At 40.4% G+C, this 121,192-nt stretch overlaps 5 protein-coding genes and 3 pseudogenes across 13 annotated transcripts; 4 read left to right on the plus strand and 4 right to left on the minus strand.

Annotated features, from left to right (window-relative positions):
* Positions 1–6,080: 6,080 nt before the first annotated feature.
* On the plus strand, positions 6,081–16,644 carry OLR1 (oxidized low density lipoprotein receptor 1; the record flags this gene model as incomplete). The annotated part of the gene is made up of 6 exons (XM_081084357.1): positions 6,081–6,222; positions 8,541–8,642; positions 10,299–10,544; positions 14,086–14,225; positions 14,810–14,925; positions 15,163–16,644. 6 exons carry the CDS (start codon positions 6,081–6,083, stop codon positions 15,302–15,304), a joined length of 888 nt encoding a protein of 295 aa, XP_080940483.1. The 3' UTR covers positions 15,305–16,644.
* A 1,954-nt stretch (positions 16,645–18,598) lies between these two features.
* On the minus strand, positions 18,599–19,454 carry LOC308514110 (four and a half LIM domains protein 1-like; annotated as a pseudogene). Its single transcript has one exon. The product of its transcript is annotated as a four and a half LIM domains protein 1-like (transcript).
* A 14,072-nt stretch (positions 19,455–33,526) lies between these two features.
* Positions 33,527–34,009, plus strand: LOC308513250 (translationally-controlled tumor protein-like; annotated as a pseudogene). Its single transcript has one exon. The product of its transcript is annotated as a translationally-controlled tumor protein-like (transcript).
* Positions 34,010–38,403: 4,394 nt separating this feature from the next.
* CLEC7A (C-type lectin domain containing 7A) lies at positions 38,404–49,736 on the plus strand (the record flags this gene model as incomplete). 3 transcript variants are annotated; one of them, XM_081082317.1, is made up of 6 exons in its annotated part: positions 38,404–38,506; positions 40,666–40,764; positions 42,554–42,673; positions 43,721–43,872; positions 45,654–45,772; positions 49,604–49,736. In XM_081082317.1, 6 exons carry the CDS (start codon positions 38,404–38,406, stop codon positions 49,734–49,736), a joined length of 726 nt encoding a protein of 241 aa, XP_080938443.1. The 3 variants fall into 3 exon arrangements, with proteins under 3 accessions (XP_080938443.1, XP_080938444.1, XP_080938445.1); XM_081082318.1 differs by lacking the exon at positions 42,554–42,673; XM_081082319.1 differs by lacking the exons at positions 40,666–40,764; positions 42,554–42,673.
* Positions 49,737–53,787: 4,051 nt separating this feature from the next.
* LOC308514714 (chromobox protein homolog 3-like) lies at positions 53,788–54,322 on the minus strand (annotated as a pseudogene). Its single transcript has one exon. The product of its transcript is annotated as a chromobox protein homolog 3-like (transcript).
* Positions 54,323–60,879: 6,557 nt separating this feature from the next.
* LOC308512711 (C-type lectin domain family 1 member A-like) lies at positions 60,880–87,103 on the plus strand. Of its 4 annotated transcripts, none has more exons than XR_013995480.1 (9): positions 60,975–61,298; positions 73,167–73,265; positions 74,754–74,930; positions 76,730–76,881; positions 78,905–79,023; positions 79,546–79,719; positions 84,324–84,467; positions 85,897–86,204; positions 86,849–87,103. XR_013995480.1 is itself a non-coding variant. In XM_081082320.1 (6 exons), the coding sequence occupies exons 1-6, from the start codon at positions 61,184–61,186 to the stop codon at positions 79,694–79,696; spliced, it is 813 nt and encodes a 270-aa protein (XP_080938446.1). In that variant the 5' UTR covers positions 60,880–61,183; the 3' UTR covers positions 79,697–81,621. The 4 variants fall into 4 exon arrangements, 2 of the variants coding, with proteins under 2 accessions (XP_080938446.1, XP_080938447.1); XR_013995481.1 differs by having other exon boundaries at positions 78,957–79,023; XM_081082320.1 differs by lacking the exons at positions 84,324–84,467; positions 85,897–86,204; positions 86,849–87,103 and having other exon boundaries at positions 60,880–61,298; positions 79,546–81,621.
* CLEC9A (C-type lectin domain containing 9A) lies at positions 85,741–101,899 on the minus strand (the record flags this gene model as incomplete). Its single annotated transcript, XM_081084021.1, has 6 exons — positions 85,741–86,235; positions 87,147–87,268; positions 89,942–90,081; positions 92,473–92,619; positions 99,391–99,471; positions 101,809–101,899. The coding sequence occupies 6 exons, from the start codon at positions 101,897–101,899 to the stop codon at positions 86,103–86,105; spliced, it is 714 nt and encodes a 237-aa protein (XP_080940147.1). The 3' UTR covers positions 85,741–86,102.
* Positions 101,900–106,293: 4,394 nt separating this feature from the next.
* On the minus strand, positions 106,294–113,712 carry CLEC1B (C-type lectin domain family 1 member B). The gene is made up of 6 exons (XM_081082322.1): positions 113,634–113,712; positions 112,922–113,020; positions 111,595–111,717; positions 111,310–111,461; positions 108,357–108,463; positions 106,294–106,837 (listed from the first exon to the last, which is right to left on the minus strand). The coding sequence occupies exons 1-6, from the start codon at positions 113,695–113,697 to the stop codon at positions 106,693–106,695; spliced, it is 690 nt and encodes a 229-aa protein (XP_080938448.1). The 5' UTR covers positions 113,698–113,712; the 3' UTR covers positions 106,294–106,692.
* Positions 113,713–121,192: the final 7,480 nt, after the last annotated feature.

Consider the following 121,192-nt stretch of genomic DNA (forward strand, 5'->3'; position numbering starts at 1 on the left):
AAGCAAGCAAATATAGACATTGGAATCACACAACCGGTCTAAATGAACACTTTCCCACAAATTTAATGTGTCTTACTAATTTAAGTTTCAGTTTTCTTGTCTGAAGAGTGGGTACAAATTCCTCTCCTCTAACGCTCTTGGAAAATACAGTTTTTCCTTTCATAAATTACTTAGTGAAATATCCTGAAATACCCTCAGAATCACCACTTTCCCCTCCTGCAATAGAAATAAACCAAGAATTTGCGTCAGTAAATATGAAGCAAAGCCTCTCCTTCCTCCTACCGATGATTGAGTCATTCTATTAGATAGCAGTAGCTATTTAAACACTCCAGCAAAAGCTCAGACATTTCCACTTTGTAGAAGTCCTTGACTGCTTCACTTTCTCATTCTTGGAATGAATTTGGGTATGATTTTTGATGACTTCAAGAGCAAGACTATGAAGGATCAACCTGATCAGAGGACAAATGGAGGGAAGGCTAAAGGTAAGGAGGGGGTGAATGAATCCCAGGATCAGCCTTAAAATGTGTTAAGTGAATATAAGATTAAAGAGCTAAAACACTTAACTATAGAACTAAAAACATTTACTTAAAAGAAAAGCAGCCTTAACCAGTTTGGCTCAGTGGATAGAACATTGGCTTGCGGACTGAAGGGTTCCGGGGTCAATTATGGTCAAGGGCATGTACCTTGGTTCTGGGCACATCCCCAGTAGGGGGTGTGCAGGAGGCAGCTGATTGATGTTTCTCTCTCATCGAAGTTTCTAACTCTCTATTCCTCTCCGTAAAAAATAAAAAAAAAATCAATAAAATAATTTTTTTAAAAAAAGAAAGTAAAGCAACTTGGATACAATTGAGATGATGATGATAAAGATGAAGAATGGAGTAACTTGTTTTGCATGATGATGTAGTAGGTAATGATGATAACTAACTTTTATTGAACATTTACTACATCCTATGCTATTCACTTTAGATGCATTATTTCTCTCAATCTTCACTCCTTGAGATTGACTATTATTATTATTATTATTATTATCTTCTTTTTACAGAGGACTAGCTAGGGATTGGGTTCCACTGAATTACCCATCTTTATGCAGCTGGTAAATGGTAAAGCTAGGATTGTATCACAATATTCCATTTATTCAGAACCCAATGCATCAGATGGTTCAAAAAATGCAAATTCACTCAGAGTATTCAGTGATAATTTTTATAATAGCCTTCAAGGCATTGCAAAAACTGGATACATTTCATAAATTATCCAAAGCAGATAAAATAATATTCAGTATGAATTAGTATAAATTATGTGTTATTGTACACCACTGCCTTGAAAAATTATAATTTGTTTGATATACACAGTAGGTTAAATTGCTTAATTAAAAATTAATTCATAATCCTAAATCCACAGACAATCTACATAAACTGCCTTTTATTTTATATCCATTCTGAGAGAAAGGAACAAAATACAAAAGAGGGAATTCATACAAATGAAGTCATACAAATTTAGATAAGAAATTCCAGGTCATGTTTTCATAAACAAAACATAAATTTCTCTCAGTAGCAAAAGTAAGTGTGAACATGGAATAATTTAACATTTGCGCTGATAAACTTAACTATGAAAATAGTACTGGCATTAATAGGTAAACCTGCAAGTTAACAGTAGTCATTTGCTCATTCATTCATTCATTCATTCATTATTCATGTAGTAAATACTGATGCCTGACTGTTACTACAATTATGAAGTAAATTCTTTTCTTAGACCCTGTTTAGATCAGTCACTTACTGCACAAGATCCGATTGCTTTCTGTTTAGAAAAATACTATTGTGAGTAGGGGTTGGATGAATGGCCTCTACTTACCAAGCAGACAGGACAAAGGGTGGTCTATAGAAAATGGGGACATGTGCCTTCCCTGCCCTGGAGTGTGACCTGTGGCTTCTAAACATTCAGGAGTTTCATCACCCAAGTCTTCTTCTAAGACTTGTATGGTTTTGCAACTTACATTTAAGTCTTTTATCCGTCTTGAGTATATTCTTGTGTATGGTGTAAGTTGGTGGTCTAGTTTCATTTTTTTTGCATGTATCTGTCCAATTTTCCCAACACCATTTATTGAAGAAACTCTCTTGACTCCATTGTATGCTCTTGCCTCCTTTGTCAAATAGTAATTGAGCATAATGGCTTGGGTCCATTTCTGGGGTTTTATTAGTTCTGTTCCACTGATATATGCCTGTTTTTGTGCCAGTACCAGGCTATTTTGATTATAGTGGCTTCGTAGTATAACTGGTATTGTGATCCCTCTGACTTTGTTCTTCTTTCTCAAGATTGCTGCTGTTATTCGGAGTGTTTTTGGTTCCATATAAATTTTTGGAGTGTTTGTTCTAGATTTGTGAAATGTGATGTTAATATTTTAATAGGTATTGCTTTGAATCTATGGATTGCTTTGGATAGTATGGACATTTATTTTAAAATTTATCTTTACTGTTAAAAGTATTACAGATGTAGCCTTTGTGTTTTTTTCTCATTGACCCCATCCACCCCACATCTGCCCCTCCGAGGCCTTCACCACACTATTGTTTGTGTCCATGAGCTATGCATATCCTATATACTAAGAGGAATATGCTAATTAGCTGTTATGCCTTGAGGTGTAACGACCAAGGGCATCACGACCAGATCACGGATCAGCAGGAGGGTGGGCCAGCGAGGTACAAGCAGGCTGGGGAGAGCTACCGGAGGGGGCAGGGCAGCAAGCTATGGGGGCGGGGGGAAAAGAGGAAGGGGGGCTACAGGAGGGCAGGGTAGTGGGCAGAGAGCTACAGGAGGGCGGCAGTGACCTACTGGCTACAAGCCTGTGGCAGAGAGCTACAGTACAGGGCAGGGCAGCAAGCAGGTGGGAGGTGGAGACCTACAGGAGAGAGCAGGGCAACAAGCTATGGGGGGTGGGCAGGGGAGCTACAGGAGGGCGGCAGTGACTTACTGGTGCACAGATTCATGCACAGGGCCACTAGTATGCATATAAATTCCCTGGTTAATCTCTCCCCACCCACTACCCCACCTCTGCCTTCCCTCTGGAGTTCATCAGTCTGTTCCATGCTTCTATGTCTTGGTCCACCAATTCATGAACACAGTATATTCTTCCACTTGTTTATATCTTACTCTACGTATTTTTTTCAATGTTCTGTATTTTTCTGAATACAGGTCTTTTACTTCCTTGGTTAAGTTTATTTCTAAGTATCTTATTTATTTATTTTTTTGTTACAATGGTAAATGGGATTGTTTTTTTAGTTTCTCTTTCTGAGAGTTCATTATTGGTGTATAAAAATGCCATCAATTTCTGGGTGCTAATTGTGTATACTGCTACATTGCTGAATTTATTTATTAAATCTCATAGTTTTTTGGTGGAGGCTTTAGGGTTTTCTGTGCACAATATCATGTCATCTGCAAATAATGACAGTTTTACTTCCCCCTTTCCAATTTGGATGCCATTTATTTTTTCTTCTTATCTGATCATGGTGGCTAGGACTTCCAGTTTTATATTGAACTGAAAAGGAGTGGTAAAAGCAGATGTGCCTGTCTTGTTCCTGTTCTTAGGGGAAATGGTTTTAGTTTTTGCCCATTGAGTATGATGCTGGCTGTAGGTTTGTCATATAAGGTCTTTATTATGTTGAGGTATGATCCCTCTATTCCCACTTTGTTGAGAGTTTGTATCAAAAAAGGATGTTGGGCCCTAACAGGTTTGGCTCAGTGGCTAGAGCATCAGCCTGTGGACTGAAAGGTCCCGGGTTCGATTCCGGTCAAGGGCATGTACCTTGGTTGCAGGCACATCCCCAAGAGGTGTGCAGGAGGCAGCTGATTGATGTTTCTCTCATCGATGTTTCTAACTCTCTATCCTTCTGCCTTTCTCTCTGTAAAAAATAAATAAAAAATATATTTTAATAAAAGGATGTTGGATTTTATTAAATGCTTTTTCTGTATCAATTGATATAATCATGTGATTTTTGTCTTCCAATTTGTTTATGTGATGTACCACATGTATTGATTTGCAAATATTGTATCAGCCTTGCATCTTTGAAATAAATCCCACTTGGTCACGGAGTATGATCTTTTTAATGTATTTCTGGATTCGATTAGCTAATATTTTGTTAAGGATTTTAACATCTATGTTCATCAGGGATATTGGCTTAGAATTCTCTTTCTTTGTAGTATCTTTATCTGGGTTTGAAATTAGGCTAATGCTGGTCTCATAAAAAAAGGTTGGAAGTGTTACTTCCTCTTGGATTTTTTGGACTAGTTTAAGGAGTATAGTTAGTTCTTCTATGAATGTTTGGTAAAACTCCCTTGTGAAGCCATCCATCTGATCCGGGGCTTTTGTTTGCTGTAAGTTTTTAAATTACACTTCAAATTCATCAGTAGTTATCAGCCTTTTTATGTTTTCCCATTTTTTCTGTTTGAGTTTTAGAAGATTGTATTTTCTAGGAATATGTCCATTTTGTCCAGGTTTGCTTAACTTGTTGGAATATAATTGTTCATAGCATTTAAAAAAATATTTTTATTGATTTCAGAGAGAAAGGGAGATAGAAACATCAATGATGAGAGGGAATCATTGATTGCCTGCATCCTGCACATCCCACATTGGGAATCAAGCCAACAACCTGAAATCGAACCATGACCTCCTGGTTCATAGGTTGATGCTCAACCATTGAACCATGCCAGTTGGGCATGTTCATAGTATTTTTTTTATGATCATTTGTATTTCTGGAATGTCAACTGTTACTTCACCTCTTCTTTCTGATTTTTTTTATTTTAATTTGGGTCCTTTTTCTTTATTTCTTGTTGAGTCTGACTATAATTAATCTTGTTAACTGATCTTTTTGTATTGTTTTTATTTTAGTCTCCATGTCATTTATTTCCACTCTGATCTTTATTTCCTTCCTTCTACTTACTCTGGGCTTTTCTTGTTACTCTCTTTCTAATTATTTAAGTTGTAGGGTTAAATCATTTATCAGAAGTTTTTCTTGTTTTTTGAGGTAGGCCTGTAATGCTATGAACTTCCCTGTCGTGACTGCTTTCACTGTGTCCCATAGATTTTGGGTTGTTGTGTTCATTTTCATTTGTTTCCCAGAAGTTTTTTATTTCTTCCTTGATCTCTTTGGTAACACATTCATTGTTTAATAACATGCTATTTAGCCACCATGTGTTTTAATGGCGGGGCGGGGTGGGGGGGGGGGGGAGAAAGAAAAAAAGTGAAATGGTATTCACCTCAACAGAGTTTAGTGCCTCCTGGTATCTCTCTTTGGATCCTGCTCTTCTGATGACTGACTGACTGTTCTGTCTGCCAATTCTGGGCTTCCTGGGAGATACTTAGGTACTAACCACTGTCAGAAACTGTCCTCCTTTGGCTTCCACCAACCTGCTTGAAGTTCCAAGTGACCCACAGTTTACGTCTGTATCCATAGGACTTGGCTGCATGCAGAAGGGGTCAAGCTGCCCTATAAAGTAGGTTTGCTAGCAGCATGGGGTGCAGGTCTGGGCCAGTAAGCTTCCGCAGGCTCTCCAGGCTCTGCCTCTGCCTGCCTTTGCTTGACAGGTCATTCTTAATCACTGAAAAATCTGTTCCTGAAAGGGCTTTAGGCAGAATCAGGAATCTAGACCTCCCGGCCTCCCAGAAGGGGGAAGTGCTATTCATATTTCAGGGCAAGTGGCAAATATGTTTCACTGTCCCAGAGCTACTCCTCTGGGAGTGGCTTGGAATGTTACTCTGCCCTTGGCTGGGCAGAGACCCTTGCATGCAATCCAGTGAGATCAGCTGGAAACTTGGAGTTTCTATCAGCTCTCCCGCATGGGGGCGGCACCAGTCAGGTTCTGGGGATAATGGGGCAGATGGTCCCACCCCAACCCAGTCACAGGCACTCCCTGAGACTGTTCAAACCCTTAGGCTTGGCCTCTGCTGCATTCTCCTTTGCACACGTCAGGCTGCAGGGTGTGGCAGTCCGGGCTCCTGAGGGTGGGGCCGGCTACATCACCTAGGGAAGAGTTTTTCCTTTTCCTGAGCTTCAGCTATTGGGAGCAGCTAGCTAGCTGCTCTCAGGAAAAAAATGGCCCTTTCGGGTTGGGAGCCCGTGACGGAATGCAGCACTCCCGACGGCTGCTTTCCCATGTCCCCGTCCAGCGCTTCCCAATCCACCCTCTCCTTAGTCACCTCGCGTCCACGCCGCGATCCCTGCACCAAAGCCTTGGGTAAGTAGCCACAGATGAAAATTCCTGCGCTCTGGGCGAGGCGTGGGGACAGACACTGAGGTTTTCTCTCCGCCTGGCTCCGGTCCATGGGCTCTGGACTCCGCTGCAGCCAGCGGCCCTGTCGCCTTTCAGGGCTGGATGTTACATGGGCCGCTGGTCGTGGGTGTGGTGCTCCGAGCCGTGGAGCCCAGACTGGGTTCTGGGGCCTCTGTCTTGTAAGGGAAAAGCCCCTCCAGGAGTGATCCTTCCTCATTCTTGGCCTGCCGCAGGGCTGCTGGGTCAGCCCCTCTCAAGACGTCGCCCTTCCGACTGGTCTCCAGGTGTTTCCTGTCCTTCTTCATACAAGTCTCCCCCCCAGCTGGACCTCAGCTGGTAATTCCAGGTGTATGTGCCTCACTTTAGCTTTATTTCCAGTCTGGCCCTTGAAAGAGGTACCAGAAAGGCCTGCCTGTCCACGATTCTCTCTCACTGATGTTTCTGCCTCTCTCCCTCACCCTTCCTCTCTCTGAAATGAATTTTAAAAATGTATTAAAAAAAAAAAAGGTCTGCCTATTTGGCTGCCATTTTTTCTCCTCTCTCACATCATCCAGAAATGCTTTTGACACATGAGAGAACTCCGTGAATATATTTGATCGTTGATTGATTGATTTATGTCTTTACATGTTTACACTGGATAAAGACCTAACTAGGGATCTTTTTTTTTTAAAATATATTTTATTGATTTTTTACAGAGAAGAAAGGACAGAGATAGAGAGTTAGAAACATGGATGAGAGAGAAACATCGATCAGCTGCCTCCTGCACACCCCCCACTGGGGATGTGGCCGCAACCCAGGTACATGCCCTTGACCGGAATCGAACCTGGGACCTTTCAGTCCGCAGGCCGACGCTCTATCCACTGAGCCAAACCGGTCCCGGCCTAAGTAGGGATCTTAATGTATGTGTGATTTTAGCAAGTCACTAAACTTTTCAGTTTGCTTATTTGCATATACAAGGTAACATCAGTGCCTTACTTATTTGTCTCACAAGATGAGAAGTCCAAATACATTATATGAGATGTTTTCCTGCTAAACCAAAATATCTGTGCTTTTTTAGTGGTAGAATGCATAATTAGTCGTACACAAATATGTGAGTTACATAATTTTGTTTCTATATTAATAGTGAATATTTTTCTTATAACAACAGGGCCACAGCTGGTGTAAATATAGAACATGGAATTAATATAAGTCAAATGAATATTGAGGTTTCATTTCCAGTTTTCTTTGCCCAGTAATCTCAGTTCCAAGATGTAATTTTAATGAAGAGTTGAATAGCACAAAATTATGTTTAATTCTTTGAAATGATACCAGTTTATTGATTAAAGCTTATTTGCTTAACATCAGATATTCATATATATTATCCTAATAAAGAGGGAATATGCTAATTGACCTTCATGCCATCGCAAAGATGGTGCACCCACAGCCAATAAGGAGGGAATATGCTAATTGACTGCCACACCCTCAAAGATGGTGGTGCCCACAGCCACAAGATGGCCGGCAGGGGAGGGCAGTTGTGGGTGATCAAGCCAGCAGGAGGGGCAGTTAGGGGTGACCAGGCCAGCATGGGAGGGCAGTTGGGGGTGACCAGGCCGGCAGGGGAGGGCAGGTGGGGGTGATCGGGCTGGCAGGGGAGTGGTTAGGGGGTGATCAGTCTGGCAGGCAGAAGCAGGTAGGGGCAATCAGGCAGGCAGGCAGGAGAGCAGTTGGAGCCAGCAGACCCAGATTGTGAGAGGGATGTCCCACAGGGATCAGGCCTAAACCAGCTGTCAGACATCCCCCGAGGGGTCCCAGATTGGAGAGGATGCAGGCTGGGCTGAGGGATTACACCCCCCCCCCCCGTGCACAAATTTCGTGCATGGGCCTCTACTGTTTTGTGCGCATGTGTGCGTGCGTGCTTGCGCACGAGCGTGTGTGCACACGCACACACAGATTTGGCCTACATTGAAAACAAGTTGATCCAACCAAGCTGGACTGAGAATTTCATTGTCAGGGGGAGTAAACAAAGTATAAGCTTTAGAATCAGATATTTAGAATCAAATATCTGGTATTAAATCCTGGATCTTCAATTGTGTCAGTTGTGTGGCAGTAAACTATTTAAGTTCTTTAATTGTCCAGATTTTTCATCTGTAAATATGGATAGTGCATTATTTGCAGAGTCTTTGGGAGGACTAAAAGTAAGTAATGCAAAGTGCCAGGTATACCAGTAGACAAGATCCAAAGGATGATTTGATTACTTGCCTCCATCTTTTCTGTTTTTCTGATTCTATTCTCTGTCATTCTAGGTCTTCGTTGCCTTTCTTCTCAGAAGTGGTGCCCTGTGGCTGTGACGCTGGGGATCCTTTGTCTGGGTTTACTGGTGACCATCATAATGCTGACAGTGCAATGTAAGTGCCGACACAAGGAAGTGATGGAGGGAAAAGATGAGAGTTTATAAGCATGGTTTGTAAATTGGTTTCAGAATACCTATAAACAGCCTTGACTTAGATACATTTTAAGCAAACTGTTTTTAGAATGAGTGGGAAGATGAATGGGTATATTGTGCTAGTCTCTCAAATTGGGGCATGGAATGAAGATTATGAATTGTAGGTTTTTGTTTTGAGTAGTTTTCATAGCTTCATGGATAGAGCCTACATAAATCCTAAAACAATGAGGGTGAAAATAATTTGAAGTTAATTATCCACAAGATCATCTGAGAGACCCAAAAGTAAAAGAAACCTCATTTAGCTCCTGTTGAGTTTTATTTTATTTTATTTTTTATTTTTTTTATTTATTGCTTAAAGTATTACAAAGGGTATTACATATGTGTCCATTTTATCCCCCCGCCCTAGACAGTCCCCTAGCCTCCCCTATCCCCCAGTGTCTTATGTCCATTGGTTATGCTTATATGCATGCATACAAGTCCTTCAGTTGATCTCTCCTGTTGAGTTTTAATAGAGATGATTAAATACCTAATTCAAGTTAAGAACTGGAAACAGAATTTTAATAAGTACAACATTTTAATAAAATACTTCAAACTTATTGTATGGATATATTGGAAAGAGGTTATTTCTGGGGAAAAGAAATGAAAGAAGGATGAAAGTGGCCAAGAAGGAAAGAAATGATGTCGAGTACCCACTTCATCCGCCTGTGTATTGAGATTGTAGATCTGAGTTATTTTGACTGTCTAGAGACCCAGGTATTAGGGCTTTTCAAGTACTATTTGTTTTTCAATTGTTGTTTGGGGTCACAACCATTTACTTTTCAATCTCTGTAACACTGAGGCCTTTCCCGATGAGGGGAGAAGTGTCTTTGACCGGTGGTGGTGATTGGAAGAGTCTTACTCTGAGCCTCTGATTACTTTACAACAAGCTCAAACCTGGCCTGCAAGGCAAGGAGACTGCTTTGTTACTGAATCATCAAGCTTCTAGAACTGAGATATTTGACCCTTAACATTTTTTTTGCCTGCTTGATTTCACAACTTTTATTGCATCTCCACCCTTCCTAAAATATGCTGTGGCAAAAAAAAAAAAAAAAGTTTGAGACTCTTGTGACATAGCCACTTAAAATAGTCCTGCAGGAAGGTGTCTCAAAAAAGGGTATCTTAGTTCTTGAATAAAATCAGGAAGTCTAGAAAATGTAGAAAGAGATGACAGAAGAATGAAGACACAAGTATAGTAAATGATTAATGATTTTCCTACTAATAGTCATTAATTCTGGTTGGTGACTATTTCTAGATTGTCTATACTTTATTAATGCCATTGATACTTATCTTGGTATTGCTTTTAACTTGTGTGTAACCCTCAGTAACAAGTAAAACTTTGATAATTTTTTTTAATCACAAGTGTCTGTGACAGTTCCTGATATATATAAAAAAAATACTATAGGAATATTAAAGAACTTTCAAATCCATAATGTTTGAGTGACTTTTGGTCATTCTACAGCAATTTATCTGTTATCAAAATAGATTATTTGATTTAGTTCTTTGATTTCTTAAATATCTAGTGGAGGGACTTTTATTGGGGATTAGAAATGAAATCTTTCTTAATCCAGCTGTAATTTAGTATCCCAGGTGTCTGATCTTCTAAAGCAACAGCAAGCAAACCTTACTTACCAGGAAAATATACTGGAGGGACAGAGTTTTGCCCAGAAACAGGAGGAAAAGACCTTCCATGAATTACAGAGGGAACTCAAGGAAATGAATGAAAACCTTACCCAGGAGCTGGATAAGAAATCCAAACAACAAATGGAACTTCATCACCAGAACCTCAATCTCCAAGAAGCTCTGAAAAAGGCAGCAAATTTTTCAGGTATAAAGTTGGAAGCTCCTCTAATTAATCTTAGCTGTCTTTTGGAAAAGCCTCTAGGCACAAAATTGGCATATTGATATATGTATCATCTATATATACAAAAGCTTAAGCAACCAGCCAACTGGCCAACCATTCCACTGTCTGCCCAGTAGCTAGGATGTGCACTGATCACCGGGGGGGGGGGGGGGAGGGGGGGGGCAGGTGATCAACGCAGGAGCGGAAATCATAGGCATGGAAACATGAAACAGACTGATGAATCTCAGCGAGAAGTGGGGAGGGTGGGAAGAGATTAATCAAAGATCTTATATGCATACTAGAGGCCCGGTGCCTGGCCTGCACCCTCTTGCAATCCAGGATCCGTCAGGAGAACTGGTTTTGTCCAGGACCCCACAGGCCAGGCCGAGGGACCCCACCAGTGCACGAATCCATCCACCAGGCCTCTAGTTATTTACATAATGTTATAACTTCATTTCATAATGTTCTACACCAGAATTTCTCTATTTCTGTCATCCCCACCCTATCCTCCCTCAAGTGCTTGAGATGCCTGATTTAATTAAGCACACTTTTGTTGAATTTAAGTTTGCTTTCCTCATAAGAGTCTTCTTCCATTTTAAAATTTTAGTTTTGAGATTTTTCTGGAAGAATCCTTCTTCCCTTACCCCTTGCCACAGATTCTTATCTGCTTTCATTCCAATGTATCTCAGTCATTTTTTTTTTTTTTTTACTAAACAATCTCCTTTGTCCCTGGAACTCCTACCTCTGCATTAGCTTTGTTCTATGGCAACATTTCTTAAAGTGTACTACATCAATTTAAATTGAATCAATGAAGATACACTGGCTTGGAAGTGTTAGGTAGGTACTTCAAATTAGACAAAAATATAACAGGCCCAGGGAGTTAGTTTATATGAGAAGAATTGAATTGATCTCAGCTATATAATGGACTCAGACTCTAGGAGGCGGGTAGAAATAGTAGCATCTACAAGAAGGAGATGACAATGTGAACTCAGGTTGTTACAGAAATTATCTGATTTATTTCGCCTTCCTATAATATGTAATTAAGTCAGGCATATGCTTTTAGTCATAAGGAGAATTAGAAGGTGTGAAATGAAGTATGTGGCTTCCTCGAAGGCATTGAATGAGTCCTACTCTAAGCATTAATAACTACCACTAGTAAAAAAAGAGATCTCCAGTTCTTGCTTGTATAGCTCAGTTAATCTTAACCATGTGATTTCTTTAGATATTAAGTAATAACAGTCCACAGATAGCCACAGATTTCTTTATTTTATAGATGAAAACTTGAAACCCAGATAAGCTAAATTATAATAATAACTTGTTTTCTATAAAGTTTTGCAGTTTATTAATCCCTTTAACATTTACAAGGTTATTTAATTTTTAAAATATATTTTTGTTGATTTCAGAGAGGAAGGGAGAGGGGGAGAGAGAGATAGAAACATCGATGATGAGAAAGAATCATTGATCGGTTGCCTCCTGCAACCCCCCCCTTTCCCCTACTGGGGATCAGGTCCACAACCCAGGCATGTGCCCTGACTGGGAAAGAAACCGTGACTTCCTGGTTCATAGGTTGATGCTCAACCACTGAACAAAACTGGCTGGGCTATAAGGTCATTTAAACTTCCAAAACCAGCAACAATTTTTAGACAAAATAACCTTTAGCTTTTGTCAAACATATCTAATCTCTTTAAGAAGGGAGTTATCGAGGAAATAAAAGAATACCCCATGTCAAAGAAGGCTTAAAGGAAGAAGCCTAGTATATCAAGGATACGAATGTTTATATAAGCAGACATAGGTACATTCCAGCCAAAGATTTATTTCACAGGTGGATCCATAAAAACATGTTTGTTTTTATCAATTGCATGGGATTAAATTTACGTCAGCACTACGCAGAGCCATCTCCCAGAGACACCAGTCATGGATAACTAATTTTCTATCCCTCTCTCCCTCTCATTTCCTCTCTCTGAAATCAATTTAAAAAAAACAACAACTTATTTAAAAAATATATCCTGCCCAGGGCTGGTGGTCATGCCTGTGGGAACCACAGGGGTGAAGGGCCAGGGCAGCTAGGGAGGAAAGTGCCTGGTGAATGCCAAGTGTTGTTAACTAAACACATAGGCATTGACAAATATTGCCTATTGCCTAAGTCTTCAGTTGAGGTTTTTGGACTCTGAGGATTTTGCAACTGAAAACTCCGTTTTCTGAAATCTTACTGAAATTAAGATGTTCACTTTATGTCAATATATTTTTCTCCCTAGAACATCTTTATTTTTTATTTTTATTTAAAGTATAACTTTATTTTATTTTTTAAGTATATTTTTATTGATTTCAGAGAGGAAGGGGGAGGGGGAGAGAAATAGAAACATCAATGAATGATGAGAGAGAACCATTAATTGGCTGCCTTCTGCATGCCACACATTGGGGGTAGAGCCTGCAACCGGGGCATGTTCCTTTGACCAGAATCGAACCCAGGACCCTTCAGGCTGCAAGCTGACACTCTACCCACTGAGACAATCCAGCTAGGGCTAAAACATCTTTATTTAATAGAAATATAGTATTATCACATATGCAACATTAAATATTCTAGTAACCACACTTAAAAATTAAGATGAAACATAAAATTAACTTTAGTAACATTTTATTTCACCCAATATATTTGAAATAACTCTTATTTTTTTAATTTAATTATTTAAAAATTTTATTTTTACTTTTAAAAATATATTTTTATTGATTTCAAAGAGGAAGGTAGAGGGAAAGAGAGATAGAAATATCAATGATGAGAGAAAATTATTGATCGGCTGCCTCCTGCACACCCTTTACTGGGTATTGAGCCTGCAAACCGTCATGTGCCCTTGCCCTGAATGGAACCCGGGACCCTTCAGTCCACAGGCTGACGCTCCATCCATTGAACCAAACCAGCTAGTGCTGAACTAGGTTTTGAACACTAGTGAGTATAAAAATTATTAATGGGATATTTCATATGATTTTTCATACTAAATTTTCAAAATTATGCCTGTGTTTTACACTAATAGCACATCTTAATGCAGACTAGCCATGATTCAAGTACTCAAGAGCCACCTATGGGCTACTGCATATACAGCATGTGTCTTAAATAAGGAGGCATAGTATTTAAGCCTAAACCCACTATTCAAAGACATGAAGTTTTAAAATACATAAGCATAACTTTTAATAGCAGACTGACTATTAAGTATTCATTTCCCTACTGTTCACTTCCATTATTCCAAACTTAACTTTAAAAAAAATAGAGCAGATTCTAAAATTACATCACAGCCCAAGCTTTGCTTTTTAGCAGCCTTACTTCTAATTTAGTTTACTAAAATCAGAATGCTTTTTCTTTTGCTTCAGAAAAGGGAGGTATTTGCAGAGTCTGGGTATAATCTAAGAAGAGATAGTATGAATTCGGAGTGGACACTTGATTTAAGAATTATAGGAAAAAATGTTTTTAAAGACTTATGGAAATATTTTCCTCAGGCATAACTCCACTGATGAGATATTCTATACTTCCTAGGTCCTTGTCCCCAAGACTGGCTCTGGCATGAAAAAAACTGTTACCAATTTTCCTCTAGTTCATTTAATTGGGAAAAAAGCCGGGAGAACTGCTTGTCTTTGGATGCCCAGATGCTGATAATTAATAGCACATATGATCTGGTGAGTTTTTATGGATGTGTGTTAGGGTGGTATATTGGTTTCTCTCAGCGGTTCTCAACCTGTGGGTTGCGACCCCTTTGGACCATCAGAAAACACATATATAATTACATATTGTTTTTGTGATTAATCACTATGCTTTAATTATGTTCAATTTGTAACAATGAAAATACATCCTGCATATCAGATATTTACATTACGATTCATAACAGTAGCAACATTACAGTTATGAAGTAGCAACGAAAATAATTTTATTGTCGGGGGTCACCACAACATGAGGAACTGTATTAAAGGGTCAGGCATTAGGAAGGTTGAGAACCACTGGTTTAGAGGGAAATAAAATCAGGTTTAGGACCTGGGTGGAGGAGCCCTTGTTTGAGAATCAGAATACCTATGTACTAGCCTAGCCATGAATTCCATACATGACCTTTGATGGACAGGTTATGGAGTATCTATAGTTTTCAGTAAACCTTTCTGTAAAACCACCGAGAAGATGTCAAAGATCTCCTTTGGTTCTTTAGTTTTGTGACTCTGTAAAACAGCCACACTGAACTCCAACACCAACTCAGAAATGTTGCTCCCCACAGGAATTCATCAAACAACTAACTGCTCATTCCAGTGCCCCATTCTGGACGGGGTTAAGTAAGAGGAAACCAAGCGCCTCATGGAGCTGGGAGGATGGCTCTCCTTTGAAGCCCAACGTGTAAGTTTTCCCTTCTTTGCTGAACCCACTAGTGAAGTTACCGCAGCATTCCCCACAATGTGCTCCTCTTGCCAGAGGGAAGCTTGGGGATTTCTGAGAGTCTCCTCTGGAGACTACCCTTCTTTGGAGTTTTCCTTCCCTCTTCTATTACAGATTTGAAACGTTGAGACAGGGTCCGACCACATTCCTGCCACAAGGTGGCAGTAATCTACTTTTCTTTTGTGTCCCCACCTACAGGTTTAGATTCAGAGCTCTTCCCCAAAGGAATCCTTCAGACACCTGTGTATATCTACAAAGTGGAAACGCGTTTGCGGAGAGCTGCATATTAACTGCAAACAGTATATGTCAGAGGAAGGCGACTTTGTTGAGAGCACAGTGAATTTGAAGGCTCCGGAAGAAAGGGAGGAGCCCATCTTTGAATTCTCTTCTGGAATTTAAGCTATTCTTCCTCACTTGGTTGCAAACTGTGAGAGCCCTGAGAACAGGTATTAGCTGACTGTAGAGCTCTTTAGAGAAAGTGGGGCCCCAGTTGCCTGATACCTTTATAGCAAAAGTTTTGACTCTATCTCTGTCTACATTTTTTCTTTAAAAAAAAGATATTTTATTGATTTTTTTTTTACAGAGAGGAAGGGAGAGGAATAGAGAGTTAGAAACATCGATGAGAGAGAGATGAGAGAGAAACATCAATCAGCTGCCTCCTGCACACCCCCTACTGGGGATGTGCCCGCAACCCAGGTACATGCCCTTGACTGGAATCGAACCTGGGACCCTTCAGTCTGCAGGCTGACGCTCTATCCACTGAGCCACACCGGTTAGGGCTGTCTACGTTTTTTCACTTAGCTTGTCCCAAGCCTCCCAACCAGCCTTTGGTCCCTCTTCTTTTTTTATTTTAAAGTTTTGCTCCTTTCCAAACCTTGGGAAACCTCTCTACATCAGTGCCATCATCCCCTCGCCCTCCTAAAACTACAGAGAAGTTAGAACGGAGAAGAGCTGCCCAGCTGCAGATAGAGGGCAATGAAGGGGAAGCGCGCATGGGAAACAGCCATGGAGAAACTGAAAAAGGGAAGGGTCCTACTGGGATCCAGAAACGCACGTTCTCAATGTTAAAGGTGATCACTTGGTGGTCTTTGAAATCGTGGTCTCTCTCCAGGCTCGCTCGCTTGCACACACACACACACACACACACACACACACCCCATATCTTCACATTCGAAAGTAATTAGAAATTGGGTGGTCTTTTCTGTGACCTAGTCTACAATTAAGTATCAGTTCCTGAATTAGTTATTTCTTCATCTTTTCTCTACCAAAGGATAGCTTAATACCTTTATTTTGTATTTGTTAGATTCATGAGTAGGATGGCCCAGAGGGAAAAATAGTTGATTTTTTTTCACTAAAATACAAACCTTATATTGATGAACTCTTCTTAATTCTGTTACACTATGCTATAATGCAGAAACATACAGGATCAGAAATGAACGACAATCAATTCTAAAACAAACTGAGCCGGGTATGGAAATATCACTGAACAGAAACAAATGGAATTAGAAATATTCTATTTTCAATGTTTTTACTACTTTCTCCCACATACTTTGCATCCTATGACACATAATCTAGCACCAATTTATTTTTTAAAAATCTCTATCATTCCTAGAAAAACAAGAGACATTTTCTTTTATTAACAGATTTATAATAAACTAAACATATGTAAAGTGCACAATCAATAAGTTTTTTTTATTTATATGCTGCTTTTATTTCTGTAAGGATACACTGAAACGTTAGATGATATTAGCTAATGACAAAATGTAGAAACGAGGCATTGGCTTCTCTAACCATAGCTACAAGAATGTTAATATGTATTGTCATTACATGTTCACTTTGATATCATCCCATTCTATTATGTAATACTAGAGGCCCAGTGTATGAAATTCATGCATGGGTGAGGGGGGTCTTCTCCAATCCGGACCCCTCAGAGGATGTCTGACTGCCTCTCACAATCAGGGATCGCTGGTTCCTAACCGCTCACCTGCCTGCCAGCCTGATCACCCCTAACCACCTCTGCCTGCCTGATCACCCCTAACCATCTCTGCCTGCCTGCCTGATTGCCCCTAACTGCTCCCCTGCTGGCCTGAGCACCCCTAACCTCCTCTGCCTCGCCCCATACCTGGGACCCAGGATTCCCTCCTCTGGCCAGTTGCAGGTACCCAGGACCCAGGCTGGCCACAGCCACAGGGGACCATGGGCAAGCGACTTTGCCTGGGCCATAGCCGCTGGTGCTGGAACCTGGGACTGCGGGGCGGATGCCTTGTCCCTCTCCAGGGCCACAGGCACAGGTACAGCTGCTGGCGCCCAGGACCGCAGGGTGTGCGGCTCATCCCTCTCCTAGGCCACAGCCTGGCTGGTCCCCATTCCTCTCTCCTCAGTGTTGAGTGTCTGAGCCATTACTGTGTGAGGGCATGATGACCATTTGCATATTAGCTCTTTATTATATAGGATAACAACTAGATAGAATACAGAAAGTTGGTGATCCGGCATCTCAGGCAAGCACTACGTGGAAATCTGCCTATGAGGACAGTGACCTCCCCACTTCCTGAGAAATCGAGCTAAGCTCTTGAGGAACAGTCCTAAGAATTGCAAGAGACATTGGTGAGCCTCTTTAACAAATCAACAAAAGAGCAACCACCACTATGTTACAAGGGATTCAACTTGCCACTGTTTGGAAGTGTCACATCCATGTCAATGACCGTCCTGATGCTTGCTCAGCTACCCCTCTAGAGATTTATGGTTACTTCTACAGGATGACTTCAAACTGCAGGAACGTTCGAGGGGGCTAAAATGTTTTCATAAAAGTCTCCAAACCCATAGTCTATGTTGCAATTAGTTAAAACAAAATAGTGTTAATCAAAAAACACACACCCAACATCTGGGTTAGTTTTATCAAGCTTCCAGAAATATTCACTGCGACGGTGTTCCTCTGAAACAGGCTCGTTCTCTCAGATCTGCCTACACTTTCCACATCACCTGCATGTTCCGTGCTTGAAAGTAGGAAGGTTCAGAAAACACGGCACACGGGGAACTCAAATGTTAGTACAGGGGAAAGGTCAGTTTAGCATCGCAGCTAAGTTCAAATGTTAATTTTCTAGAAATTGGTATTAGTCGATCAAAGCACCAAAGAACAGAAGGAAGGTTTTGATGAGGAAGTTAAGCCCTGCATTTCGGTGAATTCTCTTTCTGCTCACAGAACTCAGGGTGAGCAGCGAGTTGAAGCAGCCGCTATAACCCTTGTGTGTCGTGTGAAGAAGACACGGTGGGTCCCAGCTGAGTCACGGAGGGCATCTCAGTGGGGGCTTATTGCTTAGGCTTGTTGCTTATATCACTAAGCAGCTGAATGGTTAGCACTTTTCTGCTCTATGATAACCATGCAGAAGCGTCGAGCTAAATGTTCATTTTTTAATGCAGCCATTGCAAAATTAACTTGGCTGCAGAGTTGGTTTTGCTAAATTCTAGAATGATCACTGTGCCCTTACTTGAGTAATACTGTAAAATGGGAGAAAAGACAGGAAGAACTTTGAAGAGGTGAAAGGCCGCTCTTTCCCTATGGGTGGTAGAGGGCAGAGGGCGAGGACACAAATAACAAGACTCAATTCCATTTTGCAGGACAGGAGCCCCTGTCACTTTACAGCTTTTTGGCACAGTCGGGACAGTACACATGCTCCTGATGGAAAGCAAAGCGCTTGTTGGCCAGGTTCACCAAGCATTTTTTGCAGTGGAAGCAGTGGTCATGCCAGGATTGTCCTTCATTGGTGACCACGCTGGAGCCTTTACCAGACCCAGTGATGGGGTTTTTGCATCCAGCACACTTCTTGGCCACAAAGTCTTGTAGCAATCCACGCAGTAATTCTGGCCCTCCACAGCGGTGAAACTGCCCAGCCAGCTTCTTAGAGCAGGTAGCACACACAAAGCACTGGCCATGCCAGGGCTGATCCTGGTAAGTGATGCCTCCAGATGTGATGGCCTTATGGCACTTCACGCAATGCTTGGCAAGTTTGGACTCATGGCAACTCATGCAGAAGTCCTCCCCTTTCGGTAAGAAGCTTCCAGAGCCGATGACTTGCTTGCAGTTGCTGCAGTGAAGCAGTCTTTGTGCCAGACGGTCCCCTTGTGCTCCACATTCCGATCTCCTGCCACGACTGGCTTGAAGCAGCCCTTGCACTTGGGGAGTCCTCCCGAGCGGTGCACTTGCTGCACAGGATCTTGTTGTCCTTGGACATAAAAGTCTCGTTGGCCAAGGGGTGCTGGCACGTGGCACAGCGGAAGCAGGTGTCGTGCCAGCAGCGGTTCTTGTAGTGCACCTCCTTGGGTTCCGCACCGATGGGCTAGGGGCATTCCACACAGGTGTTGGCGCAGAACTTGTCAAAGCACTTCCGGCAGCAGTGGTGGCCATCCCTCTCCACGTACTTCTTCCCCTGCAGGGGGTCCCTGCAGTGGTGGCAGTCGAGCTTCTCAGCCATGGTGCCCACCTTGTACCTGGAGGGACCTCACACTGGATGTGTGGACAATGGGATGCATTTGGCAAGGACTGCATATAGCTGTCAAGTCCCAATGTGCCTGCTATGGAGGAACTACAACTTCAAACTGGAACTCCAGCATTAACACATTGTATGATCCTGGAACAGGTGCGTGACCTCTTTGAGCCTCCTCTTCCTCATTGCCTGGGGATGCTCGCAGCGTAGTTGTCCTGGCAGTGGCGGCTACCTGCCCTGAAACTGAAGCCCAGAGGAGGCGGCAGGGGTGGTGGGGGCGGTGGATTGAGCCCCCTCACCCAGGCCCAATCAATACATTTTTACATATGTAAACATGTTCCCTTGAAACCATCACCACAATCAGGATAGTGAGCATATCCATCTTCCCTAAAGTTTCACCCTGCTCCTCCCCAATATTTCCTTCCCAGACAACTACCAATCCATTTCAGTTTGCATTTGGTAGTATTTTACATGAATGAAATGATACAGTATGCTTCTTTTTCCTTTTATCTTTTTTGCCTAGCTTCTTTCACTTAGCTTAATTATTTTGAGATTCAACTATCTTGTGGTTTATATCAATTTTTCATTCCTTTTTATATACTGAGTATTATTCTCTTATGTGGCTAGACCACAAACTGATTATCCTTTTACATGTTAACACCACTGAGTTCTTGAAAAGAACTATTTACACTAATAAAAGGGTAATATGCTAATTAGACCGGATATCTTCCAGAGGTCCTTCTGGAAAAAGCCACAGTGGTGGGCCAGGGCAGAAGCAGTTAGAGGCGATTAGGCCATCAGGGGAGGGCAGTTAGGGGCGATTAGGCCAGCAGGGGTGTAGTTGGGGGTGATCAGGCCGGCAGAGGAGCAGTTAACTAACTGTTAGAGGGTGATCAGGCCAACAGGAGAGCGGTTACAGGGTGATCAGGTTGGCAGGGGAACAGTTAGGGGACAATCAGGTTGGCAGGGGAGCAGTTAGGGGCATCAGGCTGGCAAGCAGAGTGGTTAGGGGCAATCAGGCAGCCAGGCATGCAAGCAGTTAGGAGCCAGTGGTCCCAGATTGTGAGAAGGATGTCTGACTGCCAGTTTAGACCCTATCCCACAGGCCTACACCGGCAGTCGGACACCCCCTGAGGGGTCCTGGATTGGAAAGAGTGCAGGCCAGGCTGAGGGACCTCCCCTCACTCATGTACGAATTGCATGCACCAGGCCTCTAGTTACAAATAAAGCTGCTATGAACATGTGTGTACAAGTCTTTGTATGAACATAAGATTTCTCTTCTCTTGAGTAATGTGTGGATCATTCATTAGGTCTACGTTTAGCTGCTTAGGAGACTGCCACACTGTTTTCCAAAGTTGTACCATTTTACATTCCTACCAGCTGTGTATGGATGACACAGTTCCGCCTCCTCATTGGGGACGCTTAGAATGTTAGTCTTGTAATTTTAACCATTGTTATAGGTATGCACTAGTATATTATTGTAGTTTTAATTTGCATTTTCTAAATGAAAAATGATTTTGAGCATCTTCTTATATGCTTATTTATTATATTTTCTTGGATAAAGTCAGCTATACTTTTTTTGAGAATTTTTATTTGTTATTTGTTTTCTTATAATTGAGTTTTGAAAGCTCTTTGTACTCTGAATAAAAGTCCTTTATCAGAAATTGTCTTGATAATTTTTTTCAGTTTATGACTTGTTATTTTTTTGTTCTCTGAGTAGTATACTCAGATAATCAGAAGTTTTTTATTTTGATAAAGCCCATGTTCATGGCTCAGTGGTTGAGCTTTGACTTATGAACCAGGAGGTCACAGTTCAATTGCCGGTCAGAGCTCAATCCCCAGTGTGGGGTGTGCAGGATTCTCTCTCAGGTGTTCAGTGATTCTCTCTCTTTCTTGATGTTTCCATCTGTCTCCCTTCCCCTGTAATATCAATAAAAATATATTTTAAAAAAGAAATATTCTCCTATGCTTTCTTCTAGAAAGTTTATAGTTTCAGATTATACAGAGAAATCTATGACTTATTTTGGGTTAATTTGTGAGTTATGTATCAAAGTTTGTATTTTGCTTAAATATATTTAATTATTTTAGCAACATTTGCTGAAAAGATTAACTGTTCTTCACTATGTAACCTTTGCACTTCGTCAACAGTTATCCATATATATGTTTTGGTCTATTTCTGGACTCTGTTCTATTCCATTGATCGACTTGTATATTTTTACACTACCATGCTATCTTGAAGACAGTAGTTTTTTTTCTTCTTTTTTTATTGTTTCAAGTATTACAAATAGTAGTACATATGTCTCCTTTTTTTCCCCCAATTGACCTTCCCCCAGCTTCCCCTACCCCCTGGCACATGCCCTCACCTCCCTCCCAGTGTCTTGCGTCCATTGGTTATGCTTATATGCATGCATACAAGCTGACAAAATAGACCTCGAAGTGAAGACCATAGCAAGAGACAAGAAAGGCCACTTCATAATTCTAAAGGGATCAATACAAAAAGAGGATATAACTCTGGTAAACATTTATGCACCCAATGCAGAGCACCCAAATACATAAAAACAAAACAAAACAAAAAAAAACTTCTGGAAGATATCAGAGGTGAGATTGACAGCAACATTAACATCACTGGCTAAGACTGTAGTTTTATAGCACATCTTGAAATAACATAGTGATAGTCCTTCAATTTTTTTTTTCAAATTTGCTTTAAATCATCTATGTCTTTGCAGTTCCATGTTAAATTTTTAAAGTATTGTTTAAAGTATTACATATGTCTCCTTTTCCCCCCATTGACCTCTCCTCAGCCACTCCCATCCCCCAGCACATGCCCTCACCTCCTTAGTGCCTGTGTCCATTGGTTATGCTTATATGCATGCATCCAAATCCTTTGGTTGATCTCTTACCCTCTCCACTCATCCTTCCCTGCCTTCCCTCTGAGGTTTGATGGTCTGTTAGATGCTTTTCTGTCTTTAGGTCTCTTTCTGTTCACTAGTTTATGTTGTTCATTATATTCCACAAATGAGTGAGATCATTTGATATTTATTTTTCTCCAACTGGCTTATTTCACTTAGAATAATGCTCCCCAGGTACATCCCATACTGTTGCAAATGGTAAGAGTTCTTTCTTTTTTATAGCAGCTTAGTATTCCATTGTATAGATGTACCACAACTTTTTAATCCACTCATCTGCTGATGGCACTTTGGCTATTTCCAAATCTTAGATATTGTAAATTGTGCTGCTATGAACATAGGGGTGCATATATCCTTTCTGATTGGTGTTTCTGACTTCTTAGGATTTATTCCTAGAAGTGGGATCACTGGGTCAAATGGAAGTTCCATTTTTAGTTTTTTGAGAAAACTCCATACTTTTTTCCACAGTGGCTGCACCAGTCTGCATTCCCACCAGCAATGCATGAGAGCTCCTTTTTCTTCAGATTCTCTCCAGCACTTGCTGTTTGTTGATTTGTTGATGATAGCTATTCTGATAGGTGTGAGATGGTACCTCATTGTTATTTTGATTTGCATCTCTCGGATGATTCGTGACTTTGAGCATGTTTTCATATGTCTCTTGGCCTTCTGTCCTCTTTCAAAAAGTGTCTATTTAGGTCCTTTGCCCATTTTTTTATTGGATTGTTTATCTTCCTTTTGTTAAGATGTATGAGTTCCCTATAAATGTTGGAGATTAGACCCTTATTGGATGTAACATTGGCAAATGTGTTCTCCCATGCAGTGGGCTTTCTTGTTGTTTTGTTGATGGTTTCTTTTGCTGTGTAGAAGCTTTTCATTTTGACAGTCGCATTGGTTTATTTTCTCCTTAGTTTCCATTGTCCTAGGAGTTGTGTCATTAAAGATATTGCTATGACATATGCCTGATATTTTGCCGACTATGGATTCTCCTAAGATTTTTATGGTTTCCTATCTTATGTTTAAGTCTTTTATCCATTTTGAGTTTATTTTTGTGTATGGTGTAAGTTGGTGGTCTAGCTCCATTTTTTTGCATGTATCTGTCCAATTTTCCCAACACCATTTATTGAAGAGACTGTCTCAACTCCATTGTTTGCTCTTGCCTCCTTTGTCAAATATTAATTGATTATAATGGCTTGGGTTGATTTCTGGGTTCTCTGTTCTGTTCCATTGGTCTATATGTCTGTTCTTGTGCCAGTACCAGGCAGTTTTGAGGACAGTGGCTTTGTAATACAGCTTGATATCTGGTATTGTGATCCCTCCAACTTTGTTCTTCTTTCTCAAGATTGCTGCAGCTATTTGGGGTCTGTTTTTATTCCAAATGAATTTTTGGAGAGTTTGTTCTTGGTCTGTGAAATATGCCATTGGTAGTGTAATGGGGATTGCATTGAATCTATAGATTGCTTTGGGTAGTATGCACATTTTAATGCTGTTGATTCTACCAATCCATGAACATGGTATATTCTTCCATTTGTTTATGTCTTCCTCTATCTCCTTTTTCAATATTCTGTTGTTTTCTGCGTACAGATCTTTTACCTCCTTAGTTAAGTTTATCCCTAGGTATCTTAATTTTTTTGTTGCAAAGGTAAATGGGAATGTTTTTTTAGTTTCTCATTCTGTGAGTTCATTATTGGTGTATAAAAAAGTCATAGATTGCTGGGTGCTACTAGTGTATCTTGCTATGTTGAGCTGAAAGGATCCCTGGAAAAAATTCCAGTCCAACACTGGAAGATCATTTTTTGCCTCTGTGTCTGGTATAGTTTCTATTTCTAAGTTGATGACAAAGCTTTATATATATACTAGAGGCCCGGTGCACAAAAACTTGTGCACTCGGGGGGAAGGGAGGGTCCCCCAGCCCGGCCTGTGCCCTCTCTCAGTCTGGGACCCCTCGGGAGATAACGACATGCTGGCTTAGGCCTGCTCCCAGGTGGCAGAGGGCAGACCCAATCCCTAGGTGCAGCCCCTGGTCAGGCTCAGAGCAGGGCTGATTGGGGGGTTGGGGCACTGCCCCCTGTCACACTCAAGGCAGGGTCAATGGGGAGGTTGCGGCACCACCCCCTGTCACGCACAGAGCAGGGCCAATCAGGGGGTTGAGGTGCTGCCCCCTGTTATGCACAGAGCAGGGTTGATCAGGGGGTTGGGGAGCTCCCCCCATCATGCACAGAGCAGGGCCCATCGGGGTTGGGGAGCTCCCCCGTGTCACACAAAGAGTAGGGCCGATAGGGGAGTTCAGGCACCGCCCCCTGTCACACACAGAGCAGGGCGGATCAGGGGCTTGGGGCGCCGCACCCTGTCACACTCAAGGCAGGGCCAGGGCCAAGGGGGAGGTTATGGCTCTATCCCATCACACATAGAGCAGGGCCCGTGGGGGGTGGTTGGGGCATTGCCTTCTATCAACCACAGAGCAGGGCCGATCAGGGGGTTGGGGCGCCGCCACTGTCACTCTCAGAGTAGGGCTGATCAGGTGTTGGGGCACCGCAGCCTGTCACACACAGAGCCGCAGGGCGATCAGGGGGTTGGGGAGCTCCCCCCATCAGGCACAGAGCAGGGCTGATCAGGGGGTTGGTGCGCCTTCCCCTGTCACGAACAGAGCAGGGCTGATAGGGAGGTTGTGGCCCCGCCCCCTGTCACACACAGAGCTGCAGGGCGATCAAGGGGTTTGGGCGCTGCCCCCTGTCACACTGATCCGGTGCCGGGAGGCCTCGTGGCTCCGCTGATCCTGGTGCTGGGAGGCATATTACCCTTTTACTATATAGGGTAGAGTCCTTGTGCATGGGTGGGGGCCGGCTGGTTTGCCCTGAAGGGTGTCCTGGATCAGTGTGGGGGTCCCCACTGGGGTGCCTGGCCAGCCTGGGTGAGGGGATGATGGCTGTTTGCAGCTGGTCACACACCCTTCAGGGTGATGGTTCCCACTGGGGTGCCTGGCCAGTCTGGGTGAGGGGCTGAGGGCTGTTTTCAGGCTGTCGGGTGACTGAAGCTCCCAACTGCTCCTTTTTTTCTTTTTTTTCATTCTGGGACAACTTTAGCTCTGAGGCTCCAGCTCTTAGGCCTCCGCTGCTGAAAGCAGGTTTCTGGCTTTTGTTTACCTTCTGTATTTGAAACAACGTTGTGATCCTGCTGGCTGAAGCCCAGCGACTAAAGCAGGTTTCTGGGGTTTTGTTTAGCTTCTATATTTGTAACATAGTTGCTTAGAGTTGCAGCTCAGAGGCTGGCAGTGGCAGGCGGGGAACGTTGGAGGCCTCCGTCACTGAAGCAAGCAAGCCTCATGTTCACTTCCAGCTGCCTGGCTGCCGGCCGCCCATCTTGGCTGGCAGTTAATTTGCATATCACCCTGATTAGCCAATGGGAAGGATAGCGGTCGTACGCCAATTACCATGTTTCTCTTTTATTAGATTAGATATATATAATTTCAGAGAGGAAAGGAGAGGGAGAGAGAGAGAGATAGAAACACAATGATGAGGATTAAGCCCACAACCCTGGTGAAATCCAGGCACATGCCCTGACTGGGAATTTAACTGTGACCTCCTATTTCATAGGCCAATGCTCAACCACTGAGCCATACCAGCTGGAAAATTCCATTAACATATCTGATCTTTACATCATAATATTCCCAAATATATCTTCTTTGCACCTACATTTACTTCCAAAATCCTCTCAACCTTCACCCCTCCATGATCATTCATCTTCATTCTATAGTGTACAGGTCTAACATGTGAAGAATGCTGTGAACCAAAAATTGATGGACTGCTACTTTCCTGGGAGCAATTCTTTTAGTTGAGAGAGGAGTACGTTTTTATAAGCATTTGTACAGCTGGGAAACTCAGAATTCTAAGTAGGAGTACTATCCATCTGACTTGTACCTGGACCATAAGAAAATCTAAGTGGCTTTGAAATTATTAAATTGGACCTTTTTGGGTCACATTTAACCTAACTGGTTCATGTTATATTCCAGTGAATGGTCACAAGTTTCACCTCTTTTCTAATTCTTTTATTATGTTAATAGGACACCTGACAGATAATTTACAATTCTACTCTTAGAGAGTGAAAAAAAACAATCTAAACTAATAATAGTCCAGGGCTGTCAAGACCAGGATGGACTACCGAACAGTGAGCCCCTGGCCACTGAGGCACGCAGGTGGGAAGGGTCTGTGGGCTCTGGGCCTCTGATGTGCAGCAGTAGTGAGAAGGGTCTTTAACCCCAGGCTGCTGAGGCAAGGAGGTGAGAAGGGTCTGTGGGCCCCAGGCCGCCAGGGTGCTGTGGAACTCTGGGTCTCATACTTTTAGGGTGTGGCCAGCCTTCAAACTAGACTGTGACAAGTGAGAGGAGGGAGCCCCATTCCTCACAGAATCCACTGTTGGGAGAAGGGAGCCTGCCTGCCTGATCGCCCCTAACCACTCTGCCTGCCTGCCTGACGAGGGTTCTCGGATTGCGAGAGGGTTCAGGCCAGGCTGAAGGAATCCCATCCCCCTGCACGAATTTCATGCACCGGGCCTCGAGTAATAATATAATTTAAGTTCAATAAAGCATCTTATAAAACTGACAGCAGGCATCTACCTCAATGGATTCAGAAACATCGAGTCATCTGCCTTTGCTAAGGTCTTTTCTGAGATATGTTTAGATAGCACTACATTTTTTAAAAATAGATTTTTATTGACTTCAGAGAGGAAGGGAGAGGGGAAAAGAGATAGAAACATCAATGATGAGAAAGAATCATTGATTGGCTGCTTCCTGAACACTCCACAATGGGGATCAAGCCCACAACTGGGTTTGTACCCTGCCAAGGAATTGAACCCTGACCTCCTGGTTCATAGGTTGACACTCAACCACTGAGCAACACAGGCCAGATGATAGCATTACATTTAAAAATATATATATTTTATTGATTTTTTACAGAGAGGAAGAGAGAGGGATAGAGAGTTAGAAACATCGATTAGAGAGAAACATCGATCAGCTGCCTCCTGCACACCCCCTACTGGGGATGTGCCTGCAACCAAGGTACATGCCCTTGACCGGAATCGAACCTGGGACCTTTCTGGCGGCAGGTCGACGCTCTATCCACTGAGCCAAACTGGTTAGGGAAGCATTACATTTTTTATTTATTTACACCAAATCCCAAATATTTTAAAAACACTAAATAAGAAACTTTTTCTAAATATTGTGCCCATCTTATTACACATGTGTGTGTTGTATTTTGAAAATGATGTAGGATTCCTAATATATAATTTTTAAATACCTGATTATAGTCATGAGTGGCATAACAATGTTTCAGTCAACCATGAACCATGGTGGTTCATAAGATTATAATAAACTAAAAAATTCCTGTCACCTAGTGACAACATGGCCATCATAATGTTGTAGTGCAATGCATTACTCACATGTTTGTGGTGTTGCTGGTATAAATAAAGTAGGCTGCCAGTTGTATAAAATCACATACAATTGTGTATAATACATAATATTTGATAATGACAACTAGGTTACTGTTTGTGAATTTACTATACAATACTTTTTATCATTATTTTAGAGTAATTTTTTCTACTTATTGTAAAACAGTAGGCCATGTTATACTACTAGCAACAGCATACATGTTGTGTTTACTGTGTCTCCTGATTGCATCATTTCCTCTTGTGCTTGATCTAATCTCATGTTGTTTTGTTTATTGTGGCTCCTACGTTTACAAAATCCACTGCTGATCTTGCCAGTAAGAAGCCACATCAAGTGATTGATCTGAAAATAAAACTAGGACTACAAAAGTGGAAAATCTGTGATGGTTTTTGCTCACCAGTTAGACATTTCACCATGGCTATGATCTTGAAGAACTAGAGCAAAGTGACAGACACTGTTAGAACATCAGCTTCATTGAAGGTAATCAGGCTAATATGAAAATTTGAGAAAGGCTCATATAAGCTATGGAGAAACTTCTAATGATCTGGATTGAAGATCAGGCACAGAAATGTATCCCTCTCAGTACTATGACAATCACAGCCAAAGCAAAGAGTTTGTGATGTTCAAAGCAAAGGCTGGACCCACCTACAATATTAAAGTTCCTGCTAGCTCTGGGTGATTTAAACAATTCAAGGATCATTATTTATTACACTAGAGACCTGGTGCACAAATTCATTCACTAGTGGGTCCCTTGGCTTTGCCTGTGGGATTGGGCCAAAACTGGTTCTCCGACATCCCCCAAGGGGTCTTGGTTTGCAAGAGGGTGCAAGCCAGGCCAAGGGGCCCCACTGGTGCACGATCAGGGCCGGGGAAGGATGTGGGAGGCTGGCCAGCCAGGGAGGGACTGTGGGAGGGCTCCTGGCTGTGTCTGTTCCATCTCACTCAGTCCTAATCAGCCAGACCCCAGCAGCAAGCTAACATACTGGTTGGAGCATCTGCCCCCTGGTGGTCTGCTGGGGTCCAACCCCAGCGGGTCCAGGGGTCCCCAAAGGTGTGGACGGAGTCAGCAAAGAAGGAATGACACGGAGACAGCGTTCAGTTGATCAGCAGCCTAGCCAGGATCTCTAGCCAGGATCTCCAGCCAAGTTCTGGTCTGGATCTCCAGCGAAGTTCTGCTTAGGATCTCCAGCCAGGTTCTGTGTCCATGTTCTCTTGCTAGGTTCTCCAGCCAGGTTCTGTAGCCATGTTCCCTCGCTAGGTTCTCCAGCCAGGTTCTGTCCAGGTTCTCCAGCCAGGTTCAGTCACCAGGTTCTAGTCAGGTTCTCTTGCCATGTTCTATCCAGGTTCTGTAGCCAGGTTCTGTCTCTAGGTTCTTCAGCCAGGTTCTCTCGCTAGGTTCTGTCTCTAGGTTCTGTTGCCAGTTTCTGTCCAGGATCTTTTGCCATGTTCTCTCCAGCGAAGTTCTTCTGTCTCTAGGTTCTGTGTAGGTTCTGTCTTCTAAGTTCTGTCTCCTAAGTTCTGTCTTCTAAGTTCTGTGTTGTTACATCTGTATTTATACCAGTTGATTCCAATCCTATCAATCTCTTTTCCAAAGGTTAGGGCGTTTCTTATCTCCATTCCAGGGAGTAAAGATTATGTAGCTTAAGCATGATTGTTCGTAGTTAAAGTGATTAATTACCCGCCTGGCACTTAGTTAAGAGGTTTTATTCCCTCCCTAACTTCAGGGGAAAATCCCTACCTGGGGAAACAACCTTTCTCAGAGACCTTGGTTAAAACACATAGTGCCAAGAAGGTGAGCAAACATGTTAAGAACAGTATGCCATATATGCCAGGTCCCTTGAAACAGCAAGGATGGACTGGCTCCCGGCAGTGGTCAGTGCATGTCATAGCGAGCGGTTGAGTGGCCTTAACATATCATTAGCATATTACACTTTGATTGGTTTAACAGATGACAGAAAGACCGGACACTTAGCATATTAGGCTTTTATTATATAGGACAATGTGAAAGTAAATGGTGAGTCTCCAGTTCTGATGTGAAGACAGTTGAAGAATTTTTAGGAACTCTAGATAAACTGACTGTGAAAGACAAGAACTTGCCAGATTAAATATTCAATATGGATAAAATGTCCCTATTCTGGAAACAGACACCTAGAAGGAGTTTCATCCATAAAGAGACCAAATCAATGCCAGGTTTTAAGGCTCTTAAAAACAGAATACCAGTCTTGCTTGGAGATAATGTTGCAAGCTACAAATTAAAACCCTTTGTGATCTGGCACAGTGAGAACCACAGGGCCTTGGAGCATATTAATAAGCACACACTGCCAGTGCACTACAGGAGCAGTAAGTCACGGATGGTCCAGCCCCTCTTCTACAATACCCTCTTGAATTGCTATGCCAGTGAAATGAACTACTGTTTGAAGAAAAACATAACTTTCAAGATTCAGCTTATTGTTGATAATATTCCTTAAATCCTCCTTTTATTGGTAATCTTCATCCCAATATCAAAGTGGTGTTTCCTGTTTCCCCCATTTAAATACCATATCTTTGATTCAACCAATGAATCAAGGAGATATAGCAATTTTTAAGGCCTATTACCTGAGGAGGGCTATTGTTGCTACTGAGAAAGATACTGATGCAATTCTGGAAAGATTACAACATCTATGATGGCATCATGAACCTTGCTTGGACTTGGGGTGATGTCGCCAAGACCCCAATGACATATGGAAAAAATGGAAAAAGACACTTAGGAGGTTCCACCATGACTTCAAAGAATTTGCCAAAGATGGGGAAGTTGCAAAAATCAACAAGGCTGCAATTGAGATGCCAAACAATTTTAAGCTGGGTGTAGATGAGAATGACATTGAGGAACTCCTAAAGATAGTGCCTGAGAAATTGTCCGATGAGAAGTTGTTGGACCTGGAGCAGGAATGCATAGCTCAAGAGGCAAGAGAAGAAGAAACCCCCCAAAAATTCACATTGAAGAGTTTAGCAGAAGATTTGCAGACCTCAATAAGTTCCTTAAAAAGTTTTAAAACATGGGCTCCAACACCAAAAGGTTTCCATTATTAGAGAGAAAGTTCATGCTGCATTACCTACTTAAATCTATGACTAAATAAACCACACACACAAGTAAACCACCGTGGACATATTTCTAAAGAGTAATTAACCTCTTCAAGAAGAGCCTCAGGCAGGTCCTTCAGGAGGTATTCCAGAAGAAGGCGTTGTTATCATTGGAGATGGCAGCTGAAGACCTTCCAGTGGATAGGATGTGGAGGTGGAAGACAGTGATATCAATGATCCTGACCCTGTGGAGGCCTAAGCTAATATGTATGTTTGTGTTTTGCTTTTAACAAAAAAGTTAAAAAGGCCGTAGCCACTTTACTCAGTGGATAGAGCATCGACCTGTGGACTGAAGGGTTCCAGGTTTGATTCTGGTCAAGGGCACATGCACAGGTTGCAGGCTTGATCCCCAGTAGGGAGTGTGCAGAAGGCAGCCGATCAATGATTCTCTCTCATTATTGATGTTTCTATCTCTCTCTCCCTCTCCCTCTCTGAAATAAATAAAAATATATTTTTAAAAAAGTTTAAAGATTAAAAAAATTTTTTTTAAATTAACAACAAGGAAAAGCTTATTGAATGAAGATACAAAGAAAGAAAATAATTTTGTACAACTGTGTAATGTGTTTGTATTTTATGTTTTATCAGAAAAATAAAAAAGTTAAAAAATTCTGTAGTGAAAATTTACAGTAAGCAAAGGTGAACTTACTACCGAGTGACAAAAATGATTTTAATAAATGTAGTGTAGACTGTGTGTATAATATTTACATAAGGCCTACAGGCATGTGCACTAATGTCCTAGACCTTCACACTCATCACCACTCACTCACTGACCCACCCAGAGCAATTTCCACTCTTGTGAGCTTCACTCATGGTACGTGCCCTATACAAGTGTACCTTTTTATTTTCATTTTTTTATACCATACTTTTACCGTAACTTTTCCAAGTTTACGTACGTTTAGATACACAAGTACTTAACATCCTATATAATAAAAGACTAATAAGCAAATCAACCGAACAGCAGAACAACCAGTCACTATGATGTGCACTGACCACCAGGGGGTGCGCCGCCAGCCAGAAGCCGGGCTCATGGCTGGCAAGTGCAGCAGCAGTGGCAGGAGCCTCTCACACCTCTGTGGCAGCACTAAGGATGTCCAACTGACGGACATCCCCTAAGGACTCCTGGACTGCGAGAGGGTGCAGGCCAGGCTGAGGGACCTCCCCGAGTACACGAATTTTGTGCACCAGGCCTCTAGTTGTGTTATATTACCTAAAGTATTTATTACAGTAACATGCTGTAGAGCAGTGGTTCTCAACCTTCCTAATGCCACAACCCTTTAATCCAGTTCCTCATGTTGTGGTGATGCCCAATTTCATTGTTAAAAAATGAAAATAATTAAAACATAGTGATTAATCACAAAACAATATGTAATTATATATGTGTTTTCCGATGGACTTAGGCAACCCCTGTGAAAGGGTCATTTGACTCCCAAAGGGGTCGCGACCCACAGGTTGAGAACCGCTGCTGCAGAGGCTTATAGCCTAGGAGCAATAGGCTATCTTATAGCCTAAGTATGTAGTAGGTTATATAAGTGGTCGGCAAACTGGCTCACGAGCCACATGCGGCTCTTTGGCCCCTTGAGTGTGGCTCTTCCACAAAATACTGACTTATATGCATGGGCCATGAAGTTTCAATCTCACTGTACGTGCACGCCCACACGTGGTATTTTGTGGAAGAGCCACACTCAAGGGACCAAAGAGCCGCATGTGGCTCGTGAGCCGCAGTTTGCCGACCACTGGGCTATACCATCTAGGCTTGTGTAAGTGTACTCAGTGATGTCCACACAACAACAAAATCACCTAACGAAACATTTCTCAGATGAAACATTTGACAAACAGATGTGCATTAGACATTTTTCTTACTTTTTAAAAATTGTATTTATTCATTTAACAACTCTCTATCACAGAGGTGGGAGAGGCTCCCGCCACTGCCACTGCACTCCCCAGCTGTAAGCCTGGCTTCTGGCTAAGTAGCTCAACCCCTGGTGGTCAGTGCACATCATAGCGACCGGTCATTCTGCCGTTTAGTTGATTTGCATATTAGCCTTTTATTGTATAGGATGTTAAGTACTTGTGTATCTAAACATACCTAAACTTAGAAAAGTTATGGTAAAAGTATGGTCTAAAAAATGAAAATGAAAAGGTACACTTGTATAGGGCACTTACCATGAATGAAGCTCACAAGAGTGGAAATTGCTCTGAATGGGTCAGTGAGTGAGTGGTGAGTGAGTGCGAAGGTCTAGGACATTAGTACACATGTCTTCTTTCTTTAGTGCTAACAAGGTACTTACAGTCTAGTGTGGAGGAAGGCAATGAACAATTAAATTAAATTAGCTACATATATACTTGTTTATTCATTCATTTAATACATGCAAGTGCTTCTCTAAATGCTGGGAATTAGTAGTGACAAGTTCCCTGCCCTCTGGAACTTACGATATGGTGGCAGAAACTAAAAATAAAATAAAGAGCTTTCCCACCTGCTCTCCCCTCCCTCCGAGTGCCACAGCAAGTCCTAGCCACAGCAATCAGACAAGAAGAAGAGATAAAAGGCATCCAAATTGGAAAGAAGGAAGCAAAACTGTCATTGTGATCATTTTGGGGACCTCATCAGCCATGATGAGATGTTCTCCGATATCTACAAGATCCGGGAAATCACGGACGTGCTGTGCCTGGAGGTAGAGAGGAAGATGGTCAGTAGGACAGAGGGTAACATTGATGACTCGCTTATTGGTGGAAATGCCTTTGCTGAAGCCCCTGAGGGCTAAGGTACTGAAATCACAGTAATCGCCCGAGTTGATATTGTCATGAACCATCATTTGCAGGAAACCAGCTTCACAAAAGAAGCCTACAAGAAGTACATCAGAGATTATATGAAACCAATCGAAGGGAAACTTGAAGAGCAGGGAGAAGAAAGAATAAAGCCTTTTATACAGAGGCTGCAGAACAAGTCATGCACATCCTTGCTAATTTAAAAAGCTAGTAGTTCTTTACTGGTGAAAACATGAGTCCAGATGGCATGGTGACTCTGCTGGACTACCGTGAGGATGGTGTGACCCCCATGTTTGATTTTCTTTAAGGATGGCTTAGAAATGGAAAAATGTTAACAAATTTGGCAATTGGGTTCTATCACCTGTCATCATAACTGGCTGCTGCTTTTCATCCACACACCAAGACAAGGACAAATAGGACTGATGTTATCTTGAGCTCTTCATTTATTTTGACCCTGATTTATTCAGAGCAGAGGCATTGTTTTTAAGAAAAAAAAACATATAGGTTGTCTAAAAATAAAATGCATTTAAACTAAAATTAAATAAATAAAGAAATAAATAAATAAAATAAAGAGACATGGTAATTATTAACGGATTCCAATGGCTTATTATAATCAAATGTAACTCTTTACAGCCACAATTGCTTAACAATGAAGACATAGAGATGCCTTTAAGCAGAATGAACGTCACATTTTTACTATGAATCAGGTCCAGCCTCCAAAGAATCTTCCATTTTACTCACAAGTGTTATTAAAACAGATCAACTTCCTCTAACTTGCCTTGAAATTTCTAATACAAAGCAGCAGATGGCACCACCATGTCATTCACTCCTGCCTGGTTTTGATAACTCTTTTTTGATGAATTCATACTGACTTAGATCACACACCACAGGAAATCTATTTTCATCTTTTAGTTATCCTGCTCCTCTCTTACTCACCATACAAATATCTCCAAAGAGATTTAAGACCCATCATTATTTTACTGGTGAGGAAACAAGTAGAGAAAATTAAACAGCACATCTAAAGTCACTCAGTGACAAGAACAAAGCAACATGATGCATTTATTCGCTAGAACATGGGCTCTGAATTTAGAAATTCTGCCAATAACAGATATTTTTTTCCTTATGCAATTAAATGGTCCTATCTTGTGCCCCACTCTCCTTTAAAAAACAAATGGAATATACCAGGTGAATTCCTTCCAAATATTTTTTGGGTTTAATTGCTTTTTTTTCTAAATAAAATTATTTATTATTTATGAAATTCCCAAATATAAAACAAGCAAAATCAGAGATGCTCTAGTCATATCCATACTGGGAAATCTACAGACTTTTCTGTTTGGCCTATCTTGCATCAAGTTTTGCTATATTTTTATTTCTATTAGAGATGATTTTGAGTTAGAGGTCACAGGACAAAAAGAAATATAGCAAATATATTCAATTAACCAAAACCTGGATACCTATTTAGTGACAAAACGCAAAGAAGAAGGAAGGGCCATTATGGATGGAAGAAAGAGGGATAATATCACATGTGCTTAAAGCAAACAAATACACACACAAAAAACTTCCCACTTCAAAATAACACCAACCATTCTTAGTCTCCTCCTTGCTTTCCAAAGGCAATGCAAGGACAACTTGCTAAAGTACAGCATAGAAAATATAGCCAGTAATATGGTAATAACTATGTGCGATGCCATGTGGTTACTGGAAATAACAGGGAGAACATTGTATAAAGTATATGATTGTCTAATTGTTATCAGTGGGTGCGATCTGTGTCCTCATCTATTACCGATGGACATGGAGTTCTTGTGATGTGGCAAGGAAAGGAATTTCCTGAGACTCATTTGGGAGGATGAGTGATCCTTATTTCCATGGAATTGAACCACTGGGTTTCCAATGTTGCATTTTCCTATGTCCTGCCATGGAAGAAGTCCAATCTTGTCTTCAGTAGGGCAAGAATTGAGACCACTTCCCAGAGCCTTCACTCCATATTAAAGCACAGTCCAGTCCAGCATCCTACATGTAGAGTCTGCATGGCCCTGGGCCATGGGGTTGCTTAAGATTACATGGCTATGGAGAGAGAACAGGCAAGTGCATGTGGCGAGTGTGGGTCACAGAGCAGGAGTGCCAGAGCACAAGAGCAGAACAAGAGTAAGAGGGGCAACAGAGAAGGTGCTCATTGGGGATTATAACCAGGAACTTAATCCATTAACCCTTCAAGATTTCATGTGCTTGCAGTAGCTTCACCACCCATAGCCAAAATAATCTTTTCCCAGGTTAGACTGACAAGCAAGCACCCTCCTTATGCCACCCCAACTTCACTGTGCCATAAGCCCATCTCCCCTTTTGTTGGATCCATTCCCCTAGTGACCTAGGGGAAATGGACAGGTGGTTTTCTGGGGAGTGTGAAACTGTAGCTTTCTGGTGACACTGCCCAGATGACCATGCCTATAATGTCTGACCTCTCACTTTCTTTATTCCTATTATTAATATTAATTACTAGTTAATCATGACAATAACATAACCATTATGCTGTACACCGGGTGTGGGGTGGGCAGGAGGCAGCCAATCAATGGCTCTCTATCATCATTGATGTTTCCATCACTCTCTCCCTTTCCCTCTCTGAAATCAATAGGTCAGTCAAGGCAGGCCCCCTGATCGCCCTGTTGGTCGCCCCTCAAAGGGAGTCTACCAGTGGCGGTGGGAGGGGCAGGGCCAGCTAGCGAGAGGGCAGTAGCAGGGGACAGGGATGGCTGGTGAGCAGGCAGTGCCAGGCCGGCTAAGGCAGATGCCAGCAGGGACCCCCTGATTGCCCTCCTGGTCACCCCACAGATAGGCCCTGATTGCCGGCTAGGCCTAGGAACCCTACACGTGCATAAATTTTGTGCACCGGGCCTCTAGTCTATATAATAAAAGCCTAAGCAACTGTTATGGCAGAACAACCAGAATGACCAGTGGCTATGATGTGCACTGACCACTAGGGGACAGATGCTTAATGCAGGAGCTGCCCCCTGGTGGTCAGTGTGCTCACACAGGGGGAGAGCTGCTCAGCCAGAAGCTGGACTCATGGGGAGTTGGCCTAAGCCGGCAGGCGGACATCCCCCAAGGGCCCCCAGACTGCGAGAGGGTGCAGACAGAGCTGAGGGGCCCCCCTCTAGTGCACATTATAAATTATTTACCTGCCCTTTAAGGTGTAAAATACACCACCCCAAACTTACTTCAAGGACCTTAGAGACATCTCCTTGAATGCAAACATTCAGGCAGTTAGGGAGATAATGCTTGCTCTCCCAGTCCCTGTGGAAGGGAGGATAAGGGTGTGTAACTTCAGAGGAAGCACCACTCAGCTTTAACAGGTACCATTGCTTCCTGTCATAAGGACAGACATTTCTTTCTCTTCTGGATAAGCAACAAATCCACATGATCTAGTCACATGGATTAACTCCCCTTAATGCCACTCAGCAACTTTTCCTTAGCACACTCCAGCCTTTAAAAAGTCTCTAGCCTTTTGTTTTGGGGAAGTTGCATGCAATCCAAGCTGGTCCTCTTCTCTATTTCCTTCAGTAGGAAAGAAAGATTACTGAAGGAAATCTGTCCTCATTGCTTCAATGTTACATTCCTCCTTCATTCTACTTGCTTCAAAGTCTTGTAAATGGGTTGGGTACATCTCTAGTTTCCAGCAATGATAAGTATTTGGGGGGGGGGGGAACGGACATTACTATGGCACTTGGAATACAGGAAAAAAAAAATCAAACATTTAGAATAATATTTCAGTCCTAGAATTCTCTATAATGTTACTAGCAATATAAGTGTATGAAATGGTGGATGAAGCAGTGTAGCAAAACAAAAAAGATCATACATTTTCCAGCAAGAGTAGATATTAGTTTGATTCCTTGCTTCAATATTTTTAATAGCTTCTTAAAATTGAGCAAGGGAGTAAAATTACTGTGTTTTAACTTTTTCATTTAAAAATAGGACAAATAATACCTATCACACGGTCTTGTTGTAAAATTAAGATTGAATGAGAAAACATGCTCACTGGCTAGTATTTAGCTTATAGTAATTGTTCAATAAATAATTATTACTTTGTATTACCAATCCCTGGCAAATCCCAAAGAAATTTGTTTAGTCTCTGTTGTTATAACAATGTACCTTTTTATAGCATCCTTCATATAACTATCTGTAGGTTTCCACTATGAGAGAATGAGTTTCTTCATTTATCCTTGTATTCCAGCTCCTGCCATTTCAAAAGATGGGCATTCAATATATGCTTAGTGAATGAGTGAGTACATGAATAAATGAATGAATGTATAGTAAAACAAAGTAATGATAAAATTACGGTACCAAAATTGTTTGATAGTTTACATAGGCCAAGCCAATTAGTGATGCAAAATTTATTTGTGACTGTAATGAAAACAGCATAAGATATTAATCTTTTTATGCTTCTTATTTTTGGTCTGAAATAAACACCTGTCTATGGTGCTGCCTTATAATTTTTTTAAGGCATCAGTCTCAGAAACAGGATCTAAAGATATAAATGGGAACTTACAACATAGTTTTCATTTCCTGCTTTTGGATAACTGGTTGGACTACTTACTTAAGCTCAACTTGTTAAAGCTCATTAAATGCGTATCTCACATGACTTGCCTCATAGATCCTCTTTGGTCCACAGACAATTGTCTTAGAAGAGAGGGAAGAGCTCTCAAATGCTGTGTCAATTGAGGAACTCCAGGGAACAATGGCATACGGATCTGAGCTAGAAAATTTGGATGAAGATGGATATACGCAGCTACAGTTCAGCTCCAGAGGCATCACCAAGAGACCTGTGTCCTCAGAGAAAGGTATTTTTTCTTTCTGCCTTCCACATTTTCATTCCATCAACTAAGACACTTAACCAAGTGGAGAAAGTTTGAAAGACTTGTGAATGTAAGGGTCTTAGTAATATATACATATGCACATATATATGTTTATATATATTATTTTTAAAAAAACTTTTACTTTTTAGAAAAGTTTTAGATTTAAAGACAAATTGCAAAGACAGTACAAAGTTTTAAAATATTAATATATTTTAAAAGGTTTTCCAAAGTCACTGAAGATAAGCCTTTCTTGTAGCAACCATTCGGTGACTAATATTTCATATTTAAATTAATTATGAGGATGATAGAAAGTACAATATCTGTTCTACAGAAATAGATTGGTCAGCAGCGAGGAACTCGTAATAAGTATGATAAGCTGCAAAGATGAAAGAATTTCAATAGGAGTGACTTGTCTGATAGAAGTAAATTGTAGAATGGAGGTCAAGAAAACTGAAAGTGTATACATAAACCATATCAAGATATCCGGGATAAGAAAGACAAGAATGAAAAGATGGAAGATAGGTGAGAGATAAAGACAAACTTATGATTTTGTGGTAAAGGCCAAAGGGAAGTTGGAAGTTATACGATTTAGAATACTGAACCTGATTTTTTATGTGTATGTGGTAAGAGCTGGATTTGGATGTTTTTAAAAAACAAAAGAAATTCTTTGTAAACCAGGGAAGAAAAATATATGCATTAGATGAAAAGGTCCTATTAGTAACCCATGAGTCTTAAAGAAAATGTGAAAGAAGTGGAATATGGAGAAGAGCATTAAAAGATCTTTTTCTTTCATTTAGTCTCCTCTAAAATTCTCCTATCTGACAATTCTCTTAAGTGCTCTTACTGCTTATTCTTAGTAAAAGGGAAAGCTATATTCTTGGAGTGGTGATGCCCACATAAAATGAGTTCTCTATTATCAGGAAAAAGACTATCCACAAGCTTTGACATCAGAATTTGCTCTCTTCTGCTTTCTGGTCATTCACATTGCCCAATTATTTTGCTCTCACCACTTACACAATGCTTTTTTTTGGGCAACCTGTTGTGGAAGAGTGGAGAAACTGGATGATGCAAGAGGTAGGGAGGTGGGTGTGTTTTCATGCATATGTATAGACACAGTGAGTTACCTATAATCTGCTAGTAGTCTCTACTAGAAAACTAGGTGCTTTTCCATGTGTTAGCTTGCTTAATTCTCACAATAATTCTTTGAAATTTTATTACCTCATTTTTTCACAAAGATAATTTTTTTTAAAGAAAGAAATAATTTGCCCAAAGTCATGCAATACCTACATAAAAAGGGAAGATCACCCGTAGTAATCAGTACTATTTCCTCCACATGAAGCTATCTCTTCTAAGAATGAGTGGGATTTAAGGAATCCTGGTAATATCAAGACTTATAGACATCAATGTAGAACTGAAATTAGGAGTGCATAATTATAAAGGCACTGTGCTCAAATTACAATTCCAGAACCCAAAGAGATATGTTAAAGGTGGGGAAAAACTCAGACTAACCCTAGATAACTAGATAATCAGTGTATTAGTGATTAATGATTCACTTTAGAATTTGCCAGATTTGGATGAATTGTAGAATTTAAGTGTACCATGATCCATCATCCTATTTCATTTTTTTTTTTTTTTTTAAAAATACGTTTCTGCCCTAGTTGGTTTGGCTCACTAGTTAGAGTGTCAGCCTGAAGACTGAATGATTCCGGGTTCAATTCTAGTCAAGGGCACATGCCTGAGTTGTGGGCTCGATTCCCAGTGGGGGGTATGAAGGAGGCAGCCAATTAATGATTCTCTTTCATCGTTATTTCTATCTCTCCCTCTCCCTTCCTCTCTGAAATCAATTTATATATATATATATATATATATATATATATATATATATATATATATATTAAGATATGCTTCTATTGATTTCAGGGAGAGGAAAGGAGAGGAAGAGAGAGATAAAAACATCAATGATGAAAGAGAATCATCTATTGCCTGCCTCCTGCATGCCCCCTACTGGGAATCGAGCCCACAACCCGGAGGCATTTGCCTTGACTGGGAATCGAACCGTTCATAGGTTGACGCTAGGCCACTGAGTCACACAGGCCAAGCATCCTGTTTCTTCATCCAATCCCTGTTCCCTCTGTCTCCATCAGGACCTTGTGCTGCATCTCTTCCTTGGCGTTCCATTGCTGTGACTTTGGGAATCCTATGCTTGGTAATACTGGTGATAGCTATAGTCCTGGGTACTATGGGTGAGTACTACTGTAGATTAACAGCAACAGATATTGAGCAAGCATTTATAATGTGCCAGACATTCTTTTAAAAGCTTGACATGCATAATGTAATTTAGTCTGTATATTAACCCTATTCAATTGGTGCTGTTAATTCTCATTTTATTTATAAGGGAAGTAAGAGTCTGGCAGGCTATTTTACTTTTTAAGGATCATAAACTAGTCAGTGGTAGGAGCATGATTAGAAATTTAGGCAATCTGTCTAAAAAACTCATACGCTGAACTACATCACTCTACTATCTTCCTGGTTTCAAAGCTGTGGAATTTCTGGAATAAACTAATGGAAGGAAACCAGTGGAAGTGAAGAAGAAAGTACAAAGTGGTGCTATCTAATAAAATAAATTCCCTAATAAGACTACAAGCTATTCTGATATCTCATGATTTAAGAAAACCGTTTTATAGCTCATCTTTAACAGAAATGCCATTGGGTAACAGCAGAAATTACCTGAGGCACTTACTAAGTACTAAGTAGATATTTTGTAATGGATGAATAAATCTCCTTAGATGTTATATCTCATGCATTCTACTGTCAATAAAGTACTATTTTTGCCTTCAGAGAGTCTTTATTAGATTATTTAATTATCAAATGTTTATTGAGTATAGTCTACGTTATAGGTACTGGGCAGGTTCTCAAGGAGCTCTCATTTTTAAAATGTGAAAAAAACACACACGAAGATTTATTATTCCAAATTTATCATGGCTCCAATTGACTTTATTCTATGTGCTTTTTGCTTTCTCCTTAATATTTTTTCTCCTTCTCTGTTTCATTTTTCCTCTTTTTACTATATCATCTTCATGGAAGTTATTTTCCTCCCATCTATTTAATCTATCTATCATCTATTTATCTATCAGCTATCAATCTTTACCTCTGTATCAGCAATGTGTTATCTGTTTATCATTAATAAAAAAATGTATCTCTTTCCCTGGCTGGCATGGCTCAGTTGGTTGGAGTATCGTCCCGTGCACCAAAGGGTCACGGTCGGTTCCCAGTCAGAGAGTACGTGCCCAGATTGCAGGTTCCATTCCCTGTCTGGGCATGTGTGGGAGGCAAATGATCAATGCTTCTTGCATCAATGTCTCTCTCTCTCTCTCTCTCTCTCTCTCTCTCTCTCTCTCTCTCTCTCTCCCTCTCTCCCTCTCTCCCTCTCTCCCTCCCTCCCTCTTTCCTTCCCTCCCTCTCCCTTTCCTTCTCCCTCTCCCTCTTCATTACTTTCTTTCTAAAATCAGTAAAACAACAACAAAAAACCATATCCTTGGGTGAGGATTAAAAAAAAAAAAGTATCTCTATGGCCATCATCAGTCTGCTCTCTATATCTAAAAATCTGTTTCTATTTTACTTGTTTATGTATTTTGTTCTTTAGATTCCATATATACCGTAAGTGGAATCATATGGTATTGGTCTTTCTCTGTCTGACTTATTTCACTTAGCATAATATCTTCTAAGATTTCATTCTTTTTTTATGGCTTAGTAATATATATATATATATATATATATATATATATATATATATACACACACACACACACACACACACACACACACACACACACTAGTATATCTCACAACTGTTTTGCCCACTTGCTTGGGTTGTTTCTATATCTTGGCTGTTGTAGATAAGATTGCAGTGAACATGGGATGCATATATTCTTTTGAATTAGTCTTTATATTACAACAAAAATATGGATTTTGGAGTTTAAATTTTCAAACATAGTAGAATAATCCTTTTGTCACTATTGTTGGTATATGAAGGTATTTGGAGATCCAATTCAGGAAGCAACTCATTGAAGAATGACAATTTTCCATCAAGAAAACCCACACAATCATCTTTAGAAGAGAGTGTGGATTCTCCCAAGGCTCTCACAACCACAGGCAAGGGCAAAGTTAAATGAGTAATGGAATTATTGATTTAGGAAGGTTAATTATTGGTGTTATGGCCTGGAAGGGTGGGGGAAAGAGAAAACCTTTACATGCAGTGGCTGTGCATTCAAAGAAAGCACACATTAGTATTATCCCAGTCTAAAATGCCCCTGTCCTATATACAATGAAGCTATATCATAAATATCCATGTACTTGGCTGAGCAGTTCTAAGTTGAATTTTTTTTTTTTCCAAATCAGTAACTACTTTATCCCTGTCTATGTGTTTAGGCCTACAGGAGATTTTATAATTTAAAATATATTATTTGCCTTTGTGGAACTGAAATTTTATAGTGATATAGTAAGAATAAAAAATAAGACATCAGAAAGGAAAACAGGGAGAGATAAAGGAAAGAAGGAAACATGTTGGTGAGAATTAAGAGGCTAAATGACACACATATAGAAGAGATAGACCTAATAGATATATTCCTGAAAACTCTAGTTAAATTAATTTTTACCACACAATTTCACTACAATTTTATATATACTTGACCTTCTAATTGTATCATAATTGAATATGACAACACTTTTACTTCAGTTTTCCATCTGTGTACCCATCCTTCCTTATGATTTATATCAAGTAGCTAATATTACAAAACATCAATATTCTGTAATGTGAATAATTGTTCTTATACTTTTTTCATTTGGGAAATTGCCTTCTGAAATGGATGTCATACCTGTAAAAAAGTTAACATGAAATTACCATATACCTCAATGATTTATTTTGAGTTGATTTATCTTAAGAGGTATGAAGAAAGGGAGTTTCATGCTGAATTTGAAGGAATTGTGGACAAGAGAGAGGAAGGTTGACTGTCTAAAACACTTTTTATAATTAATTCATTTTTAAATGAATGGGGACATTTTAACATGGCCTATTTTGTAAAGTCATATTCTTATAGTTGGAATTGAAATGGAAATATTTTAATGGTGATTCATTAATTATTATTGTGTCCTCAGGATGGATGGTGCTTGCACCACATCATATTTATTTTCTATTTCCAGGAGTTCTTTCCAGCTCTTGTCCCCCTAACTGGATTGCACACGAGAATAGCTGTTACCTACTTGGCACATCATTGAATTCCTGGAATGGAAGTAAAAGACAGTGCTCTCAACTGGACTCTTATCTCCTGAAGATAGATAGTTCAAAAGAACTGGTAAGTGTAGATTTCAGTGATAGTTATCTGTAGTCTCTATGGAGCAGAAAAATAGAGATAGATTTCAGGTAATGATAATTTTCCTTTGGAAAAAGTGATATTTATTATTCTCCATAATTATAGTAAGAGCATGCATTAAGTGGGTAATGTTTATAATTTATGCTTTTCATTTTAATTAATTTAAAAATAAGCATATTGTATTTTAAAACAAATCCTTCTGAATACACTGCAAGTTTGCATGATTATAATAATCGGGCAACTACTAATTTTTGTGGATTTGGATTTTAATTTTCAAATTTGGAGATAGAACATTATCCCCCTTGTCATCATAATTATTAAGAAAAATAACTGCAATAATAATATACATTTATACATCACTTATTCCTTAAAAGATACTGGAAAAGGAAAGAGGTGAAAAAAATAAAATTGATATTGCAATGCTCATGTAATTTGTAAGAAAAAAGAAACAACAGCTGTTAAAAGTTAAACACTTGGGCCCTGACTGGGTGTCTCAGATGGTTGGAGCATCCTCCTGCACATCAGAAAGGCTGTGAGCTCAATTCCTTGTCAGGGTACATAGCTAGGTTGCAAGTTTGATCCCTGGTAATGGTGCACATGGGAGGCAACTGATCAATATTTCTCTCTCATCTTCTTCTTCTCTAAAATCAATAAAAACTATCCTTGGTGAGTGCCGGGAGCCGGTCCATCCTTGCTGTTTCAAAGGACCTGGCATATATGGCATACTGTTCTTGGGATGTTTGCTCGCCTTCTTGGCACTATGTGTTTTAACCAAGGTCTCCTCTCTGAGAAAGGTTGTTTCCCCAGGTAGGGATTTTCCCCTGAAGTTAGGGAGGGAATAAAACCCCTCAACTAAGTGCCAGGCGGGTAATTAATCACTTTAACTACGAACAATCATGCTTAAGCTACATAATCTTTATTCCCTGGAATGGAGATAAGAAACGCCCTAACCTTTGGAATAGAGATTGATAGGATTGGAATCAACTGGTATAAATACAGATGTAACAACACAGAACTTAGAAGACAGAACTTAGAAGACAGAACCCACACAGAACCTAGAGACAGAAGAACTTCGCTGGAGAGAACATGGTAAAAGATCCTGGACTGAACCTGACTACAGAAATTGGCAAGAGAACCTGACTAGAACCTGGTGACTGAACCTGGCTGGAGAACCTAGCAAGAGAACATGGACACAACCTGGCTGGAGATCCTAACCAGAACTTCACTGGAGATCCTGACCAGAACTTGGCTAGAGATCCTGGCTAGGCTGCTGATCAACTGAACGTTGTCTCTGTGTCATTCCTTCTTCGCTGACTCCGTCCACACCTTTTTAAAAAAGTTAAATATTTGGTATTGGCAACAAATGTGATAGGAATTCAGAGAGAGATCCCTGTGGACATAAAAACTTTTACAGAAAAGGTGGGACTTACAATTCCTCATGAATGAAGGTTAGCACTTAGATGGCCTATAAGAAGGGTTAGTAATCAGGGAACATTCTACACTATGAATCTAAACAGTTCTTTTGGTGGAAAATTAAATAAAATGACTATGAAGAAATGAAATATGCCTTTTGAGACACTCAGTGGCATTCAAGAATTGGCACTTCTCTCGAGGTTGATGCCAGTGTACACATGCATCCTTCACCAGGGTGATTCACGGTGTCTATAAGAGCATCTCTCTGTCTCATCTCTGTCTTTCTATCTCTATCATCTCTATTTATCTCTCTCTTCTTGACGTGTATTTGTATTTATGTTTCTCTACAGGAATTTATAGTAAAGCAAGTGTCTTCCCAACCTGTTAAGTCATTTTGGATAGGGCTCTCTCGCCCTCAGGCTGAAGGACCATGGCTCTGGGAGGATGGTTCAAAGTTCTCTCCTAACTTGTAAGTATCTAGAGAGACAAATTCTCATACCCTTGCTCAGAAAGGGAAGAGCATATCAAGCAGTTAAGAATCTGATTTGCCTCTTCAACCCAGTTCCCAGCCCATCCCAGGCATTCACCACCCTATTGTCTGTGTCCAAGGGCAATGCATATATGCATCTAAGTTCTTCGGTTAATCTCTTTCTGCCGTCCCTCCTTCCCTCTGAGAGATTACAGATATAAATTAAATCATATGGTATTTGTCTTTCTCCGTCTGACTTATTTTACTTAGCATTACATGCTCAAAGTCCATCCATGTTGTCACAACTTGCAACATCTCAATATTTTATGACTGTGTAATATTCCATTGGATATATGTACCACCTCTTTTTCATCTAATCATCTGTTGATGGGCACTTGGGTTGCTTCAATATCTTGGCTATTATAAATAAATCTGCAATGCACATAGGGGTGCATATATCTTTTGGAATTAGTGTTTCAGATTTCTTTGAATAAATTCCCAGAAGTAGAATTGCTGGGTTATAAGGTAGTTTTATTTTTTAAAATATATTTTTATAGATTTCAGAGAGAAAGGGAGAGGAATAGAGAGATAGAAACATCAATGATGAGAGAGAATCACTGATTGGCCACTTCCCGCATACCCCACATTGGGGATTGAACCCGCAACCCGAGCATGTGCCCTGACCGGGAATTGAACCATGACCTCTTGGTTCATAGGTCAATGCTCAACCATTGAGCAACACTAGCTGGGCATAAGGTAGTTCTATTTTTAATTTTTGAGGAATCTCCATACTGTTCTCCATGGTGGCTGCACCAATTTGCCTTCCCACCAACAGTGAACCAGGGGTCCCTTTCCTCCACATTCTCACCAACACTTGTTTGTTGATTACTGATGACAGCTATTCTGACAGGTGTGAGGTGGTATCTCATAGTGGTTTTAATTTCATTTCTCTGATGGTTAGTGATTTTGAGCATCTTTTCATATGTCCATTAGCCATCTGTATGTGATCTTTGGAGAAATGTGTATTCAGGTCCTCTGCCCATTTTTTTTTTTTTGCATTGTTTGCTTTTTTATTAAGTTGTATGAGTTATCTTTAAATTTTGGATATTAACCCCTTACCAGATGTATCATTGGCAAATACCTTCTCCGGATTAGTAAATTGCCTTTTCATTTTCTTGCTTTCAGTTTTTGTTTGTTTGTTTGTTTTTTTCTGCATAAAGACTTTTTTAGTTTAATGTAGTCCCATTTGTTTATTCTTTATTTTGTCCCCCTTGCCTGTCGAGATATCCTATATAATAAATGCCTAATATGTTAAGTGTCTGGTCGGCTGGTCGGCTGTTCAACCAATCAAAGCATAATATGCTAATGATATGCTAAGGCTGCTCAACCATTCACCATGACATGCACTGACCACCAGGGGATAGATGTTCTGACAGGCAGGTTAGCTTGCTGTTGGGGTCTGGCCAATCAGGACTGAGTGAGATGGGCCGGACATGCTCTGGAGCCCTCCTGCAGTCCCTCCTCGGTTGGCCAACCTCCCATGTCCCTTCTCAGCCCTGATTGTGCACCAGTGGGGTCCCTTGGCCTGGCTTGCACCCTCTTGCAGTCCGGGACCCCTCAGGGGATGTCAGAGAGGAGGTTTCAACCCTATCCTGCAGTCCAGGCCAAGGGACCACACTGGTGCATGAATTCGTGCACCAGGCCTCTCATATTAGAAATAATGCTCTCTTATTTAAAATAAAAAGAGGGATTCAAAATTAATATTTTGATACATTACTATGCCTTGGTTTTCTGGGTGGCTGTAATTTAATCTAGGTCTGTCCATATCCAAAAAATCTCTTGGATGTCAAATAAGATTTTTGGAGAACACTGGTCAGAATTCTCCCAGAGGCCTTGATCAAAATTGTTTCATGCTCTTAGCCTACTCCTTTTTACAGAAGAATTCTCTCAATTCTCCAAGCACAGGGCCAAGGGGAGATAGATAGGCAAGATGAAGAGTATTGTAATTTTTACCCTGAGGCTCAGTGATATCCTTGTAGCTTGAGTAATTAGTACTGCTACATCAGGAGACTGAGGAGCAAATAAAACAAGAGACATGCTTCCACTTACCCATGGTAGTTAATATAATTGTCTGACATTGTATTCTTTTTTATTTTTACATTGTATTCTAATATAATTCTGCTTTTAGGAGGCATTGAAATATATAGGGTTTTTTCCCCCTCCCCTTCTTTAAATGGCCTTTGCTATCTCTGATTCCTCATTCAGTTCTAGATCCCTTTCAGTAATAACTCTTCTACTTGATCTACTCACTAATATACCCAATAATAATTTCACTGAACTGTTGCTTTATTTGATAAATATATTTCTAGGAAAGAGTTTGAGAGATAAGCAAAGAACTGCTTATAGAATATTAACTGTTTTGTCTGAAGCTTTATTTAATTTTATGCAAGTAGTACTATTTCTTAAAATCATAAGCAGACCTTTAGAAAAATGAAATAAAACAAATAAAAATAACAACAACACATAAGCAGACCCAGTACCCATCAATAGGTGAGGGGATAGAAAAGCTGTAGTAGGCCCCTAACTGGTTTGGCTCAGTGGATGGAATGTCAGCCTTCAGTCTAAATGGTTGCAGGTTCAATCCCCTACCCCTGGTCCAGGCATGTGCAGGAGGCAACCAATTGACATATCGCTCTCACATCAATGCTCCTCACTCTCTGTCTCCCCCTCTCCCTTCCATTCTCTCTAAAAATCAATGGAAAATATCTTCGGGTGAGGATGAACAACAACAACAAAAACAAAAAGCTGTGGTGTATTTACACAATAGAATACTAGTCTGCCATACAAAAGAAGGAAATCTTACTTTTTGTGACAGCATGAATGGACCTGGAGAGTACTGTGCTAAATGAAATAAACTTGTCAGAAAAAAGACAAATACCATATGAGTGCATTCATATGTGGAATCTAATGAACAAAATAAACTAACAAACAAAATAGAAAGAAACTCATAGAAAATGAGAACAAACTGACAGCTGTCAGAGGTGAGGGGTTGGGGAGCTGGGTGAAAAAGGTTAAGGGATTAAGCAAAACAAAACAAACAAACAATAAAAGAATACAGACAACAATATGTTGCTTGCCAGGGGGTAAAGGGGGTGGGGAGAGGTGGAAGAAGGCGAAAGGGGGATAAATGGTGGTGGAAAGAAACTTGACTTTGGGTGGTGAGTGCACGATGCAGTACGCAGATGATGTTTTATGGAGTTGTACACTTGCAACCTATATAGTTTCATTAACCAATGTGACCCCAATAAATTCAATAAAAAACATTTTTTAGTCACTTTTATACTTTAACTAGAGGCCTAGTGCACGAATTCATGCATGGGTGGAGTCCCTTGGCCTGGCTGGCAATCGAGGCCTACTGGGGTGCTAGCTGGCTGTGGGAGGGGCTGTGGGAGGTTGGCCGGCCTGGAGGGGGGAGGTGCCATGGGAGGTTGGCTGTGGGAGCACACTGACCACCAGGGGGGAGCTCCTGTGTTGAGCATCTGCCCCCTGGTGGTCAGTGCACGTCATAGCAACTGGTTGACCGGTCGTTCTCATCGTTCTGGTCGTTTGGTTGTAACAGTCGCTTACGCTTTTATATATAGATAGATAATGAAGGATATGTTGTCATTTGAGAACTAATACAATCTAAATTCAAGTCTCCTTTTCCAATAAGTGCAGACACTTCAGAACTCTTTTACTAGTATCCTCACCAATTTATTTCAGCATTGTGTGACTAGTAGTCTGTATTTCTTATGTTTGTTCTAATTATCTCATTGCATTTTATTTTAATAGGTTTGAAATCAGAAGCACAGTTACACAGGAAAACTCATCCCACAATTGTGTATGGATTCATGTGCCAATAATTTATGACCAGCTTTGCAGTGTGCCCTCATATGGTATTTGTGAGAAGAAGTTGTCGATATAATGATGTGGGTGTTGACATGGAGGAGCAGAGTGAAGTATATAAGACTAGAGGCCCAGTGCACGAAATTATGTGCTGTTAGGGTCCCTAGGCCTAGCCTGCAATCACCCTAGCCATCTTCCACCCACTCACCAGTCCCCAGTCCTGCCCCGCCACACCCACCCCAGTTCCCCGTGGTTCCCTGTTGGCCATCCAGCAATTGGAGCCTGCGGGTTGGGGAGAGGGACTGAGAGGTGGTCAATGCACCTCATAGCAACTGGTCGATCGGTCATTCCAGTCATTACACTGTTATGGTTGCTGGCCTTTTATTATATAGGATAGTAAGGAGGGAAGAAAACAAAACACAAATGAGAGGTATTTGAGGTCAAAATAAATGCTGGAAATATCAAAAGAGCTCAGCCAACTTTAATCTTAGCTGAGAGACAGGATGGAGACTGTGATTTCTATATGTTAACTCAACTGGTAATCCAGTATTATGTTCTAATGGAGCTAGTATAGCATAACTTGAATTTTTATTCTATAATTGACCTGGCATTTACCTGGGATTAATCAGAATTCCTTGGTGTTTCAGGAGATCTTAACTTCTGGCTGTAACAAAGTAATTCTTACCTTAAAAAGTGCCACTGGAGTGTACGTGGGGTGTTCCTGCGATTTGTTCCTCCACATTTAGCAGTGATTCATCAGACACAGGTCGAGCCACAATATAATTCTGAATAGCTAAATAAAAAAATAAAAAATAGCTTCACTATAATCAGAGCTATTTTTTTTAATTTTGTTCATCAATATGATGATAATTGTGACCAAAAACTTCCATAAAAAGCAGGAATTCTATCTTTTTTTCTCTTTTCAATTAAATAGCCCAGAAAATATGTCTGCCACATCTCTGATTAATAAGACCTCCTGTAATGTGTAATTGTAGGGAAACTGCTCTTAAAAGAAAGCTTTCTCCTTTTTTGGTTGTTTAGTGACATTTTTAAAATTTTAATACTTTTATTTTTCAATTACAGTTGACAATCAATATTATTTTATATTAGTTTCAGGTGTACACCATGGTGGTTAAATATCTATATGCTTTACCAAATGATCCCACTGGTAATCCTATACCCACTTGGAGCCATACATAGTTATTACAATATTATTGACTCTATTTCCTACTCTGTACTCTACATCTCCAGGATTATTTTGTAATTATCAATTTGTACTTACTAATCCTTCACCTTTTTCATGCAGCCCTCCACCCCCCTTTCCAGTCTGTTCACTGTATGTATGAACGTGTTTCTGTTTTGTTTGTTTATTTTGTGCTTTCAATTAAACATACAAATAAAATAAATTGGTATTTCTCTTTCTCTGTCTGACTTATTTCACGTAACATAATACCCTCAAGGTCCATCCCTATTGTCTCAAATGGTAAGATTTCAATTTTTATAGCCAAGTAATATTCCATTGTGTAAGTACCACCTCTTTTTCATCCAATCATCTATTGATGGACACTTAGGTTGCTTCCATATCTTGGTTACTGTAAATAATGCTGCAATGCACATAGGGGTGCATATATCTTTTGGAATTAGTGTTTTGGATTTCTTTGAATAAATTTCCAGAAGTAGAATTGCTGGGTCATAATGTACTTTATTATTTTTTAAATATATTTTTATACATTTCAGAGAAGAAGGGAGAGGGAGAGAAAGATAGAAACATCAATGATGAGAGAGAATCAGTAATCAATTGCCTCCTGCATGCCCCTGACTGGGGATTGAGTCTGCAACCCAGGCATATGCCTTTGACCGGAATCAAACCCAGGACCCTTCAGTCCAAAGGCCAACGCTCTATACACTGAGCCAAACCAGCTAGGGCAAGGTAGTTCTATTTTTAATTTTTGAGGAATTTCCATACTGTTTTCCACAGTGGCTGCACCAGTTTGCATTCCCACCAACAGTCCCTTCTCTCCACATCCTCACCAACACTTGTTGTCTGTTGATTATTGATTATAGCCATTCTGACAGGTGGTATCTCATGGTGGTTTTAATTTGCATTTCTCTGATGGTTAGTGATTTTGAGTATCTTTTTGTATGTCTATTAGCCATCTGTATGTCCTCTTTAGAGAAATTGTATTCAGGTCCTCTGCCCATTTATTTGTATTGTTTGCTTTTTTTTTTTTATTAAGTTGTATGAGTTATTTATAACTTTTTGATATTAACCCCTTATCATTGGCAAATATCTTCTCAGGATTAGTAAGTTGTCTTTTCATTTTGTTGATGTTTGTTTGTTTTAGCTGGGTAAAAACACTTTTAGTTTGACATAGTCCCATTTGCTTATTTTGTTTGTTTGTTTGTTTCCCTTGTCTGTGGAGATATATCAGAAAATATATTACTAAGAGCAATGTTATACAGTTTACTGTCTACATTTTTTCTAGGAGTCTTATGGTTTGGGGGTTTACATTTAAGTCTTTAATCCATTTTGAGTTTAGTATTTTATATGTTGCAAGAATGTGGCCTAATTTCCTTTTATCTTTTGCATGTATGTGTTTAATTTTCTCAACACTATTGAATAAACTGTCTTTAGTCCATTGTATATTTTGATCTGTTGTCATAGATTAATTGACCACATAGGCATGCGTTTATTTCCAGACTCTCTAGTCTATTCCATCAATCTCAGTCTGTTTTTATACCAGTATCATGCTGCTTTGATTACTATAGCCTTGTAGTATAGTTTGCTATGAGGTAGCATGATATCTACAACTTTTGTTGTTCTTTCTCAAGATTGCTTTGGCTATTCAGGATTTTTTGTGGTTTCATATAAATTTTAGAATTATTTCATCTAGTTCCATGAAAAATGCCATTGGTATTTTTTTAAGGAATGTAAAACTATTAACCACTGTTTACCAGTATTTACAATAAAGTAATCAATATACATTGGGTAACATTCTGTTTACTACAAAGCGATTGTTTTTCCTGGCTTTTCTTGAACCAGTACCCCAAACACTGGGACTGAGCCTACATCTAAGGATTGAGTTGGAGCAAAGAGAAAACATGCAGATCAAGAGTTTAGATTACAAAAAGTTTGTTCACCCATTTATTCCAGCAGGTCCCAAATTGCCAAGGTCTCTAACGATCTGATTAGGTATCCATGAGTGAAGGCTCACACATTCCTTGACCCTAATTTTTAGTCAATAAAGTACAGGGATTTCAACTTCATGTAAAGGAACATTTTAGGAGGTGAAACCTTTAAATTAGTGTTGCTTACCTAACTAAAACACATCAGGGTTTGCCTCGTTTTCTCATTTGGGAGAGGAGGTTATTGGCAGTGATAAAATTTTCCTTTCAGGGGTTTTGCAAATAAACTTGCATTTATGATTGTAAATATGGATTCTGATGTGTCTACTTTAAATTGTCCAATTTAAACTGCTTACATTATATTTAAACTGTCCAATTAATTACAAATTATCTAATTACAAAGGTTAAAAACTTCAGGAAAAAATTTCAATTTAACTTCAAATGATTTTTTTCTTAGGTTGCTGAAAATGATGGCAGCTCAGAAACATGAGCTTATCTATAGTTGTGTTTTGGTAAAAAAAAAAAAAGAGAGAGAGAGAGAGAGAGAGAGAGAGAGAGAGAGAGAGAGAGAGGGAAAAGAAAAAAAGAAAGAAAACCATTTACATATGTGTACACACCTGCTCTCCCCTGCCCCCCCCCCCCCCCCCGCAATAAACAAAAACCCACAATGACCCTTAGGCACACACAAATCCTGACTGAGTAATGACTATGGAGATTTCTCCCAACATTTAGAAAAGTTTCTCTAATGCAGAGGAAAAAATACAACAACATGGTATCAAATGTTCTTTTCTGATAAAGGAAGCAACTACAGAAAGCTTTTGTTCAAAGTAACCAGTGCTATCGATGCAACCGCCCCAACAACTCCCCAGCACTACTTCAAAACAAACATATCAAACTTGATTTTCATTATAATGTAGTTCTTTCTTCACTAATAAAATTAAAAAAAAAACAAGACCCAGATTTTATATATATGTATAAATATATATAAAAAGCAATGCAAACAATTATTGGGCTTCATCTTCGGGACAAGAATGCCAAGTTAGTCTTCCTTCATAGAAAGCAATTACAATTTGAGGACACTTCGTCTTTGCCAGCACCAAATCAGCCTCTTCTGAATCTTTCCATTTCATGAGAAACATTAACTCTCCACTGCTGTCTGTGGCACCCATTGTTCCTTCAGGATCAAGACCTCTGGCAAAGCCACTTAGTTTATCAGTTTATCTCTTTTCTTCTTTGATTTGCTATCATCAGATTCACTGTCAGATAAAGACTTTCTTTTTGTACCATCTTTTTCTTTACCAGCTTTTTGAGGAATGCTTCAATGAACTCTGGACAATCTAAGATTTCTGCAGTTTCCCAAGTATTGTCAGCATCTGTGAATCCTTTCCACTTCAGGAAATGGTCCTCCTTCCCATTCACTACACATCAGGCCAATACATTTTCCACTAAAAATTCTTCAGGCTCTGCCTCTTCAACTTTTTAACTCTTTCCCTTCTGTTTCTTTCCCATTTTTTGCAATGTAGTTTTATTCGAGGTCATTTTTTATTGCAGACTGGAAGAGCTATTATTCACTGCCTCTATGCAACTCCACGTCCAGTCCCGAGTCTCTGGCTGGGCTTCTCCAGTGTCTCTGGCCCTGCCCACCTTCAGCTCCAGCCACTTACCAGGGGGAGGGGGCCGGGAAAATGCGCTTGGGACTGCTGGTGGGGCTGCGCCTGGAGAGGGATTGGCATCGCCCACGCTAGGTGACAGTGAGGGGCCATGCCATAGGTATTTTGATAGAGATTGCATTGAATCTATAGATTCCTTTGGATAGTATAAACATTTTAATTTTTTTTTTCTATCCATGAACATGGTATATGCTTCCATTTATTTGTATCTTCTTCTTATAATTATTTTTCTGAGTACAGGTCTTTTACCTCCTTGGTTAAATTCATTGCCAGGTAGTTTATTATTTTTTTATGCAATTGTAAATGGAATTATTTTCTTAATTTCTCTTTCTGCTAGTTTGTTATTTATATATAAAAATGCAATCAATATCTGAATATTAATTTTTTATCCTGCTACTTTACTGAATGCATGTATTAATTCTAATTGTTTTTTTGGTGGAATCTTTAGGATTCTCCCTATATAGTATCATATCATCTACAAATAGTGACAGTTATACTTCTTCCTTTCCAATTTGGATGCCTTTTTTTTTCTTTTTTTTGATTGCTTAGACTAGGACTTTGAGTACTAAGTTGAATAAAAGTGTGAAAGTAGACAACTTGTCTTTTTCTTGATCTATTTTTCTTTGTTTTATTTTTTCATCACCATTTATCCCCACTGTACCTTCTCCTACCTCCACCCACCTCTCTCCACCCTGCAATCATCACACGGTTATCCGTGTCCATGAGTTCTTCCTTCCTTTCTCTCTTTCTTTCTTTCTTTCTTTCTTTCTTTCTTTCTTTCTTTCTTTCTTTCTTTCTTTCTTTCTTTCTTTCTTTTTTCTCAATTCCTTGTCCCTGATCTTAAGGAAATCACTTTTAGCTTTTCCCTGTTGAGTGTGATGCTACTGCAGCTTTATCATATATAGCCCTCATTATGTTGAGGTATGTTCCCTATATTCCCACTTTGTTGAGAATTGTTATCATAAATTATTGCTGATGTTGTCAAATGCATTTTTTTTTAGATCTGTGGATGTGATTGTATGACATCTGTACTTCATTTTTTATGCAATATGTTATATTAATTGACTTGCGGATATTGAACCAACTTTGTATCTCAGGAATAAATCCTACGTGGAAGTGGTAGATGATGTTTTTAATGTCGGGGTAGGGAAGTTTTCGGTTATTATTTCTTCAAATAGTTTTTCAATCCCCTGTTCTCTCTCTTCTCTTCTGGTATTACCCATGATGTCAATGTTGTTATGCTTGATGCTGTCTCAGAGGTCCCTTAAACTCTTCTCATTTTAAAAATTCTTTTTTTATTTTTGCTGCTCTGATAGAATATTTCCTGGTAACTTGTCTTCCAAATCACTGAATTGATTTTTTCCTGTGTATTTTTTAAAATATATTTCTTTATTGATTTCAGAGAGGAAGGGAGAAGGAGAGAGATAGAAACATCAATGATGAGAGAGAATCATGGATTGGCTGCCTCCTGCACACCCCACACTGGGGATGGAGCCCACAGTCCAGGCCTGTGCCCTTGGCCGGAATCGAACCTGGGACCCCTCCGTCCGCAGGCTGAGGCTCTATCCACTGAGCCAAGCCTGCTAGGGTTTTCCAGTGTATTTTTTAAATTTTTTTTATTAATTTCAGAGAGGAAAGAAGAGAGAGAGAAAGATACAAACATCAGTTATGAGAGAGAATAATTGATCAGCTGCTTCCTGCATGCCCCACACTGAGGAATGAGCCCACAATCTGGGCATACCTTGACTGGGGAATGAACCATGACCTCCTGGTTCATAGGTTGACCCTCAACCACTGAGCCATGCCAGCAGGGCACTTCAATGCATTTTTATTTCAGTTACTGTAGTCTTCATTTCTGACTGGCTCTTTTTATGGTTCCTATGTCCTTTTTTTATGCTTACTATTTCTTTGTTGAAGTTCTCACTAAGTTCGTTGAGCATTCTTATAACCATTGTTTTGAATTCTGTATCTGATAGATTGCTTCCCTCCATATTATTTTGTTATTTTCCTGTCTATTTCTTTTGTTGTTTCATTTTTTCTCCTCATTTTGGCTTCCTCTCTGTATTTACTTTTTCTATATTATTTAGATCTATTAAGTCTTCCCACCTTGGCAGGGTGGTTTTATGTAGTAGATGTCCTGTTTTGCACAGTGGTACAGACTCCCTGATCAATGAGCTGCATGTTTCAGGAAAGTCCCTTATGTGGGTTGTGTGTGCCCTTCTGTTGTAGGTAAGACTTGATTGCTGTTGGCATGTCAGTGGGTGGGATTGATCTTCAGGCTGACTCACTGTGAATGTTGGTCATTACCACAGCATACAAGCTGTTGTGTAGTGTTTACCCACAGAGCAGGATTTGCCCCTGTAGGGTCTGGTACTTGCTTAGACCACCTCTTTGGATGTGCCATTTGTGCTGCTAATCAGGTGGTGCTCTGCTGTGGTCTGAAGTTGGCCATTGGGAGTGTTGGTTCTGAGGCCTCTTGGGAGAGTCTCCGGTGCAGGCCAATGCCAGATACTGCCTATAACTGGCCTCAGTATACTTGCTAGGAGCCACTAAGTCAGCAGTTCTCAACCTGTGGGTCGCGACCCCTTTGGGGGTCGAACGACCCTTTCACAGGGGTCGCCTAAGACCATCGGAAAACACATATTGAATATATAATTACATATTTTTTTTGTGATTAATCACTATGCTTTAATTATGTTCAATTTGTAACAATGCAAATACATCCTGCATATCAGATATTTACATTACGATTCATAACAATAGCAACATTACAGTTATGAAGTAGCAACAAAAATAATTTTATGGTTGGAGGTCACCACAACACGGGGAACTGTATTAAAGGGTCATGGCATTAGGAAGGTTGAGAACCACTGCACTAAGTGATATGTCTTGGTAGCTGCCTCTGCTGGACCTGGATGTGTGTGGGGAAATGCACACTGTGAGGCCAGCTTCCACCAGTACTGGGCCTAGGGCAGGTCAGCAGAGGTCACAAGGCACTTTGAGATCTGTTGCTGCCTGCCTGTTGCCTGTAAGGCTCAGCCTTTGAAAGGCTGGGAGTGGTAAGCAGAGGCTCTGGGAGTCATGAGGGTAAGATGAATCATGTTTACCAGGTTCATCTAGATTCAGATATGGTGCTAGTGCTGCGCCTGAGGCCACTCATCAAATGTCACAGGTACACTGAGGCCAGTCACTCATTGCCTGGAGCCTACAGACCTTGGTGGTGGGTGAGTCCCAGGGAGTCATCAGGTTGGAGAAAGTGGAGTTCACCAGATTCAGGTTCACGTGGGGGGAGGGCTCAATACCAGGACAATGGTGACCCTCACGCTAAAGCCAAACAGCTCAGCTTTCTCCCTGTATGTCTCTGGTACCCTCTGAGCTTGACTGGGACTCCTGGAGAGTTCTGTGTGTGTGTGTGTGTGTATTTTTTTAAAAAATATTTTATTGATTTCAGAGAGGAAGGGAGAGGGAGAGAGAGCTAGAAACATCAATGATGAGAGGGAATCATTGATTGGCTACCTCCTGCACACCCCACCCTGGGAATCGAACACAACCTGGGCATGTGCTCTGATCTGGAATCGAACCATGACCTCCTGGTTCATAGGTCGACACTCCACCACTGAGCCATGTCGGCAGAGCAATTGCAGTAATTTTAAAAGTAGTCTCCCAGCATCTGCCTTGTCCTCTGTTTATTTTCAAACATAGCAGAGTGATTCCATTACATTTAAAGCAAATCATGTCAGCCTTGTACGAAAACTCTGTGATTTCCCATATACCTCAGAGTGAAAAAAAATCAAAATAAAGAGCAAAAAATCTTTAAATTGTCTATGAGACAATTACTGTGGCATACTTTATTCTTTTGAGTCAATCTATTCTTCTCTAAACTCATTCCATTTAGGACACTGATTTTTCTATTGTTTCTCAACTAGAGCTGGCATGCTTCCCCCTCATACCTTTTCAGCTCCCTGTTCTCTTTATATGACTGATTCTTACCCTAGAAATTTCCAGGCTGAGCCTTACATCTCTTTTACGTATGCAAAAATATCACTTTCTTAATGCAGCTGACTCTCCTTCATTTAAAATGAGCAACCCTCCTTCCTATATATCCCTGATCTCTCTTATCCTCCGTATATTTTTCATAACTCTTATCAGAATCTAGTAAACTCTACAATTTCCTTATTATTTTCTTGTATGTCATCTGCTTTCCTCCATAGAATGTAGTCTCTAAAAGGAAAGAAAGTTTTATTTTATACTGATATGTCTCAGATAATAGTACCTGCATTCAAAGAATATTTTTGTCATTGTTGAAAAAAATTATTTAAAGACAAGTAGTAAAATTCTAATGTAGATAGTTGGGCAAAAATTGTCAAAGATCTATGTGAATAACTGAAGTTTGGAAAATAGTTTTCATTGCCATTTCATTAGAATCATAATTACCAGTATCTCCTTTATGTATATATTTTTAAGCCCCTGTTCTGATTTCTAATATTCCATCTTTCTGCTTCATTCTCATATGTGCTTCACTTACCGTTTCCTTCCATTTTTTTTACTGCCTCCTCTTCTATAACCTTTTCTAATACATCAACCCAATGAAAATTACCAAATGGTTTTTTATTTCCTACTTTTTACAAGGCATTATGCAAGAGAAAGGTCTCTTTACATTTGCTTTATTTAGAATAACCCCGTAAACAATACATAGGTTGAGATGCATGATTAATCCACAATATATAATTCCTGACCCATCCCTCATAAGGGTGGGTGGCCCTAATCCAAGCATCTTCCACACTCTATATTTAGTGTGCTTGATTTAGCCAAGCTGTCACCCCCAAATATAGAAATATATTAGTAGAATAATAAAGTTCTATTATACTGATTTGGGAAGAATTTTTGGACATTATCTAAAACAAACTTCTCATTTCCTTCTCAGCTTAGGAAATGTAGGCACAAATTGTTACTAGCTTCCTAAAGTCACACGTAGTTAGTAATAATTCTAAAAGTCTTTACTTCCAGGAAATTGTGTCCATGATCATGATGTACCATCCTATCTAATAAAAGAGTAATATGCAAATAAACCATCACTCCACAACAAAGATGGTGGCGCCCACAGCAGCCGGGGCAGGACGCTGGCGGCGTCACCACAGCAACGTGATCCCAGCAGGCATTGCCACAGCAACCCGTGAGCAGGCAAGCGTGGCCCACAGGCAGCACCCAGCAGGGCCTGCGTGCCCGTGGCCATGGTGTGGAGCAGGCAGGCCCTGAAGAGAGCAGAGAACTATGGGGAGCAGGCCCAAGCCATCAGTAGGACATCCCCTGAGGGCTTCCGGATTGGAGAGGGTGCAAGTCGGGCTGCGGGACCACCCCCTTTTGCACAAATTTTGTGCACCGGGTCTCTAGTGTGATATGAAATGTTAAATTGAGTCTTCATACTATAAGAAGAAAGATTATTGAATTGAACTGACAACCAGAAAATGCTTCTTTCTTTCTTTCTTTCTTTCTTTCTTTCTTTCTTTCTTTCTTTTTCTTTCTCTTTCTTTCTTTCTTTCTTTCTTTCTTTCTTTCTTTTTCTTTCTCTTTCTTTCTTTCTTTCCTTCTTTCTTTCTTTCTTTCTTTCTTTCTTTCTTTCTTTCTTTTTTCTTTCTTTCTTTCTTTCTTTCTTTCTTTCTTTCTTTCTTTCCTTTCTTTCTCTCTCTCCTTTCTTTCTTTCTTTCTTTCTTTCTTTCTTTCTTTCTTTCTTTTTCTTTCTTTCTTTCTTTCTTTCTTCCCTTATTTTTAAATTTTATTAATCCTTACCTAAGGATATGTTTAGAAAGAGAGATATAGAGATAGAGAGAGAGATAGAGAGAGAGAGAGAGAGAGAGAGAGAGAGAGAGAGAAGAGAAGAGAAGAGAAGAGAAGAGAAGAGAAGAGAAGAGAAGAGAATGAAACATTAATCTGTTGCTTGTTTTATGTGCCCTGACTGGGGATTGAACCCACAACCTTTTAGTGTATGGGGACAACACTCCAACCAACTGTGCCACCCAGCCAGGGCCAGAAAGTGCTTTTAAGTCTAGTTCTGTCACTAAGCAGCTATGTGACTTTAGAGCAATTTCTCACCTAGCTAGGCTTCAATCTCCCTTTTATAAAATAAAAGAATAGGATCAATTAGATATCCTCAAAAGGACTCTTTTGTGCTCACATTCCTTGTATATGATGCTTTATACTATAGCCTCGGAGAAAGGAAGAGGCTGAACCTGTAGTCTCTTCTGTTTTCTCAAAGGCCCCGAGAGGTGAAATTTGATATAAGTGCCTCAGCAAGTGTATGATGGGTAAGAAAGTAGGTAATATATCCCTCTGACTGATGATTGTTTTGCAGAGTCTGAAAATTGAAATTGGCTCTCTGCAATTTTAAGGTCTTGCCTTTTTTACACAGTTAAACAGGAAGTACAAACAGATGAACAAAAGAGATCCGAGAAGCACCACCGCTTCGGTAATTGTTCAGACGGAGACCGCCCAAACAGAAAACACATGCTATTTCCCCTTCGCCTGACCAATTTGGCATTTAGAGTACAAGATTACAGGCGAGGGGTTGGGCCTCTCCAGGCAGGAACTGGAGTCAGACGCTTCCCTGCTACTTGCTGGGAGAGAAGAACATTAGGAATGCCTTTCAGTGCCTGCGTTCCTGAACTGTCCCTTAGAAGCCTGGCAGCTCGGGGAAATCCAGCCACAACTCACCCGCAACCTTGCAGGCGTCCTGATGCAGGCCAAATACTACAGCACGAACAACATGCTGGATGAGGAATGGGGCACCACCTTGAGCCTGCATTCTCAAGCCTCTACTCCAGCCCAGCGCCCAAAGCATGGGCACACAGGTACTCTGTCCTCTGGAGTCCAAATTGGCCAGACCCTTGAGAAATGCATGAGATAAGCTACCTCTCTGAGGAATGTACAAAATAGGGGAAAGACAGGTGAATGTTTTCATGATTTACAATCATGTGAACTGTTCACTTTCCACCACTTGTGTTCCACTTCCTTTAAGAATATCTGAAAAAAATTAAACTCAGTATATACTGAGTTTATACACTCAGGTGTTTGTTGTTCTAAGATTCTCTTGCTGGCAGAGGGCTTTGCAGTTGAGGGTGTGTTGTTTTGACCAGTTAGGTATGTCATACAAAGTTGAGATTGTGTATACGAGTAAAGCGTTGTCCCTTCTCCTTCTTGCCATCCCACGAGGGCCAAATCCAATGCTGTTTTATTTACCATCTCTGATCTGCTCTGGAAAGTTAGATTTTTAAAGGCCACCTTTTGGTTAGTTTTGAACTCATGGCTTTGGAGGAAGTTTTCCAAGCAGATACACCAAACCTGGTGTTTTGCTATAATTGTTCTGCACCGTGAAGTTGTGAGGCCTTTGGAGAGCCATATCAACATCAACTGTTTGGCTTTATCATCTGTGTAATGAAGGGGATTAAAGCAAATGCCTCTTAGGGTCCCTTCAACTCTGACATTCTGTGATTCAGTGATTTAAATAGTGCGTTCAGGTGCAATTACATCCTATTTCTTCCTTCCCCTTTGTTCTATTGAGTTCCAGAATATTATTGAAATGATTGAATTGAATTACTAAAATATTTAATTTCAGTTACGTTTAGCTTCCATCTGATGCTTTTATTTCCAATAATTTACCCTGTGACATGTTAATAAAATATTTATTATATATATTTTAATGTTAATATATATTTTTCAGTCCATAGGAGAGATAATTCATATATGTAGAGAAGGATCTTTTTTGTTATTGTTGTTAATACTCACTTGAGTTATTTTTCCATTTATTTTTAGAGAGAGTGGAAGGGAGAGGGAGGGAAACATCAATGTGAGAGAGACACATCGATTGGTTGCCTCTCGCACTCAGGATGGCTAGGGCTAGAGAAAGGTCTTATTTCCCAGGCAACTCAGCCAATCTAAGGCAGACATGTGTGTTGAGTTCTAGTAAAAAGGCCTCATACTGTCATGTAGATGAGACTAGATTCTAACACCTGGAAAGTCACTTACTAACTGTGTGGTATTGGACATGTTACTTAAGTATTGTAAGCCTTAGTTTCTTCGTTTATAAAATGCTAGTGATGATAAATATGTAGACATTGATTATTATGTGCCTGGCATTGTTTTAAGTGCTTTATACATATTACTGGTATTTCATATGAACTTATAACAATGTTACATAGAAGTAGCAAAACCTCTCTTATAAGGTGGCTGTTAGTACTAAGGTTGATGAGCTGTGCAAAGTCCTTGGTACACTGCAGGCATACCAAACATGGGAGGGTTTTTTCTTTTTTTACTATTCCATTCCTGGAGAATTCCTGAAGTGTTTTGTTTAACATTTTGTGTCAGTCTGTATCAGAGAGATCCTCGTTCAAAGTCTGGATCTGAACGTGCCCTCCCTCTCTTGACCATATCCAGGTTGTCTTCCCTTTTGTGAATCTGCGCACACACTTTTCCTCTGCTCTCTTCCATTTCTCTTCATCTAGGTTTTCTTCCTTTCCCCTCTAAAGTTTTCCATTCACTTTCTATTTATGGAATGATCTGCCTCCCGAGACTCACTGATGTGGCTTCCCGTAACCTGTGAGGGGAGCCTGGGGGATTTCCAGCCTCCTTGATGTAAAACACAGTGGCGACTTTGGGATGTCAGCCTCTGCGGCCACTGGATATGTGCAATAGGATATGATATGTTTTCCTCCAACAGATCCTGTGAAGAGATGGCCCTTAGGGCTGTGGTTTTTAAGTGGCTTGTGTTTAACTTCATTTTTCACCTTTGACAAGAGCCAGGAACTCTCACAGGATTAGTGATTAGCATAATCAGGAACAGGGTGTACAAATAAGTTCTCTTGAGCTTGGAGGGTGGAGAGGGAAGGGTAAGGGATAAAATACTACTGAAACATCTGGCAACTTCTTTGTAAGAAGTGGAAATTGAAACACTAGGAGTAGAGGCTAAAAGCAGTGTCTTCCAGGAAAACGTCTGAAAATAGTTATTTTACCCTACGTGTATGATGTCTTGTTTTCACCTTGTGATAATGCAGACATTTAGAGCGATGTTCCAAAAGAAGTCTAGTTATTTCTCAGGAAAATAGGTTTGAAATATTTTTACTCTTAAAAAAACAGAGTAAAAATCGCTCTGGGATTTTTATTTTTTGTCAATGCAGATGATTCAGATTCCACATCATTTATGGCAGAATTATAACTGGAATATTTTAGAATTAATAAAAATAAACAACATACATTCATTTATTTTCTAAACTTTCATCTTTTCAATATAAAGTTATGTATGCTTTTTTTTTTTCTAAACAATTAGAAAGATAGAAAGCAAAGATATACGGTAATACCCTCATGCCTTCTTCCCACAAATTATATTGGGGGTTATGCTACCCTAGGCCTATTGCAAAGTACAGGATATAATGCCAAATATGATATGATCTCTGTTTATGAGGAAACTTAAAGTCTAATACAGGTGTCAGCCCAGCAATAACTGTGGTAAGTGCCATGATGAAAGCATTCACATGGTACAATGGAGACCTTGGTTACCTCTATCGGGTAAGGGTCAAAGGGATCAGGAAAGTTCTGAGAGAGGGAGTGACCATTGAGTTGAGTTGACTTTAAGATGTTCCTCATGATGCGGAAGCAGAAATGGGAAGGTTTAAGAGGCTGGGGCCTTACAGGCAGACAGACACATAATAGAAAAGCCAAGGAGTCTTCAATAACTTTGTTTTTCAGAGAACTATAAGCAATATATTATGGCTCAGAAGTGAAGTTGGAAGGGGGAAGCTTGATCAGAGGTTAAGTCTGGAAAGGTAAGGAGGACCTATTGTGTCATACGGAGGTATTTTGATTCTCTTCAGTGGATAAAATGAGTTAACTAAAGGATCTAAACGGGTAGTAACATAATCAATTTTGTGTTTTTAGAAGACCATCTAAGTTACAATGAGGAAGATAGATTGAAGGAGTATGAAACTGGATGAGCTGATATAGATTTTGCACTAGTATGAGCATGGGATTGGGGAACCTGAACTGAGGTAGTATGGGAATGAGGAGGCAGAATCAGATATGAAAGATGTTAAGGAGGTAGAATTTAAATAATTGGTGACAGGTTACAAGTGGGAAGACAAAGGGAGAGCATAGGTTGACTAAGTTCCATCTGATAGTATGCTGGTGATGCTGCCATTATCTGAGGTGGAAACTACAGAAAGAATAGGAAAGATAATGAATTCAGTTTGAGTTTAAGATGCCTAGATGAGAAGGGACATGCAGTTGGTGTTGCCCAAAGACACTTGTACTAGTATCTATCCTAATAAAAGGGTAATATGCTAATTAGACCGGGAGACCTTCTGGATGTCCTTCTGGACAAAGCCATGGTGGCAGGACCAAGGCAGAGGTGGTTAGGGGTGATCAGGCCAGGAGGGGAGGGAAGTTGGGGGTAATCAGGATGACAGGGAGGGGGGCAATTGGGGGCAAGCAGGCTGGCAGTGGGGGCCAGTTGGGGTGAGCAGGCCAACAGAGGAGCCAGTTGGGGGCAAGCAGGCCAGCAAGGGGGAGGCTTTGGGGACTAGCAGGCTGGGGCAGTTAGGAGCAATCAGGCCAGTGGGGGGGGGCAGTTGGGGGCAAGCAGGCCGGCAAGGGGAGGGCAGTTGAGGGCAAGAAGGCTGGCGGGGGGGGGGGGGGAGGCAGTTGGGGGCAAGCAGGCCAGTAGGCAGAGTGTTTAGAGGTAATCAGGCAGGTAGGCAGGTGAATGGTTAGGAGCCAGTGGTCCTGGATTGTGAGGGGGATGTCTGACTGCCTATGGGATCGGACCTAAACTGGCAGTTGGACATCCCCCAAGGTCCCAGATTAAAGAAGGTGCAGGCCAGGCTGAGGGCCACCAGCCTCCCCCTCTCCCCCGCATGAATTTTGTGCACCAGGCCACTAGTATAGAGTATGTAGATTGGAAGTAAGGATTCTGAGCTACATATTTATGTGAAAATTGTCAACATTTAGGTAGGAAATTACTAGTAAACTTTCTGAAAATGAGTGATATCACTGAGGAAGAGAATGTTAAATGAAAAGGCAAAAAGAAAGTGAGAAGAAGAATGCCAACGAGAGAATTTTAGGGAATACAATATTGAGGGGAAGGATGAGCAAGGGTTTCAATAAGAGCTACTAAGAATGAATGGTGGACAGTGGTAGAAGTGGACCAGGCGAGAGAGTCATCTAGGGAGCCAAGAGACAGTAACTTCAAAAGAAATGAAAAAGTCAACAGTAGTGAATAGTGAATTTTAAAAATAATAATGAATGCTGCTGAGAGTTCAAATAAGAGGAGTGCTAAAAACAATGTATTGTTTTAACAATAAGAAGGAAACTAGATTATTGCTATTTTTTTAATAGCATGAGTATAAAAGCAACTAGTAGTTAAGTAGGAAAATAAATATTTGTCATTTTCCCATCTCTTAAAATGTTTTCTCTTCTTTTATGAGGAGCCTAGGTATAAAGAGAAAAAAAGTGTTAGAGCTGAGTATTATGGGATTGCATGGATACTTTTAAAAAATTATTCTTAAGGTGTAGGAGATTCTAATTCAATTGTAGCTTGAAAAAATGCAGGTGGAATACTTCACAGTAATAATATACTAGAGAGAGAGCAAATGAAATAACTGATAATTCAAAATGCCTGCTAAAGATTAAATATAATCCAACAAAAGACTCTGAAAACCTATTTTGGTTTAAGGAAAAAAATTATTGATAAATTCAAGTTTCACTTTTCCTTATTCATATTAACGACAATATTCTCCAATTTGTCTTAAGCTTTTAGCTTTATTTTCTCACCTCCAACATAACCCCTTCCTTGAAGAGTTATGGCATAAATCACATCTAATCAATTCAATAAAACTTTAATGCATACCTACTCAATATGAAACCTTATTCGTGGGGTCCCTGAGCCTGGCATGAGGGAATCAGGCTGAAACTGGCAATCGACATCCCCCGAGGGGGCACTCTGCAAAGTTGCTGTCCTTTGGCAGCTCTTGCATTGAGTGTCTGCCCCCTGGTGGTCAGTGTGAGTCATAGCTACCGGGCAGTCAGGTGGTCGGGCAGTTGGCTGATCACTCAGGCTTTTATATAGAGGCCCGGTGCATGAAATTTATGCAAGAGTAGGCCTTCCTTCTCCTAGCTGCAGGCACCAGCTTCCCTCTGGCCCCCGGGACCCAGGCTGCCCTCATAGCCCTGGCTTCATCTAGAAGGCAGTCTGGAAGGACTTCTGGAAGGACATCTGGTCTAATTAGCATATTACGCTTTTATTATTATAGATAGATGTTATGTAGTGCTATGGAATATAGGTAGGAGGCCACAAAAGCAAATAGGCATGAATAACTTACTGTGTTATTCATGAGCATATTTTTGAAGGAGGTGACATTTGATCTGGTCTGTAAGGTTGAATCCAAGTTTTGCAGGTAGAGCAAGATGAGGCACTGGGTGGCTTTTCCATTGTGAATACCACATGTGCAAAGGTAAAAACAGAGAGGTAAGGAACTAGCTTGGTGCAGTGTGTTAATGGTTAAAATTAAGAATGACAAGAGTTCAGAGGGAAAAGTTGAAGTGTTAGTTTTGAATTGGAATTTAGATCAGGATAAAACAATTTTGGAAATTATCAGCAGTGTGAAACATGGTGACAAGGTAGACTATGGGGAATGTTGGTCCTTGAAGGGAGGGGTGAATGAGGGAGGTCTGGGCAGATAAGGCAAAATGTAGGATGAGATCCTACTATGCAGGGGTTTATAGAGTAGGCTAAGAAACATTGTTTCTTAAAGAAGATATTACACTTATACTTTATAAAGTTCACTTTGGTGATAGAGTAAAAATGTATTATTTAAAGTGCCTCTTATTGAGATATTTCACAATATAGAAGTGGAAATTTACAAGTGATAGAACTCTAGAGTCTTTCTATGATTCCATATGGAACTGCCATATAAGGCAAATATTAATGTGAGGTTTGTTGGGAGGATAAGAAAATGATTTAAAACATTCAGCTCTGGCCCTAGCCAGTTTGGCTCAGTGGATAGAGCATCAGCCTGCGGACTGAAGGGTCAAGGCTTCAATTCAGCTCAAAAGCATGCACCTCAGTTGCAGGCTCGAACCCTGGCCCTGGGTGCAAGAGGCAACCAATTGATGTGTCTCTCACATTGATGTTTTTCTCTCTCTGTCTCTCCCCCTCCCTTCCACTCTCTCTAAAATAATCAATGGAAAAATATCCTAGGTGAGGATGAACTAAAAAACAACAAAAAAACAAAGCAAAAGAACAGCAACAAAAGAACATTCAGCTCTAGAACAAGAGTACTTAGAGTGTACTTCTGGCTCTATCACTGACTAGCTGCTCAACCCCAAGCAACGAAGTAACTCCCCAGCACTTCAGGTTTCTTATCCAAATAAAGGAAACATGCATTCTGATGAACCATGAAAAGTGCTCTCAGCCCACAGAGCCTTGAGCACTCTCCCATGAGGGGCTTACTATGTGCCACATGTGAAAATTAAGGAAACAAGAAGTTGCTAAAAAAAAGAAAAACCACACTTAAAATTTAAAAATTTTAAAGCTATAATCAAAGATCAGGTGTGAGCTAGCAATAACTGAAAAATGTTGAAAAGAACAGAGACCTAAAGGATGAGATATGTATTTCCTGAAATAGTGTCACCAATTTAGCCCATTTCTCTGTGGGTCCTGGTTCACAGGGACGTATACAGTGTGGTGTTAGGCACGACAATATAATCCTGGCTCTGCCACTAGTTTGCAATGTGGCTTTGAGCACATTTTTGAATTCTCTTTGTCTCTTCCAGTTTTTACGATCCCTTTCATTTTGGAAGCATACTAATAGATTAATTTAGTCATGTCTGTTTCATTTTTTTTATAGACCCAAGGAATGGAGGTATATAAAATGTCTCCTCTCTGACGCCTGATGAAGAGTAACTTGCTTGGTGTGACAACTCTCTTCATCCACAAAGTTTCTTATAACTAAAGGAATTTGTGTTCAAAATTTGACCTTAGCACTGTAACCTTTTATAGAATAGTTATAGTAAGAGGATACAGGAAAGGCTGTTTTTTTTCTATATATATCTTATTATTCCTAGGGATGTTTATATCATTCCTTGGCCTGTCCACACCTTTTTCTAAACATGCCTCAGGAGACAGCATCAGAATTCTCTTCCAAAAATTAGAGACACAGTGAAGCCAAGCCAAACCCAAGCAACTCCAAGCAGCTTATTTTTCTTAGTTTAGGGTGGGAGTGATCCCTAGAGAGAGATCACGTTATAAGCAGCACACTTGGTTTAAAACTCAGGAATATTAAAACCATAGTTAGGAAAAAATACCTACAGGGAGCGAGCGAAAAAGAAAAAGTGCAACTTGCAACTTCATAGTCTCTCCATCATGAAGGTCTGGTTTCTTAGAAGTGACTATACCTGGTATAGAAACCCCCCAGGGCAGTGATGGCGAACCTATGACACGCGTGTCAGAGGTGACATGCGAACTCATTTTTTTTGGTTGATTTTTCTTCGTTAGATGGCATTTAAATATATAAAATAAATATAAAAAATATAAGTCTTTGTTTTACTATGGTTGCAAATATCAAAAAATTTCTATATGTGACACGACACCAGAGTTAAGTTAAGGTTTTTCAAAATGCTGACATGCCGAGCTCAAAAGGTTCGCCATCACTGCCCTAGGGTTTTCTTTCTCTGGATCTTTAGATAGAACAGGAAGTTATTTTAAATACTGAAGGAGAAAAAGTTGAAGGGAAGAAGGAAAGAAGAGAGAGGGAGGGAGAGAATGGGTGAGGGAGAAAGAGAAAGAGAGAAGAGTCAGAGTAGAAATAATTCCAATTGATCCGGGAAAGATGATTCCTTTGAAATGAGATTATATATATATATATATATATATATATATATATATATATATATATGACAGTAATTGAGCTTATTTCAACTGATGTCTATGTGCTAAAAGAACAATAATCTTTTCCAAAATGGAGCTTACTTTCTACTGGGGTTTGACAGATATAAACCAAAAGAAGTAAGATATATAATATATCTGATGGTAATAAGAGATGTGGAGAAAAACAAAGCTAACATGGTATTTGGTCCACATATGCACGTGTTTCTCTGGAATCTAGACATACCCACCTGGTTGATGTTCCTTGGTGATATAGAACTTTGAAAAGTCAAGGTTTTGGAGAATTTTTGGAGAATTTTTTCGACTTGTTCTTTTATGCTCTGCTGCTCTGAGATACTCCTAATGACAATGCCTTGAGAAATCAGCAATTTCCAGGAAAACTTAGATCAAAGCACACAGGCCAGATCTCTCAGATCTGTTCATGGTTCAGAATCTCACATGTCAATGGCTAGAAGCCAGTACAGCTAGGAGATGAATTTAGCTGAGTCTGCCCTCTGCTGACAGAAAGGTTGCTGAAAAGTCAGTTGATTTTAAAAAGTCTATCTGTAAGGTTTAACTTTAGATAATCTTCTGTGTCTTTGTAAAAATTATGTAGTTTAAGAAATAGTAGTATTTTTTTTTATAATTTCACTCTTCATTCATTTACTCATTAAAAATGTATCCAGCCCTAATGTGCCAGGCACTATTTTCAGTACTAGAAATACACTGGTGAACAAGATAGACAAGATCACTTCTTAAATGGAGTATACATTTAAGGGGGAGGAGATAGAGAAAAACAAACAAATCCATGAAAATAACACCTAATAATCTTGGTTTTAAAAATCAGACACAATGGGGTAGTGTGCTAGAGATGGATGCATGGACATCTACTAAGGAAGTGCCATTTAAACTGAAAGCTGAATACCAGGAAATAGCCTACCAATAAACTCATCTGAGAACTAATTACTACTGGGGTAGAGGCAGAGCTAAAACAAAGGCACTGGGACAAGCTTGTTTGTTTCAAGGATAAACAGAGGTCACTGGAGTAGAGCATTTGCCTGAGGGCTGAGTAGTACAAAAATGATGAGTCATGTAGGGTCTAGACCAGTGGTTCTCAACCTTCCTAATGCCATGACCCTTTGATACAGTTCCTCATGTTGTGGTGACCCCCAACCATAAAATTATTTTCGTTGCTACTTCATAACTAATTTTGCTACTGTTATGAATCATAATGTAAATATCTGATATGCAGGATGTATTTTCATTGTTACAAATTGAACATAATTAAAGCATAGTGATTAACCACAAAAACAATATGTAATTATATATGTGTTTTCCGATGGTCTTAGGCGACCCCTGTGAAAGGGTCGTTCGACCCCCAAAGGGGTCGCGACCCACAGGTTGAGAACTACTGGTCTAGATGAAAAAGGCTCTTATAGAATTTTATTCTAAGTGCAATACAGGTATTGGAAGTGTTTTAAGTCTGGAAATACCATAATCAAATTTCCATTTTTTTTTAAAAAGAGCAATCTGAGTCTTTATGAAAAAGACTTGGATTTTATTCAACTTGTAATGCAAACTATTGAAAGTTTTTATGAAGATGATTACTAAGAGAAATTAAGATTCACATTTTAAAATATATCAATGTCTGTTCCTTTTTTACTTAATTTCCCAACTAGATTGTAAATTCCAAAGGATAGTGATGATATTTTCTATTTCTATACATCTTTACCACTTATGATCCCCTATTTGGAAATAACGTTTGGTACAAATTTCTGTACGTAGAATAAATTCTGTAGAGGAATTTTCTAAAGAGGAAATGAAATTATGTTTCTTTAATCTTTTTGTTTTAGAACCTGACTTGAATTCCTGATGAAGTGAAACTCACAAGTCATAAAGAGATCAGTTTGTTTTAGGGTTTCTCTTTCCCGTTCTTTCACTTTAATCACATTGCTCGATGCTACCTGCATCTTATCAGGGAGTCTTCCTTGTCAGATTCATAGGTTCATTCAGATTGATAGCGGATCTCATTAGGTGACAGGTTTACTTCCCCTAAGCAGAGCCCCTAAAATTACTACATGGTAAACTTGTGGGGGTGTGAACAAGGGATGTTGTCTATAAGCTTTTTTATTACTTAACTAGAGGCCTGTTGCACAAAATTAATGCATGGATGGGGTCCCTAGGCCTGGCCGGCGATCAGGGCCGACTGGGGCCAGGCTGATCAGGGCCAGGCCGGAGAGGAGACAACAGTCGCTGGGCTGTGTGTGGAAGAAATGGATGCCAGACTCCGACGCTGCCATCGTCAGCACCCTGCCACTGTGCAGTTCCCCTCCTTACCCCCTCCTTCCCTCGCCGCCACGCTGTCACCACAGCGGGCCTGTGGCAGGCTGATCAGGGCCTGCTGGCTGCGGGGGGGAGATGGGGTGGAGGTTGGCCACCAGCCTCAAGGAGGGAGCCAGTCCTCAGCTCCTCTGGGAAAGGGGCTGCGTCTGCTACGATCCATTCCCAGTTCCCTGTCTCAGCCCAGGGGCCAGGGGGAGGGATCTCGGGAGGTTGGCTGGCCAGGGGAGGTTGGCTGTTGGAGCGCACTGACCACCAGGGGGCAGCTCCTGCATTGAACATCTGCCCCCTGGTGGTCAGTGTGCATCATAGCAGTGCAGTCATTCAGCAGTGCAGTCATTTTGGTAGCTTAGACTTTTATATATATAGACTAGATGCTTGATGCACAAAATTTGCGCAAGGGGCTCAGCCCTCAGAGCCCCAGTCAGCCCTAGTAGCCCCTTGCAGACTCAGCCAGCCCTTGCAGCCCCGGCTTTGTCTGGAAGGTCATCTGGAAGGTTGTCCTTTACAGTTATTTTGCTGTTCAGTCTAATTAGCATATTAACTCTTTATTATATAGGATTGGCTCAAAATTGGGTCTATCCTTGAGAAATTGACGATCATGTTCCTTTTTCTTTTCTTTTATTAAAAATATGTTTTTGATTTTTATAGAGAAAGGAGGTAGAGGAAGAGAGATAGAGAAACACCGATGAGAGACAGAGATGATTCGCTGATTCCTGCACACGCCCTACTGGGAACTGGCCACAACCCAGGCATATGCCCTGGCCAGAAATTCAGCTGGCAATCCAACTAGCAACTTTTTGGTGCACTGTTCGATGCTCAACTAACTGAACCATAGTGTAATAATTTGTTTCTCTATAATCTATTTTTGGAGAGCTATAAATTGAAAGAACAAATAAAATCCTTACAAAAGAGGGACTTTCAACCAAGAAATCCCTAAGAAAAACAGTAAAATAATTTCTCATTATTGATATGCAATTTGTGTTTTGGAAGAAGCATATGAAACTTGGGAGGGATGGTATTTTGCAAAAGTGACAAAAAATTAATTTCATCTCTTCTTTGATGATGTAAAAAACTGTTCCTCCTTACGGCATTTACATGAGATTCTTTTGTAACTCAAATTTTGATTAAAATAAAGTTATGCAAACAAAGATATATAAAGATAGTAGTAATGCATGACTTGATTCACTGCAAAGTAAGACTGTGTGGGTGTGGGGGATAGACATGGGCGGGGCTGGTAAAAAGAATCTAGCCAGGGAACGTGAGGCTTGGCCTGGAGCATTACGGTCATGTTTCTGAGGGCTGGAAGAATGTTATCTAGTCCCTGAGTACTGTTGTTCTGCAGGTTTTGTTCTTTCCCAGAACCAACTCCTCTCACTTGCTTGCAGCTGACATACATCCCAGAGAAAAAAAACAAAAACACACGCACACAAAAAAAACACCCTGTCTTTTCTTTTGTTCCCTGCAGAGCAGCCACCTCCCTCTTCAGCATGGCGTCCAGTGGCCTTGATCCTGGTCATTTTGTGCCTGGTGCTGCTGATTGGCCTGGCAATACTGGGGTTTGTGTGTAAGTCTGCACTCTGACTTGGGGGAGGAGGACCCTGGCTCCAAGGTTTGTCTAGGATGAGAAATATTTGTTATGATATTTATTTATTTATTTATTTATTTATTTATTTATTTATTTAGACTTCTAGAGCCTGTGAATAAATTCAAGGTACCTTGTTCTAAAGTACCTACTTAAATAGTAAGCAGTGGAAGAAACATTAAAATATAGAAATCAATTGCTAGCTAGATTTTTTTTTTCTTTATTGATCAAGGTATTACAAATGTGTCCTTATCCCCCGATTGTCCCCACATCCCCCCAGCTAGCTAGATTTTTATGTTCTGTTTGAGATAAAAAGTTTTTGTTTAAATATGCCAATATTTAAAATCAACTATTATTAACAAATGCATGCTGCAGCTTCTTCCATTTCACAAAAGATTTGAGACAATCGTTTCCACCATTAGCATGCTTGGCTCCGTGGGCTAATACAGAGGGAGGAGGTTTCATTTATATCCCACCCCCACAGTATATGGAGAAAGACCAGGTCTTTAATCACTGCAATATTTTTCAAAAAGACCAGGAAGTTATACTATCATTTTGTGAAAATCTATGAAAATCAAAAAAGGAAAAATGCATGCATAAAATTCTTTAAATTTCAAACTAGTAAGGATAAGTTGAAAAACTTAAAAAGGAAGTGGACACATTTGCTTCATCAGATCATTACAGCCATGTTCCCTGAAACAGTTGAAAAAGGTGGTTCAAAATAAAAGGTTACATTGATGAGCAGGTTTTAATGTAAAAAAAAAAAAATTCACACAAATTTGCAAACTTTTGCCATCTTAAATTTTAAAATTAAAAAAGTAGTTTCTGCCCTGATCCCAAAATTTCTACTTTTTTTTTTATCTAACTATTGTTTTGCAACCACCATTCTTTTTAAGGATATAGAGAAACTTCTATGATTCATAAAGGATTTCTTTTTCATAAAGGATTTTTGCATTTAGATTTAGAAACCTGGAGTTTAAACCTGAGTGTTGAACATTTTTAATCAAATGATAGTAACTTATTCTTACTGAGTCAAACCGCAAATGTATACAAACATAGAAATTATAATATGAGCATTTTAATGTTTGAATGAGATAATGTATAGTATATTGTTGATGCTCAATATAATGGACAAAGGATAAATGGATTTGCGGGTTTAGGTTGAGTAATGATTTTAGGATATACAAAAATATTTATTAAACAGTAAATATGGTTAAGGAATTTATCCCTGAAGTTAGAAATTGTTACTATCATTCCATATTTTCTGATAAGGAAACAGACTTGGAGAAAGTAACTTGAACACAGAAATACAATTTCTTATGTACCACAGCCCAAACTTGAATATAGGTAATAAGAGATCTCAGAGCCTGCGATCATGAACAAGATACTGTTTTGTCTTTCCCATATGTAGAAAATAGACATGGAAATAAAGAAATAAAGTGTCCAGTCTGACTTGGTAACGTGGCTTAGTTTTTCAGTTCTACCAGCTCTCCAATGCTCAGAAAGACAGCATTAATGAACTGGAAGAAAGATCGGGGAATCTCTCCCAACAACTGCAATCTCTCCAAGCCCAGAACAGGAAGCTCGTAGAAACTCTGCAGCAGGTGGTTGAAAAATACTGTCGTGAGCTTTATAACAAAACTGGAGGTGAGTCCTGATCACTGAGCTCTCCTACCTTCAGGATATCTGTCACTATAGGGCTGACTTTCCCATCAGTGGACCTGGGAACCAATATATTAATTAATTGGGTGTATTATTTAACTAGTTGTCTGGAAACCTTAATAGTTTGAGCATCCAGATCATGTCCAATTATTGGAATCATTTAGCTCAAATACATCTGTGTTACAACACATGAAGGGATTCTTGAAATTCAGACATTTTAGACAATGCAAGAGGCCTAAGAAGTGAATATAACTGCGTATTTAAGGAATAATAAAGGAGCCTGTGTACCTGGACCAGAGCGAGTGAGTAGAAGACTAATAGAAGATGAGGTAGAGATTATTTATGGCTTAGGGGACATTGTAAGGGATTTGGCTTCCATTTGGAGCAAAAGGAGAATTCATCACAGGATTTTGAGCATAGGAAATACATGTCTGACATGAATTTTAAAAGGCTCATTCTGCAAATATGTTGAATACACTCTGGAAGAGGGAAGGATAGAAACAGAGAAATCATGTAAGAGATGGCTATTGCAGTAATCCAGGTAAGAGGATAATGGTGGCTCAAACTAGGATATGATCAGTGGAGATGAATGCATGATGTAATAAATGGGTTGTGAGAGAAATAAAGGAGTCAAACATACCTCCAGAGTTTTTGAGCAAAGCAACTAGAAGCATAGAGATGTGATCAAGTGAAATGGGGAAGAATTCTGTGGTTATAAAAGGGAAGGTTAGAAACCAGGAATGCCATTTTGGGCAGGTTGTATTTGAAATATAATCTAGATATCCAAGTGAAGATATGAATAACCAGTTTGTTATATAAGAGATAAGGTCTAGGCCAGAAATACAAACTGACTTACAAAGAAATCTAAATTACTTATTTGTTTAAAACTTTGTTTTACCTTATGAAATATTTCTAGTATACAGAAAAATACAAGCAATAATATAATATCTATTTGTATTGACCACTCAGATTTCAATGTTTACATTTTGACACTGGATTGTCTTGAAAGTAAAGATATTTTTGTGGAATTATTGAGTTTCCATCCTACCATATACCAATAAGGGACTCGGTTACAGGTCCCCAACCCTCAGAGGCCAAGGCCATGTTCCCACATAGATATAGCTGTCAGGGCTTAGTTCCTATATTTACAACCACTACCCCCAGTAGTTCATCTCACCCTTGACCTCCGTACTTAATTCTCTAACTTTGATGCCCATCTTAACTTCTGATACATGGATATTTACTATTCTAATTTATACTTGGCTAAGTATTTAAGTATTTTTTTTCTAAAATTTTATTTATTTGTGTTTAGAAGGAAAAAGAGTTCATATCCTATTGGTATATATTGCATTTAAAAAACCCATTTCCTATTATATAACAGGATTTTGAAGAAGAAAATTATTAAAACTTCAATTGTTTCTTAAGTACAATGTATGTTGAGTTCCTGAACATATGAAAAGTTCTGTATGTATTGGACATCCTCTCTGTGTGCTAAATTGCACAGGGCAAGGAGCAAGGAAGTTCCAATCATTCATTGTTAGATTCCATATCCATGAAAGCAGGTAGTGTCTGTTTTAATTTCCACTGTATACTCAGGACCAATTATAATTCTTGGCGTAGTGGGTGCTAGGGAAACATTTGTAGTTATCATTGCCTCGGCAAATAATACCTAAGAGAAAGGGAATTCATTCTTTCTTGGGTCATCAAATACTATATAATTTCAAGAGAGGCAAGAAAACAGATCTATGTAGAAAATAACTTATTAAAATTGGTTTCTTTCCAAGAACATAGATGTAGCCCTTGCCCAGAAAATTGGAAATGGCATGGGGACAAATGCTACCAGTTCTATAAAAAGAGCAAGAGTTGGCAGGACTGTGACTCTTTCTGTATTGCTGAAAACGCAACCATGCTGAAGATAAACACACAAGAAGTGCTGGTAAGGTCCTGAGTTTTGGTCAACATTTGAAGTATTCTCAAAAAGATGTCTTTAAAGGAGAATAGTCTAAGGAGTCAAGGTCCACAGACTCTCCCACTTATTTCAATCAGGGAGTTATATCAATTTATATATATATATATATATATATATATATATATATATATATGCATGTATTTAAAAGTATATGTATGATCCCTGGCTGGGTGGCAACATCATCCCCTACACCTATAGGTTTTGTGTTTGATTCCCCATCAGGGCACATTCCTAGGTTGCAGGTTTGATCCCTATTCAGGGAGCATATGGGAGGCAACGGATCAATGTTCCTCTCTTACATCAACGTTTCTCTCTCTCCCCCTTCCTTTTTCTCTAAAACCAATAAAAGAAAAAATCCTTATGTGAGGATTAAGTATGTGTGTGTGTATATATATATATATATATATATATATATATATATATATGAAAATTTCTCTTTCTTCCCTTCCTACTCTGAGACATAATTCATCTTCCAAATTCTTCTTTTTTCTCCTTTCGGTCAGTTGCTCCTGGATGTTTTTCTCAATGTTTATTTCTAGAAGTTACTTCCCCATTCCTGCATTTTTTTTCTTCCATTTCCCAGAATCACTTCACATCTCTTTGTAAATCTGCCTCCTGTATTTTTTTTTATGTGTCTTACCCTGTGACTTGAAAATAACAGGTCACTTTAAAATCTTGTTTGATGTGCTTCTTTGTTTCAAAATATCAATATATCTCCCATGCCCGAACAAATGAACTGACCTTAGCATAGATGCTTTCCTCTTAAATGAATTATTATCAATGTGAGGCAGGAGTCATGTCTTGTTCTCATATTAAAAGTGTTGGCTGCCACTACACATCTCTGTACATATATATCCTGTCTAATAAAGAGGGGATATGCTAATTGACCCTCACGCTGTCGCAAAGATGGCGGCACCCACAGCCAATAAGAGGGAATATGCTAATTGACTGCCACACCCTCAAAGATGGTGGCGCCCACAGCCAATAGGGGGGAATATGCTAATTGACTGCCACACCCTCAAAGATGGCGGCGCCCACAGCCAATAGGAGGGAATATGCTAATTGACTGCCACACCCCAAAGATGGCGGCACCCACAGCCAATAGGGGGGAATATGCTAATTGACTGCCACACCCTCAAAGATGGCGGCGCCCACAGCCAATAGGAGGGAATATGCTAATTGACTGCCACACCCTCAAAGATGGCGGCGCCCACAGCCAATAGGAGGGAATATGCTAATTGACTGCCACACCCTCAAAGATGGCGGCGCCCACAGCCAATAGGAGGGAATATGCTAATTGACTGTCACACCCTAAAAGATGGCAGCGCCCACAGCCAATAGGAGGGAATATGCTAATTGACTGTCACACCCTAAAAGATGGCAGCACCCACAGCCAATAGGAGGGAATATGCTAATTGACTGTCACACCCTCAAAGATGGTGGCGCCCACAGCCAATAGGAGGGAATATGCTAATTGACTGTCACACCCTCAAAGATGGCGGCGCCCACAGCCAATAGGAGGGAATATGCTAATTGACTGTCACACCCTCAAAGATGGCGGCGCCCACAGCCACAGATGACTGCGCCCAATCCCCTCAGCCCCGCTGGGGCGGCAGGCACACGACAAGGCCGGAGTCCTTCAGTCCCCTCAGCCGTTCAGCTGCCCAGGGCTGGCCCAAGGTGCAGGCAAGCCTCGGATGGCGGCTGCCCAGCCACCCAGGGCCACCTGAGGCTCAGGTAACCAGGGCCGGCTGAGGCTTGCGCTGCCGGCAGTGGCAGAAACAGAGGTGTGATGGGGTGTCGCCATCCCCTGATCTCCGGGTCACCTCCCACCCCTGAGGGCTCCCGAACTGTGAGGGCAGGCCAGGCTGAGGGACCCCCCCCCCCCGCTCCTGTGTATGAATTTTCAGTGCATGCACTGGGCCTCTAGTATATATATATGTATTATAATATCTCTAAAAGCTGAACGTTTTCTTGTGTGCCTTTGCAGCAGTTTGCCATGCCTCAGAGCTACTCTGAGTTTTTCTACTCTTACTGGATAGGGCTATCCCGCAACGGCAGTGACAAGCCCTGGCTGTGGGTGGATGGAGCATCTTACACTTCTGAACTGTAAGCCTTCAGAATATTTTGTGGGAAAGGCATGTAATAGAGAGTGTCAGGTCAACAAATTGGTTCAATGAGCATTAACTGAACATCTCCTTTGTATTGGATACTATGTTTGTAGAAGGATGTCCTGAGGCTGACAGATAAAAGTGTTAATAAAATTGTAGGAAATAGGAAATATACAACTTAATCATTTTTATGTTACAGTTAAATAAACTGAGTCACAGAGAAGGTAATTTTTCAGATGGCTGTAAAAGTACATGTTAAAGTTGGATAAACATGTACCATAGTTTTAGATAGAAATAGTTTTTGTTGTTTTGGTTGACTTGATGCTTCAAAGAATGACCATGGAAATTGAGGGGCTGAAAAGAAAGTGGTTGTTGACTTTATCTTTCCAGTAAAATCATTCTGGGCATCTATTCTATAATTGTATCAAGCTAGGAATATTTCCTATGTACTTTCTGAGTGCTTAGTATTTCTTTCTATAAATAAAATATAATAAAGTTAACTTTTTTTTTCTTTTTTAAGGTTTAAGATTAAAACAGATTTCACCAGTCTAGGAGACGGGGACTGTGTGACCATTCTCAGTGGAATGTTTTTCTCAAAGAACTGCCAAGAGTTGAGGCGGTGTGCGTGTGAAACAGTGGCGACCCCAGTCAAGTTAGAGAGACTCCCTTAGCGTCTGTGAATCATTCATTACATGTAGGTGATTGACTCTCCAGCTGTGACTACAACTGTGTGCTCCCTCCCTTCAGAGAAACTGAAGATCAGAACAAAAGTCATTCTCTTTATGTGCACTTGTAATAGTTTGGTTTCAAACTATTCTCTTTCATTTGACCCATGTTTATGCAACAACTCAACAAAAAGCTTGAGCCACGCAAAGTCAATGCAAAGGATATCTGAGACATAGAAAAATGGAAAAAAAATCTGGAAAGGCAATTGCTCTGACTGGCACAAGAAGGATTTTCATATTTCCTGCTCAAGATCACCAGTACTTCTGAGCTTGGAAGTTCATGCACATATGCACCAGTCATAAAGAAGTCCTGATTACATATCACCAACTGGACCCTGAAATCCATAAGGTTGTTGTAATCCACCTACTGGATTTTGAGATAACTTTCTAGGGTTCTTCTCTCTCAGCATTTAATACCATTTTTTGTTTCTATTTATTCCTTAATACTTGGAGTGAGAAACTTAAACAGAGGAACTAAATGTATGTAAGATCCTTTGCTCCAACAGTCAATTAATCCATGAGAAATTAGCAATCATTTCTTACACTGAGCTAACAAATACAAAACTAATTCATTTGGTTTGCTTAAGTTCATATTATTTTTCCTTCTCAGTTTCTCGATAGAGCCCCCATCTGCTCTGGCTAATTTTCTTTATTAGAATCTTAACTTTTGCAAACATATCTCTCCATGTCTATTTAAGATCCCAATGATTGTCTCCTAGAAATTTCTTCTAGGATAGAAATAGTCTCAACTTGGTTCCATATCAGAATTACTATCCCTGATACTCCTTTCAGAGAGATTGGCAACCAGAACAAAAGTCAGTCTGTTTATGTGCATCTGGAATAGTTTAGTTTCAGTTCCTATTTTCTTCCATTTGATCCATGTTTATACCTTTCAGGTACTGGAGATTTAATAATAATAAACAATGTGAAGTGTGTGTGTGTGTGTGATTTTGAATGAATTTGTGACTTGGGGGAAAAGTCAGTGTGAAAATGCTCTTCAAAATATGATAGAAGTGTTTTGATTGTGTTTTATGAGACATTGTATGGGCTCTACAAGAGTACTGATTCTTTGATTCTTTGAGAAAAATAAGAAGTCTTTGAGATGCATTCTGTCTTCCAAAGGATGGTTTTTAGACTTTTGTAAAAAATCAAATCCTTTGAAGCAAATTTGTCATCAACACGTGGCTCAAGATGAGTGAACCGAATTGCAGTGGGGCAAGTTACCTAATCAGGTCAGGGAAGTGAGGGACTGTGCCATCCATCGCTGGCTTTGTGTGGAGGTGCCCCTTTCTCAGGATGACAATACGCACAGCCCTACAGGGTTCATGGCAAAGAACACCATCATAAACCCCGACTTCATTTGTTTATAGGTGAATCCATTTTAGGGCATTAACACTAGAAAGGATAATTTATTATAAATCTTTATGTTTCAACAGTGGAAACTGGAATTCTTCAGTTTTATTTTCAGTAAGCATCTATCTTATGGTGAAATGACATGAAGTTTCCAAACATACGATAAAGAGAACATTTCTGTGTTAATTTTCATAAGACTGTGTCACCTATCAATTACTAATTACAGATTTTTCTGTCCATTGGCTAGAAAAATTCTCCAGTGTTAAACAAATTTTGATTTATTGTGTTGTGCAAGCACTGCACTTGTGATCATAAAATGAGAAGTTTTAGATCCCTTTGTTTTATTATTGCAAAATCACTTTATTTCAAGAAGTTTATTTTGTTAAGTATAAAATGAAGATATTTATAATTTCTTTATGGTATTATTATTAGCTGAAATGAGGTAAATGTGAAGTCATGTCCACAGTCTAAATTGTAATATAAAATTTAAGGGATATTAAAAATATGCAAAAAGAGGGAAAAGGGATTTAATGGTTATTTTAAAATAAAGGGGAGCACAAACAAGCATAAGCAACCTTCTCTGCAGACCTGCATTAATGAACAAATTGTAGAAAGGCACCGACATTGGGGAGCTGTGGCTATTACCAATTATTTTCCATGATGAGTGCAGATATTTAATGCACACAGGTAATGTAGTAAGCACATAATATGAAATGTGGATTAGACCCTTAGTTAGGCAGTTAAGTGTTATTTAAATCTTGCTACTTGGATGTGAGGGCGATCTGGCTGCGACATCTGTCACCCCATTGATCGCCAGGGTTGATTCGGCTGATCTGGCTGGCTAGGCGGGTGTCCCCCTCCTCCCTCACCGATCCATGTGCGTCCCTCCCGAAGCTGCGCGCTCGGTCGAAGAGGACGACCTTCCCCCGCCCACCCCCCCACCCCCCCAGGAGAGGACCAGTCTTCGGTCAAGGGTATGCGAGTGGCTGCGCTTCCCTGCTAGAACCTCCAAACAAGCTTTCATAAATCTTGCTACTACAGCAAGAAAATACAGTTAATATGAATAAATCAAATGGCTTTGTGGACTAACTTGTAAAATAGAGACAGGGCATACAAGTTTTGACCTGTGTTCAGGGTTGGATGAAAAAAGTCTTTTTAGATGACATTGCTTTAAAAAGTTTACCTGCCTGAAAGGTGCGTGTTGAATAGTATTATATCTCCGAATCTGCAACCTAAGGGGGGGTATCACTTTAGACTTGCAGAGGTCCTCAAACTTTTTAAACAGGGGGCCAGTTCACTGTCCCTCAGACACTCCACACATGCGCACTGCGGGCCCTGGATGAGTCGGCTGCTAAGCAGGGCAGGCAGGGCGGCAAAAACACCTGGCCGGCCGGATAAATGTTTTCAGTGGGCCGCATGTGGGCCGCGGGCCATAGTTTGAGGACCCCTGCTTTAGAGAGTGAAGAAGGAAAAGAAAATAAAAGCATTTGTTTGACATTGTTGGCTGTTCTTGAGCTCTTTCTCTCTGTCTTTGCCCTCCATAACCCCCTCATCTGTACAGTAAAGCCCACAATACTGATCACAATATGAGCAAATATTTCAAAAAACAAAAAAGAAGTATGGCACAACATTCTCTCCACACTTTAAAACAATTTTAAACATGGCCCTGGCCAGGTAGCTCAATTGGTTAGAGCATCATCCCGATATGCCAAGGTTGAGGGTTCAATCCCTGATCAGGGCACATACAAGAAGCAACCAGAGAATGCACAAATAAAGTGGAACAGCAAATCGATGTTTCTCTCTCTCTCTCTAAAAAGTCAATAAATTGAAAAAGAAATTAAAAGAATAGAAAATAATGATAACATTCATTGGAAAATATGAGTTGCTGCGATCAGTTTCCCATTGAGAATCAGAGAGGGCAGCGCCCCCTGAATTGGTTTTTCAGCAAGAGAAGACCTTGGCTAGGCTCTTATGTGTTTAGGTAATTCTGAAGCAATTGCAGGAAAACTCAAACGAGGAACATGGCCCTTCCTGGTAGGCCCAGTTCCCCAGGGTACACAACGAGCTATTTCTTTTCCTGAGGATATTGAACCAGCTCTTAAAACTTATCAACAGGAAACAGGTCTTGAGCCCTATAACAGCAGGAAGTGTGAGCAGTGTAATGGGAGCTTTTACTTTGGGGATATAAACAAATTATGAAATAAATAGTCTATTAGGTTGCCTCAGGGCTGGCCTTAATATTTGGGAGTCAAATACTTGGTGAAGGGATTCTTATCAATTTTGAAGAATAGGAAAAGCGGCATAATCCAAGTTAAATTGTACATGATATTTTTTACAAGGTTCATTGTATGAATAGACTAATAGAATCTAACAACGGTTATTAGCATTTCAATCTTATTGCTCTAATGTTTTTTTTTTCTTTTTTACGCAGTTAATGTACTTTAATCATACCACATTGCAAAGCCTCTTTACTTTTGCAGGGACAGATTTTTATATTTTCTTTTCTTTTCCATATATATATATATATATATATATATATATATATATATATTGATTTCAGAGAAGAAGGAAGAAGAGAGAGAGATAGAAGCATCAACGATGAGAGAGAATCCTTGATCGGCTGCCTCCTGCATCCTCCACACTGGGGATTGAGCCTGAAACCCTGGCATGTGCCCTGATCAGGAGTTGAATAGTGACTTCCTGGTTCATAGGTCGATGTCTCAGCCACTGAGCCACGCTGGCCGGGTTCTTTCCCATTTTTAAAAGCTAACTTGGAACTCATTGAGATGAATCAAGATACCCACTTTGTTACTGGTGGGGCCAGGTAGGGTATAGAACTGATTATCCCAGCGCTAAGGCCCAGTCTCTTACCGCTGCCTTGAAAAAGGCCTTGGCATTCTGGGCCACAATCAACCTGCAGGCAAACACCCTCCCCCTGCAGTACCTGCGTGGAAAGCTGGATCACCACTGAGGGAATTGGAAGGAGTGCGGCCAGCTGCACTGTAGATAACATTCTGACCTGTAAATACTGCATCCCATACCGGCGGGATGACATCAGCCGAAGGATGTTTGCCTTTTGCCTCATTGTACTTTTACCTAGAAGAATTATTAAATACTTCCTATGCTTTCTCTAAACATAGCTCATGACAATACTTTGAAAAAGCTTGAAGAAAAACAGTCTTCACTACTAAAAATTGCCATTGTTCCTCCTTTATTCCAGGTTATTATACCCAGCTGCCAGCTGCCAGCTGTGAAAACCAAACACACGCTGTTCTCTTGGCTCGTCTCCTTTTCTAGGTTTCAGCAGAAAACTAGAGAAAATCCCTCCTGTGGAAAGCCCCACCATTTAAACTGAAGGCTAAAGGTAAATAAAATAAGTAAAACCCCACAAAAACATGCAATTCTCTTCTTTAAAGGACCTTCCTCTTCAGAGGTCACCTTTTATGATAGGCTTACAGGTTTGTTTAAATGATTTGCACCATTTCAGTGACTTAGGTTTCATTTTACTTTATCTAAGTGCTGTCTTTCTTAAAAGAAAGATGAGAATCTAGTGTGGCTCAGCTATTCCTTGTGAAAAATGAAAGATTTAATAAAATTATATCGCATTTAGCAGATATTTGATGAGAATCTACTGTGTAGTAAGTTATTGTAACGATGGTAAGGGGTAGCAGAGTAATGTAATAATAATTAGTGAATTTTTCTTTCATATCCACTGTCTCTTGAGAACAAGCTAGTCCATATTCAAGGAGCCTACAGAGCTAGGACACACATTGTCTACAAAAGTACTTGAAGAAATTTATTCACTTTACAAGATAAATTCTCTCCAGACAGTTGCTGGCATTTTACATATAAACTTTCTCCTTTCAATATTCCTGGGACATGAGCAGGAAAAGGGGTAATTTTTACCTGGAAGACAACGTAAGGTAGATGCCTAGAGATGATTGGTGATTTACTACAAATAATAATAGCAAGCATCAATGCAGTGTCAAACTCTATACCCAAGGCACTACTCTTAGCAATTTACATGTGTTAATGATCTAAGCCTCAAAAGTATTTTGAAATAAGTTTATTATTATTTTACAGTAGATAAATTAAGGCACAGAGGAATACAGTTAAAAGTGCTGGAGAGCTAACCTTTGAGAGTCCTTTGATTTGTGAGGGGTGGGGATGGTCAGTGAGAGGGAGAAGGGAAGCACACAGCTACCCTTCACCAGAGACAGGCTGGCATTGGCAGCCTGGCTATCCCTTTCACTTTTGTGAGTACTGGTAGCTCGTCTCTCTAGCAGAAATCCACGGCTCTAAGCTGGGTATTGTCTTACAGGCAGCAGCTATCAGCATCTCTTCCTTCCAACTTGATCATCCGTATCCCGGAGCTCCTATCCTACCAGTCTGATAAAATGCCTTGGAAACTAGCAAATGCATAAAAGATCTGGCAACCCTAACCCATTTGGCTCAGTGGATAGAGTGTCAGCCTGCGGACTAAAGGGTCCCAGGTTTGATTTCGGTCAAGGGCATGGACCTTGGTGGCGGGCACATGTTTCTCTCTCATTGATATTTCTAACTCTCTATTCTTCTCCCTTCCTCTCTGAAAAAAATCAATAAAATATATTTTTAAAAAAAGAGGTCTAGCAGAAAGTGAGTTTTAAAGACAGCATTTATTTAAAAAATTAGTCAGCAAGAACTGCATTAGTTCCCCAGTGACATAGATTTCTGTGTAGCGTTTATAGTCATTCTAGACTAAAAACAAAACAAAAACGACAAATGAAAGTGATTTTTCTTCAATTTGTTTTCAGCCTTTCAGGGTTTTATCTTCTGTAGACCCTAAATCAACTTTATTCTTGGCAATTCGAACACATTCAAAAGGATGTCTGCGAAATACGAAAGAATATTACCCATGGCAAATGCAAAAAGAAGTTTTGAGTCCCAGGTAGCTCGTTTAGCCCACACAGAGGTTCACTTCTGCACTTGCTCTTTGGCATTTCTTCAAACTCAACTTCTTTTAGGCAGGGGATCTTAACGTGTACTTCTCACAGATAAAATATTTCCAAACGGTACAGTTAGTGGAAGAAAGGACCTTGTTTCTGAAGTATCCACAGAGCTGGTGAGTTGATGGGGGTCTCTTTGTTGGTAACCTGGAGAGATGAGTCAGTGTACCTGAGGTTAGGTGTGGGGTTTACGGAGGTATTCCTGTGGGTAACTTATGAGAGGTGTGTAATGCTTTATTTTGTTCTATTTTGTTTTAATATGGCACCCTCCTATAGTAGTTTTGTCCTCCTTCTTCAAGAACAGAGCTGTTTTCTCTCAATAACAGTATGTTAGCTTATTATGAACAAACTGCATATTTAAGCACACAGTTAGGCTCTAGAGTAGAACATCTTCCCTGACTTAATTTTCAAAATACTAAGGCACCTTATTCTGTTCACCAGCTTCCCTATGGTCTATCTGAAAAGCTTAGTATGGAAATTCCTTAATAATTACTATAACCTCTTTCCCTTAGCACTCTCTAGTTATTAAATTATACAAAGGAAAAATATATTTGATAATAATATTGTTCAGACTTTCAGATGTTGATGTAAATGTTCTAGAGCAGGGGTGGGCAAACTTTTTGACTCGAGGGCCACAATGGGTTCTTAAACTGGACCGGAGGGCCGGAACAAAAGCATGGATGGAGTGTTTGTGTGAACTAATATAAATTCAAAGTAAACATCATTACATAAAAGGGTACGGTCTTTTTTTTTTTTTTAGTTTTATTCATTTCAAACGGGCCAAATCCGGCCCACGGGCCGTAGTTTGTCCACGGCTGTTCTAGAATGAGGCAAGGCGGTAAAGCTGAGAGGAAGGCCGAGAAGAAGGAAGGAGGAAGATTTAGAAGCCATGAAGCTACTCTTAAATTACTCAGCTTTGATTCCAATCAGAAGTCTATGAAATGATAATGCTGGTTATGTTTTCTGGAAGACATCTAAGGTATAAAATAAAATAAACATTTGAATTCCCTTATGCATTTTCTTCTTGAAACATTGTGATTTTTCCCTTAGACACTTACAGGTCAGGGGACGGAGTGGAGCCATCTTGCCAAAACCAAGGTTGGCTGGGTCCATCCTGAGAAAGTCCCACCCAGTAATCACAGCCACTTTTGATCTTCCTCAGGCTGCCAGTGATGAATTCCTATAAGAAACAAGAGCTGGCTGGTGAACGGAGGGTGTGGGGAAAACAACAACAAAATACCGTGAAATATAAAGTGTGCCATCTTTCCTAGACAGAAATGAATGGAACTTTAAAGCTGGAGAAAGGAGGAGGTTTATTTAAAAGAAGAAATACATACCATAGATTTTACTTTCTACTAGAGGCCCAGTGCACAAAATTTGTGCACGGGGGGGGGGGGGGTTGTCCCTCAGCCCAGCCTGCACCCTCTCCAATCTGGGACCCCTCAAGGGATGTCTGACTGCCCATTTAGGCCAGATCCTGGTGGGATCACTCTCACAATCCAGGACTGCTGGCTCCTAACTGCTTCTGCCGGTCAGCCTCATCACCCCTAACCACTACCCTGCTAGCCTGATTGATGCCTAACTGCTCCCCTGCTGGCCCAATTGCCCCTAACTGCCCTCCCCTACTGGCCTAGTCACCCCTAACTTCCCTCCCTGCCAGACTGGTTGCCCCTAACTGCCCTCCCCTGCAAGCCTGGTCCCTCTCAACTGCCTTCCCTTGCTGGCCATCTTGTGTCCACAAGAGGGTGCCCATCTTGTGTGTTGGAGTGATGGTCAATTTGCATATTACCTCTTGTTTATATAGGATTGCCATATGATCAATGTAGTGTTGAAGACCATTGGAAAAATAGGCATCTGATATTAAAATTGTTTTAACAGATTTAGAGTTTGGCAGAGATATATGTCAAACAAGGTAAGTGTTATACTGAACCCTCATTATCAGAAGTAAAGTATCCTCAACATCATAGACCATATAGATCATTCTTTCACAGTATACTTCAAAATGAAAAATAGGCCCTGGGTGGTTTGGCTCAGTGGATATATAGCATTGGCCTATGGACTGAAGGGTCCTGGGTTCCATTCTGGTCAAGGGCACATGCCTGGGTTGTGGGCTTAGTCCCCAGTGGGGTGTGTGCAGGAGGCAGCCAATCAATGATTCTCTCTCATCATTGATGTCGCTATCTCTCTCTCCCTCTCTCTTCATCTCTGAAATCAATTAAAAATATTTTAAAAAATGAAAAATAGATTGGAAGATCCAAGAAGGAACTTAACTGTAGCTATATTTTTTGTTAGAGGAAACTTTACTAATGTTGTCACCAAATTTGCACAGAAAATATTGTGAAAACCCATACTTGTAGTAAATTAGTTCAAGTTGCCTTGCTTTACTGCACATAGTTAACAAATGTTCTCCCATTATTCTTGTAAAAATGAACTTTGATTAATTACTGAATATAGCTGCATATACCTAATGAATTCAGAAATGTGTAGCCATAAATTCTACTTTACACACATATATATGTATGAATGGAATGGTTTCAGGAAAACTTCATTGTTTGCTTAAGATGTTAGTAAACTGGGTGTAATGTTAATATGCCGAGGTCCAACCCCAGCAGGTCCAGGGATCCCCAAAGGTGAGGACGGAGTCGGCGAAGAAGGAATGACACGGAGACAGTGTTCAGTTGATCAGCAGCCTAGCCAGGATCTCCAGCCAAGTTCTGGTCTCGATCTCCAGAGAGGTTCTGCTTAGGATCTCCAGCCAGGTTCTGTGTCCATGTTCTCTTGCTAGGTTCTCCAGATTCTCCAGCCAGGTTCTGTAGCCATGTTCCCTCGCTAGGTTCTCCAGCCAGGTTCTGTCCAGGTTCTCCAGCCAGGTTCAGTCACCAGGTTCTAGTCAGGTTCTCTTGCCAATTTCTGTAGTCAGGTTCAGTCCAGGATCTTTTGCCATGTTCTCTCCAGCGAAGTTCTTCTGTCTCTAGGTTCTGTGTAGGTGCTGTCTTCTTTCTGTCTCCTAAGTTCTGTGTCTTGCTGTCTTATTACAACTGTATTTATACCAGTTGATTCAATCCTATCAATCTCTATTACAAAGGTTAGGGCGTTTCTTATCTCCATTCCAGGGAGTAAAAGATTATGTAGCTTAAGCATGATTGTTCATAGTTAAAGTGATTAATTACCCGCCTGGCACTTAGTTGAGGGGTTTTATTCCCTCCCTAACTTCAGGGGAAAATCCCTGCCTGGGGAAACATCCTTTCTCAGAGAGGAGACCTTGGTTAAAACACATAGTGCCAAGAAGGTGAGCAAACATATTAAGAACAGTATGCCATATATGCCAGGTCCCTTGAAACAGCAAGGATGGACCGGCTCCCGGCATTAATAAAACAATTTATTTAGCAAATCCTTATTTTCATAAACCTTTCCATTTCATGACAGCACCTCAATTTTTATATCTCTGGTTTTCTTTGATAATTGAAAAAATTTTATAATTCTTCCCTACAGCATTAAAAATAATAAACTTAAAACATATATACAGTTATAATGTATGTATATTTTAGAGTTGATTAGCATGTCACAAAATGGTATTTCTTTTATTCATTCCCATCTTTGATTAACAAAGGACATAGAACTATCATCTGCTAAATGATTTCAGGATAACTGTTCTGTTTTTTGTTTTGCTTCTCCAATTAAAAGGAACACAAATCATACTAATTCCTACTTTGTCTCTTTTAAACCTTTACTACAACAAATATATTACTGTCATAAAATATTAAGGAATTCTATCTTATTTGCAATTAATCCTTTCTTTTAATGGGTAACATGGTATTTTCAGAATGTTAGGAAGCCATAAAACAGTGTTTACCATTTCTTCTTTGCTGTCTATTTGTAGAAGACTGGAACCCTCCTTCAAACAATTCTCTTTACTGGTTTCCCAATTATTCCAATTTTCAAAGACATGGTAACAACTTTTTCCATTCTGAATCCAGTTGTCTGGACAAGGAGCTTTGAATAAAACATTTTACTTCATTAAAATTATTGTAAAAATATTAGAAGAACATCTCTCAAAAGAACCCCTTAAATCACCCCCAGTGAAGCTGAACACTCTAATCGAATGGGTCATATCTTGCAGTACTTACCAATTTCAGCTTCTCTGAGGCTGACTACAGTAAGATTTATACAATAATTTCCAACTACAATAGGTCTCTAAATTAGTTTAAGATAAAATTAACTTGGGAATACATTTTTTCAAATTGTTCCTCTTCTATAATAATTGACATGATTATTCTATTTTTATAAATATCTCCTTTCCTTAAGTTTACCTCATTTATAGTCCTCATTTGTTTGCTTATCATTTTCTATCTGTTAATCCTACTGGCCCAGTCTAGTTGGAAATGTACTGGACCATTAGGCAAGTTGAGTAATAAGCCTCAAGTTAATGCTTACATTATGAGAGTTAAACATGAAAATATTTTGCCCTGCTAGTGTTGCTCAGTGGTTGAGAGTAGACCTATGAACCTGGAGGAGGTGATGGTTTGATTCCCAGTCAGGGCACATGCCTGGGTTTTGGCCTCAATCCCCAGTAGGTGGCATGCAAGAGACAGCTGGTCAAAGATTCCCTCTCATCAATGATGTTTCTATCACTTTATCTTCCTTCCTCTCTGAAATCAATTATATATAAATAAACTAGAGGCTCGGTGCACGAATTTGTGCACCAGTGGGTCCCTTGGCCTGGCCTGCGGTATTAGGCGAAAACTGACTCTTTGACATCCCCCAAGGGGTCCTGGATTGTGAGAGGGTGCAGGCCAGGCCAAGGGACTCCATTGGTGCATGATCAGGGCCAGGGAGGGATGCGGGAGGTTGGCCAGCCAGAGAAGGACTGCAGGAGGGCTCCAGAGCGTGTCGAGCCCATCTCGCTCAGTCCCAATCAGTCGGACCCCAGAAGCAAGCTAACCTACTGGTTGAAGCGTCTGACCCCTGGTGGTCAGTGCACGTCATAGCAACTGGTCAACCAGTTGACTGCCCTCTGGTGGTCAGTGCACCTCATAGCGAGTGGTTGAGTGGCCTTAGCATATTATTAGCATATTAGTTGAATGGCCGACCGGATGACTGGATACTTAGCATATTAGGCTTTTATTATATAGAATGTTTCATGTACAGTGGAGAAAGCAAGCAATGCACCTTCAAGAATAATTTGAAAACATGTAGGTGAAGAAACTTAAACAAAACATGTAACCAGTATGCTTAATTCAAGACTTTGATATAACTAAGAAATAAGCCATAATGTATAATCAGTTTTATGGAATCTGCCTTAAGAAAGAATACAGTCACAAAAGAAGGATGCTCAAATGTAAAAAAGGAGAATCAAACAGCAAAATTTTGACCAAGTGTTTCTTGCACAGTTTTATACCGGAAAAAGATACTGAAATTTGCAGCACTCAAGTTTTTAGACAAAGTCAGAAATAGTTTTTCATCAGTTTCCATGGCCCACACGACTAATTTTTAAAGGTTCATCCATATCCTTTGTTTGGAATCCATGCTAATTAAGATCCTGAATATTGTTATAGTTATAACATAGTGTTAACAATGGCAACTGAAGGGTGGAAGAACATTCTGGATATGTCAGTCTCCAAATGGATATTGTCATCAATTCAAGGTTGATGGTCAGTGGTGGTCCTACCACATGCTTGCAATAGCTTATTATATTTAAAAACATTGTTGGGCGCACAGTGATTCAGATTTAGTCAGAAGGAGCTATGGTAGGTCTTTGACCTCTCTCATTGGTGATTACTTAAGTGGTATCCACGACAGGGAAGTCAATTCTCTGAATTATAAGCATTATTAAATGTAAACTAAGTAATCATAGACTAGAAACTATATAGCAAGTAGAAATAGACTGTTTTCGGTTTAAAATGCTTATAAGGGATGTAAAAAACATAACTGAAATAACTTCATATAATTTTTTAAAAGAGCTGAATTCTACATTGTTTTAGGTTTAAGTAAATGCTCTAATTTTCAAAATGATATTTGCTGAAAGATTCATCTCAATTTGAATGTATTTGAACTAAATATATTGAGGAATTTAGAGCTACAATTAATGATACACTTACAAATTTGATTGGATAAAACATCTGACCTACTAATCTCACACATTTTACTGAAATTTGAGTGAATGTTTTTCTTTACCTGCATTTTTTTGGAACCTCTGTATTTTCTACATACTATTGAAATACAGAAATAAGATCAAACTGGTGAGTGGATCAAATGATGTCTCTTCTATTATAAAATGCTGACTACAATTTTGCAGAGAATAAAACGAATGCCACTGATGTGGGGTACAGGGTTGGTGCATACATTCATAGCTGCAAAGTGAAAACTTATTTTTATATCAGTTACCTGCTCTGAAAGAATTTTGCATCAAGGTTTGGCAATATTTTATCTGGAGGCCATGGTTTGTCTTCCACTGTGTGAAGTTCAACAGCGCTCTGTCTTGTTGCATGAGTTTTTCTTGCTGCTTCTTTGCAATAGCTGAAACCTGGAAAACTTCAAACAATAACAATCATTTCTACTAAATTCCTGACAACTTATAACAAAGTCATCCTTCAGCCCAGACTAAAAACAACTACCAAGTACTGATGATTTTTTGTGACATCAGTTTGCATTATTTTGTTTTTGTTTAAAAATTTACATTGTTCAAGAATTATTTACTATTCTATGCTGTACACCTAAAACTAATAAAAAATAATATTGAATTTAAATGGTAATTAAAACATAAAATTAAAAACTATATATATATATAAAGGAAATGTGAGGGAAAACTTTATTAATAAATAATACGTACTGAAAACAAAAGCAATTTATATTGCTCAAGAATACGAACTCAAAAGGATACATAGAAAAAGCTCCTTTGTTCCCCTTGTCTTTTTATTCACCAAATTCTATTCCTCCAAAGCAATTAAGCTTACCAATTTCTTTTTTATTCTTCTAGAGTTATTCTGAATTCTACAAGCAAATGAACATAAACTGCCCTTTCTTACCTTTACACAAATGGTAACAACCTGTTTACATGGTTTTGCACCATTCAGTACTTAAATATGTATTTTGGACAAAATTTTATAACAGTACATAAAGAACTTTCTCATTATTTCATTATAACTTTACTAGAGGCCCGGTGCATGGAATTTGTGCAAAGGGGGTGGGGGGAGAAGGAGGTGGTCCCTCAGCCCAGCCTGCACCCTCTCCAATCTGGGACCCCTCGGGGGATGTCTGACTGCCTCTCACAATTCGGGACCCCTGGTTCCTAACTGCTCGCCTGCCTGTCTGCCTGATCATCCTTAACCACCTCTGCCTGTCTTCCTGATCACCCCTAACTGCTCCCCTGCTGGCCTGATCACCCTTAACTGCCTCTGCCTTGCCCCGCACCCAGGACCCAGGATTCCCTCCTCCGGCTGGTCACAGGCACCCAGGACCTGAGCGTCCCTCCCTCTGGTCAGCCGCAGGCACCCAGTACCCAGGCTGGCTTTGCCCAGGCCAGCAGCTGCCACAGAGGACCATGGGCAGGCGGCTTCACTTGGGCCACAGCCACAGGCACCCAGGACCATGGGGTGGGCGGCTTGTCCCTCTCCCGGGCCACAGCCTGGCGGGTCCCCATTCCTCTCTCGTGAGCTCATTTGTGCCTGGCGGGTCCCCATTCCTCTCTCGTGAGCTCATTTGTGCCTGGCGGGTCCCCATTCCTCTCTCGTGAGCTCATTTGTGCCTGGCTGGTCCCCATTCCTCTCTCCCCAGTGTTGAGTGTCTGAGCCATTAGGGCATGATGGTATGAGGGTGTGATGATCATTTGCATATTAGCTCTTTATTATATAGGATAGCAGTCCATTGTATGGATGTATTATGTATGAATATATCATGATTTTAGAAATTTTCTATTGACTTTTAGATTATTTTTAATCTTTTGGTATTACAGAAATGACTACTATAACAAAGAACCTTAGTCATACGTAATTTCACGCATGTGTGAGTATATTTTTAAGATAAGTTGCTAGGTCAGTTTAAGTGCATTTATTTAAACCAGCGGTTCTCAACCTGTGGGTCGCGACCCCTTTGGCGGTCGAACAACCCTTTCACAGGGGTCGCCTAAAACCATCCTGCATATCAGATATTTACATTACAATTCATAACAGTAGCAACATTACAGTTATGAAGTAGCAGTGAAAATAATTTTATGGTTGGGTCACAACATGAGGAACTGTATTTAAAGGGGTAGAAGTTTGAGAACCACTGATTTAAACCATAGTAGATACTTCCAAATTACCCTCCATATATGCAAATGGCATCTTAATATTATTTGAATTTACACTTCTCTTTTTATGTTTGATGTTGAAACTTTTTTTGCATACATATAAATAAATAAAACATTTTTAAATGAAGTGTATAATTATATCCTTTGTGAATTTTCGTTGGGTTTCTAGTTTTTTCCTTCTTGTTTCTATGAGGTCCTTATGTGAGAAGGGCTAATTGAGAAGGCCTGGAACCAGCCTGAGCAGCGCTTCTAAAGTTCCTGCATGGAGCTGATCCCTGCACAAGGCACCAAACACTAATTAAAGAGTGTAGCTTTGTAGCCATCAGTCTGAGAGTTTTCTTTGGCGAGATTACACTAGCTGGTCAGTCTTGTTTCTTAATGACAAATGACTGATGATTCACTCCTGGTTACAAAGAGACCCTGAAAAATCCCTGCTGTCGAGGCTGGTTCAGCGACGGAATGTGCCGGGTGGTCAGCAAAATATCAAAATTTCCAGCAAGATTTCGGGCTCCCTGGTACCGAGGTGCTCTGTGTACACATCAGTGGCTCCTGATTCAAGAGAGAAATTGTGCCCCGAAAGGACCTTGCAAAGGGAAGAAAAGGGTGCCTGCCTGCATCTGGCCTCCCCAGACCTCTTATTGTAACACGTATCCTTATGTGAATGCCGTTGTTAAATGACATCCTCTTCTTGTAATAAACTGTAGATCTGTGAATGCTTTGACTTTGGGGATCACTGTCCTACAGTCTTCTGTAGCAACCAATCCTGTTTCACGGATCCTGTTAGTGTGCTTACATTTTGGAAAAGGTGGTTTTTTTGTCTGATATAAGCTGCAGTGACATTTTCCCAGTTTGTCTTTTGCCTTGGCCAATGTGGTAGTTGACCCCACATGGATCAGATATCTTTTTGCTCATTTTTATGTAGTAAAAGTTTTATACCTGAGATTAAACTTTTATAAGTATATTTTACATTTACTCTTTGATGTTGCTGGATTTTTTTTTGCAAATTATAAGATATGACTTCAATATCCCCCCTGCCCCCCATGGCTCATAGTTGTCTCGCATCATTTATTGACTCTTCCCTCTCCATACTCTTTATTTGCCATCTTTCACTTACTGCAAATTTCCAATGAAGTACTTGATTATGCAGTATTTCTATTGTTTTGAGGATATTCAAGTTATCTACTTATCTTTTCATATGTCAGCACCATATAATTTCAGTAGCTTTAGATTTTTACTTTATTTTAATATCTCATAGGGCCAGCCCTTCTCTTATTTTCAGATTACTTTTATATTAATTTTTGCTTATTCTCTTCTTATAACTCTGGCTAGCTTATTAAGCCAGTTCTTTTTCAAAATCATGTTATAAAGTACCTATATGTCCCTATTTAATTAAATATTTATCTAAACATGAATATCGATTTTCTTAATCCTGTTTGATTTTTATAGAATTTCTTGACCTGGTGGCTTAATGCTTTTAATCAATTATGGAAAATACCTGTCCAATAAGTCTTATAATTATACTACTTTTGCCCAGCTCTCTTTCTCCTACTTTTGGGTTTATTATTGCACATACGCTAGTTAGCTCTGCCTCAAAGGGAGGCTTAGCTCTAATTTTGCTGTGTTCCTAATAGTGAATATTGTCATGAAGGGGAAGTTTGTGTATATATAAAAAAAAAGCAATTTGCATTTTCATGTTGTTTGTCTCCCAATTAACTGGCCAACAATCATAATAAAATATTTAATTGCATATCTGCATAGTCTGACCTGTCTCAGTCATCAACATTGTTACTGAGAAGGAAATGCTAAAAACCAAGAGCCATGGGCCAGAAAAAGCAGATGCTTATGCCCTAACCATCTCTGGATAGTACAAGTAACCCAGCTGTCAGTGGCTTATTTCTTTTCCTTCTTCACAAAAGGCTGGGTCTCATGAGTGGGGAGTAGGACAGTGGTGTTATTTACTTTATGCTATTAATAACCTGGCACATTTAAACAATGAAAAATAATAAACTTCCTTTCAGGGCTTTGAAGTATTAATCTAGAGTGTTTAATTTTGATGACTATCTTAGATTAACTATATTTTTGAGGTTATTGTTGCTTTGCTTATTACTACTTGAAGAGCTTGTATCACATAAAACGGTAATAAAACCGAGAAAAGGAAATGAGGCTTTTCTTTAGCTTCCCCCCAAGTGGGAAGGAATGTACTGCACCTTTACTAGTGTTGAGGTTATAATCAATTTGCAGCCAGTGAGGAACAAAGATTTGAACAAAATAATTACCTGGGGAAATACGGAACAACATATTTTTAAAAGGAAATAAAAGTATCTGTTCTAGCCCTGGCCGGTGTTGCTTAATGGTGAGGGTAAAAAAAAAAGTATTTGTTATAAGATGTTATATGTTTTACCTAACTGATGAATCAGGAAAATGAAAAATAATAGTAAAAACAAATGAAAAAAATATGATTTCTTAGAAAATGTTTTGCACTATAGAGTTTTTAAAATAGTAAGTCAATTAATATAAGTAATATGGTAGAGAAAAACCAGAATATACAAAATAGTAACATGGAAGCAAGAAATTACTTCTACTGATCTTTAAATTTACCCTTCCTTTAATTCCTCCTCCTGCTCTGCCTTGCTTTATGGTATTCCATAGTGTGTATATATCATTAGTTTAAATGCTCCCATAATCATAGGCATTTGAGCTTTGTCTAATATACTACACTCCCCATTGCTACACATGCAGGTTTATCTACAGGGAAATTTTTCAAAAGTGAGATTTATGTGTCAAAACCAACCGATACAGAGTTTGTTAGGAAAATGATTGTCTTGGCTATCTAAACAGATTTCATGAACTATGCAGAGAAGAAAAAGTTAAGTATCCATTGGACAGCAAGTTTGAGAATGCAGAAAATATACAGTGTGCTTTCATTAACATATTTAGTATGTACTATGTGCTTTTCAATTATGTAAGAATTGCTGATTGCAGATGATAAATTATTTTTATTCATTTTTTGATAAATTACCCTATATAATAAAAGCCTAATATACAAATTGTCCCCTTGGGAGTTCAACCGGCAGTTCGAACGCTTGTTATGATGTGTGCTGACCACCAGGGGGCAGCGTGGAACATGGCAGGAGTTGGCGGCGCGGCACTGGCAGTGGGCGGCAGTGGAGGCACTGCCAGCCCCAGTGGGCCCTGACGAGAGCGGGACCATGGCGGGATGGTGGAGCAGGTGAGCGGGCAGCACCAGGCCAAGGCGGGTGTGAGCGGGGGCCCAATCGCCCTGCTGGTTGCCCCTCAGACAGTGACCAGCGGCAGTGGCGGGGGGGGGGGGGGCGTGGAGGTTCCCAGGTGCTGAGGGAGCCAGGTGGGGTGCGTGATCGCCCTGCTGGTAGGATGGTGGAGCAGGTGAGGGGGCAGCGCCAAGCCACAGCTGGGTACCAGGCAGGGCTGTGGAGCTGCAGGGCTGTGAGGCACGAGATGGGGCCCGATCCCTGCAGGCCACCCCAAGGGACCCCACCCATGCACGAATTCGTGCACCGGACCTCTAGTTTTTATATAAAAAATAAATTCTATATCCTGTTCACTTGAAAATGTTGCATCTTCATTTAATCTTTTTTTAAATTGAAAGTTCTTTGTAGTTTCTTTCATTTTCTCACCCCAAGAAGTTTATAACACAGCATTGACATTTATTATATAGAATTGATACTTAAACCATAGCTTTTGATATTTGCAATGTCAGTTAAATATGCCCTATTTAAAAAAAAATATGGATTCTTATAGTTAGAATAAAACTTGGCCATATTCCATTCAAAGTTCCCAGTTTTTACAGAAGAAACTAGATTAGTATGTTAATTAACTTATCTGTTAATTCTCTTTCAACTCTACAAATCTACTTCCATTATATCTTCTAGATTAACAAATATTTAAATGTGAGTTTCTTAAAAAAAATAGACTGGCATTTGATTTAAATATATTTATTTAAATGTGTGTGTGTGTGTGTGTGTATATATATATTTACACACTTAAATATGTATATACATATTTAATAAAACACAGAGAGAGGATGGGATAAGATAAAAGCTTTCTGGAAGTTCTAATATTTATGCTAGGCTGTGAAATTTTATTTGAGGAGATAGACACAGTAACAATTACTTTTTGAGCTCCTAGTAATTATTAAAGCATTCTTCTCACAACCACCAGGGAAATGAATTCATAGGTAACATGATTCAGGTCAAGTTTCCTGTACTTGCTAGAAGCAAATCTGAACCCTTCTCTTCCTCATTTAGGAACTCATAATTCCCAGTCACCAGCTAATGCCTCCTAGGGAGAGAAATGATTTGCCAAAGCACGCAAGAGAGAAAAATTATCGCGACAATAACTTCATCTTTGTCTCAGCATATTTCTTGGAGGTAACATGAGTGATAATAAATTTTCTTAGTAATTTTTCTGGAACTTGCAGCCCTGTAATTATTATATTTCATAAAAAATTCACTTGCTAGAGGTGAAAACATCTCAAATTTGGAGTAAAATTAATGTGATTAAATATCGCCCAAATAAAGTTCTCAGGCTTGTGCTAAACATTAAATTATTCCTTGTCTAAAATAAAGTAAACTCTTATTAAAATAATCTGCACAAGTAAAGTTTAGAATAAATGCATATTAGAATATATAGAGCATTTACTGAAATTTTTTACATGCTAACACAATTCACATAAGTAATTATTTACATTCTTTTTCCCAAAGAGACTCAGCATTAGATTTGAGTTAAACACCATGCCATTGAACATTAAAAGTTATAACAACATCCAAGTGCTTAGAGTGTTATATTAGCTCAATGTTTCATAAATTACATTAGGATGTTATTATTTTTGTCATTTATATGTTTGTAATTGATTTATTTATCCATTTGTAAATTATGACATTTTATTTATCATAATATACAGATGTAATTGTATGTTAAATGACATGTCGTATTAATACATACAGATTTTTTAAAAGATATCCTTTTGTACTTACACTTAATACCCAAGAAAATGGCGGCAGTTAATGAGCCCACGCAGAAAATACATGATATCACCATCATAAGACACCATGTTCCTAAACAAGGAATAGGGACAGTAAAGTTGAGTTAGAAAAAGTAGGTGAAAGGGATGGGCCAGGATAAGACTAGACTGAGTGAAAGAAGGAATTAACCTTAGGCATTTCAACCACAGAATTTTTGACACCATGTGACTGTAACAGTAAAAAGAGAACTCAGACTCTTTGAAATGCAAGTTGTAACTTGGAATACATTTGATTGCAAAAATGTCAAATTGAACTGACATTTTTAATAACATACTTCTTTTACCTTTATATGTATATATGATGCCACAAACTTGCTAACTAGTTATATGTACTCTTTCCCAAAATATTTTTGAGATTGTAGCAGATCAGGAAGCAAGCTTTTATTTTTGAAAGCAAAAATATTATGCGTATCCTCATCTCTTTTTTTTTTTAATATATTTTATTGATTTTTACAGAGAGGAAGGGAGAGGGATAGAGAGTTAGAAACATCGATGAGCGAGAAACATCGATCAGCTGCCTCCTGCACATCTCCCACTGGAAGACGTGCCCGCAACCCAGGTACATGCCCTTGACCGGAATCGAACCTGGGACCTTTCAGTCCGCCGGCCGACGCTCTATCCACTGAGCCAAACCAGTTTCGGCTCCTCATCTCTTTTTAGTGTCACTTGAACATGATTGGTTCAAAGACATATAATATATATATTATTGCTTTCAGAGAGGAAATGAGAAGGAGAGAGAGCTAGAAACATCAATGATGAGAGAGAATCATTGATCAGCTGCCCACTGGGAATCATGCCCACAACCTGGGCATGTGCCCTTGACTGGAATCGAACTCAGGACCCTTCAGTCCGCAGGCCAACACTCTATCTATGAGCCAAAACCAGCCAGGGCCAAAGACATTTCTTTTTAAACATATAGTTTTGGATGAGGAACATTTTTCCCAGGGGTAATTTTGCAACTATTTAGGTGGGGGGAAAAATGAAGATTTTGTAACTGGTTGTATTCTCAACACTAATCAGAGAAAAATAGACAAAATGTATCTTTGTATAGTGGGGAAAGCTGAATAATGCACCAGCCCAAGATACACCTGTGTTCTAACCCCTGGAACCTGTAAGTGTTACCTAACGTGGCAAAGGAGACTGAAGATGTAATTAAGTTAACAAATGTAGGACAGAGAGGATATTCTGTTTTTCCATCTGGGCTCCTGTAAGTGGGAGGTAGGAGATCAGAGGGACAGAGTGCAGCACGATGATGGAAGCAGACATGATGCTGCTGGCTCTGAGGAGGGAGGAAGAAGCCACGAACCATGGAAATGCAGCTCTCGAGCTGGGAAAGAACAAGGGAATGGATTGTCCCCTGGAGCCTCTAGGGCAGTGGTTCTCAACCTTGGCTGCACATTAGAATCACCTGGGAATCTTTCTAAAATCCTGATTTCTGGGCCTCGTCCTCCGGAAATTCTGTTTCTTTGTTACTAATGTTGTGGCCCCACCCCATAACAAAGAAATAATTTCCAGAGGATGAGGCCCAGAAATCAGGATTTTAAAAAGATTCCCAGGTGACTCTAATGTGCAGCCAAGGCTGAGAACCACTGATCTAGAGGGAATGCAGCCCAGTAAGACCCAGTGCAGACTTCTGGTCTCTAGTCCTGTAAGTTAATAAATTTGTGTTGTATTAAGCCCCTGGGTCTGTGGTAATTTGTTACCTCAATAATAGGAAACTAATATAAATACTAAACTTATTAAAGACAGAACTGATTACTATAGCAGATAGCTCCAGGCTGATGAGATTTGACCAGTTTTTCAATGTCCATTTTCCCTTTATTTCTTAATATTTGTCAGACAATTTGCAAAGGAGTATTTATGCAGAAACTGAAATAATAAAAAAAAAGATTTTTTTTTCACTTATTTTCCAAATTCAGGAATTCTTTGGGGAGAGAGATAGAACTACACATTTGTCAAGTCCACTGCTCTTTTCACTTCATCTTTACTTACTACTGCTATTCTTTATTTCATTTTTTAAAAATTTTATGGATCTCAGAGAGGAAGGGAGAGGGAGGAGAGATAGAAACATCAATGATAAGAGAGCATCATTGATCGGCTGGCTCCTGCACACCCCACACTGGGGATAGAGTCCACAACCCAGGCATATGCCCTGACCAGGAATCTAACCATGATCTCCTGGATCATAGGCCGATGCTCAACCACTGAGCCACTCCGGCCAGGCTATTACATTTTTTAACGTTAGCATAGCCTGCACATTATCATATTCTAAAATGGGTTACCTCATTAGAAAATTCACCTGGGCTCAATATGTAATGGGAAACAAAACATACACTGCACAGTCTTAGACCAAATAATTAGAACTGGTTACCTGAACATTTGGTGGAAGACTGATGTTTCTGGGAAGGGTGTGGTGTTGGAGTGTCCCATTGAAGGGAGGTATAGAGATCTTCATCCTGCATGTCTGAAGGGCTTTGAGAGGTGAGGCAGTCCGCACGAGAAGCTAAGACAAATAACTGCTTTTGTAGTCAGGAGCAGATTGGTGAAAGAACTGAAATTGGCTATTTTTACACACCGGTGGGAAAATCTGTTGGGGTTTAAGGAATAGAATAATGCATCTTCATCCAGAAAGTAGAAGTTTATGAAGTTTAATCCAAAGCACCACTTGCTAAAGAAGGAAATGAGAAAGGAACTGAACTCAAGTGGCCACTGATAGAACCTGCGATTGGTCTGGTTTCTAAGATGTAGCAGATGTTTCAGGTGATAGCACTGAATTACTGTTAAAATGAAAAGAAGTGCAAAAAATGTACTTATATTTGTTATAGGACACAAAGCATGGGAATGACGTAGATAGCAAAGATGCAAATATAGCTCACTTTGGGCAATCCAGGGTGTAAGGAGTGTTGTCGGTCACAGTGTATCCTTAAATAAGAAAGCTAGGAAGAGCCCTGACCAGTCTGGCTCAGTGGATAGAGCATCGGCCTGTGGCCTGAAGGGTCCCAGGTTTGATTCCGGTCAAGGGCATGTACCTTGGTTATGGCACATCCCCAGTAGGGGGTGTGCAGGAGGCAGCTGATCGATGTTTCTCTCTCATAGATGTTTCTAACTCTCTATCCCTCTCCCTTCCTCTCTGTAAAAAAATCAATAAAAATGTATTTTTTTAAAAAAATAAAGCTAGGAAGGGATTGCATCCCTGAAATAAATTTACACACTATTAGGTTAATGCAGTTGCTGTGAGAAGTAAATCTCAAAATATCAGTATTAACACAATAAATGTTTATTTCTTGCTCACGTAGCATTCTCGTTTCAGTAATCCTGGTTACTATGTAGTTTTCATTCAAATGGTGCCCAGATGCCTTCTGTCTTCTACTTCTGGCCATTGGAAAGGAGACAAGAAGGTGGCAAATCCACGTCTTGAAAGCCGTAACCTAGAAGCAACATATCGCCTCCACATGCACTAATGTAACACCTGGGTTTGGATCTAAGGCTCGGCCTGATAAATGTAACTTTTGCCTGGCTGGCAAGCTTTCTGTGACAACTTCACTCTAGAAGGGAAGCATGAAATATTTAGTAGGTAGATGGCTATTTCTGCCACATCCTGCAGCTATTGCACTGGTAGTGAGAAATTTGATACTTTAATTATCATTGGTCATTTGTTCTTCTGGATAAAGGTCATGGCTCAGTAATTTACAGTCTGCGAACCCCAACAGTCTGCAACATTGCAATGTTCTCTTTTGTTTCAGTGTCTCACTGGATCCATCATTGATCTCTGCAACCGAGGGAAACAAACGGCTCTCAGGGGTATTCTAAGGGCAATTCATAAAGATGCTGTTTACGAAATTTTGATAAGGATTAAAGGAAACAAAAAGGGGCTGTTGATGAAATTTTGTTAAGGATTTAAGGAAGCAAATAAAGGCGGTGATATATGCTTTGGGGAGCTGTTATTACCCTTCTGCCTAAGGGGTCCAGAGAAGGGTGTTTACTGACACTTTTGTGGCCTGAGAGAGAAAAGACCAGCATGGTAGACAGAGAGCCAGGCGAATAAACACTGTGCACTCTCCCTGGTCACCTTCTGATCACTGCTCGCACCTCCCAGCAGCTGAATTTGCTGGAAGCCACAGGCCAAGTCTACCCTGATGATGCTGTTCATCTGAGCTCTGCCTCCCAAGGCACAGAGTGGGGATAAGGAGAACTCAAGAGGCGAATGAAGAATCTCCAAAAAGTTCTCCAAGTATTTTATATGATTTTCATGTGACCTGAGATTCTGATGTGAAAAATAATGTGACTTAATCAATGAAAATATTTCTGTCTTCAGGGGGAAAAAAGGCAGAAACCTTAAACATACCAAATGTACATTAAGACTAACGTCAGGAACATAGTTCAGAGTGTTACCATTAATTTCTAGATTCTCTTAAATTTTGTCAGCACATTGTATTCTCTAGTAAATTTTTTTGGATCCATTGGGCTCTCCCAATCGAAGGTTAATATGATACTTGTTTTATATTTGATGTTTTTAATCATACTTATTTACTATTCATTATATTCCAAGTGCTGTTTCCAAGGGCTTTGACATGAATTATTGTGATTGTCACAACTCTATGATACAGGTGCTACTATTAACTTATTAGTAAATTGAGGCATAGAGAAGTCAAGTTATTTACCGGTTTGCTCATGTAGTAAGTAGAAGAGTTAGCATCTGAAACCAAGTGGTCTGATCACAGTACTTGTGCTATAGTCTGAGTTCATGTACAAAATGCTTTTGATATGAGTACCAAAAAACAAAACAAAAACAAAAAACAAACAAACAAACAAAACCACCAAAGAATCTCTGTAAGCACAGTTTTATTGGTCACATTTGTAATTAATTACATATTTGCCATGCACTAAGATATTAGTCTTTGAAATTTTGTTGTACCATAGTGATGTATAAATATATACATATTTTCATTTGGGGGAGATAAAACATTAAAGACCAGAGATAGGACTGATTTTTTAGATAGTTTTTGGAATTATTAGTTTCTAAATAAAAAAGTAAAAATAGAAAAATAACGATACTAACTGCAAAATGCCAAGATCTTGAGACATTTTAAGTGGAGGCAGAATCTTAGGTATTTCTGTTATTCCTCCGTCCTCTCACTACCCCCCCCCCAAAAAAAAACCACAAACCCTGTTTATTTACTAATAGTATCAAACAAGATAAAGACTTACATATCTTTCAATGTTAGTATACAAAGCTACAAAAGTAATACACATTTATTGAGTGTTCATTACATGCTTGGTACTCTGCTTGATGCTTTATATAATCACATTAATAATCTCACACTTGCCTTACGAGTAAGGTAATAATATTAAACTAATTTTATAGACACACAAAAAAGCTGACTTTGAAAGAGACTAAGTAACTTACAAAAGCCACGTAGGGATTGAGTTCTAAAGTAATATTAGTTGAAATCTATTGAAGATGACATATCAGAATCAATTAAGGGAGCTTATTGAAAACATAGGGCTGTCTCCTTAGCCTTTCAGCCTAACTATTTGTATTTGAACTTCTAGTGTTTTCACAAACACCTCAGTTGAGAAGTTTGAGAATCATGTTTATAAATGTTATTAGCACTAATTTAAGAAGAAAGTGTACCTTCAGGGAAGCTGTGGCAAGGAAATGCAATTTTTGCCTGTTATCCTGTTAAAGAGTGCCTCTCCACACGTCTATAAATATTTCACGAGTTACTCAGCAAAAAACAAGCATAGAACTGTCAGGAAAAGAACTAGATAAAGTATTTTTACTTGCTGATCTGTCTCCTAGCCTATGGCCTTGATAAGAAACATTTATTCATTTTTAAACATTTGCAAACTTTCTTTTCCTTCTTTGCACAGAAAATGACTGCTGTTGAGTTTTACAAGAGGTAGATTTAGAAAAGAAATTATATTTGCATAGTGTCTTACTGAATTGATGCTTTGTAATGAACTCTACACAGTGAGAAGTCACTATGTTTTTCTGTTTCTCGTGAGGCAGAAACTGTGCTTGGGGCTGGGCATAGAATAGCAAGCAGGAAATCCAAGGTGTATGGAGTTTCTGATATAGTTAATACTCTGAAGTTTTATGCTATGTTGTAGAACTGTGAGGTACATAAGCTAGGTATTATCCTATCCCCATGGTCGGCAAACTGCGGCTCACAAGCCACATGCGGCTCTTTGGCCCCTTGAGTGTGGCTCTTCCACAAAATACCACGTGCGGGCGCGCACATACAGTGCAATTGAAACTTTGTGGCCCATGTGCAGAAGTCGGTATTTTGTGGAAGAGCCACACTCAAGGGGCCAAAGAGCCACATGTGGCTCGCGAGCCGCAGTTTGCCGACCACTGTCCTATCCAAATACTAAAACCCTAATATGCAAATTGACTGAACAGCAGATCAACTGGTCACTATGATGCGCACTGACCAGCAGGGGGCAGACGCTCAAAGCAGGAGCTGCCCCTGGTTGTCAGTGCATTCCCACAGGGGGGCACCACGCGGCCAGAAGCCAGGCTCCTGGCTGGCGAGTGCAGCGGCGGTGGCAGGAGCCTCTCCCACCTCCACTGCAGGCGGACGGTAAGGAGAGAGGGGTCCCAGGCTGTGAGATGATGCAGGCTGGGCTGAGGAAACCACCACCCCCGCCCCCCCCGCCCAGTGCATGAAATTTCATGCACCAGGCCTCTAGTTTTAAATATGAGAAAATGGAAGTTAAAGAGACTCCATAATTGGCCCATGGTTGCACTTTAGATAATTATATCATTTAAATTATTCTTCTGATTCCAAGATTCATATTTTTCCCACTGCCTTGTGCTGTCTTTCAAACTTGGGTATTTTATATGGTTCTGAAACTTAAATATTTTGCATAGCTTAAGTCAATTAAGTCCAAACCTTTCTTGTTCCAATTGAAAATATATGTGTGTTTAGGTCTGAAGATACAGTGAATAATATAATGTTGAGATAATTAAGAATGGAAGGCAAGAAGATGGAAATTAATAGAAAAAGCACAATTGGAAACAAAAGATCAACTCACAGACTAGCTTCTGGATGTACAAAGAAGGGACCAAGTTATCCCTTCGTGTAAAGAAATATATAAAGCGGGGGCTATGTGGTGCTGGTAGGAGACATAATGACTCCAAGGGGAATAAAGGAAGAAATAAGTAATTTTATGGCTAGTGATTCTTTCATCCAGATCTTTTATTATACAATCAAGCATTTGGCTGTGACAACCTCCCCATCTCTTTGCATTAAAGTAGTTTGGCCACCTTTGCCATGCCTGCCTTTTTCTCACACATTAAATAATGTTTGCTCACGCAGAAGCTAGGGTGAATTTTCCCGTTATGAAAATAAGCACAATTCATATTTTCTCTTGCATTTTCAGAAAGCTCAAACCTGTGAATGAAAAAAGTACACATGAGTTCCTTTGAAAGACAAACAATCAGCAATAAAACTCTGTGTACAATTTTGTTACATAAAGTGGAGATAAAATTGTGGGAAAAGAAAGTTACAAACAACATTCAGATCACTGAGAGACTGCCAGTCTGCTTGGGAGTATAAAGTATGTCCATTTGAATAGGTCAATGATTTAAAATAGAATAAGATTAAACAGCAGGTGAACAGTAGTTACAGAGTAGTCCAGAGGAAGAGATGGATGGGAATCTGAAGCAATTGGAAAGGCTTTCCCTTTTTACCTTTTATAGAAGATAATACCTTATTTTTGTCTTGAAGGAAGGGTAGGATTTAGATGAGCTTCAGACAGCAATTAGCTGCCCAGAATGGAAATGAGCTCATGGAAAAGTAAGTTGATTAAATATTTTTGAAATAAAGGTTTATGTTACTAGTATAAGATAGCAGATATAAGGCAGCACACTATATTGTATGAACTTGTTTATATTCTCTGCTACACTGCTTATTAGAGGAGGACAAAATGCACATTTATTAATTCATTTGTCAAATATCTATAGGATGCCTACTATGTGCCAACGTTTGTGTGTTTTTTTCTGTGTTGATGATAGAGTGGTTAAAGAGACATGGTCCGTTCTACTGGGGAACTTGCTTAATAGTTAGGGGATACTGATTTGTTGAAAGAACAGAAGGAACACCAGTTTGCTTGCAATATTGTGAATGAGACAGAAAGTTATAGGAAATCAAGGTCTATGGAAAGACTTGCTTGCAGTTGAAGTATCCTTGTATCCTACTCATAGATGATACTTAATAAATATTTGTAGATAAACTCATTAAAAATGTGAGTAATAATCAGATTGTATAAATTTTGGTTAATGAGCTTAACTTTTAACAGGAGAGACATTGCAGTTTTGATATACAAGATAAAAAATGGCGTTGAGACTGAAGGTTGGAAAGCCACAGTAAGGAACTCAATGCAATTGGCTCCTTTGACTGGATTAGTTGCAGACAGATGGAGCCTTATGACAAGGACATCAGAACCACCTTGTGAACGATGATGAGTCTGATTCCTGGAGACCCCTAGGGTGCAAGAGTAGGTACATGCTACAAAAAAGTCAAAAGAATCCATGAATAACTTTCGACCACAAAATAATAAGGATAATTTTCTTTTAAAAATATATGAAGAAAAATAGATTAAGCTAAAAAAAAAAAGACATAAACTGTTCCAATAGTAAAGTGGTCAGTAGAAATGAACGAGAAAAAACATTGGGAATAGAGGTGGATTGTGACTTAGATAAAGAACAGAGGAATGGGATGGTACAAAAAGCAGGATTGTCTTACTACCAGTGTTCTCTTGTTAGGATTAGGGTGTAAATTACTCAGCTTCTGGTTATATAACCCACAGTAGGTTACAGAACTACCTCCCAACTTAAAAGTAACTTGTACCCAAGTGGCTAGAGTATCTCAGGAATAAAAGTTGCTGTATTCTGAGTGCCCAGTGACTTACATATTTTTGGAGGGAACTGAGCCATCTTCCCACTTCCAGACTTTATTGACGTTCTGGCGGGACAGTCCTACCCAACGAATTAATCCAGTCCTGGATTTGATATATTCCTATTGCAAACACAGATAAATATAATGGTCAGAAAGCTTACACAGTTCTTTTGTTTTTCACCATTATCTTTATTTTCTTATCACAGCTTCCTGAATTCAGGTGTGTGCCAATTTTTGAAAACCTAAGCTGACCCAAATTCTTCACCATAGAATCACTTTGTTCACAAAAAAAGGCTTGAAAACTTAAAGAAAACAAACAAAAATTTTAAAAGTTCTAGTGACCACTACCCAACCTTTGCCCTTATTAATCTTCCTTTGGGGCTTTCCTTCATGCACGTTTATTCCTTCAGCAGCACTCCGGCACCTGCCATGGAGGCTTATAAGCCCTGGCCCACTGTGCTGTGACTCCCGGCACCAGGAGGGAACCCGTGCTCGCAAAACTCCATCAGGCCTAATCACCTGAGACCAGTTCTGGGCAGCCCAGTGCACACAGTTCAGAGGGGCCCCTGGTGGCAGCGGGTTCCTTGACCTGGAGCTCTGGAGTGGGGCCCTAAAGACACCTAGGAGTTCACTTCACCACGAGACAGAGAGCATGGAAGGACAGAGGGAACAGCTCTGCAGAGCTGCAGAGGTGGAGAGGACCCAGTGAGTGAAGGGAGGGCTGAGGCCTTAGTGGGGGCTGGAAGGCAGGCTAGAGGGGGTGTCCTAGCTGGAGACAAGCTTGGTGGGTGATAGAAGCCACGCTTGCAGGGCCTTAAATGCTCAGCCAGGTATCTAGTCTTTCCCCAAAGGGCAATGGGAGGCCCAGAAAGTTTTGTTTTTAGTAAAAATTTTCAAACAAACGAAATTAGAGGAAATAATATCATGAACACTCATATACCATCACCAACATTTAGTAATTGTTAGCATTTTCCCATACTTCCTTCACTGCTGTTTTATTGCTGTCAAACTAGTTTAAAGTAAATTGCAGATATGAACAAACTTCACTCCTAAAGTGAGACTTCAGTGTGACTCTAATAAATAAGGACCTTTTGCTATACAGCTGCAACTCAGTTTCGAGGGCACTAAGTTAACACTAATATCATAGCTAATAATCAGCCCACATGTAATTCCCCCCCAAATGTGTCTTTGTTAAAACTGGGAGGCAATCCAGGACCTCACGTTGCATTTGTGCTGTCCATCAAACTTGAACCTCTGACTTGCCCTTTCTTTATATGACATTGACCTGTGAAGGGACCCGTTGTCCTGCAGAACATTCCTCCTTCCAGATGTGTCTGTTGCTTCCTTGTGGTGTTGCTGACTTGCTCCTCCACTCCCTGAATTTCCTGTACACCGAAGTTAGTGTACGGGCTTCAGACGTTCAGGGTAAGCCTTTGGGACAAGGATACCGAATAGGTGAGGCTCAGGAGGGTTTTAAAACCAGGCAGGATGGGCAGATGGGCAGCATGTGGCTGTAAGTGCACACGAATCTCCCCAGGGTCTCGCTAAAAAGCTGCTTCTGATTCAGCAGGTTTATCTGGGTAGTGAGGCCTGGCTGGGCTGCTGGGCTGAGGCCCACATTGGGGAGCTCAGAGATGAGGGAGAGGAAGGATGGGGAGGCGGGGACACCTCCAAAGTCAGCATGTGCTCCTCCCCTACTGCTGGGCTGAGAGGTGGGCGTGGTGTCGGATCCGGGACAGTCGATGCTGTCATAGTCTTCATGCCTCCAGCGACACTCCAGGAAATGGCTTGTCCCAAGGTGCCAGAGGGATGGCCAAGCGCCTCTGAAACCTCAGGGTCCCAGAGAGAGAGCGTGCTCCTGGGTAGGCCCTCTGGGGAGGCGGCCTCAGCTTCCCCCACAGGATGGTGCTCCTAAGTCTTGGCCTTGGGGGCCCTGAGGGCCTGGCGGAGGCGCTGAAGTGGGAGAGGAAGGAAACGGGGAGCAGAAGAGGCCAAGGCTGCCGCCTCCCAGCCTCCAGAGGGGCCTCCAGTAAACAGGAAGGCCTGGTGGCTCCACGATGGGGGGCTCCGGAGGGGTGAGGCCAGAGCCCTCCTGGGCCTGAGCAGCCTGGAGCACAGAGCTTCCTGGCTGGGGCTGCAGACTCAGAGAGGTGGTCTGGCTTGTCCCAGGTCACACAGCGGAGCAGGGGAACAGGGCCAGAGCCTCGCCTGCCTCTCCTGCTTCTGCCGGCTTCCTGGGGTTCTGGTGCGGGGTCCCCTGCTCGTGTTGCCGACCGTGGTTCAGAGGGTGTGGATGAGACTCACTTTTAGGGGACTCAGTTTTCCTATTTATGAACTCAGAGCCCTTACAACTGACTCAGGGTTTCAAGACTCCTGGCCCAGTGGAATTCTTCTGCCTCCAAGGAGGTCCCTCAGACCTTGGGGGTGGGTTTTACCAGGAAAGCCAACATCCCCAAGAGGCAGCAGGTACCGGCCCATTGGGCCAGGCACTATTCTAAGCAATGGGCCTTTGAAACTTCCGTGCGCTGCCCTGGCCAGCGTGGCTCAGTTGGTTGGGCCTTTGTCCCGTGCACGGAAGGGTCATGGGTTCGATTCCCAGTCAGGGCACATGCCCAGGCTGCAGGTTCTATGCCGGGTCTATGGGAAGTAACTAACTCCACAGTTCTTTAAAGGCGCAAAGACAAAGCTTCCGTATAACACCCTGGACCGCAAGAAAGTTAGATTATATTCTATGTTAATATCACTTAATTATATTTGATATTTAGAGTTGTACCAAGTTCACTTGTTAGAGAATGAAAAGTAAAAAAACAAAACAAAACGTTGATATTTACTGAGCTTGAGAAAGTTCTCAGAGTTTCACAAACCAGAGAAAAAAATTTTGTGTGTGTGTGTTTTTTAAGTCAAATTTTTCACTTCAGATTTTCCTCCTTAGGAGTTTAAAATATTTGGCATGGGAATCTCCTTACCAGAATGTTCTGGCTGGCAATCTTCAGCAGAGTGGCATTCATGTTGGTACAGTACTGCCTACTCTCTTCCCAAGTCAGGTTGTGCCTGAAGAATCCATAGCAATTACCTTCATAATATCTCCAATTTTTGTCACATGGGCTGTCCTTATGGCCTTAAGGAGAAATCAAGCATAAGAATCCTTTTACTCTAAGTAGGACTTACTTTTCCTATAAATTCAATGTTTCCTACAGGTAGCATTACAGAAATGCTAGGTAGGAGAGATGAAGTTACCAAATCATACTTACTAAAACTGTCCTTCTGTTCTGATGGTTTCATTAAATCTTGGCAGAATTGGTTTGCTAATAATTGTTGCAGAATTCCTGAGAGATTTTTATTCTCCATTTGTAGATAGTTTTGCTGTGTGACAGCTAGATGTAAAAATTAGTTAATAATTTGTAATAAGGAGAATAAAGATGATGCAAGGATCTTTCAATACACTAATTTCACTAGGGTTATCAATCTATGAAGTGTTTACTAGACCAGTGATTTTCAACCTTTTCATCTCATGGCACACATAAAGTAATTACTAAAACTGAGGCACATAAAAATATTTTTTTTGTTAATCTGACAAATAAAAAGGGTATAATTTTGATTCATTCACACTGGATGGTTATAATTGTGTGATGTTGTCATTTTTTTTTTTAATTTGACAATCTAAGGGAAGTCAGTGCCCCTGACTAAGTAGTCAGGTATTGCATGTTTTAAACATTCTTGTAGCACACCAGTTGAAAATCACTGTATTAGATACACATGAATAAATGAGTGCTGAAAAGAGATCAAGGCAAAAGGGAGGGGTGTAAAGAACAAATTAAGAACTAAGAAAAACTGACAGGGTTATTCAGATAATAAGTGAACTGTCTGAAGAAAATAATAACAAGAAAATGCCATGATCAAATCGCATTCCCACAGCAGTTGTTTTGAAAGTTTCCTTTAATACAGATTTCTAAGCAGATTTCATGTAGGTGAATAAACTGTTGTTTTGTTTTTCATGTATTACCAAAATATCCATTTATTTAAAAATGCATATTAATTTATTTTATGCTAAAAGTACTGGGATATTCAGGTAAATAAAAAATGTTGAATGGAAGATTCTAAAATATCTTATGAAAAAATAAACAGTAACACAAACAAACAACTACACAGATAATAATATGGCATTGGAGGGCTTTTAGATTTATAGGGAAAATAGAGGGAATAGAATGAACAAAATCTCAGGCGAGGGACAGGGTTCATTTATGAAGTGGAGAAAAGTCCTTGTTGGCAAGATCTTAAGATATGCAGGAGAATGGAAAAAAGTTTCAAAAGATAGCGTGGCAATATACCGAAGAGAAACTTAAGAACTGGTCTAAAATTCTTGAAAATAAGTTTTAACTCATAAAAAATCTAAAGATGATTTTAATCAGGAGAGAAAGTTCAGAGTTCCCTTTTCATGAGAATATCATGGCAGCTGTGGCTAGAATAACTGGAGTAGTGACAAATAGACAAATAAGGACAGTTAAGCTCAGTGGCATACACCAGGACCCTCAGGCATTGCCTTTCTCAGATACAATCATTGAATGAGCCAACACTTACACATAATCCCCAGAGCCACGAGTCCAACAACCAGCCCAATGCACAAGACCAGCAGAATCAAAGCCATTACCCGCCACAATGACGAGGAAGCAGGGTCAACTGTGGGCATACAATAAAGATGTCAGGGAACAGGTGTGGGCATGGGTATGGGGCAGCGACACCCCTGGCCCTGCCTTCTCTGGATTTTTTTCAGTGATGTAAACAGCATCATGGGCAGATCTTGCCATGCTCCCTTGGTGATCATCAACAGTCAGCACAACCCACCCCCACTCCATACCTCCATTCCCGTCCTCAGAGCACGTCTCTCTGAGTCCAAATATAACTTACACTTTGTGTGTTTGTTTTGTATTGTGGTCATCCCCATAAGTAACTGCTTTAATGAGCAAGACCTAGAGAATCACACCCATTTGCTGACATGTTAAAAAATGGGGTTTTCAAACATTCCCTTCCTATACTCTCATGGTTTCTAGTCCCTCTGGCATGAACCTCTGTAAGCGTAAAGTAATATTCCTTGCTTGTATCTTTTCTTGTTTGCTGCCTAAACAAGTCTATCTGAGTCTATGTGGATAGTATTCAAATGCTATAGGAAAATAATGCCATTCAGGAAAATAAAACTATCCATGCTATACTAGTTAAAAAGAAAAGAAAAGAAAACTAGAGTTGACCCATTTATATAATTAATTTTCAAGTGGCTTGCCCTGGGTATTCTTACCTGAGGTGAGAGCAGGCTTGCGAGTTTTAATATTTAAGGTGATGTATCCATCTTCATCCTGCATGGTTTCCTTTGCACTGCAAGTGAGCTCAGGGTCCAATGACTTTGCAAAATGTAGTGTCCACTTTTATTATTTCTGTGTCTGTCAGTCTGTGATCCTCCTCTCTCTCAAAAGGTGGAGCCATGAGTTGGGGATATGTGGGTTTTTGCGGGGGTTTCTTCTTTCCATTTTCTTGTTTTGTTTTTGTTTTTTCGTTCCAGGAAGCCCTTTCATAGCTGCTTAGAGATACATGAACCTTGAACATGAAAACACAAAAATAATAATAACTTGTTGAAAGGAGTAGATAACAGCGTTTGTTTCTCGTTTCCTTATCTTCAACTCTAAATGGAGGGATATCCCATCATGTGTATCCTTTCAAAGAACAAAAGTTCATGCTTGATCTTAACCCTAACAAAGTCTGGATCACATTGTTAAAATAAACTACTTTCTGATGAGAATTTGGGGGCAAAACACCAGTAAATATATAGCCTATCCTATTGTGAGGAGAAAAAAGCTAATATCACTTGATCAAATATGGGCTTAGTTAGATATTTCATGGTCTATGTTAGAAGGAGCCATTTTTAATTATGACCTAGAATTCAACCAAATGCTTGCATCTTTCTCAAATAAAATTCTTCAGAAATTCAAGGACTCCACATGAGGCAGGCATCATATTTCTAAGGTTTAGGCATCAAAGGACAACATCAAATAAAGTGAAATAATGCAGAGTTAATGACTTGATGTGTTATTACCTTTCATTAACGTTTGCACTTTCAAGTGAATTTCCAGGAATGGAAAAATCCTAATTCTATGAAATAATGTAATACTAAGCATAGTGGTGCTATACTTGAAGAGATATTTTTTTAGAGAAGAAATGTTTTCCTAGTGTCCTTTACATCATAATAATATTATTTATTCCACACATTTAACCTTTATCATAACAAAATTTTAATGTTAATTATTTCTCAAAAAACCACTTAGTTTGATTTAAATGTATTGAAGTCTTATAATGTCTAGCATATGAGCAGTTTACTTAATCTGTCCCATTCTTTAGTCATTTTTGGAACAAGAAGTAGAATTCTATATAATAAAATCCCAGTGACCGAAATGGCAGAAAGACCAGAACAACCAGAGACCAAAACGACCACGACCCCTTGCCCTGGCTGGCCCCACTCTCCAGCAGGGAGCTGACCCCGATCAGGGGCATGGATGGCCTGCAAACCACCCTGGGCCCCTTGCCCTGGCTGGCCCCAGCCCCCAACGGGGACCTTCACCACAGTCAGGGGCATAGCCAGTCTGCAAACTACCTGTGGCCCCTGCCCTGGCTGGCCTCCCCCCAGCAGGAACCCCCACTCCAATCGGGAATGTGACCAGCCTGAAAACCACCCTCAGCCCCTCACCCCCCAGCAAGGACCCCCACCCTGATGGGGGGGGTGACCCCTTGCCCCTGCTGGCCCTACCCCCCAGCAGAGACCCACAATCTGATCTGGGGGCCCCTATCAGGGAAGGCCAGTCAGCCCCAACCTTGGCACCAGGCTTCCAACCTATATAATAAAAAGGGTAATATGCAAATTGACCTTAACAGCGGAACAACCAGAACTACCTCTCGACCAGTCACTATGAGGTGCACTGACCACCTTTCGGTCCTTTTCCCCAGCCAGCAGGCTCCAATGGTGAACAGAAAACTGGGGTGGGTGATGGTGGGGGGTGGGGTCAGCTACAGATAGCCAGGGAAGATGGCCCTGATCGAGGCCAGGTCTAGGGACCATACCCGTGCACAAATTTCGTGCTCCAGGCCTCTAGTTAATAAATAAAATAGTAAAAAATTGCCTGTGTGCTCACACTGATGATACAGATTAGTGAGGCTGCTGATGCCTTCCTGTGACATCCAGATCTCCCACACATTTAACTTTATAAAATGGACTAGAGGCCCAGTGCACAAAAATTTGTGCACTGGCGGGGGTGGGGGGGTGCCCCTCAGCCCCACTTGTGCCCTCTCACAGTCTGGGACCCCTTGGGAGATAACGACCTGCTGGCTTAGGCCTGCTCCCAGGTGGCAGAGGGCAGGCTCAATCCCTAGGTGCCTGCCCCACAGCCCCTGGTCAGGCTTAGAGGAGGGTCGATTGGGGAGTTTGGGCGCCTCCCCCTGTCATGCACAGAGCAGGGTGGATTGGGAGGTTGCGATGCCACCCCCAGTCACGCTCAGGGTAGGGTCGATTGGGGGGTTGGGGCGCCTCCCCATGTCACACTCAAGGCAGGGTCGATGAGGAGGTTGCGGCGCCACCCCTTGCCATGCACAGAGCAGGGCGGATTGGGGGGTTGTGGTGCCACCCCTGTCACATACAAAGCCGGCCAATCAGGGGGTTGGGGCGCTGCCCCCTGTCACACACATAGCAGGACCCATCGGGGGGTTGGGGCTTCATACCCTGTCACACACAGAGCAGGGCCAATCAGGTGGTTGGGGAGCTCCCCCCTGTCACGCACAGAGTAAGGCCTATCGGGTAGTTGGGGCACTGCCCCCTGTCACACACAGAGCAGGGCCAATCAGGGGGTTGGGGCACCTTCCCCTGTCATGAAAAGAGCAGGGAGAATAGAGAGGTTGTGGCCCCACCCTTTGTCACACACAGAGCCTCAGGGCGATCAGGGGGTTTGGGCTCTGCCCCCTGTCACGCTGCTCCAGGGGCCAGGAGGCCTCGCTGCTCCACTGATCCCAGTGCTGGGAGGCATATTACCCGTTTACTATATAGGATAGAGGCCTGGTGCATGGGTGGGGGCCAGCTGGTTTGCCCTGAAGAGTGTCCTGGATCAGGGTGGGGGTCCCGCTTGGGTGCCTGGCCAGCCTGGATGAGGGGATGATGGCTGTTTGCAGCTGGTCACACCCCCTTCAGGGTGGGGGTCCCCACTGGGGTGCCTGGCCAGTCTGGGTGAGGGGCTGAGGGCAGTTTTCAGGCTGGCGGGTGACTGGAGCTCCCAACCTCTCCTTTTTTTCTTTTTTTTTTTTTTATTCTGGGATTTATTTACCTTCTGTGGCTGTCACTGGAGCTGAGAGCCAGCTTTAGCTCTGAGGCTTGGCTCCAGCTCTGAGACCTCGGCTGCTGAAAGCAGGTATCTGGGTTTTGTTTAGCTTCTATAATTGAAACACTGTTGCAACTCCAGCTCTGAGGCTTGGTTGGCTGAAAGCAGGTTTCTGGGGTTTGTTTAGCTTTTATAATTGCAACATAGTTGCTTAGATTGCAGCTCAGAGGCCAGCAGCGGTAGGTGAGGAACCTTGGCTTCCTCCATCACTGGAGCAAGCAAGCCTCCTGTTTGCTTCAGCTGCCTGGCTGCCGGCCACCATCTTGGTTGGCAGTTAATTTGCCTATCTTCCTGATTAGCCAATGGGAAGCATGTCAGAGGTAAGGTTAATTACCATGTTTGTCTATTATTAGATAGGATTTTTATTTGTCCTTTTAGCTTAAATGAAAGTATTTATAAGAACAACCCTAGAAAGCTAACTGCTATGCTTACTAGAGAAATATTGGTGAGGTTTCTATCTACTTTGTCACTAGATAGTTCTTATATATTTTTGTTAAAACTTCAGGGCCAGAGAAGCTACTCTTCTTCTAAAACTATTAGGCATTTGTCTTCTAAATTATCTTATTTCTATTCTTTTTTCAGTTAATAGTGTTAGTCTTTACTATTCAATATAGTAATTACATAGAATCTCATGGCAGATATTTTGTTTATTCATTTTCTAATTAGCACATCTTGTATACATATATTTTTCTTCCTGTTATCTCCTTCACTCTGAATTCTTTGTTGATTCACATAAAGTAATCTTTTATTTTAAAACTAGAGGCCCGATGCACAAAAATTTGTGCACTCGGGGTGGGGAGAGGAGGTCCCTCAGCCCGGCCTGTGCCCTCTCTCAGTCTGGGATCCCTCCGGAGATAACGACCTGCTGGCTTAGGCCTGCTCCCGGGTGGCAGAGGGCAGGCCCAATCCCTATGTGCAGCCCCTGGTCAGGCTCAGAGCAGGGCCGATTGGGGAGTTGGGGCACTGCCCCCTATCATGCACAGAGCAGGGCAGATCGGGAGGTTGCGATGCCACCCTCAGGGTAGGGCCGACTGGGGGGTTGGGGCACCGTCCCCTGTCACACTCAAGGCAGGGTTGATGGGGAGGTTGCGGTGTCACCCCCTGTCACGCACAGAGCAGGGCCCATCATGGGGGTTGGGGCTCCATGCCCTGTCACACCCAGAGCCAGCAGGGCGATCAGGGGTTTGGTCGCTGCCCCCTGTCACACTGATCCTGGTGCTGGGAGGCCTCGCTGCTCTGCTGATCCAGGGGCCAGGACGCCTCTCGGCTCCGCTGATCCAGGGGTCCTGAGGCCTCGAGGCTCCGCTGATCCCAGGGCTGGGAGGCCTCTCGGCTCCGCTGATCCCGGGGCCAGGACGCTTCTCAGCTCCGCTGATCCAGGGGTCCTGAGGCCTTGAGGCTCCACTGATCCAGGGGTCCTGAGGCCTCTCGGTTCCGCTGATCCCAGGGCTGGGTCGCTTCTCAGCTCCGCTGATCACGAGGCCGGGAGGCCTCGCAGCTCCGCTGATCCCGGGTGGGTGGCCTGTCGGCTCCGTTGATCCAGGGTCCCTGAGGCCTCTCTGCCCTGCCGCTTCAGGGCTGTTTGGCTTCGCTCTGCTTGGAGCCTGAGTATGCAAATTAACTGCCATCTTTTAGCTTCTATAATTGAAACATTGTATCTTTTGGAGTTGTTGCTTCAGGAGCTCAGAGCCCCGCAGCTGCAGACGGGGAACCTTGGCTTCCTCCATTGCTGGGGCAACCAAGCCTCCTGTTCTCAGCTGCCTGGCTGCCGGCCACCATCTTGGCTGACAGTTAATTTGCATATCTCGCTGATTAGCCAATGGGAAGGGTAGCGGTCGTACGCCAATTACCATGTTTCTCTTTTATTAGTGTAGATTTCTTTCCATACACACCTCAAACTATTTTGAGAAGAGGTGTAAAGAATAAACAAAACAAGCATGAAAGGCCTTGCTGATTTTAAAAACTCAAATTTAGCATGATTTGAGTATTTTCACCAAAACCCAATCCTTAATAAAATATCTCACTTTAACTAAAAGTCAAATTCAATAATGTTCTAAAAATTAAACAATCAAATTTTTAAAATTCCCAGACCCATATTTGTCACTGAGTTTCTTTTTTTTTTTTTTTTGCTTAAAATATTACAAAGGGTATTACATATGTGTCCATTTTATCCCCCCGCCCTAGACAGTCCCCTAGCCTCCCCTATCCCCCAGTGTCTTATGTCCATTGGTTATGCTTATATGCATGCATACAAGTCCTTTGGTTGATCTCTTACCCCCCTACCTCCTGCCCCCCAACCCTCCCCGGCCTTCCCGCTGCAGTTTGACAATCTGTTTGAGGCAGCTCTGCCTCTGTATCTATTATTGTTCAAAAGTTTATAGTGGTCTCTATTATCCATGAATGAGTGAGATCATGTGGTATTTTTCCTTCATTGACTGGCTTATTTCACTTAGCATAATGCTCTCCAGTTCCATCCATGACGTTGCAAATGGTAAGAGTTCCTTCCTTTTTACCGCAGCATAGTATTCCATCGTGTAGATGTACCACAGTTTTCTAATCCATTCATCTACTGATGGGCACTTAGGCTGTTTCCAGATCTTAGCTATGGTGAATTGTGCTGCTATGAACATAGGGGTGCATATATCCTTTCTGATTGGTGATTCTGGTTTCTTGGGATATATTCCTAGAAGTGGGATCACAGGGTCAAATGGGAGTTCCATTTGAAGTTTTTTGAGGAAACTCCATACTGTCTTCCATAGTGGCTGCACCAGTCTGCATTCCCACCAGCGTCACTGAGTTTCTTATCTCAGTTATACTTTCAGTGATTCCCAATCATAAGCAGAGTAATTTCAGATCAATATTCTACCATTTATCCACTTCTGTTTCTGTTTGAGTAACTTCATTTCAGCCAAAGTGGACTCCTCACTCTTCCTAATATTGATCACCCCAATCTGCCACCACAGCCTGAGAATGTTTGACATTCCCTCTCTTCTATTGCCCACATCTACTCACCTACCATGTCATGGGGTTTTCTTCTCATCTATCTTCTCCCTTTTTCAGTTTTTTTTCTGACACTGCCTTATTTTAGTGTTGTTTCCCCCCCCTAAAATATACAGAAACACTGAAAAATAATTGTGCCCAAGTGACAGAAAGAAGAGTGCTGAGGTTATGGTTCAAATGGCATCGTTTCAATAAAGCATGACTCTGTTCCCTTAATAACTATGTAGGTAACTTCTGAAAATTTACAGTTAAATTAAATCAAATATGTAAATGAAGATGGATGGACATTTGGAAGCACTTATAATTCTTGTAAATATTTTCTTGTTCAATTAACAGACACTTTAAGAAGGTATGAAATATAACAATTAGCTTGCTTTGTCAGAGTTACCATATTCTCTAGGTCTTAGCTAATTGGCTTAATTATAAAAATATTCCATTTATTCCTTTTGTAAACCACCAGGCATGTGCTGGTCTTGCGTTTGATCCATGAGTTCTTAAAACTGTACATTTAACACTAGAAGTAGGTAAAGCTGAAATAGGGTAACATTAAACCTCAGAGGATATTTATTTGCTATATCTTAGCTTCTGGATTGTAATTCATATTGTTTTTTTGGAACTTCAATTACTCTAGCCACAGACTAAGGGTCTTATATTTAGATTTATGTTTCATTAAAATATATTTGCCTTTATTTTTATTCCCCAAACATGGCTTGGCGGCGTTAAGTATATGCTAGTTGAGTACAGAGACTCTCAGGGTCAAAGGAACTCCTGATAACATTTAGTGTTAATTCTGCTTTCTTGCTATACATATCCTATAAATACAAGCTGAGTTACTCAGCAACAGTTAACCAGAGAACTGCAGGAAAAACAAATAGATGTAATAAACTTCCCCTCCCCTTTTCCAAAATCCAGGGGCTTTTCTAGATATTTCTTAATCACACTACAAGGCATGTTATTGCCATATTTTATTTTTGTTTGCATATTTTATTGTTCCCTCTTTTTATAGTTCAGGAAACTGGAAAACACACACACACACACACACACACACACACACACAAAAACACTACTCTGAAAAAATAGTTCTTTAGTCCAAACAGCCTTATGAGTTTGAATTTGGAATAAAAAAAACCTTTATTTGTTTAATATTTTAGAGATTAAGAGTCACTTTTACATAAATTATCTTTTAGTTTAAAGCAAATATTTAAGTAATGTTCATTTTATTTCAAACACTGACATTGGTGAATATTCATGGAGAAAGTCATGGTACTAGTCCTTATGGAGCATAAAATCTTATATTTTTGCTACCTAACCTTTATTTTTCAGTATTTAGAACAACTTCCCTCATCACACCACACACCAGCTCACATTCTTGTCCCTACAGAAAAGCTTCACTCTTTTCTGACACACAGAGAGTCTCCCTAGATATTTAAATTTTTGTAATTAT

Source organism: Myotis nattereri (assembly GCF_964212035.1).
Source record: "Myotis nattereri genome assembly, chromosome: 2".
In the NCBI taxonomy this organism is placed as follows: domain Eukaryota; kingdom Metazoa; phylum Chordata; class Mammalia; order Chiroptera; family Vespertilionidae; genus Myotis; species Myotis nattereri.

Excerpts from the sequence above, each read along its gene's own strand:
- LOC308512711 (XM_081082320.1), top strand. The coding sequence starts at position 61,184 with ATGCAGGCCAAATACTACAGCACGAACAACATGCTGGATGAGGAATGG. Across the intron at positions 76,882-78,904 it reads TAAACACACAAGAAGTGCTG|CAGTTTGCCATGCCTCAGAG; the intron begins GTAAGGTCCTGA and ends GTGCCTTTGCAG. Across the intron at positions 79,024-79,545 it reads GCATCTTACACTTCTGAACT|GTTTAAGATTAAAACAGATT; the intron begins GTAAGCCTTCAG and ends TTCTTTTTTAAG.
- CLEC1B (XM_081082322.1), bottom strand. The coding sequence starts at position 113,697 with ATGCAGGATGAAGATGGATACATCACCTTAAATATTAAAACTCGCAAG. Across the intron at positions 111,462-111,594 it reads AGAACAGAAGGACAGTTTTA|GCCATAAGGACAGCCCATGT; the intron begins GTAAGTATGATT and ends TTTCTCCTTAAG. Across the intron at positions 108,464-111,309 it reads TTGCCAGCCAGAACATTCTG|GAATATATCAAATCCAGGAC; the intron begins GTAAGGAGATTC and ends TGTTTGCAATAG.